Source organism: Argiope bruennichi, chromosome 6 (assembly GCF_947563725.1).
Source record: "Argiope bruennichi chromosome 6, qqArgBrue1.1, whole genome shotgun sequence".
NCBI lineage: Eukaryota > Metazoa > Arthropoda > Arachnida > Araneae > Araneidae > Argiope > Argiope bruennichi.
In genome coordinates, this window is record NC_079156.1 from 81,973,652 (window position 1) to 82,114,146 (window position 140,495).

Genomic DNA, 140,495 nt, shown 5'->3' on the forward strand with positions numbered 1-140,495 from the left:
AGATGGCGTTGGTGTTGTCTTTAAACTCAAATCTTAATTTAACATAAGTATGATATGGCAGTAAAAATATATTAATGCATTTAATTCAAAAACAGTGATTTTTAAAAAAAATAATCCATAGAAAATTAATTAGAATCTTTTTAAAGTAAAGAATTTATATTTAATGTTGTGAATAAATTTGGAAGTAAATTCAGTCGAAATCAAAAATAAACTCAAATTCTTTCGTTTATAATTTTATTTTACAAATAATCTTACACAAAAATGCAATGAAATAAATAATCTGACATAGAATAATAATAGATTGAAATAAATAAATTAATGGCCCTAAATAAATATAGTGATTGCAGAACTTCATTTCCTTGGACATGCTTAATATCTAAAACAATATGATGCAATTAATATTTATTTAGGGCTGTATGATATCCTGTATTCTTCTGTGGAATAATTGTCCATTATAATTTCTTCACTTAGATACAAGGATGCTATAAAAATCAGCCATAAGATGCCATCTTGTCAACAAAATGGCTCAAATAACCACCATTAATAATCCACAAGAAAAGATAGTCTTCAACATAAACACATGATTTCTTATCTCAAATATTCATTTCATATCTTTCATATCTCAAATATTCATTTTATATCTGCTCAAATAGAACATTCTACCACTTCATTTCACCAGCTTAATCATTCCGACTTCATACATTCCCTTGACATTTACTATCCAAATAAACTTCAAGATGTGGTTGTGTCAACACCAAGGAATATTAAGATTCTCCTGGATAGATTCTGTCAAGGATCTTTTGATAGGTGTCCAAAATAAAGACCTTGGGATGTTTGGTAAGACATCTAGTAAAAGTAAAAGTTCCAATCTTGATTTAGATTTATGAAGATCCAAAGATAGATTGTTTAGACTCATTTTCAAGTAGAAATCAGTTTTGTAATCTTTTGCATTTATGGTTCAGTCTTAGTCCAGGCTTGTCACAATTAAATGATTTCAGAAATATTAATATATTCTGTTGTAATTTAGATCTTATTTGACTAACCGGTTTAAGATTTATAATAAAATACTGAGGTGGAATCTTGTAATTTTAAAAAGTTTGCTAAACTTTAATTTTCAAAGAAATTCAAAAAGGATTTTATGGTTTTTAAATAGTTTAAAATATGAAGTACTTTTAGAAATTTAAGGCTTTTTCTAATGATATAAAATTGTGGATTTATCACAATCTAGTCTGTAAAAAAATTTCGTAATTAATTTAGACTTGCCTGGGAAAGATTTCATATTAAAAAAATTTAAAATGGGATCTTGCGATTCGTAATAAAGTTTGTTAATATACAGGCGATTGCAGAAATATTTAGTAGAATCTTATAATATCAATCTAATAGTATTTAGACGTGTACTTAAAAATCTTTTTAATTTAGGTTTGTCACATCATAATTCACACAGAAATCTGAAATGGGAATCCTCATGCGATTCTAATCCAGAATTGTCACAATCTTTACTAAATATTTATGATAAAAATCTTTTCTAATGATGGTTAAGATTTCACAGGACACAGTTCTCTTAAAAATCTCTAATGAAATCTCATTGGTCTCCTAGACCTGGTTTGTCAAGAATTGTAAAGCGAAAAATTCTTAGAAATTTGTGATTGAGGCCCAAGAGTGTTGCTATTTTATTTTCTTTGAAATCTGGAATGAAAACTGGTTGCGATTAACGTTCTATCCTTCCTTTTCTCCTGGATCGTGGCATGTCTGGCGTTAAGTCGTAGCAAATACACACACAGCAAGAAGGAAAGCGGAACCAATCGGAGAAAATTCCTCGGCATTCATTTTTTGGATCAAAGGCAAGCAGCCGATGCAAGCGATATTGCTGTTCGCACCTGCAACCTTCTCTGCAAAGCATCTGGTGATTCTCAAACCTAAAAAAAGTAGTTAAATATAAAATTTTATTTCATGAAAGGATTTCGAGGAAAAAGAATGATATTTATTTTTATATACTCCTAATTAAATAAGGAATCTAACAATCATAGTTAAATTGACAATAGAGCAAATCTAAGTGAAGATTTGCGCCTAGTTTCATCGATATTAAGATATATCGAACCGATTTATTTTATTGCTATTGCTTGTTTTTCATTGCTTTTTTTAAAATTTAAATATTTAGGATGATTTTGTTCATGTATCACGATAAATATTTCTTCAGATAAATTTTATAATTTCTTAGTATTTTTTAAATAATTAATGGATTAAAGAAATTCATTGATTTATCGTCTGATCAATTTGAAAGATTTTAACAATTTGCAAAACGATTAAATTATCGTTTCTTTCAATTCATATTCACGGTATAAAGATATTATATTTATATCGAACACAATTATTTTATTGCCGCCGCTTGTTCCTCACTGTTTTTTTTATTTTAAATATTTAAGAATATTTTCTTCATGTATCATGATAAATATTTCTGCTGATAAATTTCATAATAATAAATTCCTTAACAGAATTCAAAAATTTAATGGATAACAAAAATTTATCGACCTGTCGTTTGATCAATTTGTAAGATTTTAATAATTTGCGAAATGGCTTAATTATCGATTCTTTCCATTTGTATTCACGATATTAAGATATATCGATTATCGATAAGATTTTTATTGATATTAATCAATACTTATAATAAAGCTCAATGTGTGTGTGTGTGTGTGTTGGCGCTCTACAGGCCAGGTCATTTGACATACAGGCTATCAAATTTGGTACATGTATACCTTAGAGGTCGGGAATGTGCACCTGGGGTCCCTTTTTTAGAAATTTTAATTAGAATTTTAATTATTAGTTAAAAACTAACTTTCCCGCCAAAAAAATCTCCCATTTTCCCCATCGCCAAATGAGTAACGCTTCAGTCATTTTTTTCTCCCAACAGAATTGAGGCTAGGGTTAACATTTTTCGGCGGATTATTTCAAACGATTCTGTTTATTTTCTTAATGTTTTATGCAGTTAAAATTAAACATTGTTAATTAATCCATGTTTCAGATTCATTCTGAAGTACTTTTGAATTAAAATAACACAGAATAAAGGAAATTAAAAATGTATAATCTGCATAGCGTTACCCCAACTGACGTAGAAAAATTCACGCATTTGCGTTAACGTAACTGACGAAGAAAATTCACGCATGCGCATTGTTTTCTGACTGTTGACATGACAACCAACGGATGATTTAAATTATTTTTAGGTTAGTTCCATGCTTTTGTAAGTAAATTGTATTTATGTTTTATATATTTTTTGTATATGCTTATAGTTTTAAGTACATCGTTTTTTAAGTAGTTTTTTTTAACCTGTTTTCAATGATTTAAATTATTTTTAGGTTAATTGCATGCTTTTGTAATTAAATTGTATTTATGTTAGTTATATATATATATTTGTATATGCTCATAGTTTTAAGTACGTCGTTTTTTAAGTAGTTTTTTTAACCTTTTTTTCGACCGATTATTTTAAATGATTCGGTTTATTTTGTTAGTGTTTGATGGATTTCAAATTAAACATTGTCAATGAATCGATCTGTTCATGATGAATCTGAGAAATTTTTGTTTACAAATTCTTGAGATATTACATAAATTAAGAAAGATATTCTTTAGTGCCCATAAAGTTTAAACGCTCAGTGACTCTATTATCAGTAATCATAGTATTAAAAAAATGCTTTGTTTCAGTAAAAAATATTATTATATTAATTGCAGATTAATCATTTACACTTTAATTTAAAGCATAATTTCTACGAGGGGTAACAGAAAATGAGAGAGATACATATCAGGCCATGACTGAAGGCCCTTATAATATTATGAGTGAATTATATGACTATCAAAATTTGAAGTTTTAAAATATTTTGCTGAAGAATCTATTAAAGTTGGAATTGCGTAAAATATTTAATGGTACGACTGGAGTTTAACCCCCTGCTTGGCGGAATTTTTAAAAATTGCCAACAACGGTCTTGCGGAATGTTCAAAAGCAAAGGAGCAGATGTTCACTTATATTGCATAATAAAGATTGCCAGCTTTGGCGCGTTATCGCAACTTGGCGAAGAAGGGGGTTAAACTCCTGTTCAACCTATTTAATTATTAAAATTTAAACGAACATTAAGATTGGCGAAGCGGCTGGTCGCCAAAGGCGGCTAGTATATATAATATATCGAACACAATTATTTTATTGCTATCGCTTGCCTCCCATTGTTTTTTGAAATTTAAATACTTAAGAATTTGTTGATGTATCATAATAAATGTTTCTTCTGATAAATTTCATAATAATTAATTACTTAATAAATTTCAAAAATTTAATGGATTACAAAAATTTATTGATTTGTCGTCTGAATAATTTGCAAGATTTTAATAATTTGGAAAACGAATAGATTATTGTTTCTTTTATTTTGTATTCACGACTTATTTTTGAAAAAAAAAATACAAAAAAAGGTGTACATCAATCATATTGATCCATTTGCGCTGTTGGGACATTTGGTATTAATATATTTCTTATGTTGTATTAACGATTGAAATTTCGAAGAACGTTTTAAATTAAACGGTACTTGTCGGTTATAACGGCGATCGAAAAGAGCCAAGGAAAAAAATTCGCCAGTTTGGCGATTTTAATCGTCAAACTATATAGCATGTGATTATATAACTTGATACTTGAGTATATTTTAATAATTTGGTGAAATTTTTTCTTGCCGCTTTTTAGTCCCGTTAAAATTGAATTGCACCAATTAAAGGATTTGTTTTTAAGGGAACTAAAGGATTTTGTTTTTTAGGAATTCATATTCATTCCAAGAGCGAACACTGAGAGAGTTTAACTTATTTAATATATCGAGAACTCAGATGAAGTTCAGAATTAACATACAGTAACAGCTAATGATTCGCTTTACTATAAAACAAAAATATGGATTTCATGTAAATGACTATTGTGGAAATTAAACAGTCATTTCAATTGATTTTAAAATGATTAAAACTGAATTCATATGTTGTTGTGACTTATGGCACTTGACAAGCCCGCTGACAGTTATTTGTCAGCGATTAAAGTCGAGTGATCGTCTCTTGTTTTTGCAGTAGGGCCAATTAGGGCCAAGAGTACGACTTAGCTACTTCATGCGTCACATTCGCTTCCACACAGGGCAAGGGGGCACATTCACATACCTCACAGATAGAACACAGAAGAAGAACAACCATGCCCAAAGCGGGACTCGAACCTGGAACGCCCATATCACGGGGAAGATCTACTACACCGAATTCTTAAGTAAACTTAACAAATTAAATGAAACGATACAATTAGAAAAAGCAAACTGGCAACAATTAAATGGTTGTAAAAAACGATACTTACGCGCATTTTTCGAAATGAACGTATTGTTCAAATGGATGAACGTTCAAAAGTGCCAGCGTTTCACCTCGTGTGTTATTGGCCCAGTAAGGAGCTATTACTTCATTCTTCACGGGGCACGCATTTCTGAAAAAGAAAAGATATAATATTAAAATTTTTAAGCAAAACTTCCTTTTGTATATATCACCAACCAAGTGTCTTGATGCTTTGTTGGTGATGCAACATAACTTATGTCTATTATAAGGAAAGAAGTTTTATAAAAAGTACAGATGCTTTTTTACTTAAAATAAACCTTTTTTTTATTTCAGTATGTATCTTTAGAATCTAAACTATTTTTTAGTATGGACATGAATCTCAACCTAGAAAACTTTTTACTCTCTTTTGTAAGATCATCTTAAACTTTCATATTACAAAATAATTAGTTTTTTTCACCCCATGTTACTAATCGGCTGAATTTACTTCTCTCTCCCATTGTAAAGAGTAAATGACCCACCCACTGAAATTTATGAAAATTTGCTGAGAGACTTGATAGTTTAGGAGTCATCCTTTTCATCTGACCATGGTTCAATATTAAGAAGCTCCTATTCAATTAGCTCTCGACTGTCTTTAAAACTTAATATTCAATTTTTCTACACTAAATTAAATTAAAGATAATGTTTGCCTATTTATTTATGAAAAGTATTTGAAATAATAGCAAAAGTGCATAGTGACGTAGATTTATTTTAAAAAAATATTTTTTCAAAAAAGAAAAACATATATTTTATTATGCCGGGTTTACAGTCAGCCATTTGTAAGACCACGGTGGCCTGGTGGCAAGGTCTTGGCTTCTGAGCCATAGGGTTTCAGGTTCGAGACTCGATTCCACCGAAGAACTGTCGTGTACGTTAAATCCGTCAGGGCCAAACATCCTCCCGGTAATGTGGTGTGGGGAGGGGGGTGCCAGCTCAGATGACGTCCTCGTCATCTGACCGAGGTTCAAAATTACGAGGTCAGTCGAAAAATAACCCTAGTGTTGCTTTACAACGGGACGTTAATATAACTAAACTAAAATAATTTAGCTATCTGTAAGGCGGCCAGTAGGCAGCGCATGCGTAGAAAGGCTTAAATATGATGTACGGTCGATGGCAAGTAATTGTCCCAACAGGACAACAACATGCTACTGTATTGTATTTTTTTTCTTACTGAACATGAATAAGTTGATTTTTTTTTTTTTTTTTTGCATGAAAAAAATGGATCACTTATTGTAGATTAATTCCGACATTTTTAGCTCATTGTTTTTTCTGATACTAGTCATTTGCCATTTTTTTTTCTGTAGTTTTCCAAATTTAGGAATGTTGAATTTTTTTTTTATTTTATCATGTTTTTTGTGTAAATATCTACCATTTTAGTACGATACGCATCGAAAAAGAAATATTTAGGGACGCCAAAACGGCAATTTATAGCCAAGCACGGAATGCCTGAATTTATCTTATGATATTGTGGCAAACATAAATCAGTCCATTTCTGTGCATTCGCTACCTACTGGCCGTCTTACAATTGGCTGAGTGTAAATCCATCTTTAGGATACTAACCTGGTAAAAATAAAAATAAATCTTAGAAGGAAAACAATACCACAACGCCTGGATATTATTCTTAAAATTAATTAATTTTCTTAAGAAATGAATGCTTTTTTGGTAGATTTTTTCTCAAAATAATGGAAAATATTAATCAATAGAAATAAAAGAAATATTCTATATATTTACTAAAACCGCTTTAAAGTACATTCAGCTATTTTTCGGTCCTCTGGTTTTGAAAATTTAATGATTGTTTTAGGTCATTCTTAGAATTATTTTTTCAAAAAAAAGACTAGGTCAGATATTATTCTATAAAGTATTTTTTTTTATTTTTCTGTTCATATTACTATAGAAATCTAGTACCTAACAGCGGAGATAAATTAAATTTTTCATATATTCATTCCTTTTTCCGATTTGGGAAATTCTATTGTACAGATGCGCATATTCAATTCATGAGATGACTTTTATGGAAAAAGGGCCAACAGCCCATTCAAAAGTTAGCTTGATAGGTTTTGAGCGGATCATCTGCTTGGCAAATTCTTCGCTATATTTGAAATTTCCTTTTGAGCTAGATAATATTTGAGTTTTTAAGATATGATGGCATTCTTAAATTATATTTCTTCGATTGCTATATTCTATAAGATATAATATTCAAAATGTTTTCTTTTATGTTGAATAATTGAAACAAAATGTTTTAAATGTAAATATCACATAAAATGAAAAATTAATTTCAGAATTGCTTATTTTTACATTTTTACTTAGTTAAATTTAATCATTTTTATTTCTATACATCAGTTTAAAAGCAGGGGGTGGGCATTAAGTCGATCGCAATTGACTGGTGGACCACCATGACATTTTGGAATGACCGCTTATATTAAGACTTGTTTTTCTCCCTTAAAATGATACAATTTTAAAAGAATGTAGTTCAGAACCTAAGAATAACTTTTGGAATCTAATGGAAGAAGTAAAGTATCCTAATTTAAAAAAAAGTTGCATATAATTTAACATCATTCTTTTGATTACCCTACCTGTGTGAATTTGTATTTTCAGCGATGAATATAATTAAGACAACATATCGTTCCCGTCTCACAGTGAACACTCCACTTAAAATCCAGTGCAAGATTAGCAGTTAGTAATTATATACCGAGACATTCAAGATTGGCGGACTGTATGCAGATTAAGTCTTCTTTTAACTATACCTGTGAGAGCGAGATTTAGATAAAATGATTTATTTTGTAATCTATTTTGAATTGTTTGTTATTAAATGCACTATTTGATATTATTATATTAGTGGTCATTATTATTATGTTTATAGTTATGTATTCCGTATTTATGTTATAACAAATATAGTAGACTCTTTTCTTAGCTTGTGGTGAATAGCTTATAAGCCAGTTAACAAATACGCTGCACGAGCAATTGCTTTTGTATCATGGTCATGTTACTGGATTGCGAACCACAAGTTCCCAGGTTCTATCCTCGCTCATCACATTCGCCACAAGCTCATCACACCTCGCCACTGAGTGGACGACAATACCTTGTAAAAATTAGAAATAGCCCATACCCTGTAAAAGTCTGCCTACACCTGGTCAAAAGAATCGGAATAATAGTGCATTTTTTGCAACTAAAATGTACAATTTGATAAAAACAATAAAAAGCTTTATCTATAGGATTAAAGGATTAAAATCTATTGAACTAATTGTACTGTATTTTAGTTTCCATTTCAATGGGCCTTAATTTATCTAGTACAACATATCTAGTCAATTTCTAGTTAAAGTCATAGCCTAGTCAATTTCTAGTCAAAATCATAGCCTAGTCAATTTCTAGTCAAAGTCATTGTCTAGTCAGTTTCTAGTCAAACTGTTCCGCTAATTATTTTCCATCTATTAATATATTTTCTAATTAATATCTTTATTAATTTCTTTATTAATCTGAGCCATCTAAAATTTTTTTCTAGTACAAAGCGAAATTTTATACATGAGTGTAAAACTAAATAATTTAATATCTAATGAAAATAATTTAAACTGCTAATGAAATTCAAAAATATTCGCAGCTTATAATTAATTTGAAATAAATGCTCATACTCTAACATGTTATCAGAAATAAAATATCATATATAATCACTCTTATAAATAAACAAATTTTTTTTAGAATTAATAAATCTAATTCATAAATGACGATAAAAATGCAGACATCTTATATCTCATTAGAAGCAAAATTCTATATCTCATATATAACTAGAAATGGATGAAAAACATTTAAATCTTACAACTAATTTGAAAAAAATGCTTTAACTCTAATATGTTAGAATAAATTATTATATATAACCATTCTAATAAATAATTACGCTTATTTAGAATTAATAAATCTAATTCATAACTGGTGATAAAATTCACAAATCTTATATCTCATTAAAAAACAAAAATCTATACTTCATATATAACTAGAAATGTATCAAAAATATTCAAATCTTGCAACTAATTTGAAATAAATGCTCAAACTCTAATATGTTAGAATAAAATATTATATATATATTCATTCTAATAAATAATTATGTTTATTTATAATTAATAAATATAATTCATAGCTGGTGATAAAAATGCATAAATCTTATATCTCATTAGAATAAAAAATCTATACATTATACATAACTAGAAATGGAACAAAAATATTGTGCATTGACATGCATTAATTTGAAATAAATCTTCAAACCCTAATATGTTAGAATATAATATTATATATAATCATTCTAATAAATAATTACGCTTATTTAGAATTAATAAATATAATTCATAGCTGGTGATAAAAATGCATAAATCTTATATCTGAATAGAAACAGGAATCTATATCTCATACTTGAAAAGAAATGGAACCAAAATATTCAATCTTACAACCAATATGAAATGAATGCTCGAACTCTAATATGTTATAATATAATATTATAACATTATATATTTATAATTAATATATCTAATTAATAACTGGTGATAAAAATGCGTAAATCTTATATCTCATTAGAAGCAAAAATCTATATCTCATATATAACAAGAAAAGGAGGTATAAACCTCATATATTAAAGAAAATTATTTTTCCAACTTACATTCCTCGTCTAGGCACTTCTTCAGTGGTGTCTTCCGCTTCTTCAGTGGCAGCTGTATTCTCTTCACGAACTTCCTCCACCGACTCTTCTGCAATAAGTTCATCGATTGGTGGTCTGGCGGCTGCAGCTTTGAAAGGATCTGTTCTCTTGACGTCCGATTCGAATTCTTCTTTGTACCTTATTTTCTCCTCCACGCTGTTCTGCATAACAGATGGATCCACTTTGCGTCTAGGTTCATATTCGTATTCATCGTCGAACTCTTCGTAACCGACACGCTGCATAGCTAATGGAATGTCTTCTTTGACGTGAGTTGAGGTTTGGAACGTCGTGGCTTCAGACGTGGTGGTGGTTGGTGCATTCGTTTCTGTATTAGGTACCGTCTCTGTTGTTGGTGGTGTGGTGGGATACTGGGTGGTTTCAGATGCGGTGGTTGTAGCCACGGTGTCTTCTGTTGTGGTCTGAGTTGTTGGTTCTCTTGTAGTTGGGAAAGATGTGGTGTAGCTGTCGAATTCTGATGCTTGCTCGTAGGACACAGTGGTTTCTTGGGTTGACATAGATTTGGTGATGGCCTCACCAACTTTGATGGATGTTTCTGTGACGACTCGGAATATAGTTGCAGGTTCTTCTGGAATGGCACTGCTGACTTCTTGTCGTAATTCGAGATCGTCTGGGAAGATCTGGGGTCTTGGTTGACGACGATTTGTTTTGTGGCCTCTTGCGGAACGACCATACACTGTTCTGCTACGGAAGCCGTCGTACGTATTTCGCAGCATGTCAAACCGTTGTTTGAAACCGTCGATTTCGTTGAGTAGAACGGAGCTGTGTTTTTCATCGCCATACATGCGACGAACAAGTCCTTGATTATCGTTGATGTAGCGTTTCACTGAACTCCTGAAAAGAGAACAGTTACGATAAAAAATCATCTATAATGGAAATTACGGGAACTATTAAAATTGAAAGTTGGAAATAATTGAATAATGATTTCTTTTTTGTATTTACATGAATAGAATGATCTGGTATCGATAAATAAATACAAAGAGAAAAGAAATCTGAATCAAAGAATTATTATTTGAATTTATACCACAGAAAATAGGAATCTGAGATTACTAGATTTCGGTTTTTTTTCTTCTTTTTGTTCGTTGTAATCTAAATTTTCGTAAACGAACAGGTTGATGGTTTTCTTCTTAGTTGTTTAGATGTTCTTCCAAGTTGATTATACATTTAGATTATATCTACTGCAGATATAATATGCGAATTTTGATTTTAAAAAAATTTTGTGTGGGGAATTTTTAATTTCTTTAAATTAACATTAAGTTTGAACTAATTAAAGTTCTTACCATGTATTTGCGCTTCCACGAGCGCTGTAGTAACTCGATAATTCAAGTATAGATAAATAAATACAAAGAGAATATAAATTCGATTAAAAGAATTATTATTTGTATTTATATCACAGAACAAAGGACTTTGAAATTATTAGATTTCGGTTGTTTTCTTGTTCGTTTAGTTGTCTAAATTCTCGTATCAAACAATTCGATGGTTTTCTTTTTAGGAAATTTATTAATCTAAAATTGTTTGTAGATTTAGATTGTAAGGATTGCAAATACAATCTGCGATTTTTGATTGAACAGAAAAAAATCTGTACGTTTAATCTTTAAATTAATTTCCATAAAGTTTGAACTAATTACAGTTCTTACCATGGATATGCACTTCCAGGAGCACTGCAGTAACTCGATTTACTCATATCGCACGGAATTTCAGCTAATAGACGAGCACTGACACGGGGTCCACAACTCTGCCCTTGAGCTGTACCCAGCAGTACCTAGAAATGATTAAATCATTGAATATTGGAATATTTTTTAAATGACTTGTATATAAAGTAAAATTTTACATATCTCATGTACAATGTTTCACAAGAATTTTCTCTTTAAGATTATTAGAATTGTGATGATATGTAAATTGAGAAATTAGTTTTAATAATCATTTTCTTCTAATTTTTATAGTCTTCAGAAATTATAAATATATTCTGGAAGAGAAATTCCACTCTTTAATGAATACTTAAGTGCTAAATATATATTAAAACATTCATTTCCTTCTTAAATAAGTGATTAGCCAACTAATGTTCAGTACAATTTTATGAAATTTCATTTCAGAACTTACTTTTGAAGTACTCATATCGCACGGAATCATTTTATCATCATTTTATAATAATATCATTTAATTATCGGATAATCATTATTATTTCACATTTCAAATCAGAAAGGAAATGTTAGCTCAGACATTATTTCAAAAAACTAGAGAATATGAGCAATAATCCCATGAAGCTTTGAATAAAACTTAAGATACAATAATTGATTGATGTTTTGAGTATTATTAAATGTATTTCAGTTTCTAAGAAAATAGTGAAAATATCTAAAATTTAAAATTTCCTTTGCACGATTATTTGTTACAATTTGAAAAGAAACACTACTTTATAAAACAAACAAAACTGTTGTTTGTACTACCTGCCACTTCCTGTTGCAAAGTATAGAGTCGCCTTCTATATCCTGTTAAAATTCTTCACTTTACCGATCTTATACAAAGTAGATGTGCTTTTACCTTCATTGTAACTGCTGATCCTTTATTATGGATGTTAATAGTAATAAATTTATTTTTATAATTAATATGGAGGTTAATTGTAATAAATTCATTCCATTAAAGTCCATTATTCTCGAATTGTTCACCATCGACTAATTTATTACTTGCAGGCATACCGCCAGAATTAGGCCTACCGCCGCCATAACAACTGTTGCATTTGATAAAACATATTAATTTTACGTGCATATTGTTTCTTCTTGTATTTCTCCTAGCACTTTATTTTGTAATTCACAAATTGTGTTTCGTAAAATAATAAACAAAACTGTTTGAATATTTTTTTTAAAAAAAAGTAAATAAAAATTGTAATGAGATAGGAGAAAAGCTTTGAAAATATTCGTCTAAGACAATAGTTAAAAAAAACAGTTATCAGCCTTAATAAGAGTTTATAAATATAATTTGCAAAAAAAAAAAAAAAAAATGTGACTAACGATTTATTAATATTTTGACAAAATATATTAATGATTTATGAGATAAAACATTTTAATTCATTCAAATATTTTATGTCTAATTAATTTAATCAAGCAACTTATCACTTCACGGTAATAAATTATCATTTAAATTTTCAAACACAGTTTCTGCTAGATTTTCTCTTCATTCAATTCAACTATTCTATTCCGAAAACCTTATGTGTATTGTTTACTGAAAAATGTCTAATAATACTAAGAGGAGAAATTCAAAGGAGAATACTGCTACGAGTTATTTCTGGGTATCGAACGATATCTTATGAAGCTGTATTTTCTATCTCCGGCTTTCCACCTATTGACATCTTTAAAAACCATAGTAATGAATTCAAGAACGCAGCGAAGAACCTGGCACATAAGAGTCTAGATGATTTCCTTCAAATTTCTGAGCTTCCCCATCCTGCTGAAAGATTCCCTCTTAATTTAATTAGTTATCATAATAATATCGAAGACAACTTTCCTGTTGTCTGTTTTACAGATGGTAGTAAAATTAACAATAAGGTTGGGCTTGTATTTGTTGTTTTCCAAGATTATATTGAAACTGAAACTCATCAATTCAGAATAAGAGATGAATGCAGTGTTTTTCAGGCTGAATTGCTTTGCATAGCCCAAGCAGTTTCTTGGATTTGTGACAGTGAAAACCTTTCATCAAAATTCTTAACTTGCAGCAACTCCCTTTCATCTTTACATGCCTTAAATAACATCGATTCCCTAAACCAAATAATTGTTAAAACACAATCCAACCTGAGTTTTCTCCAAGGCAGAGGTGTGCAAGTTTCCTTTTCGTTTGTTAGAGGTCATACAGGAATCTATGGCAATGAACGCGCCGACTGGCTTGCCAAAGAGGCGACAAAACTAGCTAATTCCATTCCTATGAGCATTCCAAAATCTTATTTAAGGAATGTCTTTAAAGATAAAGTTATATCTGAATGGAATTCTTTATATCAAGCATCGACTAATGCGCAGCTCACTAAGGAATTTATTCCATCCATACAGAGACGCCTAAAGGCTAACTACTTTGAGTCAAATTTTAAGCTTATCCAGTTTCTGACTGGGCATGGAAACTTTAAAGCATATTTAAAACGATTCAATTTGTCGCATACTGATAGATGTTCGTGCTACAGTGGTGCAGTCCAGGATGTCAAGCATCTGATATTTGAATGCACCAAGTTTATTCCGGAAAGACGTAAACTCAAGAACTGCCTTCAAAAGAACAATATAGTTTGGCCTCCTCATTTATCTGCCTTTGTACAGTGTAAATCCTCTTTCATTTCCTTTTGTAAATATATTAACAGTATTTTTCCCCGTATGATTTAAATTTTAATTTAGTGTGTTTGCCTACATATATTTGCATATATACTTTTGTATTTGTATTTTGTATATTTTATTTGATCATGCTTATTCAATTGTTTTATATCATTTACTGTATGTTTCTGTTACTATGTGAGCAATTTTGTTTCATTTTTGCTTTTGTTTGTGTATCTACTTGTTTTCCCCTATTTTTTCTTCCTTCTTTTTTGCATTTGTGCCTGCGACCTTATATTTGAAATTTATTTTACTGTCAATTGCGTACTGACTTACATCTGTAAGCCTTGTGGTATACTTGTTGGCACACAAGGAGTTTATACATAGAGAACAAAAAAAAAAAAAAAAAAAAAAATACTAAGAGGACTTTAAGTTAACATTTTGAGTTATTTCTTTGACAATGGCTATTTACAGACAAAAAAAAAGAATTCGAACATTAAGAACAAGTATTCGACAGTACAATCAAAATGAAACAAAGTTAAAAATTGAATTCCAGTACGTTAAACGGATAAAAGATAATATTATTGTTAGAAGATGCGACAATAGCAAAGTCGTAAAGCCCTAGATGACCTTCACAAATAGTGTTTTAATGACCTTGACGACTCGTTTCGATATTGTTGCAAACCTTCCTTGACATTCCATCTCATTCTTGTAACTGCCAATGACCATACTGAATTATTACCTCATAGTGGAAATGGGGAATATTGTTGAAAACCTTATAACAGAAAAAAAAAGGTGGCATGCATGAATACAGGTTATCTTCCACTAGGCCCTCGTGTTCCAAAACTTTAAATGCAATAAAGTATTAAACTTTTCAAATTATAATGCCGTGCACCAAAGCTTAGGGTGTTCAGCAAAAGTCATCTAACTTGAAATAAGTTATTAAAATAAATACATTTTTCATCAAATTTGATTAATGTTTATACTGAATGTTTTTAATTTACTTTTCAAAAATATTTTAACAGTCCTTCCCCCTGAATGCACTCTGGACTTTTTATGGAGACGATCTGTCCTGCTTTTATTTGTACCATCCATTCTCTTCCTTCATACAGTTACAGTTAATTCGAATGAAGCTTAGTTTTACTTTTAATTTATTAAATGTATTTATTTTTCTACTTATTAAGAAATGGATTAATCGTTTCAATAAATTTTATTTTAAGATTTCAGGAAAAAAGTACTTGAGTTAACATTTATATAAGCTTTCATGCATAGTTAAAGGATAATTAAATAAATATAATATTAATTCATATTAAAAAATAACTTTCGTTTACAAATTACTTTTTTATACATTGAACTTCTAAAACTGAGTCTTTGTTTGGTTGAATTTGTTTTTATGAATAATAAATTTAAAAAACATTATTTGAAGATCAGTAATAATAAGCACATTCTATTAACAAAAAGCAAAATATTATAACCAAATTGCATATTTATATGCATTTTAGTAAAAAATAGTAAATAACTTATTATTCAAAAATTTCTATAATCAATATCTTTCAAAGAATTTGCTATTAACAATCTTATTGGATTCGGAGAAGGTGAAGGATAAAAATTAAAAGAATTTTTATTTCATAAAAATGTAAAAACAAAACAAAAACGTAAACATTTGGAGTGCAGTTCAACACATAAATAAATAAAAACCTACTATAAGAATGCATTTTTTTTTCATGAAAGAACAAAACTTAACTAAATTTTACAATTTATTGACCAATCTAAACTTGAAATTTAAGTATAGATTCTAAAAATGCAACTTTTACTCAGTTTTTTTTATAGACTAGTAATTAAATCATTGTTTTTATTCTATAAATTGTCACTTTATTGGTATGTACATTAAAAAAGTAAGATCCGATGAAATTCTGTAATCTGTATTTTGAAAACTTGGAGAATGTTCAGGGAACGTTTTAAAAAAAGATGGATAACAGAAATCAACCTATCCTCAACAAGCTACTTGTTGCTAAAGCGAGTTCTGAGTTGATAGTCATATTAAAAAATCACCATTCTTATTTTGACTGAACTTCGATATTTTTTTCATTTTCAATTATAAATCAATTTAAAGCATTTTACTTGCTTATAAAATATTTCTTAAAGTTGTATTCACTAAAACAATATCTAGATAAAAAATTTTATGAATCGGAAACTTAGCTTTCCGTTACAGAAATGAATTTTCAGGAATTTCAAAATATTTTGAAATACTTAAAGGTATAGTTCTAAACATCGATATCACAAAATTCATCGACGGAAGAAATTTTACAATTGACAGGCCACCAGAATAGTAGATTTTGATGGAGAGCCTGGGCGATTAGCCTATAATCTCCGCTCCCTAAAAATGCTATTGAAATTAACTGTGCAACAATAATATAACATAATAATGTAGTGCATAGTGAAATAGAATTTTTAAGAACATATAACAAGTTCTTAAAAATTCTATTTCACTATGCACTACATTATTATGTTATATTATTGTTGCACAGTTAATTTCAATAGCATTTTTAGGGAGCGGAGATTATAGGCTAATCGCCCAGGCTCTCCATCAAAATCTACTATTCTGGTGGCCTGTCAATTGTAAAATTTCTTCCGTCGATGAATTTTGTGATATCGATGTTTAGAACTATACCTTTAAGTATTTCAAAATATTTTGAAATTCCTGAAAATTCATTTCTGTAACGGAAAGCTAAGTTTCCGATTCATAAAATTTTTTATCTAGATATTGTTTTAGTGAATACAACTTTAAGAAATATTTTATAAGCAAGTAAAATGCTTTAAATTGATTTATAATTGAAAATGAAAAAAATATCGAAGTTCAGTCAAAATAAGAATGGTGATTTTTTAATATGACTATCAACTCAGAACTCGCTTTAGCAACAAGTAGCTTGTTGAGGATAGGTTGATTTCTGTTATCCATCTTTTTTTAAAACGTTCCCTGAATATTCTCCAAGTTTTCAAAATACAGATTACAGAATTTCATCGGATCTTACTTTTTTAATGTACATACCAATAAAGTGACAATTTATAGAATAAAAACAATGATTTAATTACTAGTCTATAAAAAAACTGAGTAAAATAATAAATGGAATACAACAGTCAAAAATGTATCACTTGATTACACGCCTTCCTGTATTTGTGACAAGTAAGAATGAATACTTTTTTCGTGTTCACAGAAAAACACTTTTAAATTGAACATAAGCAGCCAATAATATCGCGTAGAAAAATTCTTACAACATAAAAAATTTTTGAAAAAAAAAAAAAAAAACATAAAACATTTACATAAAAATCATTCAAGCAAACAGGAAATGTCAAGAAATATAGATTTTATTTCCAATACTTTCTGTTTGTGAATGCTAAGCATCACTAAAAACTTTTTATAGTTGAAAAACTTTCTTATTTAAGTGATAAATAAATCTCGTTCTGCATGTTACTGACATGAATGGTCATGTGGTATTCCACTTCCGGTTTGCATTCGTTGAAAAGAAATGGTAAAAAAAGAATATTTGAGATTTTGTGGAATTTCCTCGGGAAGAATTTTCATGTTGTTGGCCTTATGCATGTTCTTTTTTACTTCTACTCAAATGATATCCAGGTTGTTTTGAACATTTTACATAATACATACATTTACATAATTTTGCATATTTAGATACAAAAAAAGTGCACAAACTTCGATTTTGAATTAGTATTTTTTCTTTTATGTTTTCTTTTTTCCCCCTCAAAAATTTAATATCCAGTAATGATTAAGAATATTTTATGCTATAAGTAATTTTTTTAAACTTTATCGTTGTTTTTGAATGATGATGCATTAAAACTATTGTTATTTGCTCTGATATAAAATTTAATTCATCCATGAAATATCTAAATGATAATAGCTTAAAGAAGTTATATGCATTAAAAGTAATTTTAAGATATAATTTATTAACACTAATTCTATACTTAATATAAGAAAGAAAATTATTTTAATAGAATTACCATTAATGGAATATAAATATGCTTAATAGAATTAATTTATTAACAGAATCATAGACAGAATTTATAATATATTTACAATGGTTTCTTTAATTTCCCAAGACCAAACGATATTACGGTATTTTATAAATTTAAACTTGAGTTATAATTAAGTTCTGTTGAAATAAAATTCTTAGTATATTTGTGAATTCTCCAAACGTGATAAATCTATTTATTCCAATGGATATTTTCTTTATAAATCCAGCAAGATAAAAGAATTTTAATTCGAATATAACTGGTCGATTTCAATGAATTGTTGATGCATTTCTCATTTATCAGAAAATCGCTGGTCATCTCTTGCTTGTTTAATATTTTGAACAATGCTAAAACTATTCAATATGGTAAAAATATCTGCCATTAGTCGTTACAAATTACTTATTTTTAGAAATCATTAGATTTTTGTATCTGCTGGAAAATTCCTGATCAATAAGTCGTGATTTGTAAAGAAGTCATTGAAGAAAAAATTTAGAATGCTTTAGGATTCCTAAAAAATATCCATTAATAGAAAAAAAAACTATTAAAATAATAATGAATGTATGTAAATTTTTTTAAAAATCACGATTTAGTAAATTTATCCTTTAAATGTATTCTATCTATATCATTTGTCAATTGGTTATGAAATTTAGATATTGAAACAAAATCATAAAAGTCTACATAAAGGTGTTGTGTTTAATTTAAGATGAAGTTAACATATCTATAAAAAGATTAAAATATCTGAATTTGCGATTACATTTGAACGTTTCATATATGTTTATTATTTCTCATTAAGCCATTTTGAAAATAAAAGCTCCTTGTAACAGTAAAAATTTTCTCTACGACTTCAACAAGTATTTAAGAATAATAAAAATCTTAATGTTTTAAAAATTTTAATCATATTATACTTTAATCTCTCATAATACCATATTTTGATTTCTCACAGTGAGAAATAAGATAATATTTTTAATCTTTCAGTATAAAAGGATATATTAAACATTATCTATTTCTTACGTTAGAATATAAAAATTCGTATTACAAAATCGATTGAGTGATCTTTTTTTTTTACTAAATGTATAAGGACATCTGCTTGCTATTCAAATCGTTTATTTGGAAAACGAAACCGCTTCAAAGCTTCGTAATATTAAACAAATATTTACAAATTTCGAAAATCCTCTGCTTTTGATTTATAATTCCTAAATAAAAAAAAATATATGGACATTTATTTATCTTTACTGAACAAAAAGAAACAACTATTTATTGGAAGATTATTTTTATCTCAAAATGTATGGAACATCTGCTTGCTGTTTAAATCGTTTGTTAAAAAAATAGGAATCGTTCTGGTATTTTTGTAACAGAATACCACCCGCAGGTGTGTTTGATTTTCTAGCAGAAGTGGAGTGGTTACGTGACAATAAACATGTTGTATCATTTTACTGTTTAAGGAAGGAAAAAATATTCCGTAAGGTTAAAAGAAAGGTAGATAAACACGAAGATGAAAAAATGTTCTTCATGGGGGATAGGTTTATTTAATTGAGGTTACTATTAATAGTAGTTTCGTGAAAGAAAAAAAAAGTTTCGTGTAAACAATCGTGAATTTTTGAAAAGCAGAACACGCAAGAATTCGATAAAGAATCAAATAATACTGTTTTTATTTCCACGAATCTCGGAATTTGAGTTTTTATTCTTACTGTATTATTTTTATTCTCACGAATCTTAATCATTATGTGGCTTCTTACATCTATTCCTATAATTTAAAGTTAAAAAGAATTCAAATATGTTTATGAGTTGTTTTAATTCATATGTTTTGATGCTTTGAATCAATTTTTATGTTTAATTTTTGGAAAAAGGCTAATGTACAACTAAGTATAACTTTTTAAAGATATTAATTTTTGTCTGATGTTTATTAACTAAGTTTGAATAAATATGCCTTTAATAGAGGATGATATAGAGTTATTTATTTTTTTATCTTATTGCAAATTCTCAAACAGGGAGCATATAAAATGTAAGATGAAAGGAGGATTTTAAATTCGAGGTTAACTAAATTATTTCATGTAATTAAAAATGAATGATGTATCATTGGTAAAATTATATATTATGTTTTTAACTTAAAAATGTTTTGTTAGATTGACATTTCTATCTATAAATTTGTGAAATGAAAATGGCTCATGGGAAGCTGCAGGAAATTAGTACCGAAAAGAATTTTATAAAAGAAATAAATATTATTTTTCTGTATCGGATGATAGAAAGATCTTAACTCAACGAATGCAACAGCAGATGCAATCAAACTAAATTAAGCAAATCTTACAAATTATCATTTTATGGTGTTTCAGACAAGAATTTTTTTCCTTTAACGAAATAGATTTATTAAATTAATGCGTAAAAACGAATGAAAAAAATCACAGAAAAAATTATATTTATTCTATTGTTTTATAGAAATATAAAATAGTGCAAGTTATTTAATAGATAAAAAAGCATAATTTGTCTTAGTGGAAGAATAAATAATTGTAAGAGCATTACTTTCTTAGTTTATTCATTAATAAAAAAATTCACTAATATAGTCAGTTTTCTATTCTCAATTTCTTTTTTAAGGACCAACATTCTTCCTTAGATTTACAAAGGTTTTTAATTAGTTAGTGTATTCAGTTGTCTATTTTATTTAGTCTCTCTAGAACTTTTAACACAAACTTAGTGGAGAATATGCATATATCTGTAATTCGTACTACATGAATAATAAAGTACCATGTTATTATAGTTAATTTGCAATGATAATCAAAATGGAACATAGATTTATAAAATGAACAATATTAGTATTTTACTGATATTTATCATATAAAGACAGCAACAGAAGTGTAGAGACGACAATTAAAAATCGAGTATTTTGAAGATTACCCATCCGATATGAATCATGAAAGCGTAATGTGTATGACTTGAATGTATCTGAATGCTTATTTTATTCAGAAAACGCCATTATTATTTGAAAATAATAACATATCTTCTTAACAAGATATTAAAGAAGTGCAGAATACTTGATTTATGGGATGAAAGTTATTCTAATATTGTGACTGAGTGATATAATAATGACTGATGCCGGCTATCACAAATAAAATTATATTTAAGATCTAATGAGCTACAGTCACAAAAAATTAGATACAACACAATTAACACATAAAACATGTTAGACAAATCATAGCGACGCTACATTTTCGATGGCTATATGTTTCTCTCTATAGCCGCTAGAGGGCTATTCTTCTATTTGTCATAATATTCTAATTGATATTTTAACCAGTGGAGTGGTCTCCTTGAAACTTTCTGGCATACTATCAAATAAAGTTTAATCTTCTTTCTCACTGTATTAAACTGCAGAACTTAGGTAAGATCCTGAATGCCACGAATGCTCTTTTCCCTGAGAATATGCATTTTGGATGTCATTTTTTAGATCGATTGGAAGCAACAATTGGCATAAAATTTCAATTTTAATTTTAAAAAAATCATATAACAAATTTTTATTTATTTAATCGTTGCGATTTGAATGATCTCGTTTATATGTATATGAAAGAAAGAACCAAGAAATGATTAACTCTCTAATAAATTTGCATCAAAATTTGAAATGGATCTGAATTTTAGATGATAAATTGTGTTCTAAATTTTATTTATACAAGAATAAACGGTAACGCCTTGACGTTAAATGGTAACACCTTTACGAAGTTGTTTCAAAAGGTATTACGAATCTACATTCTAGTTATTAAATCTGCGTACCGAATTTAATCCGTCAAGTTTTTTTTATGTTTTATAGTTGTGTTCTTTCATATTCAGGCAACTACATTTCTTGTGAATGGATCCGTTTAATTCAAAGCTGTTTGAATTAAGGTTTTCAATGACAAGCGAAATTCCAAAATTATGAGGAGATTCATCATAATCTTAAAGTAGAAGCTTTAGATAATTACAATATTTTTTTCTGTATACTTAATATACGGGTAAATAAGTAAATACATAACAGTATAGAATACATTGAATTATCTAAGTTACTTCGCGAAAATGTCAGAAAGTTTGTTCGATATTGTTCGACTCCCAATTTAATAAGGAAAAGGCCGAGTAAAAAAAATAAATATTCTATAGTCTATTGCCTGTTTTTAGTGCTATTAAGAAATTAATGAACTAAACAAAGTCCTATCTTTTGATGCAAAAGCTATTTTTTAAAGGCTTTTTCTCTAAAAACTTTTTGGCGATACTTACACAAGTATTGGATTTTCGAGCAATGTTTTCAGTTCAGCGCAACTTAGTTTAAAGTGGATTTCTCTTCTTAAAAACAGCAGTAAATAGCGCAAGAAACGGGAAGTAAGAAAAGCAACAGCCCACACAATCGAGATCAAAACAAACATCTGATTTTTTTTTTCCTCTTGGAAGCAACAAGAAAGGATAAAACCAGCAACAAATTCAAAGATATTTTCGTCCTCTAAGGATAGCAAACAGAATGTCACTAAGTAAAATTTAAAAGAAAGACTTCAATACTTTTTGGATTCTTTACTTAACTGTCTGAAAAATTAATGATATTTTGGAATATCGGAAGAGTTTTTGTTCGGCCGTAATGCTCTTAGAAAGGCCACAGTTCATCTTATAAATTACCCAGCAATCCTTAAAATGTTACTTAGGAATGATCAAAAAGGGTAAAATTCAACTTTTTTACTAGGATGTTTTTCTTGGGTTTCTCAATAAATATTCATTTATTTGTACATGCAATTTTTTTAAATATGGCTTTTAAATGTACAGATAATTATATGTTCCTGTTAATGAATTATTTCCAATTAAATTTGATAATTATATTTTTACCGAAGAAATGAAATAAAAAAAATTACCACTAAACGTTACAAATTCATCCATTATCATTCATGAAATGTTGTTACTGGGGCATGAAAAGACTAGTGGTTGAGTCATAGATCGGTTTGATTGTACCGCTTATTATTGTGGAAACTCCAATCTTGATGCTCGGTGTAGACTCAAATTTTGGTAACTTTTCGGTTTACCAAATCCTTAGATAAAAATCACCAAACTTAGCAATGTATTTCTCATTGTATGTTGATACAAAAATGGAATAACGTCACTTGGAAACCAATGAGAATCCGTTAGAGGAAAAGTTCCACATTTTGAAATTGTAAAAACTTCATAATTTTTAAATAGTTCTGAAGTGAAAAGAACAGCAGTTAGCTGGCTTTCATATTGCTAAATTTACATTTTATCCATTTTTAATGTATATTTACGCTGAGAAGAAAGTCTTTGGTACTTGTTTATTTTTACGGCCTCGCGGAAAATTTCTGAAAAATGCAAGCCATCTCCAGCCGTCTTGGTGAAATTTTGGAATATTATAGACAACTAATCTCCTTCGGTGGTCAGTCGATTCACCGATGAAATTGGTTAAATTTAATTTAATTAGACCTGTCCATGATTTCATCGAATTGTCAAGCATTACAGAATGTTATTGTAATAATCTTAGATGTATATAGCATATTCTGTTCATTGTGTACATTAGACTTTCTAATCGTAACTAGAAAGCTCCTTATCATAAGGCTATTAAAATAGTAAGTGTCCTGTTAATCTAACTTCTAAATTTCACTGCATTATAAGTGTAATGCTTTATTCGTTTTGTAAACTGCACAAATATTAAATAGAATTTTAATCTTTAGATTTAATAATGAAAAAAACTTGTGCGATTAAATATTGCATGAGATAATTAAAACAGTTTGAATTTCAAAACAGCAAATGTAATCTATTTTTGTAAATTAGAAAAAAATTAATAATTTTAAAAATGCAAAATGCAGGACAAATTTGCACGATTATTAAACGAACATCTTTAAAAAAGAATTTTAAAAAAAACTTTGAAAGGTGCAAAATTTAGTTTTCTGCTGTCATATTTACAGATTTTATAAAAAAAAAACAAAAATGTCGTTTACTTTTTAATTAATTCAAATTCTAAACAAAATTTCAAAAAAAACATTCCATAGCTACACATTTTCTCCCTATTGTCAAGTTTAGTAGTTATAGATTAACACATTAACCGCTGGTGTTGCGTTGACGCAACGGTCAATATAAATAAATATAAAAAATAATGATTAAACAAATTTTTGAATAAATTACAGTTTTATGTTAAAGATTAGCACTACTAACAAATCAGTAAAAAGATTGACTTAAATAAATTATTTTACACCTAATAATCGATGTTTTACTTTAAGCATTTTTTTGGTACAAATTTCCAAACTCATTTTTTCTTAGAAAAAATTAAAATTAAAAACAAATTGGGGTTTGGTTGTGAAATACATTAGCCAAGGTTACACCTTGTCAGTACATTCCACAAAGCAGGTGTTTCTGTGGGGGAGGAGGGGAAAGTATAAACAGGTGTTGCGTTCGCACAACGTCAGCGTAACGGGGGTAGACTGTTATCCTTCTTGAAAGATTTCATTTCAGTACTGTGCGTCTTATTGGTAGCAATTTTTTTATCCTCTGTGGTTTAAAATGTGTAGAACAAGATATCTTACGTTAGAAGAAGCTTTGAAAAAAAATTTCGAACAAAATTCCGACGACGAAGATGCTGAGACCAATATTGTTGTCGCACCTCCAGAAACAGCAGATGCTAGTGATGAAGAAGAAGGTAATGAAAATATTTTAAATAACGATAATGAAGTTTTACCTAGAGATACTGCAAGGGAAGTTGAAATTCATGTAAAGAAGTTAGATCCTCCCAAAAGTTCTGCTAAAAAAATAAACCCCAAAAAATGGAAAAAGGAAGAATTACGATGGACAAGAAAGGAACCGATTGATAGGCCTCTAACAAAAAATGAAGAAAAAGCTTTAATTGATCGTATTAAACAAATCATAGAAGATAAAACTAGTGCAGATATTTTCAATCCTTTTTTTTTTAATATGAAGAAAACAAAAAGATACTTGTTTTTTGGTGGAACGACAACTGTTGTGACAATAGTGTCAACGTTTGGAAAAATTGAACCACTAAAAAATGTTTTTCGATACTTTAAAAGTCAGAAGAAGAAAATATTAGTAGCCCAACCTCACTGCATTGAGCAATATAATCAGAAAATATATGGTGTAGATTTGTGTGACAATTTTGTTTCCAATTACAGAATTAGGGTCCGTGGCAAAAGATAGTGGTGGTCGATATTTTCAAATTTCATCGATGTTGCACTAACAAATGCTTGGAGAATATCAAGATTTTCTGAAGAAGGAAGTAAAAAGTCACTGTTGAATTTTAGACGAGAGGTTGTGCTTCATCTGTTACAGACGCCCTTGGATAGTGAGATAAATAAGAAAATATCAGCTAGAGGACGTCCGAGCAAATTCAGCCTTACAAAACGAATATCCGAGGGACATTAGAAGACTACGTTGCAAGTATTGCCACAGCCAAACTATTTATAGCTGTAATGTTTGTGAAGTTGCTTTACACCACAATTGTAGTGAAGCATATCATACTTGAAATTTATATCACCTTATTCTTACATAATAAGCTTGCCAACTACATTTATTTGTTAGTTTTCAATAAATTAAAATTTTCAAAGAAGTGTTTTGACTATTTTACACCCTTTAATAAGCTCACAAAAATTTCTAGTTTTTAAAACGTGAAGAAAATGCGGCGTAGTGCTCGGTGATAACGATCAACATTCGTACTTCTTTTCCGCTGACATTGGGCCAACGCAACACCCTATATTTTTAAAGACAAGTGCAATTTCTTTATTTTTACATTAAATTACTATTATAAGTGGTCAAAATAATAACTTGTATTGTTTGCATCGAAAACAAATAATGATTTTGAGTTTTGGCGTTTAATGGGTTAAACCGCCTGGGCAATACAGTATCAATATACAGACACACACACACATTTCCCTTTATTATCAGTAAAGATGGAATTCGGTGATCATGGCGTAATTTGAAAACTGCCAAATAAATAAACCTAACAACCCTATTGGCATATTATGTGTAAAGTTTGGCGATTTTAGTGTAATCTGAACATTGTCAATTAAATCTGTTGACCGTAATAACGAACAAGTATCCGTCTTTTTCCTAGCATTGGATTTCCTGACCGCGAAACCGAGATTCTCCATCAGGCATCGTCACTTACAATCGTAAGATCTTGGATGCGAGATCTGCATACAATGAATATACGATGTGTCTGTAATCTCTGTGCACTTAAAACCCGCCTTTTATAAATCAAGTGTTTTTATTCTTGTGTACTGTGGAATGTTTGAAGGGCGCTGTCAACTCAAATATTATCTTTGTCACCTGAAAATGATTAAAAATTTCTTCTCCTGAGTAGAACCTATGTAGCTTTTAAACAGGAATTAAGCACGACAAATCTGTTCACAATAATTTCTTTACTATGTAAGGAATTTGGAGTTGCTACTTAGTGGAAGAATTAATAAATAGTATGAAAAATTTGCACAAACATATAATGTATGGCCGGCGTTAAATGAAATCTCTGAACTATAAATGAATTCTAAAATAGAAGTTTCCTGAATCTTATCAAACATATTTACAAAAATAAGGAGAAAAAAAATGCCTTCCTTTTTATACTTTAAAAACCCAATTTAATGATATTCTTTAATCAAATTAAAGAAATACTGATAAAACAACTCAATACAAATTTTAGTGATAAAGTTTTTAAGACCGAATGTGCCAAATGATCAGACTTTATGTACAATTCATGTGTTGAAAACATGAAGTTAGATTCTGCTCATTATTTCTTTTTCGTAAATTATGACAATAGTGTTATTGCTTTTAATACGTTAAATTGGGATTAGGATACAAGCATTAAAATTTTATCCTTAAGAAAAACATGATAGTAGTCTACATCAGCAAATTAAAAAAAAATAGAAATGAGAAAAATTATAAAGAAAAGCTATTTTGTATCGCTGCGATAGTCTTTTTAGTTTGTTTAACAATTTTGAATGAAATTTGTATGCCTAGTTATATTTAATTCATATAATTGACCGTCATATGATATCACATTTGCGTTAATATGAATATCCCTTCTGTCATATGAATGCCTTATTTGCCCATGATTCGATTCTACTGAAGCATGAATGTCCCATTTGCCATGAAATCGGTTCTCCTGGTTAATCCTAGAATCGGTTCTTCCAATATATGAATATCCCTGTCTTTATGTCTGGGTGAAATCGTTTAATGTGTTACAAAGATTTTAGAGAAATTATCTAAATGATTGTGCCAAATAATGAATTCACGTTTCAACCAAGTTTTTGAAGTTGTGAAGCGTCTTGTTTATATATCAAAGTAATTTTCAATCTTGTAGAAGTCTAAAAAATTTTTAACAATAAAGGAAAATATTTTCACCACTATCTTATTTTTTAAAATGCATAAAATGTTGAAATATTTGAGCAAATTACATAACATACATGTAAATTACCCAATGGGGTTTGTGAAATTTTGTTGGTTACCTGAAACTTATGCGCAAAGTTACATGAACAGATATAATTCAATACAATCTATTAATAGCAAAATAGGCAAGGATAAAAAAACAATTCACAAAAAGTATGTAAATACTACTTAAAGAATTAAATTATACAATATTTCATAATTTAGCAGCTATGAATCTTGAACAACATTGTTAATTGAGAAAAACTTTCATATTTGAAATCAGCAAATCCAGTATACTTAAAATCGGCTGTTCAAACATCTAGTGCCAAGCAAGAAAGTTATTTATGGAATCGAGTGATATTTTCCAAAAATTTACAGCGATGAAGACGAGCAACAACTGCATTTATACAATGGAATATAAATGCGATTTTAAGTTTGTTATTACCATTAAATATAGCCGTAATTGTAAATAAAGAGGCTTTTATTTAGAGATCTAATATTAGTAACAGTGTGATTATTATAAAAGCAATTTTAAACAATGAGTTTAAAAAGAAAAAGCCTTTTTTTCTCTTAGGTAATACGTGCAGCAAAGTAACAATAATGGATACAAACAACAATGGAATAAAGCAAATCTTAAATATTTCCAAATTTTTCAGCTTTTTTAGGGTTACGATTACAAAAACTATAAAGCTGAGTTTTGTATTTATTAAACATTGTATTTATTTGTATTGAAATAACTAAATCGAAATAACCTATCAATCTTTATAGACCTAAATTCTTAGAATTTATATGTTTATTTTATCCATTCATGTGCTTAGATGTAACACCAGAGCCAAAAAGTTTGAAAAATGTCAAGAAATTTTAATGAAGATATCGGAAGTATTTCTATTATTTAGTTGAAAACAAAAATCGATGTGGTGTGGGATCAAATGCCCTTATGTGACAAGAACGGGAAAACATCTTTACACAGATGAAAAACCTAATACAAGTTTGCAATATTCGTCATTTGACCCATGCCCAAAAACAGAAGCAATGGATTCTGATATAAATAACCCAAGCAAAATGTTAAACAATAATGTCAATAGATTCGTTCATCATTCTGGCGCAAAGTTCAAGATCTATCCAATGTCTGGCGACGGAAACTGCCTGTTTCGAGCCATGGCTTACTTTGTATTGGGCAAGCAAGCAAAGCATGATTTGATCAGAAATCAGATCGTGAATTATGTATGCAAGCACTGGGACCGTTTTCAGCATTTCCTGCCTCAAGATGACAGGGAGTCGTATAAGATGAAAATGAGTTCTCCTAGAACTTTCGGCAGTGAAGCGGAAATTGTTGCTTTTACGGAAATATTTGGATGCCGTTTCAATGTCTACTTTATGGTTAGTGGCAATGTTTTGTAATGTTATAGCAAAAGACATCGTCGAAGTTAATCTCCCAATGAGAATGATGTCCTTCATCTCCTTGGCATAAAAAATGTGGACATTGGATAAGATTCTGAGCGTACAGAGTGCTCAGACCCCTCCCCCCCCCAAGCATTTTTACTTCATAATATAGTGAAAAAAATGATTAAGTATTTTGGGCGCTATTTTTTACGACCGACTGAAACTAGAATTTAATGCAGAATTATAGTTTTAATATCAAGTCACATGCTAAATTTCAGTGATAATCGTTTCGTTTCTGAGTTAATATATTTACAAGCAGACCGTCAATTTTTTGACGGATTTGGTTGATCAAAATTTGATCAGCTTTATACTTTAGCTTCTAAATTTGTATTCAAATATCATCTATGTAGATTTTTTTTCGGTTTGTTTTTATCGAAGTCGCTTGCATTCGGATAGCCGAACAACCGGATTTTCTTAGAATATATTTTATTCAATATTTGAACAATTTTAATAGGAATGATGACATACAGAATTTCATTTGTGTAACTCAAACCATTTTTGAACTAGTAAGTTCGCGACAGGACAGAGAAATATATATAATTTCAAAAATATATTTCTTAGGATTAAGGAGATCTAAAATGCTGAAATTCGTCAATATATGAATGTTAAATTTAATGTTACATTACTTTCTCTTAACCCATTTCATATCCCCCCCCCCAAAAAAAAACTCAAAGCAATTCTAATATGTTGTTTGAAATATCAAAGCATGAAAATATTTTAGTCTTGATATTTTTTGTCTGTGTATTATTTTTAAAATTGTTCCCTGAGTTATATAACGAAGATAACGCGTGCGTACAAAAAATTGTATTTAACTTATAAAGATAGTGAGCTTTATGCAAATACAAAACAATACATAACCTAGTAATACAAAACAAGTTGTTTTAAATGAAAGCATGTAACTAAATTTAAGTTATCGTTGCAATTTTTTTTTTAATATGAGCTATTGATTCATGAATCACATGCAAAATAAATACAAAACATTTCAAAAGATTGGGTAAACAAACTCAAAATTGGGATTACTCCGACTAATGCTGAATGTCTAGACATTTTGATATATTTTCTCCTTCCTTGAAAACTACTTATTCGATTAGTTTAGTTTGTTTTGTACTGGTTTTTAAGTTTTTTTAAAGATTTTTTTTGTGTTTTTATCGATCTAGTTGCTTTTGATATGATAGTGACGACTTTATCTGCCACTAGGGGAGAAAATTGATCAAAAGAATTACTATATTTATTTTAAAATAATATTTTCATTTCCGTATATGAAGAATACAAGGAAAAAATACTGTAAAAGTCAAAAAATTCGATAAGCAGATTTCGACGAATCCCTATGATTTGGGATCTTCATGACTCCGAAAAACAAAATTTTGGAATTATGTCTGCCTGTGAACGCTATAACTTAAAAATGCCTTGAGTTAGAGGCATGGAATATAGTATATGATTTATTTATGGTATGTACATACATCTACCAAAGTTTGAAAGAAATTCATTATGAGAATACCTGTCTGTCCGGGTGCAAGTGAAAATGATAATTATAAAACATAAAGAGCTATAAAAACAAAATTTGGTATGCATGCATACTGTGCATAGCCCAACCTTGCCAGAGGCCATGCTGGGTACTTGATGGGGCCGCCGAAGAGCAACCCCACCTAGCACGGAGGAACAAACTACATTTGATGTCATTGGACCCTTGCAAACAATAAAGAACCCTCTAGAGAAACGCATATTGGTACAGAAAAAAAATGTTTTCACCCTGTTGATATAATTATTTAAAGAGAAAGGGAGGCGGTCAATCACAGAATGTTGAGTATTCAGACTATAAGCGCAACTTTGATTTTGAAGCATCTATCCCACCGTGGAAAGTCAAAAGAATTACATGCAGCTACTGTGTTGATGTTATGGTTAAAGGTATATATATGATGGATCAAAAATGAGGGGGAAAAGTGGGTTGTGCATTCGTATACAGGTTTTGCATATGGAATGTAGATTGTGATAAAATTTTGAACCAAATTTATCAAAAGATGTCCATTTATTCGTCAATAATTTCAAATGAATGTAAACGCAGTAACTGCAATAAATGAAATTTGGTAATTTATGTCATGAAGGCAGTTGTATTCCATGCCAAATTTTAGATTCAATCGGATGGGGAGAAAAGGAGCCCACAACATAAAAATTCTATTCTCAGATATTTATGTATTAACTACATGACAAAGATTTATCGCCAGAAATCACATGATAAATTTAGTGAAAATGCTTGATTCACACTAAGCATCAATTTTTCAAAACTGTTGTTTGCCAAAGCCATGCAAGTCATACCCCAAGATTCACAAATTTATGCGGTGGAGAGAATAAAATCTTTGTTGGAGAGATTGCAAAGTTTAGGGGAAATCTAGCTGGCTAAATTATCTAGTAGTTAAAAATTCTTTTTTTGGTTTTTAAACTACTTAATATCGCCAAATAAAAAGGAAATGTTTACTGTAGCGCTGCTCTTACTCGTAGTAAATTTATATGAGGATTTTCTGAAATAGATGGTTGATTGTGTATACCAGTAAAAATCTCGTTGAAGACAATAAGCAGTCTTGTGGGTCTTTCAAAGAAACACAACACAATATTTTTTTTTTGCCATGAAATTCACTTAAACAAGAATAGTAATCCAATCTTTTTGTCGTCAGAAGTTGTTAGTGGAACTAATAGTTACTGTTGATGTTTTGTAAGTGCAAGGCATTGCGCCAAATAATGATTTAATCACAAAAAAAAACAACCCTCGAATTTTAAAGGAATAACAGTATGCGTACGTTTCAATTCCTGTGACCTTATTTCTGTACAGCAATGTTTATGAAAGCTCTGGAAATTCATGTCTAAATAATAATTAAAAAAATTATTTACGTATTATTAAAGAACATCACCAATACTAGATTCAAAAGACCGTTACGTTTCTTTAGTGCAATAATTACTCAAAAAAGTTAAAGTTTTAAGATTAAGATAAGAATGGCATCTCTATGAGGCAAGCAAGAGCAGATTTCCTTATATTTCGAAAATGTAATTAGACTAATATAGCTTAGCATTCTAGTACAGTAATTTTCAGCTTTTCAAGATAGTCAAGATTATTTTTTTTGTGTGTGTTAAAAGCTGAATTAATATTGAAACCGTAAAGTGGCTGCATTAGAAGCCATGGTTATTGCTTCCGATACCTTATTTAATAATAAAGATTGGCAGATTTCAAAACTTTTATCGGATTAAATTCAGTGAAGGAAGCATAATAATTTCATTGATACACGAAACATTTTTCTTAACCTAAATTATTTATGAATTTCATTAAAAAAATCTGATTGTTTTCCTTTTCTTCCCCATAGAATCATCCCGAAAGAGATCCTTTAGTATTTGGCGATTCTTCCACAGAATGCTTCGTATTATACAGTGGGATGACAGATTGCGGGCACTATGACGTCTTGCTCCCGGCTTCAAATAAAACGTGTGACATACCCCACCACAGACAGGCTATTCGTGATCTGAGAAGGAGAACACGTGAAAAATTTGGCGATGATTTGGAGAATTCTAAAGAAAATGATCCCGAAGATAGTTCCGTAGTTTAGTAAATAAATGCAATTAAGAAAATAAAGGAAATACAATGAGGGGCATTTATATTTTATGTCTTATCGTTGTAACTTAACGAATGGAAATGGAAAATTATCACATTCTGTGCCTTATCTCTGTAACTGAATAAAAGTAGCCGAATTATTTTCATATCCAATGGCTAATCTTTATAACTCAATTAAGCAGAGTTCACACGAGGCCAACTATTGGACGCAATGGAAGGCCATGCCTACTTCACAAAAATCACGCGACCGCAATAAGACAGTGGCAGACAGTTGTCCCGATGACAACTATTTACTATTGTGTTGCTGGGGTCACGTGATATTCTTGAGGTAGGCATGGCCTTCCATTGCGCCCAGTGGCTGGTCTCATGTGAAAGCTGCTTTAAAGCAAGTGAAACTCTGTTATAATCTGTACCTTATCTCTATAGTTAAAAAATGCAAGTAAATGGCTGTATCTTTTTTGCCTTGTTCTGCCGAATTGTACTTTAACATGCTAAAAATACTTAAAATTTTAAATTGTCGAGCTAAATTGAGAGTGATCTTTCTCTTATATTGAAGAACATACGGGCCAAATTTCATCCAGCCCTGCTGCTTTAATCAATTTTTAAAATTCGTATCTTTCATCTTCAAATTTAAAATGCTAATTAGCAGTTTATGAGGTTAGATTAACTATATATGCATTTCAAACAGGTCTGACTTTATCGCTTAACTTTGAAGTACAGCGTGATGTGATGATATTTGCATTCAATTAAATGATTACTGATTTAAAATTATTACTCACTCTTGTAGTAATGCAACGGAAACTCGGAAAAAAATTAAAGAAAAAGGATAAAACAAGCGAAGAAATGCAATAGTTATCGGCGAAATCATAAACAAAACGAAAGTCTGATTAATTAAAATAATTGGCCAGTTTATTTTTAAAAATCATGTGATCAAAAGAGCGTAATTTTCCTTACATGTAAAAAACCCAACTGCTTCCTTTTGTAAATATCAGATTAATTAATTAGCTATAATAGAATTCAGCTTTTACGAAACAGTGTTTAAAGATCACGAAATCTGAAAGTAATGTAAATAAATGTTTTGCTATTTTCAAGAAAATTTTACAGTTACATCTGAAAACTGAAATGTAAAAGCTGGTATCTTTAATAATAAAAGTAGATTGAAGCGAAACGAGAGGTGAGCAGTTGCTAGTGACGGAGAAATTTTATATACTTGAAAATAAATTTAAATGCACTAGACAGTTCAAATTGATAATTTCTTTAACGTCGCTGATGTTTCGAACATCTAAAAATCTTAATGAAATACAACGACATAATTTGATTATTAACACTTAAATATTGGTTTTCTGTTGCAAGTATGGGAAGGAATTCTCAGACAATTTCACATTAGCGAATTTTCTGGATAGTGTGAAATTGTTTCAGGATGTTTCAGTAAATATTTCAACGTATAAAATATTTCAACATAATCGTGTATTCGCTTTTAGCGAGATGCAATCGATTGTTTACACAAAAGGCAGTAACTCTGTTAACAGGGGGCTAAGTTACTTGAAATTTCCGATTGCCGTGATCGCAGGGTTATTGAATAAATAACAAAGGCGTTGAGTTGACAATAACTGCCGTTGCAATAGAATGAATCCTTCTTTACTATGAGTTAGAAACAGTTTCCTGTCTGTTTCTAGTTGCCTAATTGATGATGCCATCTCAGGAAAATTATAAACATGGGATTGGATCGGGGTTTATTTTATTTTATTTTTTTGTATTCTTTAAGTTTGTGATATAAATACAATGAGTTAATTAAATGATTTCTTTGTTGTCAACAAAATATTGAAGAATCATTATGTAAATAATCTTTTCTTTAATAGAATCAACTTACAGTTTCCAATAATATGTTCTTCTGGAAACAACATAGCTCATGAAGTAGTAAATTTTATTTTACTTTTAAAATTTATGATTAGCACTTTTTTTTGCGAGTACTATTAACATATAATTTCAGCTTTATTGAATCTACTGTTAGTTGAAGATGCAAAAGTTTGAGGTATTATGAAGAATATATTTCAGAAATCTTTTTTTAGAGCAATACTGGTCTGGTGAAATATACACATCAGTAAACGAATCATCTACGAAAATTGCATGATGATTTCTATAACGGTTGCGGCTACAGTTTGAAACTTTGATTATATACTTACTAATAGAGATTTAAATTATAATAAATAATATTTCTTGCAAAGTTCATGCAATTAATATTTCTAAATAGCACTGTTATCGCATTAACAGTATAAAATGTCCACTTGAAATCTGCTAGTAACATTTCATATTACCAATGGATGTAGAATTGCAAAGAAAATAAAGTAGCTTCGATGGTATTAGATATTGTAAATAAAATAAATACAATACCTATAGCTTCAGAAATATAAACAAATCTATGAATTCTTTGGTATAGATGATAATTCATTAAAATTTTAAGCAGTTAACTTTTAAGTAGGATTGCTTCATTGCAATGTTTATTTTAGCAACCATCTATGTTTTGGTATTTTTGACTTGGCATCCATTTGTGACATGATGGGATACCAATCAATGAACTTCAATCAAATAGATATTTAATACAATTTATTTCATTGAGCGCGATATATGTTCCAATATTTTTCCTTTATGATTGAATCATTGGATAATTATTGATTGAAATATTTGTACATTCTTTTATGATTGAAAAATAGAGCGAATTATTTTACATAGTCAAATATTCATTTAACTATGACGAAACATTTACCGTACAATTTTCTTTATTAAAGAAAATTTCTTATAATTTATTCTCCCATAAATACTCTTAACAAAAAATATTTTAAAAATATATAGTTATATTTAATATATTATTTCTTTTTGCTTAAATCGTGGTTTTACAGATGGGTTGCCAGAATATTTTCTGAAACTTATATCTATATTTCATTCTATTTCTGAACTAAAAACCTTAAATATTTTTATATTTACATTTCCGAATGCTTTGATCTGCTTTTAATCCTTTTCAGTTTCAAGATGCATTAGAGAAAATAAATTGAAAATTTAGTTTCCTTTTTTTAAAAATAGGCTTAAAAGATTATTTTCCAGTATATATATAAGCCTCCTATAATGGATTCATTCGGAACAGTTCTTTGAAATTTACGAGAGCTTGTATTTTTAAAAAAAATCAGCAGTAAAGTCTTCGTTCACATCAAAATGGAACGAAATAACTCAAAATATATTATACTAGAGATGTTATTCCTATTTTGCATTTGAATATCAAAACGTAGAATTTTCTTCACGAATGCAAATTGAAAAAAAAAAAACATTTGCTTAAATTTTCAAAATGAATATTTTGTTTCACAAGTGATTTTGACATTCTTTCAAAGATATGTATTATTTAATTCATATACAGAGGGTACGTACATATTTTTTAGAACAATTTCAATAAAAAAAAAATGGAAAAAAGGCAAATTTGGAATAAACATTTCTGGAACAGAGCTTATGTTTTGAAATGAGAAATATCGTCTGCTGCATTGAAATTTATTCGTCTTTCAAAATATTACATGTAAACAAGCTGTAGAACGAGGAATAAATTTTTTTTCTGTATTTCGAAGAGGAATATTCCTGTTGCATAATCTGAAAACGTTATGATATGCGAAATACATGATATTAAAATTTCTAAGTGCATAATAAGCACTATTATTAATCGTGAAAGGAAATACTGTCAATAATTACTTCTACAGAGAATGAAGAGTCCAACAAATTCACGAAAAATTTATGTACTTTTCAAATATTTTCTAAATGAAATCGCTAGTAACAGAAGTGAATCCGCCACAAAAGTATCAGTTGCAAAATTTTAAGATTTAAAACTTATACAAGCTAAAATGATTGATTTTCATTAGCTTTTTACACATGTATTTGACTCAATGCAGAACAGTTTATAAAACCCTGTATGAAAAAACTATTTAACAAGAGTAAAATGGAAATACATTGAGACGTTTGATAAAACATGGTTTATGTAACTGGCTGCAACAAAAATACGTCTATTTAATATGGAAAACGAAGATAAAGAAAATTACAAACATGGTCCCGTCAATGGAAAGACAATTTCAGTTAGGGACTTAGGACTATCGTAGTGTCTTCCAAAAGGCGCATTAAAAATAAGAAGAGTGCGAAAAGGCGTTAAAAACAGCTCAATATACTATCAAAAGAAAATATTACTTTCGATATATGTCGGAAAAATTCCATTTGTTTATTGTAATTGATTTCAAAGAGTGGAACGTCTTAAAGACAAAAGTACAAACCATATTTCCAAAAGTATCGCTGCATTCCATGGAAAAAAATGAGGATTGATACAGATATTGCCTATAAATCTTTAAAACAAATTTGAGAAAAGACCCCTGACGTTTCCTACGGTCAAATGTTAATTGGTCTATTGCAAAATGCCTTTTCTAAGTGCAAACGCATCATAATTGAGGGATCTGGAAAGTGTTAGGAAAAGAATGGAAATCAATACTCTTGGAAATTTTACGAAAAACCCTTCTTCTTTGGAAATTATGTTGGGGATTGAAAGTACAGAAAAAAAATTATAAAACATTTGGAAAAGCAATCTTTGCACTCCAAAAATTAATTAAATGGTCTCAAAATCTTTTTATAAATTTCATAAACATCCTCTGTATTTATTGTTAGGAAAGACAATTCAATAAACAGCATTTATCGTTGGTTAACCATTTCTAAAGAGTAGTAAGCAAATTAATCACCAAATTCATTAAGTTTTAAGTGCCCCTGGTAACATAGCTGATTTACGTCATTTGATGAATGCTGCTATTTCTAAATTTAGCAACTGCAAAGGATAGTGATACATAGTTGAAAAACATCTTATATCAAATAACCAAACAATCAAATTAATAATCGATAAATCATTATATTCATTTTCAGATAGTTAAATAAATACCTACCACTGGAAAGAATGTTGTTAAATATTTTAACCTAATTTTCCAATAAAACAGAAACCTAAATGTTTCAGTTTTTTTTAACTCAAACTATATCGAAATGCTTTATTTATTAATTAATAATAAAATAATCCAATTACTTAAAATATTAAAATATAGAAAAATTTGAGAAATGGGTTTAAAGAATTCGTAAAAATTTATGATGCATAATATATTTCAACTGCAAAGTAGCTGGTTAAAAATATGGATTTACATTTATCGAATGTAAATAAGAATTTGTAGCATATTTAATTTCATGACACAAATTGGAAACAGAGTTATTTCAATTAAATTATTAATTTTCTCCCTTAATTTGCATTAATAAGCAATATATTTTGCTATATTATATTTATATATTTTTTTTTCCAAATCCTTTTTACACATTCATTATTTTATAACTTTCCTTTCGATTTAAAGCTTTAGAAGAATTTTTAGATTAATATTTTTAAACAAATAAGAGTTTAATCTTTACATACTTCTCTCCATATTTTCTTTGTATTTGTAATGTTTTTTTATAATTTGTAAGTAGATTAATAAATAAATAATTTAAAATGATTTTAATCAAAATTTTATTAATAATGAAAATTTTCTTATGGCCTATTAATTATCAACTATAGCTATCTTTCATAATTTCAAACAAATAATATAATAATATGCAATTAACAGAAAAAACGTTAAGGAGTTCAATCAATATCAATCGCTTTATTTTCGATTTTAAGTTTTCAATTTCTAACTGTTCCTAAATAAGTGGAATTTTTTTTGGCAATATGCCAATTTATGGCATATCAGACGATTTTCAATGAAGTAATTAATTTGAAAAAATGTATCATTACACATTTTTTTATTTTTATTTTCCTAATCAACTATACCTGTAGAATAGTATGGAATTGGCTAAATTATTTATTGATAATAATTTGGGCACTAAATTGCATACATTACTTTAAAAATACTCAAGTCATTATAAAATTCATAGAGCCTTTCTATGTCTATTTCGAACATACTCCGGTTCCTCAAACTCTCACAGACTATTTCAAATATTTTTGCTTATCACTACAGCATAGAAACAAGCCTTGACACTGAAACTTGAAAGGTTGTTCACGTTTGGCTGTGTATGTGTGATAAGAACAAGGAAAATCATCAACTCATATAACTTTAGGTCAAGTCTGGAGATTGGACTTTCGACCTACATCCAGACGTGGGGTAACTCGTGACCAGCTGCGAAGAAAATGACATAAAAAAAAGAACAAAAACCTTTTCTTTTTCTTTAACTTTGCCGTGACCAAAGGTTGATAGCTAATGTTGTGGATATTGTTATGGGTTATGCGAGAAGTTACTGTATGTTTTATTATGTTCCGAATGAATAATCAAGCATTTAGTCGGTAGTTTAACCATATTAAGGCTCATAAAAGTAGCTGAAAAGAATCGTTAAAAAGACATCAATCTTGCAATTCACCATCATCTTGTGTTATTAATTATAGTTATTTAAGTTCGCAGCTATTGCGAAAATTTTGATTTGAATTTCGGAAGCATTCTTTCGATTATTCAATCATCATTAATTCGTCATTTAAAGTTAGGAATGGTGTGCCAAATCAACCACGGCTTGTCATCATTCAGGATCAAAATTGTTGTTTCAAGCATCAAATTAATATAAATAATTATTAAAAGACTTAGTTAATGAAAATTAAACTCATGCATTCCTTTGATAAATTTATTTCAAATATTGATAAATTGATTTAAATATTTTATTCCAAATATTGATAAATTCATTTCAAAATTTTAATTTTGAATATTTAACTTTGAATGTTTGCTGTGACATCTTTCATTATTTTATTATATTTTTTTATTATTTTATCACAAATTTTGATCTAAAGTATAATTAAAGTGATCAAATTTTCTGAACTTCACTTTTTGACGTTTTTGTTATTGGAGAAGGTGAATGAAAAGTAAAGAAGGTATCGATTAAACAAGACATTTGGGCAATTGGCCATATATTAAGTATAAATTCATTTTTTTTTTGCTTTTTTAAAAAATTGTTTAATTTATTATTTTTTATAATTTCTTTGGTATTTTAGAACCAATTTATATATTACAAATTTTATTAAGGCTGGAATTCTTTATTAGTATATTGTCATTTTATTTGACACTATTTTTTATTTACCTTAGATCGCTTATGTTTGCTGGCATCTTTAAATTAAGTGATGAATGAATAATTGGTTTTTCAATAAAATGTTATGATAATGTTAAGAAATACTTGTTTAAAATGAATGAATTTGTTCAATTTATAAAATATTTAGTTTATATTCTAAATTATAGACATTGTATTTCACTCTTTATATGTTAATTAATATGCATCTCTTAGTGAAAGAAATTTTTTTATGAACAATACCAAAATAAAGGAAACAAACTTTAACTTTATAGTTTATAGAAAAATAAACTTTATAGTTTAAGTTTGTTAAATATAAATTTGAAAAACATTTTCATTCTACCACTCTCTTTCTCTTTGCATTTTTAAAAGTCAAACTTTGAAAGTAGCAATTATTAATTCTTGATTCACAAAATTTGTACAAAACATAAAAGTAGATAAAATGTTAGACAGTAGACCCATGCGTAATTATGTCAAACATAAAAACATTTAGGTACATATTTGCAGCGTTATGTGCGGATATGCATGGTTAAGTGTTTTATTTGATTATGACTTCTGGAGTTTTACTCTATTATATGAATTGTAGAAGGCTAAAGACAAACATGATTACAAAAAGCAGAATGAATATATATATATATATATATATATATATATATATATATATATATATATATATATATATATATATATATATATATATATATATATAATAATTGCTATGTTTCATAGAAATGCATTTTAAAAATTCAATTTCATAATGTACCTTTTATATTATAACAGTTCTTATAATTAAACATGATGTATTTTCAATTGTTGAACTGTCGAAATGTCAAAATGTCAAAATGAAATCTTTTGGTATATATCATGAAATTTAATTTGTATTTGTAAAATGGAAATTTTATAATTCTAATAAAAGAAAAGTGAAGATAAAAAGTTCGCACACTTTAAATACTAATAATATGATAATATTTCCCTAATATCGTGAAATCGGCCTTATTTGACTTATGAAAAATCCAGAAACCTCTTTGCCAGAGCTAATAAAGAATATTGTGAAAGAACTCGGATCTTCTTCTATTCTTTTTTGCTATATCTTTTTTTTATACTTCGTTGACATAGCGGTACAGAACACAGCTCAAAGTGACATCCAAATAAGCCTTAAGAAATGAAGAGAGTTTACTTTGTTCTTTCGAGGTATTAGCTTTCTTCGTATCCCAAATATTTGTGGATTACACACTTCTTTCATTTTATCATTTGCAACTCTGAACGTCAGTAAGCATAAAATACATATAAAATTCATTTTCAGAATTTTAAAGGGTTTTTTCCACATTTGTCCATTTTCTTCATTCTTTCGTTATTTCTTCAATTCTTTTCAAAATTTTCGATTACGGTTTCAAAAAATTCGAAATTATTTCCGCTTAAATTTTCTCCATGTTATTATCCTGTACATGTAAAAATATTGGAAACGAAGTACAATCTCATACAAGAATTACTTAGAAGAATTGCATTCTTACGTTATTTTTTAAATTCTTTTCAAATTTTTATTATTCGAAAATATTTCCACTTTAATTTTCTCCTTTTTATTATCCTGTAAATATAAAAATATCAGAAGCGAAGTGAAATCTCATACGAAAATTACTTAAGAGAGTTGTATGCAACATATGTATAGCATGCAAAGAATTCATAGAATAATAATTTTTTTTCTACAAAACAGATCCCTTTTTCAATAAATGCAACTACTTTGTTTTCAAAATAAAAAGATAAATTCTGCAATAGCTTCAACAGATTTAGTTCTTTCTTCTCTTCAAAAGAAAGATTGAAATGTTTCAAGAGTCTTGTGTTATTTTTACTATTTGTTCTACTTGGATACTACAATCGCGATTCTGAAATGAAGAGTTTCCACAATTTTGTTTCTTTTTATCCCTATGCAGTTTAGAAATGCGATTTAAAATTCATCCGTCTCAACAGTTTTGAACAAATTTTATTAGTATTAATGAACAATAAATCTTTTAAATCCATATGAGAACTATACTTTTAAACATGAATTTTTTATTTACTTTCTTTCTTTCTTCTACTTAATTCTATGCTTCTTCTTCTGCTTTTTTGAATTTTTCTTATTATTTTCCTTCTTATTTTTATATTTACTATTCTTTTTTAGAGTAACTGCCATATAGAATTTCATGTTCTTGTGTACTATTAATATATATACATTCTTATTTCATAATTTATGAATATATAGGTTTATGCTTTATTGTTTCCATATAATCATTGGTCTCAATGCAAATATTTAAACGTTTTCTTTTAATCTGCATTTCCTGCATATTCTAACAAACCAATCTATAAAGATTTTTTTTTTAAATCATGAATGAAAGATGATAAAGTTTACATCTCCAATCAAATGCCCAGTAATTGCAATTATTACGAGGACCGGGTATAAGATGCTGCTTTGTAAGAAATATATGAAAAGACATATTCCAACTATAAAAACTTCACTTTCGAAATGTTGATAAATTTTCGTGTTTCATATTTGAATTCCAGGAAAACCAACTTTAGAATTATATTTATGAAGGCAACTGACAAATGAAAAAAGCAAGACTAATGAAATTTGGCATGCGGTCTTTATACCAGAATTGTAGATTTATACCATAAATTGGATCAAATTATTTGGTTCAATGCTCTTCGATTTTTGTGAATATGCTCTCAGAAAAAAGGAATTATAAAATTTGATCTGCTCGTTCTTTCTCTCTCCAAATAAATAACATGATATAGGAGCATTAATATCAATATGAACAAGGAGCATTAATATCAAGCAAAGACAAGTATTACACTATATACACAATATTTTCTTTATTAATGAAACCTATATAGTAATTCTTCAAAAATAAGTTTTATGATTAAGTGAGAGGTTTCTTATGTAGCTTATTTCTTATAACGAAATGTGAAATTGAATAAATGAATTCCATTATACGTAGAAAAAGTAAATTGCCTTTGACCCTGTACATAATTTTCAAATTCTCAAATAGGTACTAACAGAAAATTGAGGAAAAACTCAAAATTTTGATTTTATTATCAATATCTGTTTGTAAAGGAATTGTTTGATTTCAATTTATACTGTATTTCCAGAAAACTATGCTTATGCTTCTATTAATACTAGGTTTATCATGAGTTGGCATATACCTATTTCTACCAAAGAGAGCCATTTTGACCCATTTCGGTATCTAATTAGAAAAAATATAAACTAACCTATCTATTATAAAGCTAAAGTGGGAAAAAAAACTTTTATATTTTCAATATATTTGTTGAGGTGTTCTGTGAGGAAAAGGCACTTTCTCTGCGTTTATTTACTAAAAAAAGTGTTCATTTTCTAATCAAGGTCTTCAAGACCATCTATTCTTCTACCAAAACATTGACTCACACGTCTTCTTACTTACAACCTATAATAGATTTTATCTGACTGGTTTTCGGCCTCGTCTTCTTGCTTCTTATATACACACATTTAACTAACGCATGCTCATTTCTATATTTATACCTATATCTATGTGCATCCCCATCAAGCTGTTGCATATTTAAATATAAATGTTTGTATTCTCAACAATATTTATTCGAATGGTCAAAATGACTCCTTCGGTAAAAGTGGGTATCCTCCGAAACTAAAAAAAGAAAAAGATAATATTTTCGATTTTATGTCTAATAAATGCAAGTAAAAATTAATTAAATTATTCTTATAAAATACGACAATAATTTTCTTGAAGAAAAGAGCCAAAATGATCCCTTGGTAAACTTAGTTTTAAAATACAATAACGCAATATTTTATTCCAAATATTTCATGAAGATTCGTTTTCAATTCAAACCTCATTTTTTTCCCCTTCATTAACTTCTTGCGCTAAAATAAAGTGTCTGACACGTGTATCAAATTTTTAGCATTTAAATCTGCAATTAAATGAAAGTATTAAGTAATTTAAAACTCAAATATCACCTCGAAAAATTTCAATATCTCAAGTGTTTTTTCTGTTCTTATAAGAATTGAAATAACAAAAAAAATGATCCAAATGGGATTTGCTTCTAGATATGATGCTTGATAAAACTCAAGAAGGCAAACAATATTCTGGAAGTAAATACCTCTAGAGAAAATAAGCTTTACATTAATTCTGCGTGATTTTTCTTTACACTTATAATATACTATCCATTGTTGCTCGGAATTCAAGTTCATTTATGCGCAATATTTTTAATGAAGAAAGTTCCATTCAAATAACTATAATTAACACATACAATCCTTTTATTCTACCACAAAACTATACTGCAGTCCTGGAGCCTTGATCACTATTTTAAGCTAATTTTTTAAAAAAAGAAATGAATAAAATTTTTTTTAAAGTGGTAGTAGAGTGGACCAAAGTCTTGTCATTACTATATTTCTAAATTGTATGCGCTAAATTTTAAAATAATTAATAATAATTGAAAAAAAATTGCTTTGAAAAGAATTTCTATCATTCAAACAATAATTTTTTTTTTAATTTTAAGGTATATGAAAATATTTCCTATACGATAATTTGCTTCAAAGTTATTGCCCCCCCCCCAAAAAAAAAGAAGAATATCGGTAAATTTTAGTTTTCTGACTAAGCGAATAATTTGTTTAATTTTATTCCTTGAAAATTTAGTTGTATTATTTTTCTTGTTCAAAAGAATGAGTGCAGAAATTTTGGTGAAAATCGGCTCTTTTGTTTAGGAGGAGCTGAGGAATATACATACATATATAACCATAATTATTTTTAAAAAATTAAAATGGAAGATGCATTCAAGAATACGAAATGTAAATAACCATGGCATAATTGGATTCCGAAGAAAATACAAAAAAAAAGTACAAAATTATAATAGTAAATTACGATAGTGCAACTGGTTTTTAGTTTTAATAAAGTTTCGTTATGAAAAATATCGCTTGATGGGAAACAATCTTTCAATGCAGACGATAATATTTCCTTTTAAAAACTTTAGTTTCTTGAATTAGGAGATATTATTGAAGTTTTTTACCATCTTTTTAACCGTTTCGAATTTCAATAAAAGAAAGTATTGAAAATTTCGTAAGCGAAATTTTTCTTAGAGACAGCTATGGATTTTCGAAAACTTCAACATTTCGGATAAAGAAGATCTATTTTGCAACAACAAATACATTCCATAAATTTGATACAATATTTTATGAATTTAAGAAAAATAATTTGTCACTTTCATTTCTTTTAATATGTTTTTATTGTATTCTTTTATTTAACTTGATATTTTACATATTTATAAAGATGGAATGTTTGAATTCAGTTATGACTCGTTTTCTAATGCATTAATTAGATTTCTAAAATTGCGGAACACTGTTTTTGCAGATGTCCATACAATAGTTTAATATTTTGAATTTTTGTTTAATATATTGATTTTTAATTTTTTTTAATACTTTGAATTTTATGGAATAAATTTTTTTATTCTTATCAGAGACGTCATCTTTAGATGAAAGAGACGAATCTAAGAAAAATTCAATGCAATATTGCACATAAATTGTGATGACGAATGTTAAAAAATATTTTAGATTAGAAATTAAATAATAATAAAAATAATTTTATAAATATGTTTGTTCTATGAGGCGTAGAAAATTTAATCTAATTATTTATATGTAGAAAATATTTTTTTTTTCTAATAAAAATTGGGAATTAAAAGCGAAAATATTCGAAGAATAAAGTGCTGAAAAAAATAGGTAAAGATAGTAAGCCACAAAAGAAATATTTAATAAAAGACACAGAAAACTTCAACCATCATTAAAATTAAAAAAATATTCTTAATATAATTAAAATTCCAATTTACATAAAGTCGTATATTTCAGCACTTCATACTTTGATATTTGTTTAGAACTCCCACTTTTGGTGAAACCATTGCCATTGAGTAATTAAGAAGAAGAAAATTTAGAAGTAAATTTTTCTTGCTTATCGATTTAATAATAATGTATTTGACCAAGTTCATTGGATGTAAATTCAAATTATTATTAATTCTCATATTTGAATGAGATGATAAGATTTTATTACCTTTGATGACTTAGTGTAGAAAATAACGTACATCGTTTAACAATTTAAAATGACTTTGCAGCCATTTATAAAAATTTTCAATTACAGATTTAAAACACTTAATTTTTCGTGAACAGGTAAAAAAACTGACGCTACAAAAGTTATGGCAATTCTGTTTTGAAATAAAAATTTAATTTGCATATTTTGTTATTATGTATCACCTATTAACCTTTACAATCAATGCAAATTTCATATATTTGCATTGCATATAAAAAATACCTCCTTTCAGAAATAGTTAAAATGCATATTCAAACAGCGAAGTAAAAATATTGATTGACTTTTAACATTTTTAAGAAGTAGCAAGCCATTTATTTCTGAATATTTTAGCAAAAGAGGAAGCCACAAGTCACTGAATATTTTCGCAAAAGAAATTATAAAACAGCTTAATTTTATCTTAATATGGTTTAGAACATTGAATTAACATAGTCAAATATTTTCAAATATTCCATCTCACGTATATGTTTTTCGAGATTTGTATATTCATTAAAAAGATAAAACATTTTCTAGAAGAGCTCTATCTACACATAGAAAATGGAAGCATGAAATTGTGAAGAAACCTTTCATCTAGAGAAATTTCACGTAAATTTGAACGATAATAATAATCATAAAAAAAGACAACCAAGCAATTGTTATTCATGGCTTTATGCTCGAACACTCAGACGAACATCTGCATTCCATATTTGACATTCTTGTGACAAACGATTGAAGTCGCGGGAATTTTTACAGTATTCATTCATTGACTGGCAAATAGTACAGTTACCGGAATAGGCGACCTTCAGTATTAAAAAAAGAAAGTTCCATCTTTTTTTTTTAATAAAAATAATAATCACATTTTGTATTGTTTGAAGAAGAAATACTTATTCATAAAAGAATTCACAATAGAATCGATGAACTTCAGTATTTCGCTAAAAAATGAAGATTATTGAATACTTAAATGGTCCAGGGAGTTTTGTATGCCAAAAGTACATACATACAGCAAAGGTTCTTTTCTCACAAGTTTTATTTCTTGATTACAGATATATGCTTATGGAACTTTCAACAAGGTTAATTTCCAAGCAAATTTCTGATATAAAATTAATGGTAATCAGAAGCGGATTTCTCACAAGGCAACTGCCCAGGATTGCTTGTATAAAGAGCAGCTACAGGAAAATTGCTTAAAAACGGCTATTGTAGAGAAACGAGATTCTTTATAACTTCGTTATGAGATAGATGAAAAAATAATAGACGCGTTTCAGGAATAGTTATTTAAATTATTATATAAATTCCACTTTTCATAAGACAAAACAAACAGCAACACGAAAAATGCAAGACGCACACTTGGAATACAATCTAATAATGGCCCCCAAGAAAGATCATGGGAATTATACCTTGATGTTAATAAGATAACGCCCTCTGTTGTGTCAAAAGAGAATTTAGTAGAGTTATATAACCGTTGCACTATGAGTTTGTAGCCAAATACATAAATTTGTGAAAAATATATAATCCAGAAAATATGAAATAATAGAATAATTTAAAAAGCTTTTTAAAGCATAACAGGCCTGTCTTGGAAATGATGCATTATGTTCATTTTATTATTACAGATATATAAATGCTAAACGTTTTCTAAAATATAATTTTGCCCAGACTTAAATGTCCAGGAGTCATGAGCAATAAATAAATAAATAAATGTATACATTTTTACAAAATTACGAAAATGAAAGATTAGCATATATTAATTCATTAATCTGTTGATTAAATTAAAATGTATTGAAATATGAAAACAAAATAGGCTGTTTTTTTTGAGACAGTTGCCTTATAATGTGTATTGCTAATAGCCGTAAAACGTCTTAATCAGTTATTGATGGTAAAAATTATGACAAAAAGAAAAAAAGAAATGTATGAAGTATATTATAAATGCTGTCATCACAGCCTGAAATCTGGCAAATTTTGATATTTTTCAATGAATATCACCATTCACGTATTCGACATTCACCGGCCGATACCGTTAACATTCATCGGAGAATGTTGACACTCTGTTATTTCAGTCTTTCACAATAACATAAAGAGATCAAAATTTAATTTAACTTTGGATGTTTCCCATAGGATTATGCAACGCTCATCTTGTCGGAGGAGATAAAAAAAAGATAAAACCGAATACGAATATTTTATCGAATATCCATTTCGAATAAACAAGAGAATATAAAAAGGTTATATATGTTTTATATTATAAAATGTTATATATTATATATTATAAAATTTCTGAAATATGTCTATAATAAAATGGCCGATAATTACGACAACTGATAAATTAGTTTCTTATTTAGAACTCAAATTTCTACAAATAAAGGTGCAACAGTTATACATTGCAATCAACTGTTGATCGGTTATTATTATAACAAACTGAAAGATTTTACAAATCGAAACTAATTTTAAGGATTTTTATAAGGTTTAATGAAAATTAGAGGGGAGATGTTTTCTAAGAATAACATTACTTTAAAGTTGATAGTAAAACAAAGCAAATCTCAAAATATATCAATAATCCTTATTATAAAAATAATTTAGAGAATTTGATATTTGAATTATTTTAAATCAGGGCAAGGTTAATACAGTTGTAAAATTGAAGATTCAAATTGTTTATAATTTTGAAGCAATGGAATTATTTTCGCGATGTTTCAAATTTTTTCAGTAATTCTGTATAATATATATCCCATAGTACAATAAATCAAGGCATAGTCAGCATACCTAAATATGTCAAAAAAGAATCGAGTATTCGAAACACTTGATTTTTCAAATATCTGTTTAAAACCTTTAATCCTTTTTGAGTGCTCGAGAGCAATTTTTTGTTTAGTAAAGCAGTCTATAATTAGTATTACTTTATATGTTAGCATACATTTAAATAATGCTCTTTTATTAAAATTTATACTGTTAAATAAGTTTTCAAATTTCTTTTTCAAAATTTAAATTTTTAATATTTAAAAAATATCTAAAAAAATTGTTTATTTGTTTGTAAAAAATGATACTACAAAAGCATAAATTATTTTTTTCACTATTCAATTTTGAAAGTCTATTTGTTTTTATTTTTCAAGATTTTTATCAAATGTTATAATAATAAACTATGAAAGGTTTTTACATTAGAAGAATCAAAACTAGAATTTCATTTACACTTAAAAAATTTTTCTGTATAATTCAGAATTTAAAATAATTTAATTTGAGTATCAAATTTCCTCTTTGTTAGGATTAAAAATATTTAGAGTTGTAAATAGACTTATAATTGAGAAAATATTCATTTCCTTACTTGTTTTGATATAAAGGTAAAATACTTGAAATAGATGATTTTACTTGAGATTTTGTTTACAGATTTATTTCTCTAATAATTCATCGTTTTTTGTGGAAAATATTGTTGAATGAAACCGAAAATGAACGAACCATGCAAACTTTGAATTTGACAAATAAATTGAAAAACGAAAATCTGATTCATTTGGTATCCATAGTTCAAAATTATTATCTCAAATAACCTCTATGTAACTTTAAAATGGTTTATTATCCAATTATTCCTAATTAGCTGGACGATAAATGAAAAATATTAAGCAATTTTCTAGCTAATCATATTTGAAGAAAAGAGTAGATTTGCTCTTTTTTGAGACAACTTGCCTCTTAAAATATTTCTATAATATTACTGAATATAAACTTAAGCATTTAAATCAACAGTGAGAAAATTAAAAAAGTATAAGCAAAATTTATAGAACGTTATTTAATTGCTAAACATATGTGATTGAAGATCAAAAACTATATTCTATACGAATATTTCGAAGAAATGCGATTAAATAATGTATTTTTCTAAATGTATTATTCAGCACTTTTATACAGGCGGTGTAAAATTAAATATAAGATGAGGGTATGGATGAATGTCTTTTATCTGACAACAACAGACTTGTGTGGGTAGAAGAAATAGGAGGATGGAATATTTTTAGAAAAAGAAGGTACTGAAAGTTATAATAATAAGGTGGAAGGGCATTGTCTTGAAAGCAGATGTTACATTACTCAGAATGTTGTCAATCAAAATAATATTCAGTGTTCACGCTTCGGCAACATAATGTATCTAACATGAAGAAAAAAGAAGAGTATCCATTTTAATATTCTACATATCAGCAAAACAATAAATTCCTTCCAGAATTTAATATTTATGCTGTTCGATAAATATAGAATTTTGTCAATATAGTATTCAACGTAGATGCTTAGATTATTAAATTTAATTATATAAAGGGAATAAAGACAAAGAAGGGCACAACCCTCGATGTATTAATTAATTTACTATTGTAGAGAAAAAAAAATTACTTTATAAGAAAGAGATTAAAATATTATACTGTTTGAGGAATTCAGAATGTTTTGAATAAAAGTTTGATGCTCAACATAGTAAATTATTTATTAACCATAATTCATTATTTACTAACCTTAGTTTATTATTTATTAATTATAATTATTTATTTACTAACCATAATTCATTATAATTCATTATTTATTAATAAAGATTTAATAGACTTTAATTTCTTTATTTTGTTTACAATCTAGTAATACGATACTTTCTATTTCGGGAATATATTGCCATATTGATTTAAATAAGGGTTTCAAAATACATAAGATGTTTGCGTTTTTCGCTTAGTTTTTGAAATAAATTATAACGCTTATTAATAACTGAGTTTTATCGCATAAGATAGGAAGAAAATACAACAATTTGAAGCACGTGTGACGTATGAACATGGCACTCAAATGGTTCAGAGTCGTTATGAAGAACTATTTATTTAAATCCCATCTATTAAGAATTCGGTGGGCGAGAAATCAGAACTAGAGAAAAAAAAAACATGAAAAAGATTAAACTACTGAAGAAAATATGGCTTTTTTTCCTTAGTAAATATGACGATGGAAAAATTAGCTATAGAATTTTAAATGCTTGCTTAAGTGATAAATCAGGTAAGTGATAATTCATTAAAACATATTCTGTTTTAGTTCCTTAAGTCTAAATTTGTGTATTCCTCAATTCATTTTCATTCTATATTAATACTGCATTAACTCCTATTTTTTTAACATGTTAACTATATTTTGAATAAATATTTGTGACTCATCGGTGTTTTAAGTTTTATTTATAAATTTCATAAAACGTAACACAATTAATGTTCCATTAATAATATATATAAGAATATATTTATTTAAATTTATTTATATAAATTTTTAATAATAATAATTAAAGAAAACATAGTCTTTTTTAATAATATTTGTTACGATAAAAATCAGCCATAGAAATTTAAATCTTAGATGAATACAATAAAATAAGAGATAATTCATTAAAACACATTATGATTTTGTTGTAAATGCCTAAAGGTGTGTATTTCTAAATTCATTTCCATTTTGCATTAATATTTTCTTTTTTTAAAGTTAATTATATTTCAAATAAATATATGTGTCTTATCAACCTGTTAAGTTATATTGATAAATTTCATTAAAAAATGACCCAAATAATATTCTATTAATAATATATCTAAGAATGAATTCATTTAAATATATATTATTAATAATAACTTACTTTTGCACATGAAAAAGCGACTTATTGTCAACATTAGCAGAATATTTATATCTATTATTCAATACATAATTTTCACGGATCAGTTCTAATGCTGAAATTAATAATGATTCATAAAACATTGATTCAAGCTATTGTGTAAAAATTTTCAAAACGAGTCATGATTCATAAACATTTATTGACAAATTCAGTAAACTAAGGTTTCATAAGATTAGAATCTCAAGAAAAGATTGCATATCGAATATCTTAGAAATCTAATAGAGAAGACAAACGTAGCGTAGGTGATAGATCCATTCTTAGATATTATTGCATATCATATCACAATGGGAAAGTAAATAAAGTATCATACGAACAAGAAATAAAATGACTTACCAGAAATGTTATGACAGCAGCCGATAATAAAGTTATCCACTGCATTTTCGTATGACTCATTACCACAAATTGTTGTACTTTCTCATAAAATTTCAAAATTGCGCATTGGCATTCATAAATGAATTTTCTCAAGAAATCCAAAGTCAGCAACTTTGGTTTTGGAAAGCAAACTTTGTTTTACACAAAGCCACAAAGTGAAATTGTTCAATTAATTTCAGCTTTGATATGATGATTAAAGTTTCAGGAGAGATACTTGATGAATCGGAATTTTTTTTATTTCTGTTGCACTGATTTTAAATATTCTCAGTATTTTCCATTTGAATATCAACAAAATAGAAAATTTCTTAACATTTCAAATCGATGGTTACTTCAAAAATCCACTTTGTATATTCGTATTGCTTATTTTTTGCATAAATTTATCTGACCGATCTTTATTTATAAGGATATAAACATCTGTATGGTATATGTCTCTACAGGAGATTTTCAGATCAAAAACAGTACAAATAGAAGTTTTTCAAGTAATGATGGATACTTCATATGAAAAGTATTAAAAAGACTTGCAAGAAATGAAAGCATGTTTATCGGAATGATGCTTATATTTTTTCAATATTGATTTACCGTATTCCAAATAAATCCAAATTCATAAATAAAATTTTTAGGAAAATTATTTCTGTATAAAATAAACTCTTTGTGCTTCAAATAGTGAAAATTCGAACTAATTCGATGACTTTTTAAATAAAAATATATCCAATTTAAATGTGAATGTATAAGAATTCGTTTTATAATTTTAGTGAAATCTTACTTCAAATGTCCACCAAATTTTTATACTTGATGAATCAGGAATATTAAAATATAGCACAATTGTCTTCACACAAAAAGTATCCAAAATAGTTCCAGTGGGAATTATTTTCAGGAATTTTCAGATTGTGTTGATTGCCTTGCTGAAGAAGGCCACAAAAATTTTCACATTTGATAAATCAGGAATATTAAAATATTAAAACATATTTCCAGGCATTAAATATCGAAAAGCGTTCCATCAAAAATATCCAAACACTGAGTAATTAAGAAATATCCATTGTTTCACTTTGCCAGGAACAACCGCAAGAACAAGCTCACCACCTGTTCACTGTAACACGAACCGAAACTAAAGTCTCTAAAAGAACATATCTCATATTCAGAACTCCTGGACGGACACACAGGAGGGAACAAAAGAAACTCAAACGGCGCGAAAAAAATTATGGTCTTCGCCACACGCTCGGTTAACTCCTAACTCGAGGTCTGCAAAGTCACTACTCCATTTAATAAAATGTTAAGAAGTCAAAGACGGACAGAAAAGAAACTGAAAAAGAAAAAAAAATGAAACGCAAGGTGTTCCTTCCTTCCCTCTCTTATAAAATAATAATGATAATAAAAAGAAATCCCAAATAAGTAAAGAGCATATGCGGGAAACGGGATTTCTCAAAGGTCTCGTGTCGTCAGAATAGCCTGGTCGAACAACTTTGACGCTTCCTGCATCTTCGTGACCTACATGAACCTAGATGGAGTGACGTCATCTTGGAACAAGTCTCTTAGAGTTCCATGACCTTTACCGAGGGATTGCCAAGTAGATATTTAATTATTAAAACTGTTAAATAAACAGAAATTGTAAACAACATTCCCTCCCAACTTGATTCCATAATTTCTCTCATTAATAAGAATTTAGTACCAAGAAGTTTCTTTGACTTGGAGAGAGAATTAAGAAAAAAAAGCTCATGGTAACAGCAGTTCCAGGAGTTGTTTGCTTTTGATGCAATTAGTCATCATGTTTATGTGTGTCAAATTATTCTATGTGTAAGAATCTGGGTCGGCAGATGAATGCGGGTGAGGTTACAGTTACATTTTTGTGCATAGCGTAGGCGAGGTAAAATTAGAAAACGCATGAATAATTAGGTTTGTTGGTGAATCCATGCTTGAAATTGTAGTTAGAAGAATATCCATAACATACTTAAAAAAACAATATTAGAAATATTCATTTGTTTCGAAAAAGAGAAAGGGATTTAAATTTCGAGAACTTTCTTTGATTGTTCTGATATAAATGCTTCAAAAATCACGTTTTCTTGCTGCTAGAATCTCTTTTTAAAACGGTACGTGGAATTTGGTTCTCGATTCTACCCATGTTATTTTTTGATTGAACCAAATTACGTTTAAGTCATACCGTTACAGCATGTAATATGAGAAAAGCCTCTTTTAAGTGTATACTTTATAGCATTTTCGGAACTCTAAGATGTAAAAATTATTAATTTGAAAACTTTACGAATATAAAAACAAAATAAGCAGTTGGTGGTCTCGATCATTTTTACGAAAGTTTTAATAAGGAATTTAGATATTTAAATTGACCAAAAAGATTAATAATGATAATGATAGAATTAAATATAAGTATCAATATAGTAGTTGCCCAAATAATGTAAAAAAGTCTTTATTACAATTTGTTATAAATTATTGAGCGACCATTCTTGGGGGAGGAGGAAAAATAGAACGGTTTACGTTCCAAATATACTAAGATATAGCATTCTTAGGACTGTCATTTCAAGTTCATATTTTAATGCTAAGCAGCGAATCCGATATCGAAGAATGTTACGCATCTCGATGAATGTTACGCATTATCGATGAATGTTACGCATTATCGATGAATGTTACGCCTCTCGATGAATGTTACGCATTATCGATGAATATTACGCATTATCGATGAATGTTACGCCTCTCGATGAATATTACGCCTCTCAATGAATGTTACGCATTATCAATGAATATTACACATCTCGATGAATGTTACACATTATCGATGAATGTTAGTTCCACTTATTTAAGGACATAAAGTGATGTTAGTCAGTAAAATCGCAATAACTATCATAAAAGCTAGTATTCTAAGTCAAAATTATGTTGTAGCATTTCTTCTCAACGAATACATTTGACGTATCAGAACGTTCCATATTTGTTTGAATTTATGTTTCCATTTTTTTTGTAATTCTAATTAGCTTAAGTTATCTCAATATCAATTAGCAGTATATATTCTGAATAATAAGAAATAAATGAATTCATACGTAAAAGCTACTGCCTTCACATGGTCAAAAAATTAAATGCGCTTCAAATACAAAAGTAGTTTCAAATAAATATGTAGTCAAAGGGTTAAATGACTAGATCTGTACACTACAATCGTGCATTCAAAGATAGCTGCAATAGTTATGACTTGAAGAAATTATCTGCTATTGTAAAAGAGAATAAATTTTAAGGCACAATTGTTTATGATGATAAATATGTAAGATATACTGTAAAAAAAACCCGGCTACAATAAACTATTTTCAGAAATAAATTCTAGATTAATTGTACGAAAAAAAAATAGAAATTTTTTTTTGTATGTTCTCTAGTATGAAAGTACCTTAAACAGTATGGTAAAAACATGTTGTGCTCATATGTTTTACAGTCAAATGCCCTCAATCGACATTAAGAAAAATGATCTTAAGGTACTGAAATTGGCTTTTCCATGATGATTTGACACTAATAGTTTAAAAATCTGTAATTTTCTTGCCTTGCTGTAAGAGCTATAGAAAATAGTCTAAATAAAAGTAATATTTTTTATTGCAGTTTAAAATTTAAAAAAAAATTATTGTTTTGATATTAATTTTTTCTTCTTTGACTTTTAAATTAATTTTTTTTTATTATGGTTATGATTATAAAAATATTATATATTTTTCTTGATGGAATGTCAACACGCATGTTGACAAATATAATAACTATAAAACGTACTTAATTATAAAGTTAATAATAGTTGTTTCGAAATATCCCAAGCTGGCTGAAAAATGATTGTCATATTTTATTAGTACCAAATAGCAACTTGAAACACACTGAAAAATTTGACGTAAGAATGAAGTGAAATAGCACAACACAAATCTTATGCAGAATATAAAAATATATGGACACCATTTAACTAAATCCTTTTATTAAATTTTTTGTCTTTATGAAATAGTGTTCCTGTCTATTAATTCTTTCCTAATAATTAAAAGAGAAAAATCGAGAAATATTTATTAATAAATAATGAAACTCTTCTATTCCATTCCATGACTTTGACGTAAAAGAAAAGACGTTAAATTATAAATGGCGTTGAAAGCTAATTTTTAGTATGGATTGGTTTTGTGATGACATTGTCAAACAAAGGCATTCATTTTGAAGAAAAGTGACCTTTTTTTTTTCTTTCCTTCTAAAATTCAAATAAGTGAAAATTGTAATTTTTTTGTCAGATCATCAAATTTGTTTTAAAAGGAAAGTTCGGTTGTTCCATAATAAAAAAAAAATGTTAACTATTTCTGATGAATGCTGGTATACTATATTTTATTTAAAACATAATAAAATTATCGCGAAATTTCATGGAATCGGAAAAAAGATAAAAATAACGAGATTTTTAAGAAAATATTTAAGCTATGAATCATTTTAATGATTTGTATAGGTTTTTTTATTTCTCTCTTAAATTGTTGTTTTAAGAAATCTCTTTAATATTTCAACAGCAGTTTAAAATATTGTTATTGTTTCAGAACAGATATTGTTTGAATTATTAGGGGTCATTTTTTCTTTTCCTCTTTGAAGTTGTAGTACTGAGGGAAATAGCAAATTTACAAGATGATAAGGGGTAAAAAAATGCAACAACACAAATCCTTTGAAGTTATTAGGACGCTTAAAAGCCTAAAAAGTTAATCAATTTTCGATTTTTTTATTTTAGCTTTATTTATGCATTCTATTTCTATGATTTAATTTCTAGATTGATAAAAGTAATACAAATTTTCAGAACAACATTTTCCTGCTTCGCATAATTTCCAAAGTGATTGAAAAAATGTGTGAAATTTTTGAGTATTTTAATATTACGTATAAGCCAAGATATTTTCAGATCTAGATTATTCAACTCACCGTAATTTTCACACATTATCTTTTTAAAGAATGGCAAGAGATCATTGTAAATACATCGCAAAAAGCCTTTACACTTAATTAAATTACAAGAAATGTAATAAAATTGTATAAAATATAATGCCAAAATAAAATATATATCAATTTCATTTCCTTTTACTTATTGACAGAATATTACAGAAGTAAATTTCATATTTTAAAATATTATTTTATTGAAAATTTGCCAAGCGTATAGTATGTAGCAAATATACATAGTCAATTTACTCTCTCCTGTCCAAATTGTTAGTTGCTAAAAAAGAGCTTTGGTATATATATATATATATATATATATATATATATATATATTTTCATTTCATTTTTTAATTAATTAATAAGTTTTAAATTGATTAATTAATTAAAAATAGTAATTATCCAAATTTAAAAAAATGGTTTTATTTATTGTGAAGTAATGCATGCCATTATTTTCAATTTAAAAAGTAAGAAATATTTCTAAAATCATCCAAGGACTAATGGTAAAGGAAACTTAATCTTCAGCTGGAAGTTTGTGATATTTATTAAAAAGAAATGCAGTGGGAGAAAAGAAGAAAGTCTCCCACTCAGTCCTATTATGGTCCGCCTTTCTAAAGATAATTTTAGAACTTCAGAGTTCATGCCTGCTTGATAGGCATTCATAGACTTATATAATTTTAATAAAATTATCTTATGATATCATATGTTTTTAATGAGTAATTTTTTTTGGTATTTTAAGTTAACACGATTTTGGCATAGCTTGGCCAATATTGGCCCATTGCACCAGAAAAAATCAATCAATCAATAAATTAATCACAATTGTTCATTCATTTTTCATTTGTATTCACATAATTTTATCTTTTAATGTAAATATAAAAAATATATACATGTGATTATAATAATAAGTAAAATAATGTTTACGTGTAAGTATAATATGGATACAAAAATGATATTAGTTTATTCTCTCAAGTATATTTTTAGTAAATGAAAAATTGAATGGCATTAATGGTTCAAAAAACGTTAAAATATTTCTTTAGCTATTATAATATTTCTTTCTTTTAGGATTATTAGTGAATAGTTTTATACTTTCTGCTCTTGAGAGGATTTTTGGAAGTTGATTCATCAATGAAGTCAGGCATTACAGACTTTGAAAGTGACGTCCCTTCATGAAACTCTTCCTACATTTGCACCTCTAGGATTTCCTGATTTTTCCGTTGAGAGATAATTAAATCAACTGCTTGCATGGAACGTGATGATGTTTTTTTCCTTTTTAGTTAAGTAACTCCGGAAAACTGAATACTTTGCAAATGGATTTTGGAATTACTGATGTTTCACGACAAGAGTTGAAGGGACACATTTCAAGTTGGAACTGAACAATTTTTTTCATGTCTCTACTAAATTGAGTTTTACTGGGATAAGCTTCTGGAAGATTTTCTCTCAATAGTTCTTGGGTTTAAAAATTCGTTAAAACTAGAATTTCGTTTAATGCAATGGTAACCATCAAACAACTCTCAAGATCGAAAATATGTTGAATCCTTTTACAATGCCAACAACTCTACATAAGTTTCCTGGAAGAGACTAAATTACCTTTAGCATTAGGCTTTGGATAATTTTAGAAAAATTTTAAAAATAATGGCATGCATTACTTTACAATAAATAAAATCCTTTTTCGAAGTTGTTATAAGGTGTACTTCTTTTCTTAAAACAACTAGTCATTATTTTTGTTGCCAATAACTATACGTAAGTTACCGGCTATAGATTAAGTTTTCTTTAACATGAGTCCTTGGATGATTTCAGAAATGTTTTTTACTTTTTAAACTAAAATTAATGGCATGCATTACTTTACAATAAATGAAATCATTTTATGAAACTGGTATAAGGACCATTTCTTTGCTTAAAAGCAATTGGGCCATACTTTTTGTTGTTAACCATCTGGAAAGTATCGAAAATCTAGAATTGTGAACAACCTAATCTTCAAATCGCTTTCTGATTATATCGGAAAATGGGAAAAACCGAATAAATGTTTTTCAATTTGTGTCAGTACCTTAATAGCAAAAGTATAGGATAATCCTGCAATCAACTGGGATATTAATTATTTATGCATCTAAAAAGATGCTGGTGCAACTAAAATAGAACATTTCCACTTGCGAGGAATTTATCTAATACAAAATCTCTAGAAGTACTAAATATGTGTTAGTCAAACATTTATTTCTTGGGATTTTTTTAGTGTTGCCATGAAACATTTATAAAAATTTCATAGCATAGACGCAATTAAAACAGAATAAATGAAGGGAAGGTTTTTGACTGCCGACAGATACAAGCTGTGTTACCGGTATTTATTAAGAGAAAATGCCGTACGAGAAAAAATAGTCTCCCACGCAATCCTATTACGGTCCGCCTTTCTCAGTCAGTTTTAAAACTCCCAGAGTTCCTGTTTTGGTAGGCAATGACAGATTGGTAACAAAAAAAAATCATCCTATGAATGTCCAAAAACCGATGGAAATTACACATGGGCAAATTTAAAAATTGTCAAAAATGAAGAGAAACAATAGATTTTCTGTATACTTCGAATTTTAAAGACATGTGAGGGACTAAAAAACATTATTAATTTTTTAAAACTATATTTGTTATCTTAAATATTTATAAGTATTATGCAATATAAAGAGTGGAAGCACAATTTTAGATTTTTGTTTTGTTCCACACCGTTAGGTATTCTTTTTTTATATAATGTAGCGATTGTCATTTCCAATAGCAAACTTATGGAGCTTTGACATATGCTTCAGAAGGGGTCCGACTACGTTAAAAACACTGGTTTTCGACCACATTGGCGAATTCTTCTTTTATTATTATTTCTTGTAGTTCAGGCTTTCCTCTTTCCAAAATAGTATTTTCTAGGAAAAGGAAGGTCTTATCTATCATCCAGGATAATTTTAAACAATTTTTTAGCTAAAATATTTCTTTAACTTCAATTTTCTTAAACTTTAATTTTTATAAAAATTTTCCACCGTTAACATGATATCTCAAAAACTAATAGAGGTATTTACATAAAAATTTCAGCGTGTGTTTTAAATACTGTGGGCAATGAAATGAACCAAAAGTTTTATTGTTGGTGAAATACTTTTTTATTTATAGGTGTTTTTAGAAAAATTAAGTTGTTAATTTATGGAAAAAATGTATATATACGTACATTTTTACCCATAATTTCTTTGCATCTCAAAATGTTTCTTAGATTTTGGTTCATTTCATTCATCATTATATTCTATAAATTGTGTACAAAGAAAAATAGGATAGCTGCGTTACAATTTTGTGTGGAGTGTTAACCGTTTAGGTAAAATTTCATTAAAATTTACTACAAATTTTCCTATTTCTCAAAATATATTATATTTCTAAATAATTTTTTTGTATATATAGTGTTTATAATTGACAATACATCTAAAAACCATAAATAGTTTTTAAAAAATCCAATTTTTCAAAAATATTGCTTCGAACGTAGTCGGCTACCTTTCTAATATTATTTGCATGTTTCATTAGCTTTTAAGTTCACATAGATCTGAATATGAAACTGACTGAAACATATACTGATAAATTTACCCAAAATTATTTTTAATAGATCTCCATATCCACTATTAATAGAAGAGGACGTGTGTGTATGTATCTGTATTTGTGTTGGCAGTATGCAGAATAAACCATTTGACCTAGAACTGCCAAATTTGGCAGCGATATATTTTAGAGGAATAGGATAGGAAGTTGTACAAACTGTGCTCTTCTCTTTTGTGTTTCAAGTCAAATGTGTTGATGATTTTGAAATGCAAATCTCATGTAAAATACCTATTTCAATCTGTTGTCAACAATGACGGATATTCATGTATAATAGAAATGAACTAATTGCTAATTGTTATTATATAATACATTAATATATAGTAATAATTAACAATTCTTATATTAGAAAAGTGGGAAAACTGTAACTGTAATTTAAGTTCTTTACATTTGAGTGTGTGTGTGTATTTTTAAATAAGCATGAAACCACCAAGAACTAGAATTTGATTCTTGGTTGTCTTTAATGGGAAAAAAACTATTATTTCTTCGCCTATGTGGCCGTTTTATTTTCTGAGCTTCTCAAGACAATCACGTTTACTGAAAATTTTTTTCTTTTTTAAAATGACGTATATATGTATATAATAAAAAGGGACAGACGATGTAAATTGCTTGACCTGACAGAAAATTCTGTTTTTTTTAAAAATTATATCTTTCTTTTAGTGTTAAGGAAGTACTTCGTAATTAGATGTAACAAATAATATTCTTGACTAAAGTCACGCACGGTGTTATTTATAAAAATATCAAAAAATTCTACAAATTAAAGATTTTTTGAAAATGTAAATATTTATATGGCATTTATGTAAGCAAAATGTTTTCAATAACCTTTAAAAAATAATGATTTTAATTTAGAATTTCTGCATTTTTAAATTTAGCAGAGAAAAATGATTCTTGATAGTTCGTTTCAATGAATATCTCGAGAATTTGACGAAATTGCTTAGGACTAAGTTTTTTTTCTTAAAAATAATAGTATTTAAAAATAAGAAATAAATATTTACATTTATAAGATTTTAGTTAAATGTTAGATATAAATCATAACAAATGAGAAAAAATATTCAGTATATATCAGTTTATTTAACTTTTGATAGTATTAACAATTTTTATAATATTAATAATTTTTAATAATATTAATAATTTTTGATAATATTAATAATTTTTGATAATATTAATAATTTTTGATAATATTAATATTTGATAGTATTTTTAAATTTTAGCTTCAAAAAAGAAATCCAATTAATCAGGCGATGCAAATAAGTAAATAAAACAAATCAAATCTTTTAAGCATAATCGAGCATTCAACTTTTAAGATAATTATCCATATACATATCAAACTCGTTTGGAAAATGATGATTCATCCGTTTCGGCTGAAGAATTGCAGCATCTTGTGAAATCATCCTAAAAGTTATCTTTTTCTTTTCTTTAATCATGTTCAATTTTTTTCTTGGTTACGAGTTCGACGAATAAAGAAAATGAGGAAAATAATAAAAACAAATAAAGAAAACAGAAAATGAACTAATAAGTAGCAGATACACAAGTTTGGACTGGTTTGTTAAGAGTTCCAGAAAATATCTGAATTAATTCATTTCGCTGTAGCGGAATATAAAAACCAAAGTTCTTTACTCTGAGTCTGGCGATGGCATGGCTGCTCTGGTCTCAAACCTAGTTTGGCTCGAGGGTACCAGTGTTTTACTTTCTTTCTTTCTTTAAACTTTCCCGTGTAGGCAGTATACAGGAATTATAGTAATCGTCTAAAAATTCGAGTTCGAGATTTTGACAATCTTCACGTTTTAGACCTTCTTGAGTTCGAAAAACACATTTTTGGAAAATGTCCATCTATCTGACTGTGACAAATATAACTCAAAAACGCATTGAACTGTACGGCTGAAATTCGGTATGCAGTCTTTACACCAAATTTGCAGATTTCTGTCAAATTTTGAGTAAACTCCGTTCAGAGGAAGTCCGTCTGTCCGGCTATTCGAATATAAGTTAACACTATAATTACGAAAACAAAGAGAACTAGATAGATAAAATTCGGAACACTGATTTAATATCCATAGTGTAGTCATCTGTCAGATTTTGAGCCAAATACAATAACGGATTGACTGTCTGTTCGTCTGTACTTACAGAAAGAAGCAAATGTGATAATTCAAAAATGCAGAGACTTTAAACATATAAAATTTGGCATGGGATTTTGTGACGAAAATGCAAATGTTTTCTTCAATTGGTTGAGAAAAATGCGTCGATTCGATTTTTGAATACTATTGTGGCGGATTGAGATGAGTGAGGATAGAACCTGGGACCTTGTGGTTCACAGTCCAGTAACATGACCACGATACAAATGCAGTGTAGCTCTTAACTGGCTTATAAGCGTTCAACACACTTTTAACGCATTCCAGGAATCAAACACTAACTAGATTTATCAAAAATGCTGAATTCACGACAAGTGTTATTATTTCGAAACTATTGTATAGCCGAGTTAGGCTTTCCGTGGCATGACAAGTTTATTAGAGAATATGAGAGAAAGTTGTGGAGAGACCTCTCCCGCTAGTTTATTTTCTATTTCGTCTTCTTTTCTTCAATTTTCTTCGCATTTACCTATTTGCTATCGTTTAATTATTTTACAGATTTGCTATCATTTAGTTTAGTTTTCTATTATTCTGGTTTTCGTATTGTTCCGAAGGAAACTAATTATATTTAATAAATATTTTTTTTTCTTTTGTCAGAAAATACTCATTGGCAAAAATATTTTTTAAAAACACAATTCTAAAATTAAACTGAAATATTTACAATAAAAAAATTGGTTTATTTATTAATAAAGGCATTTTTAAAAAACAAACAATGTTTTTATTTACTATCTCTTATGAAATATTTTTTAGAGCATTATTGGTTTCAGGGCTGACAAGCCATCTCTATTGGAAAGTGAGTATTCAGTTAAGGCTATATCAAGAATCAAACTGTAATATTGAATAAATAGTCCATTATGATTTCAGAAGACAAATTACTATTAATTCCTGTCTTATTTATGAGATCTAGACAGTAGCTAATAAACCATTCAGTAACTGAGACACAATAATTAGCAAGCGACCGCTCAAACGCTCAGAGCTCAGCGAGTTAATGGATCGGTTTTGGTTATAAATAATAATAAAGTCTATTAGAGCAAGAGCTAACGGATTCAAAAATGATTTCTCAACCAAGGACTCTCAAAATTATATCTGTATTTCGAGAACTTTGTTCAATCTTCCATATTTTTTTTTCTTTCTAAATTTATTTTAAACACGGTTTTTCATTTGTACTGGGTGGCCTTGATTAAAGCTCAAAAAGATCTGAGAGAATTTTCTAAGTTTAAAACAAATATAGTTATAAACAATAAACAATTCTGTACGTTCAGTAGCATATGAGAGAGCAATAATTGATAAAAGAATCATTCAGAAAAGGAGGAAATGTTATATATTATTACTAGCAGTTCTTTCACTGCGTTGCTCGTGGCATAACATCAAGGTGGAAAAATTAGCTTTAAACTTAAGTCTAGCTTCTACCCGTTATCATGCCGCGCAAAATAAAACAAAAATAAAAATATATTTAGAAATCATCAAAAATAACGACAAAACTATTTTTTATAGCACACAGTCAGAAATTGTTTTTGGGCAAATGAGTTTTGAATCACTGTTTAAAATCAGACGTAAACAAAGAAATGTATCGCATATGCTACAGCTATTGCTATTTGCGCATGCGCAGTTTGAGGGTTTCGCACACGCGCGGATAAATGCTACGCACAGATACTATTTTGATATGACTACAATATACTAAAATCTTCCCCAATAAATGCCCTACAAAATGGTACAAATATCTTCAATATCAGTTAAGTATTTCTCGAGTTTTTCTTTTTCAAACATACAGACGCATTCAGGAAACTTCATTTTATACTATGTATAGATAATCAAAAGAATAAGAAGAAAAAGAAAAATTCAAAAATTTATTTTTGTGGTGTCGCACAAGAGCTATTAAAATACACATACATGATTGTTTAAATTTTTGTCATTTTCTTTCATGTGGCAACATTGTTTGTTTTAAAATGACAGTAGAAGAATTAAAATCATTTTATAATGCGCATGTGGAGGTCCAATTCAAAGTTTATTTTTCTTTAATGCCTTATTATTTAAAAATATTGAATATAAAATAATGAAAGAAGTATCGATGAAATTTGCTGTTGAATATCTTATCAACAAAAGCATGCTTTATTGATGGAATATAACTTAGAAAAAATTGTTTCGAGAAATGAATGTTGTGTTTTAGTGTAAAACAATTATGTATTCTTTTAAATTATGAAAAATCCACCATGAAGCCTTTATTTCCTTACTAATTGACAATGTGCTGCAGAGCTATTGTTGCAATAAATACAAATTATATGCTTTCAAATAAGATTAACTCTATTTTGAAATTAATTTCTTTTACTTGAAAATATATTTCCAAAGTTGTTCTTTCTTAATTTTAGGAAATCACATTTTAAACAACAAAACATTTTAAATAATAAAATTAATTTTGAAGTTCACATAGACCTATTTTTATGTAATAAACATTTGTTTCACGGGATCATAATGAGTTTCAACTATTGACCTCTAAATCCTGTAAACAAACCTATTACAAGTTCCTGTTTGTTCAGAACTTGCTTTTTATTTATTTGGGATTTATTCATTCCATTTTATTTGCATTTATAATCTGACCTTTTCAAAAGTAACATGGCAAAATCAATTTATCATCTTTGACAGCTTCCTTTTGTTTGAAGAAATGCTGTTATTTTATTGGTTAATCAATTTTCTGTCAATAAAGTAAAAATAGAAATTCCAGATCAATAGCTTCTTTTAAATTCAAAATATTACTTACAGCTAATATTGATTTCCTTTTATTCGTATAAAGTCCACGATTCTTTTGGAAATGAGAATTTAATATTTCTACAGAATTCAATATTTAATTTTCTTATTTTTTTACAGTTTATTCGTGTTTCATTCATTAACATAAAATGAAATAATTTGTTTTACTAACAATTTGAACTTTGGAAAAACTACTTTGTATTAAATAAATTTTTATTGGGAAATAAATTTTGTACAGAAAATTGTATCGGAGAAACAGTTATAAAAAAACCCAGCAGGAGTGGTCTTTCCAGAACTTTCTTGCATTCTCTGTAATAAATTTGTCATACCAGAGAACGCCTTGCATGAAATTGGCGTTAAGAAATATTAACTTTTGGCGTAAATTTATCATTTTTACTGAATCTATCGTGTCATCCTTGGCGATTAAACCCTGGCTTAGTTTAGTTTAGTTATATTAGCGTCCCGTTTGAAGCAACACTAGGGCTATTTTGGGATGGAACTCGTAATTTTGAACCGCGGTCAGATGACGAGGACGACACCTGAGCTGGCACACCGCACCACATCAGCGGGAGGACGCTTGGTCAGGACGGATTTAACGTGCAACAGACCCCCTTACACGACGGTTCTTCGGTGGAATCGGGTCACAAACCTGAAACCCTCCGGTTCCGAAGCCGAGACCTTACCACCAGGTCACCGCGGCCCATTAAACCCTGGCATTCGTATTTGTACTTTAGATACGTTTTTCTTAACCGATTGAAACAAATTTTGGATACAAAACTGCACTTGAAGTCACAAAATCCCATGCCAGATTTGATATATTTAAGTCATTGCTTTTTTGAATTATCGTATTCACATGTTTCTGAAAGTACAGACCGACAGACAGTCAACCCGTTGTTGGATTTGGCTCAAAATTTAACAGATATCAACATTATAGATTTTTAATTTGTGAACTGAATCCTATCTAACTAACTCTTTTTGTGTTGTAGTTATAGTGTTAAATTATATTCGAACAGACAGACTTCCTCTGAACAGATTTTACTAAAAATGTGACAAAAATATGCAACTTTGGTACAAAAATCATACACAAAATTTTAACCGTCTAGCTCAAAGTGTTTTTGAGTTATCTTTGTCAGAGAGAGACAGACGGATATTTTCCAAAAATGTGTTTTTCGATCTAAAGGAGGTCTAAAACTTGGAGATTCTTTAAAATATCGAATTCGAATTTTTTAACGATTACTATACTTCCTCTATAGTATTACGAATATAAAGTTAAAAAAGGAATCATAGGAATAATGATATATTAAAATTTCTCACATATGACAGTCAATAATATTTAGTTGGGTAACCTTTAGCATCAGTTAGGACCTGGTAACTTCGTTCATTTGGAGTTCACCAGTGCTTTTAGCTGATATATTGTGATACTTTATTTGAATTACTGCTTTACTTAATTATTTTATTGCTGGCTGGCTTCTATTTATCAAATTTCTTTGGCTAGCCTTATAGATTTTTCGTAAAGTTAATGTCTAAGCTATTCACAGGCTTTTCCAGTAGTGAAATACGATTACTGTCTGAAACCAGTTTTTACATGCAGTGGCAACATGATATGGAGCTGAATCCTGCCGAAATATAAATCCTTTTTTTATCTGGGAAAAGATCGAATGCGGAAGACAGCAAGCTGGAAACGAGAATTTAATTAACGTGTTTTGCTGCATTTATTTTCCCACGACATCATATTTAGAAATTCTGTTCTCATCCTTTGCTGTCATAAAGTCTCCTAAAGTCACTATTAAACACTGACTGAGTGTTTAATAGTGAGCATGATGCAACATATCTAACAGTAAGCATGATGCAACATGTCTAACAATAAGTATGATGCATCATACATTCTTCTCTTTCTATAAGAGAAAAACATTCGTAAAGGCGACCTGGCGTAGGGGTAACGCGTCTTCCCCGTGATCTCGGCATCCCGGGTTTGAGGCCTGGTTCGGGCACGATTGTTCCCTACCCTGTGCTTTGTCTGTGAGATGTGTGAAAGAGCTCCTCCCCCCCCTCCTCATGTAAAAAAGGGTTGTGCCAGCGAATGTGTGTGTCATCTTTATATGAATCTGGATGTCAGACTTCTTTCCTCGGGTTCTCAGGGGCTTTTACCTTCCGAAACTAGTGCACACTAGGCTTAAAACGCTTATAGTTCGCAAGCGTGCATTTGTAAAATGCCATAAGTAACAACAACAGAATGTTCGCGTTGATATATTTCTATTTTTTATATCAACACAACCAAATAGTGAAATTTTGGTCTCATCACTATTTCAGTGTTCTGATATTAAGCTGGTTTTTTATCCACTTTAATCTTTCCATTTTTTTTTCGGATTTAAAAAGGTCTTTTTTGTGAAATTTAATACATTTAGGTATAATTTCTTCAATTTTAATCCTATGATCCTCGCATTCAATTTCAGCTTGCATTTTTTCATTTCACTTTGTATTCCCAGATGATGATCTACTGTCAAGTGGGCACACTCTCATACTTATTTTATCATCATGTTGTTTTGCACCTTTTCCTGACTCTACAAATTTGATTTTCTAGTATATGTGTTTCCTTATACTTCTCCAGATTTAGAATACCGTCCTTAGTTAGATTTCTAACATTTTTTTTTTAATTTCTTATAATAAACACTTTGTTCATGCAACAGTCAGATTTTTCAGCGCACCAGTCAACTCTTTGTGCCATTTATTTGATTTTTAATGTTTTGAGAAACTCAAGGAATGGAAGAGTTTAAAAAATAAGTAATCAAGATAGCAATCACAATAGGTATGAGAAAACGTCATTCTATAAGCTCTAAAACCTGGAGAGAACTTCCGAATTCTACTGATAACAAGATGTCTCTTTATTGGCAGTCTAAATACTCGTGCTCATTGGCTATATTCAAATAAAGAAAAACTATATCTTAAGCAGCGTTCACATAAGGCCAACTATTGGGCGCAATAGAAAGCCACGCCTACCTCAAGATCACGTGAACGCAACGGAGTAGTGGCAAATAGTTATCCCTCTGACTTTCCATTGGGCCATTGGGGTCATGAGATCATCTTGACGTAAACTGGTCTTCTATTGCGCGCAATAATTGACCTCGTATGGACCCTGCTTTATTAGTGAAAACAAAGTATGCTTCTCTGTTCTGGTTATTTAGCTATGTATTTTTTTTTAAAAAATAATGATAATTGAATATAATTAAATGCATCACATTAAATTATCTTTAAACTGATATTTAACTTTACGATATTAGTACAAATGCAGTTATAGTTTAGTTATAAGTTTTCAAATTTTTAAAATGCGTTTTCTCCAAAAGGTTTACACAATATTGGGATGACTACATATTACTAAATTTGACACATAAATATTTTGGAAAGAAAAAATGTGCAAATTAAAGTGACTTTTTTAAAAAGAAATCAATTTGATTACAGTTAATTAAAAATTAAACTAACTTGAGGTATTTTTTCAACATTATTGAGCAGAAATTGTTTTAACAATTTTTTTAAAAGTTAAAAAAAGTGTCTTTTTTATAACATCAATTTTTTTGTCGTTCAGTTTTTTTTCTTTATATTTTCAATAATTTTCTACGTATAATTTCCAAAAATATGTTTCACTGACCGTATCTCGTTATGCTGTGTAATTTAAGCAGTTTTCATAGTTTCATCAAATATTCAATAACAGGATTTTCTTTCATTGATAAAGGATTAAAAAAAAGATCGTGTTAATGACATACGAAGCCTTTTTATGAATCAGAAAGTGAAAATGTAATTTTGGCACAAAAAACAATATGTATTTGTAATATATTGTCGAATAATGACACTCTGATGCCATGGTACTCGACTCCATTAGGCGGTTTAAGTATACAATAAACCAATGCATGGCTATTAAAATAATGCCGTTTTAAAATCTATCAATAAAGTTATTTGATAGATGCAATGTATTTAAGAAGTAAAAAACTTCCTAAAGTATATAGATATTCCCTCCAAGTTAAATATATTTAATGGTAACTAAATGCGATCAATATTCCCGACGAATAAGCTGGTCGTCAAAGGCAGCTAGTGAAACAATATAAATAATAATAGGAGTTTCATCGATACAGCATTTTAGCCGGAATAGATGTGAAAATAAATCTGAGATTTATCAGCTCTTATGATCATATCCTTAATCATCATTTATGTGTTGAATTTTAAAAATATTTTAAGTATAACTGCTTAGAAAGAATATTTTTTTTTGCTTATTTCTAAAAAAAATTACTTTGGTTAATCAATGATGATTATCATGAAGAAAAATATGCCTGCATGATAAAAGCAGAGCATTAAAAACAAAATATGTAAAATTGTATGATTTTTTTTTTTCATTTTAAGAAAAATAACTCCATATATTCCATAAAGATTCCTTTAACTTCAAACTTTAAAAAATTTTAGAAAAATAATTCCAAAATGAAAAATATATTTATATTTGACAGTGCAATTATTTAAATATTGAAGATGTTGTGGAATTCCATTCTAAACCTAAAATTAGTGAACTTATTAAATACTATCTTGTAGAGGGAACCAATTTTGATTCAGCTGGACTGTCTAAACAGGGATGTCTCTTGCTAAATCAACTGTAATCAACTTGTTGCCTTTGATTGCTTCAATATGTAAATTTTCTCATTCAAAATGAAACTCTGTAACCGATTGCAATGGCATCTAGAACATGCTTCAAGTTTAATACATTCTCTCACTGATGTACAGTATATTAAACATAATAATTAGTTAGTGAAGTTCCCCTGAAATAGAGTGAAGTAAACCCTTTTCAACGTAGTAACGGGTTAATATAATAGATAATGAATCAATATATGCAAAGTTGAAGGTTTATTTTCTCTTCATCAAATCTATCATTTTTACCCGATCTTAATGAAATTTGGCACGTTCTCTTCAAAAAAAGTAAGGGATCTCTGTTATCATTTCAAAGACCAGAAATTGGTTACGGTTTTAGCTAATTAATATTTAATCGTTTTTTGTTTTTCCTCAGTGTCTTCCGAAATAAATATCTCAAGAATAATGTTGACAACATTTTGAGATTCAAAAAATTGTCTCTTTAATAATATCATTTTATTGGTGATATGAATTTTTTAAAAAATTTAACTAATTTTTAAATACAATTTTTAATGAATTGCAGCAATAATGTTATAATGAAAATAAAATTTATTTCACCGAATTTACTTGGCCGAGATAAAATTTTCATAATATCAGATGAGACCACTTAATAATGTTTTGTGTTTTAATTTATTATTAAGGATTTATTTTACGAATATTTTTTGCTGAGGGTTTTGTTCATTCTAGGATTTTCCAACCTTTAAAGATTTTATTTATAAGCGTTGTATTTTATTGTAAAACATTTTCTCGCACCAGCTACAATTTCGTACTTTTTATAACGGCACTAAAGATATTTACTTTTTATTCTGTTTTTCCTCGTACAGATATTTATAATTTCGCAATTAATATAATTAAGACTTATTTTCTTCGAGACAGTTTAAGAAAAAAAAAACTTTTACTTAAAAGTGATTATTTAGAAAATTCTAGCAGTTGTTTTTAAATGTCTATAATGGTGTATTAGCCAACTTGAGTTTTTAAAAATATTTAACTACTTATTATATTTATTTTTTTTAAATATTTAATATTTAAATATAATTAAATAATTTTTCTTACAATTAGGAGAGTTAATCTTCAATGGTTATTACGATTTTTTTTTCTAATTTTGACAGTAAAGACAAGAAAAAATAATCTATTTCCATAAAGATTTTATTTCTCATGAAATTAATATTTTCCAGTTTCATCAAACAACAAAAAATGCAATTTGAAATATTTCTGTATTCTGTATTAATAGTTTAACAACTTGGAAAACAATATAAGAGTTCGCCCGCTAGGTATCTAGTAAGTTATAAAATATATATTAGTTTTTCGCATAAGAAAAAGGTATTGTAATCTTTAAAAAATTAATTTGGCTGATAATTACGTTTCAGGTTTCCTTAAATCCAGAAAATTAATTTTTAAAACTTGTTTGGCTCTGTAAATAATAAAAACCAAAAGTGAAGCTAGCTAGATGAAATTTAGTATTTGGGTTTTACACAAAATTTAAGGTTTTTCCATCATATTTTCTATCCAGTTTGGGTATAAGAAATCTGAATCTATCTGTTACTTATTAATGAAGGGAAGTCCAAGGGTATTATAATGCCTTAAAAATGTAATTACGGGTAATCTAACATTATACAGATCATTGTCGTTTACGGTAATACAATTTCAATTTCCGATTCTTCATGAAATAGTTTAGTAACAAACAACTTCCTTTCTTTTCAACAATGTATGAAACGTTCAGTTAAAATATTTATTGAAAGAATAAAAACGTATTGAATATCATTGCTATAATGAGAAAGCTTCTTGAAAATTTAACAAAAACATATTCAAAATTCTGAAAAAAAATTATGGGACAGTTAAATTGATGTTGGAAAGATAATTTTTTCAATTATAAAAATTGTGTAAAAATCCTTTTCGTGTTATAGTTTTTTCAAAGCTATTATAAAAAGTTCCCAAATCATCGCTCGATTTTTTAATTAAGTAAAATTAAGATCAGATTTTCAAGAAAATCCTTTTTAGGTACACATTAATTCTTTTCAAATTATATTTGTAGCAAATTTTGTAGCTCTTAATCTGACGGTCAGCACTGGGGAACGCACACACATTTACACGTATTCTCTTATTTTTATTAGCAGAAATATTCACTGAAAACATTGATAGGAGAGTTATAGGATTTGCAACCTCAGCTTCTTCACTTCGAAATTAGACACACACACACACACACACAAAAAAAACCATGCTTGCAAAGAAATTTTACATGGAAATACCATTCATGCATTATATGAAAACATTCTATATAGGTTTATATTGGAATAATATTTGGAGAGAGTCCTATTGTTCTAATTATAAAGGGTCTAATTAGATATAAGCCTATTACCTGAATCCAAATCGCCTTCTTTCATCACTGTTAATCTTTTAAAATAAAATTTAATTTCTTAAAAATATCAATTTGAGCTCACAAACTCAAAATTTCTGCAATGGCTCTAAATAGTTTTTACACACATGCGACAGATTCGTCAGTAAAATTACTTGTGACCTGAAATTTTTAGATTATTAGCTAATTACAGTTGAACGTCTTAAAAACTTCTTCTAAGGTTGTATAAATTATTGTTTGATGCAAAATTATTTCTGCTTTGCTTTTTCTTACTTATGTATAGAACACATAATCGTAGGCGGAGTATATGTACAAAATCTGAGCTCTTACCATTATCATTACCTTTAGAAATAAAAGATATTGTTAAAACCTTTATATCTGCACTTTAAATAAAATAATGCTTCTTATATACATGCGCGTTCATACGCATTTATATACCAAATTAATAATAAAGGTAGATGCAAAACAAAAACAACGCTATCAGCGCATTATTTGAACCCATTAGCGGGTTGAAATCAAAGAAGACATGAAAGTTCACATTGTTCATTTCAAAGCAAAAATACTCGTTCACATTGTTCGAATCCAAAACAAAACCGTTGATTGTGTTATTTGATTTGCAGCATTTAAACACCAGAAATTCGTACTTTTTAAAATTATTATTATTATTTTCTCTCTTTTTTTTATTCGTCTGTATGTATCTTTTGGTATTTTTCTTCTTTTCTCCTGTTGTTTCCGACTTTTCAGTTTGCCTTCTGTTTGTATTCTTGCTGAAACATTCTTGTTTTCGACTGCGCGCGCGCACACTCGCACATACACACGTTACAATACAAATGTTAAAAAAAAATGCTTTAAAATAATAATTTTAAATGACTTTTCAGATTTCTTTTACATAGTAGCAAGCAGAAGACTGGAAAATTTTTCAAGATTTCCTTTAATTTTTACGTAGATATAATGAAATAACTTCAATAAATTATTTTAAAATTCAGCACATACTGAAGGTGTAATTGAATATTATTTTTATTTTTGTGCTTTATGTAAAATATAGGAATGGTATTGGAATTATTCTCACCCTAATCGTAAAAAATAATTATTATAAATACTTAACTTTCAGAAAATTTCCATTTTTATAATTAAAAAAAACAACTACAAAAAATATATATGTTATTACTAAATGTATACATTCGAACCGATTTTCATACAAGATCTTGAAAGCAAAAAGTATTCTTTGTTTTCATCTCAAAATGAATTTTTCAATCAAGCCTTTCATGCCAATTCATTCACCGGTAGCGGCATTTTTGAAGTGATCGGTATAGGCAAGGGAAAATTGCCGCTGACCTTCCGATTGAATGTCTTTGGACCCTCGGGTCAGCCGCTATCCAGAGGGTCTGATCGTCTGGTCGGAAGTTCAGACCAGCCAGACAGACATTCTACATTCCTTCCGGGTAATGTCCGCACATTAATAAGTAAACGGCCGAGCGCCACGAGGTCACTCTAGCTCGAGGTGATGTCGGACATAAATCAATTGTTTAGCTTTGTTGACACGGCACGAGTATTAGCCGGGTTAATTATTGGATTACGTAATATAATTATTGGTTGATGATTGCTGGTTAGAAGATTATGGATGTTTTTGTGACCGCTTTTGACTCGAGGTTTCAAGGACACGTTTTAGAGACAATGTAAATTAGGAAAATGTTTTGCTCCCTGAGAAGAAGATTTGATCGGAAAACTTGAAAGAATAATGAAGATTCAAGTCACACACTTCTTGATAAAGAAGACTGTTCGTTTTTTATTATTTTATATAGAGTTTTGTTTAACAAAGACATTATAATGTTGCTTTTGTTCATCAAAGCAATAAGTATATGATTATCTAAAGATTTTCACAGATTTTTACATTCTTCGTGTGTGTTTGTGAAAATGATTTTAAATTTTTTCATAAATTTTGTTAAAATCAAATTTAAAATACACTGAATCATGGCTTATTCGAAATGGACGGCCATCAGTAAAAATTTGATTTATCCAAATATTTGAAATAAAAAAAAAAATTAGATCTAGAAACTATCACGGCAAGAAAACGCATCACTTTTTAAATGGAAGATAGCAATAAAGATTCATTTTTAATACTGAAATATCTAATAATTACATATAGTATAATAATTAATAGCTTTTTACAAAAAAAATAAATGGTAAATATTTTTAATAAATAAAAAGGTAATGACTATAATATATATAACTATAATATATAAAATATACAACATTTTAATAAAAACTACTTAAATATATAAGTAAATAATGAGGTTCAACAAGTAATATGTACTAAATATATATATAATATATAACCATAGCACAAGAGCGGAAAGAGAAAATAGCGAACGAAATATTTATCCCCATGATTATATACAGTGAGATTCTGATAGCGATTTCTGTACACGTATCGATTTAGGATAGGGAAATCTAAGTATCTTTTAAAAGGAATTCGCTTAGCTTGACAGATTTTTATCTCTTCATTCAGAACCACTGATGAGCGTGGGAACCACTGATTTAAGCATTTTTAAAGAGCTTCTGTAACGTTAATTAAATTAAAAAGATAGAATTGGATCAGGAAATAAGAGAGCTTTTTATAATTAAGTTAATATAGGTTAAATTAAGATAAAAATTAGAAAATTAATTAGGATTTAATTTACATTTAAAAATATAATTATATATGTATATATATTATAAAAAGTATCTTTATAGCTATTTGGGTGGCTTTTAATAGCTATTTGGGAAGCCTTTGATAGCTATTTGGGAAGCTTTTTATAGCTATTTAGGAAGCTTTTTATAGCTATTTAGGAAGCTTTTTATAGCTATTTAGGAAGCTTTTTATAGCTATTTTTTCTTCTTACGGTGTCCCTATACACAATAAGAAAATAGAGTTGAATCGATAGCATTTTGGATGCAGCGATAATATAAAGAACTTCGAAATAAAGGCATAACTTGCATTTAATATGTCAAATATAATTTTTTAATAAATTCTTTTTTTTTTGTTTGGATATATTGTATAGAAGTCAAGTCCTCGAATGAATGAAAGATCTTACTAATCCCTTAGAAGGTTTTTTTTAAGCAAAGAGAAACAATTCAAAAATAAAAATAAAAAGATTTTAGCTTTAATTTTTTATATTGAATAAACCATAACGGTAGATTTTTTAGTATTGCGGTAACAGCAATGGGACTGGGGAAGAAATTCATGTTTAAAACAAATCCAAATTAAGAACTTTCGAATTAACTGGCACTGCAAAATATTTCAGCACTCAGTTGAAATCTAAATTAGATGATTTGTTCAAAAAATTAAATAAAGCGGTTTCAAAACTGGAACACTTGACAATTTGAACCTTGGACAAAATGACTTTGAAGCTAGATGTCCTAGATGCATCATTTTCAAATTATATATCCTAAAGCTTATGGATAGTTAGGTTAGATTCTGCATTTGTCTTAGAAAAATATATTTGGAAATTTCCAAAGGATTTCTTAAATCAATACAACTGGTGAATATTTTGCTAAGCTTCTACTTTATCTAAAAATGGAATTAATGCTACATGATTCAATCAGTTACTGGTTTTTTTTCACTGTCTGCTCAAAAGTTATATTTTCAGCTAAATCGGCTTTTAATTAATTTTTTTTAAAAAAAAATTCAGAGTCCTTTGTATTTTTTTCGTAAAGGATTCAGAACTGCGTTTTATTTGCTTCATACAAAAGCGAAGTAAATTAATTTCCATTAATATTATTTAAAAGAAAATATAATATGCTTTTTGGTAACTACGAAAAATCAATAAGCTTGATATTCTTGCCTTTCTCAAATTCTAGTTTCCTTTTTGTAAAGAAATTAAGTATTAATATTTTTTTCCGATAATGAGCTGGGTTTTCATACGATTTAATACAATAAAACAAAAAGAATTCCACTTAGATTTCAATGATAGTATTTGTTCTTTTGTTATGTGAACTCAAAATATGGTTTCATTTGGAATAAAATAATTATGCTTTTACATCACAATTTAAAAATTAGGTATTTAACTACTATTAAAGTGAATACCTTGTTTATAATGCACGTCAATCTGATTAAATGTAATTTGAATAGAAAAGCACTTTAAAAATGGTAGGTTAAAGAAAAAAGTTGTTGCTTATATTTATTACTTGAATTATATTTTCTATTTTGATTATTAAAGATTAATTGGAATCAATAACATAAAATTGTAGTCAAATGAAAATTTTACGATACCTATTAGTTTAAAAATCATAACGTATATTTAGAAACTCAGTTAACTCAAATAGCAATTTTAATAATATTTCATTACAAACATAACCTCTACATCGAAAAAAACAAACAAAGAAATTATTTAAAAAGTTTCAAATTTCAGAAAACTTAACATGAATTTAAAAAATATCTACTGTATAAATATGTTTATTTTCATAAATTCATTAAAAAATAATCTTTATCTAAAATGCATATACATGTGTTCGAAACAGAAAAAAAATTATTTTTATTGCAGAATTAATAGCGCAAGACAAAGATGCTTTCATTATAAGGGAAAAATGAATGCAAATATGTAATAGAAACAAAAATGAATGCAAATATGTAAAAGAAAAAAAAATGAATGCTAACATGTAAAAGAGAAAAAAAAAATGAATGCTAATATGTAAAAGAAAAAAATATGAATGAGTTTTATTTTTTTATCGTTTGAATTTCATGATCCGTTTATGTAATAATATATTTTCTAAAAAATGTTTAGACAGTAAAAATAAAAATATTTAAAGATTTGCATTCGGGTATCAGATCTTTCAAACAATATAAGTTTATCCATTATAATTTATACTATATTTTTTCTGCCTTCCAAATGATGGACATAACAGCAATAAGCAGTCTTTCAAAAAATGTAACTAACTGCAAATGTTTTTATTTTACTTTCATGGCTTTTCTTATCAATAAATTTTCGATTACTCCAAAGAATAATAAATACCTACTCTTGGTTAATCGGACAGTTTACTTCAAAAGCTCTCTTTTTTTTAACCCTCAGTTGAAGGTTAAACAGTTTTATTTTTCTCCAAAGAACAAAAAGTTTTTCTTTAAGTCTGTTTCTGTCTCTCCAACAAACAAAAATCCCTCCCTCTTCCAGTTCCAACTTCCCCAACTTTAGCTGACTCCGACTCCTCCAGTAGAGGTCGCTGTTTCCTGGTAACCCTTCTCCTGACAGCTGGAAAGCCGGGAAAACGGGAATTCATCCCCAAACGGCTCAAAGACACATTCCGGAAAACTGAGTTTGACTCCTCCCCAAAAAAATCGCCTAATAAACTATTTTTAAGTAATTCTAATTTGTGCACACCCATAAGCTATCATGGGAGAGCCCAGTTTCGATGCCTCAGAATTAAATTCTGTGCAGTGGCCGGTTGTTGGACCATCAACTGATCTTTTTGGAAACTTTTCAAATATCAACAACACGGTCGAGTGCTCCGTACCAGTTGGTTGTTTCCTGAGGTACTCTGTACTGCTGACTGTGATGTACTGTGTAGCCTATGGAGTGGTACTAGTGGTTGGCATTATAGGGAATGTGTGTGCATTTATCGTCGTCATGCGAGATAAATCGCTTCATTCCGTGTATTACAGGTTCATGGCAAATTTAGCGATCGCTGACCTGCTGGTTCTCATCTTCTGTCTGCCTGTTACACTCTTGGGGAATCTATTTGGTCGTGAGTATTAAATCCTTTAAATCTTTTCAAATAGTGTGGGTTACTGACATATTTCTTGTTGATTTTATTACTTTAAAACTAATTTTATTAGTTCATAACAAAGCAAAAACTGTAATAATATGAATCTTTCAAATTTACAAAAAGCTCTCAATAATGATGATTCATATTTTATTATAAAAACATTTACAATATGTAGTTTTTTATGAGTATTTTGCTTATCACGATATGTAACACTTGATATATGTTTTTGGTATATGTAACACTTGATAAATGTTTTTCTATTTAAATTATTATAATTATATTTTCTTATTTTAAATATGAAACTACAGATTTTATATGCATTTTAAATGAATGAAACGAAGAAAAACAGCAAAAAAGAGGAAAAGTTTTGAAAAATTGTAATTATTTCTTTAAAAAAATGTAATCTAATACTTTCGCTTTTAACTTTCAGAAGTACAATCAATCATTTGAAAATCGAAAAAATTACAATAATCAATTTAAATGTTATTTCTAAAAAAATCATAAAGGGCTCGAAATTCTTGCGTCTATTTTTGTATGAAATAAAAGGATTTTTTTAAGTAAAGCTATTTAATACTATTATTGGAATTTTTTATTGCAAAGCGCTGGTAATTGTAACAAATGCATTGGAAAAAAATCTTCAAAAATACTATTATCTACTATCAATGTTAATAAATTTTTATTTTGGTTAAGACATTAAGAATGCTTTTGCTTCAAGTATTTCAAAGTCACAAAACATTTTTTCGAGCACTGGATATAAATTATTGAAACACTAAGTAGAATACTAATGTTTGCTGTCTATGTTAATCGATATATTCTGCAGTTCTAAGAACTGACCAAGCAAAACCAGATTTTGCACTTTGAGAATTAAAATGAATTTATTTGGTAATTAAACTGCATGTCAAAAGTTAGTCCAAAAATAAAAATATCAAAAAAATTTTTTTTTGTTATTTTATCGGAAAAGAGCTGAATTGACGACTAAACACAATTGGTAAAATAAAATAATATCTACTTTCCTAATTTATAATTTATTTATAGATTGTAAAAAAAAATCATTTGTTTTTAATGAATGCTTAGAAGAAACATTGTTTCTCTAAACTATATAAATGACGATGCAGAACATTTTATTTTCATAACGTCAATATAAAAATGTTAAATTTTTTTTAGCCTTTTAGTAATAATAATTATCTACCTGCTATAACGTCCAGAGTGGAACGACTTGGCGATGTCTTCACAATAAACAAAATTGGGCTCTGTTGTCAAAGCAAAATAAACTCATTAAGAGTAGCTCCTGCATTTGCATCTCATACGGAGGTATAAACCGTCATCGGCGATGGGCCATAGAGCAGATACACCTTTATTGTGCTTACAAGAATACCAAGAAACATTTACTGTTTCAAACAATTTTTAATTCTCATGCATGATATGCCCTTGGTTTGATTTGTATTTTTAGTTACCATTTAGTAATTATGTTAGTTTTACACCCTAACTGGAAGGCATTCGAGGTAATTGAATGAAAGGCATCATAACAGTATAACAGGTGAGAGTTGCGGTTCAGTCCTAATTGAAATTGCAGGTCAAAGTACAACTATTTCTTTGAGAGATACATTTCGTCATTGAAGTGGATTTAATTTGATCCTACAACATTAACCAGCAGGTAAACCAGATCTTGCTTACTTATACGATAGTAATTTTTTATGTAAAAATAAGCAAATGCCTTCTATTATTTCGGATCTACTCAAATGTAAGATTTCTCTAGCTTCTACAATGTCCTTTGAGTTAACAATTCTTTTTTAAATTTCTCATATACGAAGTATAGAGAAAACATTGTACTAATCAAAAAATTTTAACTCAAGATTTTGTAGAATCTCCACGTTTTAGACTTCTCTGAGTTCAAACTTCCCTGAATCATATTTCTGGCATTATTTGTTTTTCAGTTACAAATGCAACTCAAAACCTTTATGAGCTAGACAATGAAATTTGGTATATGGCCTTTACACCAAATCTATGTATCTCTATTAAATTTTGTGCAAAATCCGTTTAGAGGAAGTCTGCCTGTCCAGCTATTTGCATGTAAGTTAACATGTACAAACCGGAGAGAACCAGATGGAAAAAATTGGGCACACAAATTTAACAACAATAATGTAGGCACCAATTAAATTTTGTGCTAAATCAAACTAGGGGTTGACCGTCTGTCGAACTGTAACTTCCATAAGCACGTAAAAGCGATAGCTTAAAGACGCAGTGACTTAAATGTATCAAATTTGGTATGTGATTCTGTGACTACAGTTGTAGTTGGGCGTCAAATTTTGTTTTCAATTGGTTGGATAAAACGCCCTTTAAACACATATTTGATTTTTGATTACTATTACCAAATGTCAGGGATTAATCGTTAAAACACTCGTAATAGATAGCATGAAAGATTCATAGATTCATTAAAAATGCTAAATTCATGTCAAAGGTTAGTATTTCGCAACTAATGTACGTTAATTCCCTAGAAGGCGTTTTTTGGAATAACACTTTGAAGTTTGAGAGAAAGTTTTCGGGAGACCCCCATTCTCGCTGGTTATGACAATAATTTCAGTGGAAGTTGTAGAGTAAGAAATATAAAAAAAGATATTTTATATTATTTTAATAATCCTTAATCATTATTAAAATATAAAATTAAGGTGATAAAATATTGATCACCTTAACATTATTTTCGTCAACTAATTAAAACAAGAATTCAAATGAATTAAAACTCTGTGTTTAAATTTCGCAAACTTCGCAAATTCTCGAACTAATTGACATCCGAACTCTTACGCAACCCTTTCTCTTGCGGGACCGCCTTTCTAAATTTCGTTTTCTAATTTTAAATCTTTGTCTCTTCTCTTACCGTGTATACAGTCAGTCAGTTAATTAGTGAAATGGAAATTAATTAGTCTAATAGCGGAGCTCGAATTTCGGAGTCGTTACGACGCAAAACAATGTAGCGCCCGGCTTTCTTTTAAAATGCATTTTCGGAGATTTTCATGAAAAGGGAAAGGAGAAAGAAGATCAAAACCAACTATACAAGATTTAATAAGTAGCTTCTAAACAGTCGGTGAAAATATAGTTCTTAAAAATAGACACTAATTCTAAAAGCAGGTTTAAGAAATCATTATTTTATAAATAAGCAGCACGAAATTTTGTATATAGATATAAACATATTGTTTTTATTTTACATAATTCCATACCTCTCGAAGAATTTTAATGAATATAATGCATATGATCCTTAGCACTTGGAAAGAATTAATTGTGTTATTAAAAATTTTCTACGTTCTTTTAAAGGGGTGAAAAGGGAGTGAAGTGATTTTTCCATCGTCATTTCGGCGCATATCATCACGGAAAAATTATTTTCACATTATCTTAAAATTTGCAAAATTAATTTTTCAGTGACATCATGTTTATTGTTACATATTTTTCGTTTATTTAAAACTTAATTTTAGATCCGAATTTAAGCAAAATTTGAAATTCATTGAATTTTTTAAATCAAAATACTAAACTTTTTCCATTGTTTAATTACATCGGTTTATGTTTATATGTTTTATCGCACTTCAAACTCAAAAATATATCAATGGACATTTCCTTTTAGCTTTTCGTCTTATAATTGCAGATATTTAGCTTTTCTTTAACCTTTTGGTATCTAAAAGTGGAGCATGTTTTTTGGTTCCTGACAATCATTGCTGCCATATCATCAGACTCAAAATCTAAATACTAGACTTTTAATATTTCTATAAATATCAAAGAAAACTTAATCAATAAGGGTTTTGAAGAAGAAATGATATGAATTTAGATCATTATATCTGCAATAAGTCAGAAATATTTTTATAAAAATAAATAAATAAACACAACCAAAATTTCATTTGATATATGCATACTGATATGCACATTGGGATTCTTTAAGGTACCTAACTATATTGAAAAATCGATTTTTTGCGAAATAATGTTCTTTTTCTTAAAAATTTAATATTATTGTTCAACAGATTCCTTTATGAAAACGCTAGAATTTTGTTTCTAAGTCTATTTTGTTTTGGAAGTTACATTGTTTTTTATATTTGCAATTATATATGTTTTAGTGCTATTTTACATGCATATATGCTATTTTCTGAAAAATAGCATATTCTTCGTCTTACAAAAGACTTCACATATTAAAATCTTATGGATATTTTTTGTTTAGATTTCGCTTAATAATTTTTCAATATGTTCTACAATTCTTAAACTAGAGAATAAGTAATCTAATTTAGAAATATTTTATAGATAGTTTATTTTTTTGATAGTTACAATACTTGTTTTCATATTCTTCGTATACTAAAATGTAAAAAGTCAGAACAAATTCATGAAGTTTTTGAGATGCTTGAATTCCTAACTTTTCAGAGAAAATAATAGAAAATATAATAATTAGCAGATTCCTATAAAAAAATTTACTTACTATTATGTTCTGAGAAATAATCAGCGGAAAAAATTAGAATGTGAAACTAGATATTTTTCAACATTAGTTCAAAATATTGTATCAAACAATGGTATAGATACGATTCGTCTACTTTCATATTATTTTTTTAAAATTTTCTCTGCAATTTTAGCAACGATAAGATGTGGACAAAAATGTTTTTAATATCATTATAACCCAGCATATCCATAATTATTAAAATAATGAAAATTATTGTTGTGATTTATATTTAAAAATATTTTCAAACGTTAAAAAAAAAGAGTCATAAATTGCACCGAAATGATATGAATATCACTGAAAAATTAAAATTTTTTAACTTTTCAAAGGTTATAAAAATGTGTGCTAATATGCTTCTAAATTATTGAGGAAATAATATAAAAATCTAATAATTTTTAATTAAAAATCTACTACTTCTAGTCTAAAAGTCTAAAACTTTAAATTTTTTTCTTTGGGATCTCCCATTACCCAAAAATTAACTATTTGTAACATCGGATAGCTTCAAGTCCATCTATCTGCTCTGGAGAACGGCCATCATGATTTTTATCAAACATGTAGCAACATGCATTTAAAAAAATACTGTTACAAACCTGTAATGTTGCTTCCCATCAAGGTTAGTCCAAGCACTGGAAACACCGTTTTACGATCAGTCTTGTTGGATGCTGATCGGATGCCGGATGATCGATCTCAGGGCTTGGCTACAAACTTGACGGCGAATTTAGCTACAAAATAAATATTACTGGAAACTTCGAGAATTTTAGTGATCCAGCCAATAGGAACTGAGATACGCTTGATTGGTCCAGAACAGTCTCGGTTAGCCTCCTGGATCCATAAAGGGCCGGCAGTCTTGAGCTGCGGTCAGTCGGAGTCGTAGACAAGTATCGAATCGTCGAGAAGATAACGAAGCAACGAAGAACAAGCGTTGTGTGAAGCTCAAGCGATTGCTGAACTGAGCTGTGTGCCAAGTCCTGGCGTTTATTGGACTCGGCACATTGTGGAAACAGAAACATGTCGTGTGTGGAGTAGCCAGTCGTATAGTAGTGTGTAGGCAGTTGAATACAGTTAAAGCGAGAGGACAATTTGGAATTGCAGCCGTTTAGAGAGACTGTAGGGTGAAGCTACGAAGATTCCCTCTCCTGCTAAATTCTGCCAGGCCGCTTTGTATGCTGTGGTTGTTATTGCTACCGATTACTACTTGTGAGCTGCTGTGTGTTTCCTGTGTTAGTTTCGGTTGAATATTGTTGTCGTCTTTGTATTCGTTGTCTATGTCTTCGTGTTTAATAAACGTCGTTGTTTTCTACTGAGGTCTGCTGATTGTAACTGTCTTCACACCATACTTCCACTATAAGCGAACCCGTGACATTACGGACTTAGTGGAATTGAAGTATCCGTAACAATATTATGCCGACCTGTAAAAATTATTACGGCAAAAACACTGTAACTGTTTGATTTAATATGTTAATCAAACATGTTAATACTTTTGAGCATTATCTCTTTTCAACGAATGTTTACGCAGCTCAAAAATTGCCGTAATTTGTCTTGTAATGCATAAAACTATTTTATAAATAAGAAATTCTTACAGGAAAAACAGAATTCTATATTTTATGGCATTTTGAACAAACAATTTGATGGAGCCTTTCTTTCATAGCAAAAGAATAAAACATGTCTTAAATAGTGTCTGCCTGCAAACATTATTACGACAAAAATACGATAACTGTTTGACTTAGCATCTTAATGATACACTTTTGAGCATTATTTCTTTTCAACAGACATTTATGCTGTTCAAAAATAACCGAACGTTTCATTTCTTAATTTAAATTATTTCTTTTAAAATGAATTACCATGAAATGTGTAAAACTCTTTATAAATAAGATATTCCTACAGGATAAACAGGTATCTTATATTTTATGCCATTTTAAGCAAACAATTTGATCTATTCTATTTTTCACGGTAAAAGAATAAAAAGTATCATAAATAGCGGTTAACATTTGAATTTTGAATATTAATGCAGATTTGCATTTTCACTATTCTTATCTTAGAACTAATAAAAGTTGATTAATTTTGAAGAGCTTCTTGATCTTGAAAGACAGTGGACAACGGCCATAAATTTTCATTGTTAAGAAACTTATACCATGCCATAAAATCTCCTCAGCCTGTTTCAGATATCAGTCTGGAGTTCATCAACTAATTATAGCTGTCAGTGTTCTAAGCAATTTTCACTTTCCCGAGAAAGTATTGATTTATTTTATGAACTGAATTATTCATGCATTCTACGCGCTTATGAACGTCAATAAACAATTTTACACTTAAAAATATATTCATAAAACGGATTAATAACTAAAAAGAATTTACTCATAATGCTTTTGATTCTTTAAATATAAATTTTAAATATTTTACCTACTATATTATTAGTAATATCCCTCCTTCACGAATGAAACGAGAATTTTTGTCTAAGTTTGGCTGGTGATGCCATTTTAGCGTTATATTTATAGTAGAGTCTTGTTGTCCATCAAATATATTGCATTAAGTTTTAAAGAATATCTGATCTGAACAAATTATAAGTCATTTGGGGGGGGGTGTGCTTTACAATTCTCACCATCGTGTGATGGATAGATTTCCAGATCGAGTCTCATTTCTTTATTAAAACAAAATCTGCCGCTCTTAGTGAAGATGGACGTAACAGTCAATCAATTGTACTGATCAAACTAGTGGGCCGACGTTCTGGTATAGGGTAGCGTCTCTTCCCAGTGATCTGGGCGTTCTGCTTTCGGTTCCGTTCGAGTTTCGGTTCGGCTATGGTTGTTTTTTTATCTCTTCTATCTGTGAGATGTATGAATGTGCCCCCTGTAAAAAGGGGCTGTGCAAGCGAATGTGATGCGTGAGTAGGTAAGATGTACTCTTGGCACTAGTTGGCGCTACTAAAAAGCAAGAGACGCACTCTCGGCTTAAAATCGCTGATTTCGTCAGCGAGATTGTATATGGCAAGTGCCATTAGAAATAACAACAAAATAGTGAGGAACGTATCTGCCGAATCTATATACATACAAAATCTGTCGGTTCTAGTAATCGACAATTCACGTGAAATGAAGATGGATATGGCAGTCAATCAATTGCATTTATCAAAATAGAGAGGAACGTATCTGCCGAATCTATATACATACAAAATCTGTCGGTTCTAGTAATCGACAATTCACGTGAAATGAAGATGGATATGGCAGTCAATCAATTGCATTGATCAAAATAGAGAGGAACGTATCTGCCGAATCTATATACATACAAAATCTGTCGGTTCTAGTAATCGACAATTCACGTGAAATGAAGATGGATATGGCAGTCAATCAATTACATTGATCAAAATAGAGAGGAACGTATCTGCCGAATCTATATACATACAAAATCTGTCGGTTCTAGTAATCGACAATTCACGTGAAATGAAGATGGATATGGCAGTCAATCAATTGCATTGATCAAAATAGAGAGGAACGTATCTGCCGAATCTATATACATACAAAATCTGTCGGTTCTAGTAATCGACAATTCACGTGAAATGAAGATGGATATGGCAGTCAATCAATTGCATTGATCAAAATAGAGAGGAACGTATCTGCCGAATCTATATACATACAAAATCTGTCGGTTCTAGTAATCGACAATTCACGTGAAATGAAGATGGATATGGCAGTCAATCAATTACATTGATCAAAATAGAGAGGAACGTATCTGCCGAATCTATATACATACAAAATCTGTCGGTTCTAGTAATCGACAATTCACGTGAAATGAAGATGGATATGGCAGTCAATCAATTACATTGATCAAAATAGAGAGGAACGTATCTGCCGAATCTATATACATACAAAATCTGTCGGTTCTAGTAATCGACAATTCACGTGAAATGAAGATGGATATGGCAGTCAATCAATTACATTGATCAAAATAGAGAGGAACGTATCTGCCGAATCTATATACATACAAAATCTGTCGGTTCTAGTAATCGACAATTCACGTGAAATGAAGATGGATATGGCAGTCAATCAATTGCATTGATCAAAATAGAGAGGAACGTATCTGCCGAATCTATATACATACAAAATCTGTCGGTTCTAGTAATCGACAATTCACGTGAAATGAAGATGGATATGGCAGTCAATCAATTACATTGATCAAAATAGAGAGGAACGTATCTGCCGAATCTATATACATACAAAATCTGTCGGTTCTAGTAATCGACAATTCACGTGAAATGAAGATGGATATGGCAGTCAATCAATTACATTGATCAAAATAGAGAGGAACGTATCTGCCGAATCTATATACATACAAAATCTGTCGGTTCTAGTAATCGACAATTCACGTGAAATGAAGATGGATATGGCAGTCAATCAATTGCATTGATCAAAATAGAGAGGAACGTATCTGCCGAATCTATATACATACAAAATCTGTCGGTTCTAGTAATCGACAATTCACGTGAAATGAAGATGGATATGGCAGTCAATCAATTGCATTGATCAAAATAGAGAGGAACGTATCTGCCGAATCTATATACATACAAAATCTGTCGGTTCTAGTAATCGACAATTCACGTGAAATGAAGATGGATATGGCAGTCAATCAATTACATTGATCAAAATAGAGAGGAACGTATCTGCCGAATCTATATACATACAAAATCTGTCGGTTCTAGTAATCGACAATTCACGTGAAATGAAGATGGATATGGCAGTCAATCAATTGCATTGATCAAAATAGAGAGGAACGTATCTGCCGAATCTATATACATACAAAATCTGTCGGTTCTAGTAATCGACAATTCACGTGAAATGAAGATGGATATGGCAGTCAATCAATTGCATTGATCAAAATAGAGAGGAACGTATCTGCCGAATCTATATACATACAAAATCTGTCGGTTCTAGTAATCGACAATTCACGTGAAATGAAGATGGATATGGCAGTCAATCAATGGCATTGATCAAAATAGAGAGGAACGGATGTTCCGAATCTGAATACATACAAAATCTTTGGATTCTAGTGATCAACAATTCGCTTGATGTGACAGAACGGGAACGCTTAAGAACGGTAGGATCAAACTAAAAAAAAAGTCATTTTCTAAATTTTAATCTCTACTGAACCATCCCTTTCCCTCTACTTTCTGTAGTGTTTTGTCCTCTTCCATTCAGTGAGCTTATGGCTATAACCTAATTAAGTCAGCAGATGGATGCGGGTATGTTGATGCTTTCGCAACTGTTTCGTAATTCGTTGCTGAAATGTAGGAGTGATACTGAATATGTAGTCCAAAAGAAAGATATTTTGATGCGCAGACGAAAGGGATGTGGGAAAGATGAAAATTTGGAACACTTGTTTAAGAAGTGATTTCTGTACGTGAGAGAAAATAAATGGTCATGTGAGTGTACCATTGCTTCGTCAGAAGATCGAAGACCTTTAAGCACATAGAGTTTGTTTAAATAATTTATACAAACAAAAACAGTATACAGCCATAAATTTACAAAAATAAAAAAATGTAAATTTGAAATAAATAACTGACAGACTTTTAAAAATGTGTTAAAATTTTAAACTAAATTAATTAAAACAAAATTTTGACCAAAATTATTAAAAGAGGTACCTTATAATGTCCATTACCGAGGTACATGAAATGCCTAAATCCTTATATTTCGAAATGTATCATCTTATTGATTAACACGAGTTGTAGAACGAACCAAGTTAAAAGAGCACAAATCACTACGAAGTAGTACTTGCTTTTTCTTACTTATTATTATTTATAAATTTGTAATTAAACAAGGATTGGAAGTTTTGATTTGTTATAAAAAGCATTTAAAAATAATGCTGTTTTCTGAAATTTCAAAGGTTTCATCTTCGTTTTCTCGATTATGACGATTTCATAAAATAAAAATAAGCTCTGATTAAAGCCCTTGGTCTCTAGCATTTGAATTTTTTAAAATACAGACTTGATTTGAAAAGCTGAAAGTTTAACATAGAAGCGCTCATAAACCTGGCAAAGTTTCAGTAACAGCTTTGAGCAAATTCTCAATTAATCACAGTTTGCCATCTAATTACGGCTCTGATAATTACCTCATTATCGAAGCATTAAATGCTGTTTTGGTGCACTTTGCCGGTTGCTCTTCTAAGCTTTTAGTACCACATAATTATTGATTAACGTATTTTCAAATATTCAAATTTCAATTGTTTTAGTTGCTGAAATATTTAAAGGAGTTTGACATAGATTTCCTTCTTTGCTTAGCTAAGAAAACATGTATCTTGTTTTAGAGGATATTCTTTTATAAATTTATTGTTATTTTATTTCAATTTTTAATACTTTATTTGAAGGCTTAAAATATAATAATGACCATGCGGAAATGCTATTAGTAAGTACAAAAAAAAATTATATTTCTTGGAATGCAAAGAATTTTAATAAGCTTTTCAAATATTTAATATATTTTCTTTGAAGTCTTCATTAATAAGTTACGAGAGAGATTTTCTGATATAATAATTTAATATATGTTTTTATTTTTTGATAATAAATAATGTATTAATGAAACTAGAATATTTCTACAAATTCTCTATGTGAGTGTGCTGTATCTGCTGGCTCTCTAATATTGCCAAATTTGATACAAGTAAACTTTGGAGCATGAGTATAAACAATTAGGAGCAATTTTTTGGAACTTCAATTATAATTTTTTAATTGCTAAAGATTTTTTCTTTTTTTCCATACACTTACTAAATACATAATTATACAAAAATAATTTCATACATTCTTAAAAATTAGAAAAATGTTTTTTAATGATATTAATTTAATTGTAGTTTAATTTTTTAATTTAATGTTGACGATATTTCAGAATATTTTTTGAATTATAGTCAAAGATATTTTTTTTTTCATTTAAACAAGATTAACACAATTTGCATTGCATCATCAAATATCATAATGTGCATTTTTTCCAATGTTAGAAATTAAGAAAGTAATATTATAAATCTGAATTTCAGCAAAATTTATGTAAGATAATGCTTCCACAAATCTAGATATTTCAATTTAAAACAAATTGTTAATTCATGTATATTTGGGTGACGATTATTGTTGAAAAACTTTAAGCATTTGTGATGTTTCTCATCCTATGTGCATTGAATGTTGGAACAGACGCATACCATCTCTTAATTTTTCAATCATTTCTTTAAGAACATTTAGAAGTATTTTATGTCTCATAAAGCTTTTATAATCTTTGTTTGTTACTTCGCCGTTAATACGACACCAGCAGGAGAGCCAAGATCTGCTGCCAATATTTGGCTGCCAATGTAGAGTTGGCTGACTACTGAAGGCAATATTTTACCTTAGAGGCGATTAGTTTGGTCCTTATTTGGAATAGTGCTAACGAGCAGAAGTCTTGCGTAAATATTAAGATACTATTTAATTTTTGCCAATATTTAACATATCTTGACAACAAATGGTGAGAATATTTTAAATTGGGAAAAAATGACGTCATGTGCTAATAAAAAACGCTTCCCTTGTTAAAAATGAAAAGCACAGAAATCTACAAATGGGTATCTTTATAGAAATCTGAAGAGAAAGAAACATAATCAACACTAAAAAAAGATTATAGCTAATGGATTAATATCAATAATTTATGAAGTTTAAAATGAAAAAGAAATCATTTGGAAGCGAACCATCATTTCTTTCGATTAAATAGCGACAGATAGTTATATATATAAAATTTATCTTACAGAAGAAATTCTTTGGAATACCGGATATTTCAAAAAGGAAATAATGAGTTGAATTAATGTTTTTTAATTACAGGACAAAATAGTGTATGTATGAAACTGTATTTTTCGATCTTCATTTTGAATTGTCATGTATTACTTTGAATTACAAAAAAAGCGAAGAATATTCTTCTTTAAAAAAATAACAAATCTTCTACGCTATCTTGAGAAAATTAAAATCATTTGCAAGAAAATAATTCGAGGAACTTTTCGTTCTTCCTGGTAACTATTCCATTAAATCTCACTTAATTCTAATGAAAGAGACAGGAAACTTTTACATTTTTCTTTTCCACGTCGCAAATTTTTATTTTGCATTAACTTGAATTAATTGCCGTACAGAACCATATAATAGTTGATTTTTTTTGGTAAAATAATCGATGTACTTTTTCATATGGTTTTATCGGTCACATTGAATCTCTCAAATAATTTTGTTTCCCAAATCTGCTCCGTCTATAAGTCTGAAAACATTAAAAACGTAATTAAAAATTTGTTATGTGATAAATATAATGGATTTTGGTAAAAATTGATGCATAATTTTTAATTTAGTTGCGAAAAGCATAATTATAATAATAATAAAATTTAAAAAAATGTATTCTTAATATTTATTGAAAAAAATTCTTATGATATTGCGTAGTGAATAAAATAAAAAAATAAGTTCTTCTGATTTATTTAGTTTGATTAAAAATCGCCTTTAACTTTCCTTGACTTAAAATTCATAAAATGTCTAAAAAATGTTTTAAAATTCATAGAATGTCTAAAAGTTGTCTTAAGATTAATAGAGTGTCTAAAAGTTAACATAGAAATCGTCAAATTAGAATTAAGGTGCTTCTTCTAAGCCATTAAACTAAATGTACCTAATATCATGTATAAGTTTTGTATTAATTTGCTGGATCCTTAGAAAAATTTTGTATAGAAAATTACATTTGGAAAAGCAGCATTGTTGGAGAGAGATAACTGCAATCAGTTTATGGAGAATGTGATTGAACTTTTCTTTCTTCAGTTGACTTTTTATTTTCTCGCATATGGACTCATGACCAAATTTGTAGATTTCCAACGAATTTTGAATACAGTCCTGTCACAGAAAATCTGTATATCCGGCTCTTTGATTATAAATGTTCTCGACAATTTCTAAAGGCAATAAGTTAGGTAGATATAAAATTTGGTAAATATGTTTAGTGTTTAAAATATAAATTCTTTCCAAATGTTGAACCAAATCTGTCAAAGGGTTACCGTCTGTCAGTCTGTAGTTTCACATGCATATAAACGCAATAGCATATAAACATAATGATTTAAGTCAATGAAATTCGGTATGTTATCTTATGACTACAATTGTAATTCTATGTCAAATTTTGATTTCAATTAGTCTTTAAAAATCTGTCCAAAATATATATCACCACGATAGATTCGTGCCAGATATCTAGAATTTTTTACTATAGTTCTCTAGAGCATGCAAGGCATTCGTGGCCTTTCCCAAGGTCATTATTTTATGCCTGGCTGATGTGGATAAAAAATTAATTAAAGAGTGCGTGAGAAAGTTTTAGAGGACCACTGAATGATCTGAGATCAATGACACCATGATCGTTACAGTCGTATGGAACTGGTGAATATGCATTTCGAGAATGGCAAAGGACTGAGGAACCATCTTAAATTGATACTTGCCAGACTTCATTTTCTTGCATTTCTTTTTGTTTAGATGCTGGAGACTCCTTTATTGAACGTACATAATATTGCGCATCAACATATCTGTTTTTATGATCATTGAACGTATGTTTATTATAATCCTACTCAGTTAAAGTCCCCAAAAATTCATGAATTTATAATGTAAATACAGCATTGTGAATGTGAAAAATTCAAACTTCTTTATTAAAATATTAATGATTTTACCAAATGTGAGCCCCTTTCTTTGTATTTCTTTTCTATATTAGACACATGAAATCTATGTATCGTGAAAACATAAAATCGAAACGATCACAGATCGTTGATTCGTGTATATTGTGTTACTACACAATTTTAATGACCCCGGAAGCTCATGTTTTGACTTAGTAAAATCAGCATTCTTGTGAATGCGAGGAATTTTAAACGTCTTCAGTAAGTCAATAATTAATGCGTGCCCCTCATGTCTTTTGCGTTTTAATTAAATATTTTACATTACTATGTGGTTCCTTTCTTCGTGTTTCCTTCAGGATGCTGTAAAATTTTACGCTATCGTTTGCGGTACAAAAACTCTTCACTTTTGTCTAATAAAATATATTGTACACGGCTATAGATAGTTGCTATTTCAAAGAAACTGAGTATTAGTGCAACAAATAGTACAGATTAAATTTGATATTTTTTTTAATCAAATATTTCAATATAGAGTAAGTTTTGAATTCTTACACAAATGATGTTGTGTTTCTTAATTATATATGGAAGATTCAATTTTGAAATACAAGTTTTACAAAACATCTCGAAATAAGAATCTAAAAAAATGAAATATGCCCAGTAATTTTTAAATTATAAAATTTCTGAACAATAAGTTAGAGAACATGTGAAACACAGGTTTATTTTGTACAATAACTTTTTTTCACATCTTTGTTTTCTCATTAGAACAAAGAGATAAAATGTAAATAATTTTTGAAATAGAGCTGTAATAAATATTCGAAGCAATAGATAAAACAAAAGCTGAAATAAAAAAAAATGGGCTCTGTATCATGCAATTATATTTCGTATGAGAGAAATAATCTGATATATTCTATTCTAAGCTTTTTCTTGCAGTATTTGTTTCCGAGTAAAACATAGAATTTGTTCAATAAAATCTGCTGAGTTCAGTCAAATCCAGTTGAAAAAGAAATATTGTTATGTATTTATTTTTACTTCTGTATCGACAATATAAATATGATGTCGAAGAACACACCACAATTGCTTATAAAAAAATAAATAAAATCTACTTTTTCTCGTACAAAAGAAAACATTCGAAACAAATACACAATCAAGATAGAAAAAAAGGGATATATTTACTATATTTAAAAAAAAAAATATTTGTAGCAAACTAGAATTTTTTTTCGGAATTGTTTGCAAATATAAGCAATCTATATCTAGTTACGTAATATAACTTTATTGAGAACATTTTATTTTGTTGTATTTGAAGAAATGAACTATGCAGCATTCAGTAAAGATGCAGCGCCATCTATTTTTCATAACATACATTATCAACGAACTGTATTCGCAAATAGAAAGCGTAAAAAGGATTGAGTTATTTTATATAAATTATGCATTTTAAATAAACATATCATTTCATCTTGTAAAAATAATAAAGTATTACTGATCTGTTAGATAAAGATCGCATATAAATTTCAAGCCAATAGTTCGGTACTACTTTTTATATATATACATATATAAGAGAAATCGATATTGAAGTCATTGTTTAATTTTTAGATAACTAACGGTTTAAAAAGAAATTTCATAATATATAAATAAATAATTTAAAATTTATTAAACAAAAAAAAAATGCCAGTTAATATGCTTTCCCATATAATCAGTAAATGTTCTGTTTTAGAAATTTTCAAATTCATTCAAACTCAGATTTAATAAATAAAATCCTAATCCGATTCCGAATTTATTACACTGTGTAAACAGAGGAGTATGAAATGATTGTTCATTTGTAGTTTCATATTGTAAAAATCCTCCATTTCGCTCAATTCTGGAAACCAAACAAAATATATGCGTTCTTGCTTTTAGGTACAAGTAAACTTCATGAGAAAATTTGAAATTTATTCAATCTCGAGTTCCTGGAACAGATTAACTAAACTATAATAATAAAAAAAAATTGAAAATCGATTAGGGGTTAACGAATTAGTTCCTTAGGGATTAGCGAACCTCGCCTTTTAATAGCTATATTTATTATCTAATCACTATCGTTATTAAATATAATAAATATTAACCGCGAAAAATGAGTGGAGTTTAAGAAAATTAACGTAAAATTTCTTGAGGCGAAACATAATAACCATTTAAAAATACTTATTCAACCAAAAGAAAGATTCCATAAAATAGCAGTTGTAATATTAAGAGCCCTCTAAACTTTATTCTAAATTACAAAATTAACCTTAAGTTCTACTTAGTCGGAAGATTTCTTTTGGTAAAAATCTTTTGCACATGGATAAGCTTTCAGACAAGCCTATTTGTTTCCGGATAAAATGCACCATAAATTCCTTATTTACTTTTTAGAAAATGAATGCACTTTTTAATGCACTTTATAGCACTTTTATGATGTTGAATACATATATAGTGTAAAGTGCATTTTTATTATTATGGCTTAGTAGGGCCTATTATGCTGGTCGTAATTTACAATTTATGCATTTTTTTTAAAGAATGGCTTATTAAAGAAAATATTTCATACTGAATGAAGAAGGAATTTAAAAAAAAAATCCTTATAGTCAAGATATTTTAGCGCTGCCTAAAATTCCTTTTTATTATTGAATTGAGTTTTTTTATATTATGAATCAAGCTTAAGCTTTAAAAATAAAACGACTTTAAAAAATACATCTTTAATGATGCATTAAAAATAGAAAATAATATTTTCAAGAAAATTTGGGTGTCAAAACAAAATTGAAATAGCTGATAGAAGTATTATAAGAAAATAAGAATTTTTATCATATTCGTAGTATATTTTAAATTTTTAAAGATCGTTTAGAATTTTCTTTCTCGTACAATTAATTACGACTTAATTTCTTTATATTATTAATTCGATGTAATTATATTTGTTCAGTTTAGTTTAGTAATATTTGTTTAGTTGGCAGTAAAAAAAGGTGTTTAAAGATCTAATTTTTAAGAAGAAAAAACTTATTGAAAACAATGATGCCAATAAATTTTTTTTCACAAAATCATGAGTTTATATGCATTTGATTTAACATTCTTACTCCAGAAAGGTGTTAAAAATAAAATAGAGCAGTAATTATTAGCAGATATCATTATTTTTTGTGTTCGACATGCCCTAAACCATCATGTCGACGGCTGTTGTTGATAAAAATGATCTCTTTTTGTTCTTAGAAGTATAGAGCGTAAGGTGTATTTTCGTGCTAAATAGAAGACCCTCTACAATTTTGTAATGAGTTGTTCTGGTCTATTATCCATCTGCATATGCCGTCTGTAGTCGTCTGCTCTAATGATATATTCTATTTTCTACAGAAATCTTAAAAAATTATTCATTTTACATTTACTTTAGGAAAAATTAAGACAGAGCCTCCAAATCACAACTATTATTTATATTTCGTTAATTTGTGCTTGCCGTTTTATGATTAATCAGAGAAATTTTATTGAATAATCATTTGAGATATCGCAAAAATTAGTTGCTATACTCCACGACTTTTAAATAAGTCATAAAAGATCACTTGCCTTCAGCTATAGCTAAAAAGTCAAAATTCTCTAAATCCTTTTTTGCAAGCCTAGATTAAAATTAAACTTCGTCTTATTATAATAAGATAAAATTCATCGAAGTTGGATGCCATGAATATACTAATACTAATGTTACGGAAAAATTCGTGTTGTGGGTGAACGATGGAAAATTTCAATCGGCTCTGTAAAGATAGCGGGTAACGCAGAACCAAAATAAAATCATAAGAGAAAGAGAATTTGCGATAAATAATAGAACAAATGCAACAAGTCTTTATTAAACAATCTCGATTACCCAAACGAAATAAAGAGAACTTATTTTATAGGACATAGAACATTCTAGATCAAACGCTAGAACTCGAACCGTTTTGGGGATATGGTCAAAATCGCGAATATTTTATATCTTTAACTTTTCAATAAATTCGAAAAGTCGATAAATTCATCGCCAATAATTGACCCAGCATTTATTCTGCATCCTTTACAGCTAAGTATAAAATTCTTTCCGTTACAAGAAAATGTTAATATAGTTTTTCTATCAAAATGGTGTGAGAACAGCTGGTTGTAGAAGGCGGTTAGTATCAAAATAAGTTAATCAAATGATGCATTGTTTTGAATTTAATACAGATATTATGCTTTGTTGGTTGAAATTACAAGCTGCTGTAAAGAATAAGTTTTCTAAAAAAAAAATAATATGAGATTCATCTAAATTTATATCACGCAAACCTATTCTTTATGAAAGAATTTAATATAATCTTAAAACTTCTTTTTGTCCCCGGGTCTTAATAATATCAGTTTAAATTCAGGTCACTCTCTATTCTTGACATTTGCCAGTGCAGTTCAAAATATTAATTAGAAAGCTATCTTTTCTTTATTTCGCCGTCAGAGGCTGGTTTTACTAAGGATCGTTATCTGAGGATTACCAGAAAAGAGGAAAATCAGAGTCTCTGTTTACTTTCCTCAGGTGATGGATAAGGATTAGAGAAAAATTCACTCAACTCACTTTAACTTTTTTTTCAAAGTTGGTATTTAATCCGTTATTATTAACCTTGAAATGACATAAGATAATTTTAGTTTGTCTTAGATAATAGGATTAATTAGACAATATAATTAGCCAGTAACTATTTAAATTTGACAATGAGAAATAAATTTTATCTTGTCTTGATAATAGGATTAATTAGATAATATTATTAATCAGAATCTATTTGCATTTCACAAAGATTAATGTTATATATTTTTTTTCTTTAAAGATTTGCAATCTGGAAATAATATATAATATCATAAACGATATTATGAACTCTATTTAAGATAATTTAGATAGTGCTAGAAAATAATTAACTAAAACTGAAAAAAAAACCTATTTAATTTTACACTTTTAGAAATTTAACATCTTTAATATTATTCTTTATGAATTTAGGTAATAAATTTTAACTTTTCGCATATCATATCAAAAATTGAAACAAGGCTTTAACAAAGAAAATCGAAACAGTTAATACCTCTTAATTCGTATTTCCAGACCAATTACTTTTGATTCGAAGTCAGCTAAGAGCATTTAGTACTAAACACAAGGGCATTTATTTTAAATTAATGCTTTTTGACATTTAATTAAGCCTTAAAATGTTTCCCAGAGTTGCCTTAAAGCAAAATAATGCATCTGATGATTCTTTTACTAAAAGTATCGATTTCAAAAATAAAAACTGGTTTTTGGAAGTCTTAATTCAAAGTAAATAAATCTACTCTAATGGAAAATTTCCACATTTTTCTGTCCCTTTGATTGCAATGAATATTAGGTTAAAAGACAGGATTAAGGATATGATTAGAGCTAAAGATTTATATAGATATTTGATTAATATGTTTTGGAAATAACCAAAGCTATAAAATTACATATTTTCTTATTTTTATTATTTATATGAAATAACAATAATAGATTTACTTAGTTTCATATTTTGTCAGATAAAATTCTCCGTTTCATGTTCTCTTAAGTTCATGATAACGTGAACTATTTTTTAAAATAAAAGCAATATGGTTATATCAATATTAAAAATTATAAAGAATCGTATTGTAAATTTTAAAAATAAAAACAGTATGATTATAAAAGTATTAATCATATTAAAAATCATACTGTAAATAATTTCTTAATAAAAAATATTTTATAAACAAACGCCAAAAATAAGCAAAATAATAATAATAATAATAAATAAATAAAATTTTTCTCTATCTGTTTTAGATTTTCATTCTGATTATCTCCCAGATATGTATGAGCTTTTTCATACTTCGCTTTTATCCATTTTTAAAAACCTTATTTTAGAACAATAAAAACCTTCGAAGTCCTAATTATTCATCACAATTGCACAAAACGATTAAATTGAGAATGGATGGGACTGCACTGTCTTTCCGACCTCCCTCCCCAAAAAATACTTTTTTCCCCCAACTTAACAGAGAATTTAACCTTTTTCGAAATTTAAACGAGATTCCTCTGAAGTCTATAAAATGTTTTGTCGTATTTAAGAGAAACCTGAATTTGCTTTTTCAGAATATTTTTAAAGAGAAAGAGACAAAAACAATTTTAGCAAGTAGGCAGGATTTTCTAAATAATTTAATTCGTTGAACAAAACAAAACACAATCAACGAATGTGAAATAATTTCAAATAAATTCGAACCACTTGGCCTTCAATAGTTTTTTTTAATAAAATCAAAGTAATTTGCATAATCACTGAATAAAAGTCCTTTTGACCTTTAATTACACCAGTAATTTTTTAAAGAATTTCAAAAGAAATGGTAAAACAAAAATCATAGAATAACAAAAATAATTTTTTTTAAAAAGTAAAAATTTTTTGAATCTTAGAAAATTTGAAGACAGTTAAAAACATTTCTGGTTATAAATTACTTTAACAAGAAAAAAATACATTAATGAAAAAAGAATTGGAAAAAATATAACAAAGTTTTTAGACATTTAAACTTGAGATTCTGAAATATTTAAGTCTGCAAATATAGAGAGTAAGTACATTTGAAGAACTTTGAATTGAACTTTTGAAGTATATGTAGTTTTCAAAAGCTCATCCATCAGAGAATCTGATCATAGAATTTGTGGAACTAAAAGGACTGCTTCAATTTTTATTTATTCTTTATGAAAAGGAATTCCGAAATACTTAACTCTTTATTCAAATAAAAACCACTCAATGAATGTGACAAAATAAAATCGTCTGCAGTAGTAACAGCTGTAGCAAAAAAAAAAAAAAAAGCAAACTTACGTTGCTTTTTAAAAAAAAAATTCTTGTTTTATTTAAAAACAAAACTAGCTATTATGACGAATATTGAAAAGAGTTCAGGAAATTGAAGCATTTTTTTTCCTTGCAAAGAAAGGAAAATGATAAATTGTAATTCAAATACAAAATTCCAATGTTTATAATAAAGCATGTTGACAAATATTTTGAAAACAGAAAACTTGAAAAAATAAGAAAAGAGCTTTTAGGACAAATTTTAAAAGTAGCTAATGAGAAATTTATTCCATGAATAATTTAATATATCAAAAAAGAAACATTCTACTATTTTGATAAAAAAAATATTTGAGGAGCAAAAGGGACGATAGGGATATATTTTCTAAAAATTTATGTCTCTAAGCTTACAAAGAAAATTAGAAATGATGAGCCTGGGTTAGCCACTGGAAACAAAAATGTCGTCAATTCCCACGTAGCTCATTGGTCATAATTTATCTTTTAAGTCTAATATTTCTTGTCACAAATTTTAGAAGTTTTTTTGAAAGTTCTTTCTTAATACTTGTAGCTTTGAAATTTTTTTGTCGTATTCGAAGTTTATATAAAATAAGTATTGTTATTGATGAAAAAAGATGTTTTGGATTTCGTTTTTTATCACCTTGATGCCTCAAAATATTTTTTGGAATTAAGAGTTAGAACAAAGAAGTGCACTTAATTGTAATTTCCTCGGTTTTTGAATAAAAACTTCATTTTTAACATAATTGCCTGATTTTACAATGAATTTACAACAGCAGACACGAAAGCCTATGGATTTCGTAAGATTGGAAGATGTTATAAAATTATTACGATTTCAGGGTTAAAAAATTGACTTACTAAAATAAAACCGTACTTCACATTTTTTTCTTCCAGCAAAGAGCATTGATTACTTTATGTTAATTATTTCAGATTTTTCTTCTTGTAAATAAGATTAATAACATGATGCAATCATTTTTTAAAGTGGAAAATTGATATTTATAATTTAAAGCATTTATTATATATAAAAAATATGGCTCCAAAATTAATTATAAATTTCAAAGAACATAAGCTAAAACTTTACTATAAATTAGGAAACGACTGTAAATTAAAAACAACTATATATAAGAACTATAAATTGTGAAAAAAGGATATAAAATATCACCATCTTAAGTTCTAAGGGGGGAAACTTGAAGTTGTAACACACTAGCTGTGAATTATTACAATAGGGAAAATGTGTGTGTGTGTGTGAAATTTGGCAGTTGATTTCGAATTAAATTCTATAACAAAATGTGTAAAAAACAGACGAGAAAGTGACTAAATATTACACTGTGATCCACAGCTGGGCTATGTGTTAAAGTTCCCTGTATCTAGCTCATCGAGACGTTAGTTTACAATCGATTGCAAAGTTTGTACTTAACTGACATACAGACAGACATTCAGAACGAGCTAAAATTAATAAAAAAACAGAAACACTTTTACAACTTGTCTTGAAGCCATCTGTCGGTAATGAAAGCCTTATTTTATTCAGATTAGTTTAAAATCGATTTCAAAATTCGTAGAGAAAGTGTAGATACATATCAAATTTTGTGCCGAATCCAATAAGGGATTAACTGTCTTTAGGTCTGTCTTGCTGAAATATGTAAACGAGATAATTAAAAAACGCAATAACTTAAATACATCGTAATTGGAATGATAATTTTGCTATAAATGCAGTTTTGCATTATCAAATTTTTGTTTCCATTGGTTGAGAAAATCATGTCTAAAACACAAATTCGATTTTCAGATACTATTAACGCATGTCAGGGATTTATCGCCAAATAACTTGCCAAGGATGACACGATAGATTCAGTAAAAATACTGATTTCATACCAAAATTAATATTTCGTAACTATTGTACGCCAATGCCATGTAAAGCCTTCTCTGGCATGACAAGTTTATTAGAGAGTTTGCGAGGAAGTTTTGGAAAGATAACTTCTTCTGGTTTGTTATAAGATCTATTCCTGGAGAATAAAAGTCTAAATTATATCGGTAAATTGTTCAAATACAAAAAAAAAAAAAAAATTACAGTGCACTATTTTAGTTTAACACAAAAAGTCCAAATTTAAGGCCATTATTGGCTAATACGGTCATCTAATCACTTCATTATTATCACATAAGAAACAAAACAAACAAAAGACCACAAAACTTCCATTCATTGAGTTTATTGCTTTATTTCATAATGCTGTTGAAGCGCTGGTTATTTTCTAAACTCGAATATTTTTCTTGGCATTGTTTAGTTGTCAAACTCTTTTCGAACATGATTCGAAAAAGCCAAAAGCAGCGGGTGCGCAAAATGTTCTTTAACGTCCCAGACAGCATTAATAAAGAACTAAAAATAATTGAAACCAGATTGAAGGAAGGAAACAGCATAAGTGCAGGAAACAACCCTTGTTATGCCGAAATTCAAAAAAAGTTATGGTTTAACTATAATCACTTTAGTTCCGTGATCGCTTCTACAGAACATTATAATTTTTGTCTTGAGTTCAGCAATTCAGAGACATGAAGGCCATTCTTTTTAAATTAATTTTTTAAGCGATTGCGTCAGGATCTTCTTTTAGGTCAACTTACAAAGTTCAATGCTTGTAGAGGAAAGTAATCGGAAGAAACGTATAAAATGCAAAGGGATCAAAGCAAATAATGAAGAAATATAAGGAAAAAAATTATTGGTCTTTTAATCCTACTATAATAGTGGAGGAATTTAATTTATTTTATAATAGGAGCAGCAAAAGAAAATAAATATATAAATTATTTTATCAAAAAGTAGATCAAATTAAACAATAAATTAAAAATATTTTTTATTTTAAGCGTTCTAGAAATTATTGTTTCTGAATTTTACAGTCATTTTTATACTGTAAAAGTAATATATTACAATAATTATACAATACATTAAAAACATTACTTCTAATTTCCATTTTTTTTCAAACATTTTCTCTTTTAATGCTAATAGGTACGTAAATTCATAAAAAGAAAGAAATAGCCCTTGTGCTACCATCTATTTTTTTATAGGATACTAAAAACATAATTTTTTTTCCCTCAAAAGATTACTGCCTGGTTAGAAGGAAAGCTATTATAAAGGTTATTTCGAACGAAAACCGATGCACCTCAGCTTCATGTCTAAAGTAATTATATGCCAATCTGGACACCAATGAAGCAGAGAATGTGTCCCTTTTTTTATACAAACCTACTGTTTTTGCCCGCTTTAATAAAATTTTGTGTAATAGTTATATATATATATATATATATATATATATATATATGGGAAAAGGTAACGACCAGCATTAATATTTGAAATATATTTATTAAGATTAAAGTACAAAGGACAAAACATTACTACATAGAACATAAAAGATACATGAGCGTGAGCTACACGTCTTGCAGTCTCACTGCCCAACTCTCGTCTGCCAATAATGGCGGGAAAGCATCACGTGATTAATGACGTGACGCAACATGGCCAGCATGGCGCCATACAGGATACGGGATCTGTCAGCGCTTCCCACATCGGCCATCATGACAGGATAGGCGACCTCGCCTTATGGTATACAGTACAATGAAGTAAATATATAAAACAAACAGCAAATACAGGAAAATAATTTGTAAAATTGAAATATTCACAAGATAAAACAAATAAAATAGTCATACCATCCGTGACAGCATAAGTATATAGCAATACAATAGCGTGCACTGGAAATATCGAATAACTAACTAAAAATAAAAATAATATTAGTGTTCAGCATATAGAAATACAATAACACAAAATAAATAGAATAAAAATCAAAGTCTATATCGTCCAAATGTACACACACAAAAGGAAGGAAAATAGTTCTCTTTCTCTTTAAGTAGTGTTCAGTGTTTTCTTTTGAAACACAATTCAAGTGATATGTTCTATATTGCTGGACCAAGGTTTCATATATTCTGCACAAGTTGAAGTTTTTGATGGTCCATCGAAGAAATCATACTTTTCAACATCGTATGTGTCGTTTGCTTTAATTTTGATCACTTTATATGGTCCGAGAAATTTTTGTTTCAATTTCAGACCAGGGCCAAATTGAGTGCGCTTGATTGCGACGAGATCATTCAATTGAAATTTTTGAGCATGTTTCCTACGCAGATTGTAGGTACGGCGATTTTCTTCTTGGATTTTGAGGATTTGTTGTTTTGCATCTTTACGGAGCTCATCACGCTGTTGGAGAAATGCAGACTGGATCTCTTCGTTGACGATTTCGAGGATTTTTATATCATGCTCAGATTTCATTTTAGTTCCAAACAGAATTTCGAATGGAGTAGAATTGATACTTCGTTGAAATGTAGAATTAATAATTTGCTGAACGGAAGCAACATGGCTATACCCTTTCTCAGGGTTTTCTATGGATAGCTTGGAGAGTACAGATATGATAGTAGAATTAAGTCTTTCTACCTGACCGTTTGATCTAGGAAGTCCAGCTGTAATAGCAATGTGGGTGATATGCTGATGTTCACAATATTCTTTGAATGACGCAGATGTGAAAGCGGTACCTCTGTCCGTAATAATCCTTGAAGGATTACCGAAAACTGATCTTTGGCATTCGAGCTTATTGAGAACTTCAGCGGTGTCGGTGGACTTGGTCGGGTAAAGCCACACAAACTTCGTAAAGGAATCGATGATTGCCAGAATATGCTTATATTTCTTAGAAGTTCTGGGAAGAGGACCCAAATGATCAATATGGTATGTATGAAAGGGAGTATCGTCTTTGTCAAGTGGATGCAAAGTGCCATCTAATTTGCCACGTTTTCTGTTATTTAGAATGCATGTTACACAGTTGCGTATGCATCGTTCAATTTTCTCTTTCAAGTTCGGAATAAAGAATTCTTTGTTTAACATTTCCTGCGTGCGTTTTACTGCAAAATGGCCTCGTTCATGACAGGATTTAATAATGTTGGCCTGCATATCATCAGGTACGACAAATAAATCGATTCCGTCTAAGTTCTTATATAAAATGTTGTTTTTGACTATGTAGTTCTCGTAAGGTGCATTTTGAAGTAATGCTTTTATAGCTGTAATATGCTCATCTGTCTGTTGAGCTTTGAAAATTTGAAGATTGACACAGTCTTGAATGATCATGCAGCATGGGCTTCGGCTAAGAGCGTCGACATGAGTCATTTTTGAACCGGTTCGATGCTCTATTTCGTAGTCAAAATCCTGAAGGTATAATGCCCATCGCGAAATGCGGGAATTCATTTCTTTTTTATTTAACGTTTTGACGAATGCATTACAGTCAGTGATAATTTTAAAGTGTGATCCGAGGATGTAAATTCGGAATTTTTTAAGAGCTTCTACAATGGCGAGTACCTCCAGTTCATAGCTGGTGTATTTTCTTTCGCTGTCAGACGTTTTCTTGGACATATAATACACTGGATGGAATTTGTTATCATCTTTGGATTTTTGTAGTAGGACTGCCCCCAAGCCCTCAATTGACGCGTCTGTATGAATTTCAATGGGACTGCCTTGATTAAAAATAGTTAAAACGGGTTTATCAGAAAGTAATTGTTTTAAGCGTAAAAACGCAATTTTTTGCTGAGCTTGAAATAGAAAGGGACTGTCCTTACGAAAAAGATCACTAAGTGGTTTTGCTATAGTAGAGTATGAGGGAATAAATTTTCTAAAGTATCCCGTAAGACCTAGAAAACGTTGTACGTCTTTTGCATTTTTTAACTCAGGATAATTAAGAACGGCTTTAGTTTTGGAGGGTGAAGGGAGCAATTTGCCGTGTTCTACTACGTGACCCAAAAATTCAATCTGACTATACAAAAATTGACATTTTTTAAAGTTTATATCTAGTCCATAATCGCGAGCTACTTTTAGAACAGTGTTAAGGCGTTCGAGAGCCTCAGATTCATTATTTGCGGGAATGACGATGTCATCCATATACGGGAGGACAATGCCTTTTGCAATAAGATCACGAAAAACGGCATTTATGTATCGCATAAAGACAGTAGGACATGAACTTAAACCGAATGGCATATAACGGAATTGAAATTGACCTGTATTTGTGACGAAACTGGTGTAACAACGACTTTTTTCTTTTACCGGCACATGAAAAAATCCGTTACGCAAATCGAGAGTACTGAAAATTTTAGCATTTTGAAGACGATCTAAAATGTCATCAATTAATGGTAGTGGATAATGGTCTTTAACTAATTTACGATTTAATTTTCTATAATCTATACAGACTCTATGTTTTCCATCTTTCTTACGAACTACGACAACTTGACTAGCATAGGGTGAAGAACATGGTTCTATAATTCCATTTTTTAACCACTCGTCTATCTGCGCATTTACTATATCACGTTCGGCAAAGGGTAAACGTCGAGGAGTGTGGAAAATTGGCTCATCGTCAGTAAGCGTTATATCAAGTGCGATGTTCGCGGTTTTAGTTTTGTTAGGTTTATAGGCTAACAAAATCTCTTCAACCTCATTGCGAGTTTGTTTAGAAATATTCGGACCTATATCAAACGTGGGAGTTTCGGCAGAAATAGCCATTATAAAACTGTCAGTTTCAACAGGATCATCAGATTTAGAAATTTTGGAAAATACAACACCGTCAGGTTTAATTGTCAAATTTGCCTGATTTATTACGTCGCAACCTATTATTAGGTCATAAGTAGTACAATTATTAGGTACCACCGAAATAAAAACAGGAAAACTTTGTTTGTCAATAATAATTTCAGATTCAAAGGAACCTATTATTTTAGTTTGGGAAAAACCGAATCCAGTTAGTGTTATCTTGTTATTCGTCAACGGCGGCGATCCTAGTTTAATCCATGCAGAATGTTTGAGAAGTGTCGAAAAACTACCAGTATCGACTAATCCGGAAAGTGTATTATTAAGAATAACAACCTCTTTATGCATATTCGACGGAGAATGCAATAAATGTAAAGTGTTGACATTATCACGTGGGGTAGAACTGTCATTTCGAGTAGTACGGTGACAATCGGAAGATTTATGTCCGAAAAGATTACAAGAAAGACATTTAGGACCACGATTACGATTAGGGCAAGACTTTGAGATATGTCCAAAATCGTTACAATTAAAACAACGCATGTTCGGATTACTAAAATTCGATTTTGATTCTCTTTGTTGGACAAGGATTTTATGTATTGTATCACGTCTTTGGCCGTCATTAGCATATCTAGAATACGACATCTTTGAATTATTTGCGTTCATTGCACTTACGATAGTTTCGAAAATTCGTAATTTTTCTTTAAACTCAGAATAACATTTTGCACCGTAAAGAATAATTTTATCAGAAGGGGAACCCTGTATCCCATTTATTGTGTATTGAATAACAGAACATTCATCAATAAGGGCTTCAGACTGATTCGCAATTTCACGCATGGCAATAAAATATTGCATAAAAGTTTCATTCGAGCGCATTTTACGTCTTTCTAGTTGTTTATGTATTTCAATCGAAGTTACTTTATCGGAAAATTCATTAATGAATGCACTTTTAAAAGCATGATAGGAATTTAGATTTCTTTGAGAGAATAAAAAAGATTTAGCTGCGCCGGAAACTAATCTCTTTACAAAGATTAATTTTTGTTGTTCGCTTAAAGAAGGAAAAAGAGAAAAATTCTCTTCAACATCATAAAAAAAAACTTTTAATCGAATAGGAATCATTTCCTGTGAAGTTTCTGCTACTACCACAGAGATCGCGTAATAAAAAACAAAACTGAAGGTTTATTTCATTCATCGTTTGTTTATTCGAGGGATCATTTTCGAGTGATTCCCTTTTGGCGCCAGTAATTAATGCCTGACTGTTATTTATTAATGTTTCGTCTGAAGTTACGGGGATGGGGAAGGAAGAATTATTACCCGTATTGCTCATAGAGCTGTTATTAATAGATGAAGTTTCGGTTTGAGAAACCTTTTGAGGAGACAAAGGTTTTTCTTCTGTTTCCGATAAAAAACTAATATCTAGCGAGTTCTGAAATTCATTTAAATTTGTTAGGGCTTTAAAAATATTTTCACACATAGCATCTTTGTCGGTCTCAGTTACTTCTAAGTGTAATAAATTAGAAACGGAGATAAAATCCGATAAAGAAAAAATCTTCAGCAATTCTTGTTTATGTTTTTCTACATCTAAATTTTCAAATCTTTCAAAATTTCTCATTCTTTTTCGAAAGGAATGGTCAAAATTACTGTAACCTAACACAGAGTTAAGCAATTTTACGGAATTAGTTTTTGCATATTTAAGGGAGTTAGCGATTAATTCAATATCGCCTAGTTTTAAAGACATTGTAATGAATTAAAACAGAACTAATGCACATTCACTCGGGATTAAAATTTAAAGGGAGAATGGAATAAAGTAACGTACTATACTATAAATTACAAACTTGGGAAAAAATTGCGCCTACCTGGTTGGGAGCAGTCGAATTATTCACTCTTAAAAGTTCCTTTTTTTTAAAGCAGCCAGTATATGTCAGCACAGTTGCACAAGAACACGAAGTAATTGAACCTTTAACGTTTCCACTTGAATCATATCCATCCAAAACGTGCACTAACGTCCATTAAAATATCCACGGCAAAAATCCACTCTTATCAAAATTATTAGCATCAATTTAACGTCTTAAATTGTACTAACGTCCACAGCTTTTTCAACTATTTGGCGGGATTTGCTAGGGGTATTCACGAGAAAGGCCGAGCCCCCAAAAATGTGGGAAAAGGCAACGACCAGCATTAATATTTGAAATATATTTATTAAGATTAAAGTACAAAGGACAAAACATTACTACATAGAACATAAAAGATACATGAGCGTGAGCTACACGTCTTGCAGTCTCACTGCCCAACTCTCGTCTGCCAATAATGGCGGGAAAGCATCACGTGATTAATGACGTGACGCAACATGGCCAGCATGGCGCCATACAGGATACGGGATCTGTCAGCGCTTCCCACATATATATATATATAACTAGTAATAATATAATAGTTATATATATATAGCAACAGTTTATCAAAGTACGAAAGTGAATAAATTTTGAGTTAAATAGGAATTACTCAAAACACTGATGATACTACTATTTTTGTCAATTATATGTGTTATTATTTGAGAAAGAATTTGATATAACTAAAAAAGTTTTTAAAAAAAAAACTATATTTTTTTTTTATTATTTGAACAAATTATTTAATAGAATTTTAGGAAAATCCTTAATACACCCTATAGCGCTTATAACAAAGTTTTATTCCCTCCTACTAACATTGCACAGGTGAAAAGTTTCTTGCCTTTTATACCTAGTAGAATTGGCAATAGTTACATCACTTTTATGAAACCAAAATTCCACAAAATCAAAATAATAAAAATGTCAGTTCGCAGAAAAGACATCAAAGTATTGAAATAAATTCTTATTTCCATGTTATTGAACTTCTTTTTTTGGTTTTGAATCATTTATGATAGTCTATTATTTGCATAAAACTTTTAAAAAGTTATTTTCATATTCATTATTACACGTTGAAAAGCTAACTGATTAAATATTAAAAATGATAGATTGCACCGTATTCCTTCATAAACATGTAAAAAAACGTGTTAAATTCAAGTAAACATCGCCTTTACGAAAAAAATATACACGAAAAATCGAATCAATAATTTCTAAACACGTTTCTCTCAGAAATTATTGATTATCAAAGTTCAACAACATCGTACAGCTTTTTGATCTAACATCAGAGGTGATTAAACCCATTCCTGGAAGTAAGTGACTATTTTCGGACATTTTCAGAATTTTTATTTTCTGATTTTATTGTTCTTGAGTTTGTTTTGCTTTAGTCAAAAACAAGAATTTTCACAAGTTTTCTTTTCCAAACTGTTGTCAAAAATATCGACGAGATGCATATTAAATATGTTTAGAATATATATGTAGTAATTACAATGTAAAACAAATAAATTAATAGTGTGATTTACAAAATAATATTTACTACCTTTAAAACAGTAGGATGTGTAAAATGCTTTCTGCAAAAGAACATTATAACATTTCAAATATTATCTTTTAAAAAATAGATATTCCAGGATAATAATATAACTTTCAAATATTATTATGGAATGATTAAATTTATTAATTTAAACAAAGAATCAAGATATTTTCCAAACGATTTTAGATGAGTATAAATTTAATAGCGAAAGCTATGGAAGCGTTCCGTTATTTGTTTAATTAAGAAACAATAATTTTTTTGAATCATTCAGAGGATTTATTTAAACCTTCATTTATTATTGTAGTATTACGAAGTATAAAAATGAACGTTTTGTATTTGATTTAGCAACAACAACAAAAAAAAAGGGGGGGGGAAGAAACTATTAATTTGGAATTAGAGCTAATTATAATTTTAAGATGCTATATAAAAAAAACTAAATACAGTTTCTTCTTTTCTTTTTTTAAGTCCCCTACCTCCTTTTTTTGCTGGCCAGTTTTTTTTTAAAGCGAGTGATAAAAAGATCATGCAGATTGTAATATGAATAAAAGAATGCAACTATCTAAGGTTAAACAATGGAATTTTCCAAATTTGGCACAGTTTTTTAATTGGCAATAAGTACTTACTAAGAGAAGGTTTTTAAAATTTTAATTATATTATTATTAATAATAATTAATTAAATAAATAATCATTAATTATATAATTAATTCAATAATTATCAATTATTGAATTAATTAATATTTTATAACGTTTTTTTTCAATAACTTCGGAGTATATTATAGCTAAAATGTCATCTTTACAACATTATACAATTTTAAAAAACTATTTTAGTGATTACAACTTTTTTTCTGTTCAACTTTATTTTAATATCACGAACTACTCAAAACTGATTATAAACACAGATTCTAACAATGTCCTTTATTGTTATGATGAAATTCAAAGCAATTTTATTATTTCTCAGTATTAAAATTGTGGTAAAAAATTCTATCTTTGAACATTAATTGTTGAGCCTAATTTTCATTCACTCATATTAATATTATAGAGCTTCTAAGCTGGTATTTACTTCTGCAAATTCCATGATGGTAAAAAAAGATTACACACAGAATGAAATGATTGATGTAATCAAACCAAACGAATACAGCCTAAAATATTACCTTCTTATGATATTTCGAACCAGAGAATCCAAATTTAAGGAGATTATTTTTATTCTTTTCCTTTTTCTTTGAAAGAGAAGGGAATTGGAAAAAAAAAACTTGCAAGAGAAAGTTTGTTGCTTATGAAAATCAGACGAGAAAAATATATATAAAAAATTAGAATAAAAGAAATGAATAAGCTCCAGTTCTTAAAAAAGCTGGGTAATCTCTTTTTTACAATGAATTCAGAAAAAATGTTTATATAATTTAAGACGCATAAATAATTTTAGAGAGTAAAGGATATACGTATATTGGACGTCACTGATAAAACTTCAGTCATCATCATCAATTTGTATTTTATATGAATATTTTTGATTTCTAAATATATCACCAATTATCACTTGCAGCTCCTTCATTTTCAAGAATATTTTATATAACACTACTTTGCTATAGTTATCAAAGGGGAAAAACTTTATGAGAAGACTTCAGTCACAATCACAGTTTGATTGCACTCTCTCAATTTCATACGAAATATCATGAGCTCCATGCTATATCATCGGCGATTGCCTCCCTTCCCCTACTGCATTCCGTCTTTAAGGACTAAAGTAAAATAAAGCAGTGAGACAGCCCAAACTTTCACAACTCGATGGAGTTACAAGATTTAATTTCACTACTTTTCAAGTGTAGCTTACAAATAAGAATAAGTTAAAATAGCATTATTTTTATGGTGTGATATAGTTCATCGAAACGATTGGACTGATTAATTACTACCATTAATGTCGTAAACGAGTAACTGATGGCCACAGGTAACTAATTTCAAATAATCCTATTAAATTAATTTCATACATTTTTAAACTTTAAAAGATAATGCGTTTAAATTAATATCAGACTTCAAAAAATATAAAATAATATTAATATCAATTATAAAAAAAGTCATTTATGCTTGCTTCATTAAAGTGTTAATTAATTAATGAATCATGAGAGATAAAAGTTGAAAGATGAATTTGGAACTTTTACTTCTTTTTTTAATTGAAATTATTACGTAAGGAATGAAAATAGGCGATATATAAACGAAATTTAAACTATACAAACACATACACAAATAAGAGAATCACGTCGAAAAACAGATATTTCATTCGCTAGAAAAAATATTTGCCATAAGCTTAACTCTTAAACGCGTATATCATAAAAGATTATTCATGCACCACACTCACTAAGACCACTTATTAATTAGAGACCACTTATTAGTCCTTTTCTGAAGAATATTTGAATGTCCACTTGTGTGCAACTTTCAGACTGTGAATTTTACGCACATAATTTTTCCAAATATAATTTGATCAGACTACTCAAGTGAATAAATTTCTTGAAATATAAACAGCCTTTTACGTTAACATCAAATATAAACAATCTCTTACATTTCTTAAATATGCAGGGTTCTTTTTACAGATAAAGTTCCGCACACAACATAATTTATTTCTTTTATTGCTTATTAAAAATTCCTTCGATATTATTCTTTTGCTTGATACAGTATATCCCAAACTTTTCTGATGTCTATAAACAACAATCGATTTGAAATCTAATTTTTTTTTATATTTAACATTTCAAATTGGCTTTATTTAATTTTTTTTTTTTACGAATCAGAATAAGTGGAAATAATACACCGAAAAACTATCTCGGAGTCGGAACGATTCTTACCTAATGGCATACATTTATTTCTGAAAACATTATGTAATGTTTTCCCATTAGCGATAGCAGACACCATTTCATTCTAGCACATTTGTTCTACTGCGTATTTATACGACAAATGAGCACTTTAACAAGATACAATGAGTTTCGATTACTGAACGAAGAGGAGTCATAAAGTACCTTAATTGAGTTCTGGAACGTAAGGACCGTAAGAGATGTTCATGAAATAAACTCTTATATACACAGCTAATACAAGTATTTTGAATGTTTTGAAAATAATAAAGGATTTATGTTAAACTATTTTTATAGTAATTTTGTAATGCGCAAATATATTAGATAGAAGCTAAACAATACGATGAGAATAAGTAAATTCATTTATTCTTATTTAATTGAGAATAGGAAATAAATTAGCTGTTAGTGCAAAGTTGTATAACCATGAATAAAAATTGCACATTAAATAAATGTTTTCAATAAATTTGTTGTAAACGTATTGAAAGTTTATTTTTGTTTACCATTTCAAGATGTTAAAAATTAAAATATTCCTATTTGAATAATAAGGATATGTTAATTAATTAACAAGCTAAAAATTGGAAATAAATATGTTGAATAAATAAAAAATATTATTAGATAAATAATAAAAGCTTCATTATTTCATAAAAAGTTAATAGAATTACTTTAAGAAACACAAACAATAAATTAATTGAATTTATTTCATGAGAAATTTTTATAGAAAGTTTTAATATATAAATCGTCTGCGCAAGAAAAATTGTTATATATTATAATTGCTTTATTTCAAAAACTGAAAGCGATAAATGAACTGAATTTAATTTCAAGAGAAACTTTTGTGTATTTGTTTTAATATATAAATCGTCTGCGTAAGAAAAATTGCTGTATTAAACAATCACAAGAAACTTCATTTTATTAAAAATATATTTCATATGTTAATGAAAATGAGTTGAACGTCAAGAAATATATTTAATAAAAGTTGACAGATTTGTTCAAGTTTGCTTGTATATTTAATATATAACGAGCTCCATTTTTTGCCCTTTTTCTATTCAATAAATCTTTTCAAATTCTAAGAAGGAAATTCATATTAAATGTATTAATGTCACATCCTTAAACTCAGGAAACTGAAATAGAATAGGTGGAGTTGCTCTAAGAAAGAAAAACAGAAAAAGTATTTTTTTTTCAGTATTCATTAAATTTCTGTATGATTAAATGGACGTCAATTCTTGACAAGTAAAATCTTTATGTTAATCAAAAGATAGCACGAAATATTGTACTTAAAAACCTACGATAAAACGTTACATTTTCTTTTGCTATTTTTAATGATTTGTCCGGTAATCATACATAATCAATACATTCAGCGTTTCCGATTTTGTTACTAATTTATAAAATAAAGTATATTTAGGTGGGTATTTTCAAAAAAAAACCCGTTTATTTATATAAAAAATGTATTGTAAATTATTAAGCAAATAATACTCTAAAGGATTTTTAAATGGTATATTGCAACTAATTACCAAATTCTGCATTAACGACAGACGCACGCGAATTTCCAATAAGAACAATCCCACCATAATGCGAAACAATCTTCTCAAAGACATAACCATTTGTGAGACACTGAACATCTATTCCAGCTCTTGACACTATAAAATTGCCAATAATTAAGAAATAATATGAAAATTTATCTCTTTTGACAGCTCTCTGCTTGTGTTTTGAATACTTAATAAAAACGGAGTAAACTTAATAATAAAAACGCAAGCACTATAAAAACTTATCATAGCGCTATCTATCGGTGATGAAAGTTTTTTTTCATCCAAATCTTAGATTAGTTTAAAATCGATTTCAAAATTTGTTGGGAATAAATAAACAAAAAGACAAACAAAAAAGTGGGTTAACATTTCACTAAAATTAATATAAAAAATTATCTCTTTTGGCTGTTTTCTGTGTTTTGAATATTTAATAAAAACGAGTGAAAATTAGTAAAAAAAAAAAAAAAACACTTCTGCAACTTCTCGTAGCTCCATCTATCGGGAATGGATGCCTTTATTCATTTAGATTAGTTTAAAATCGATTTCAAAATTTAATGAAAACAAAACAAGCAAACAAAAAAAAAAAACAGGCATGAGTAGTGAGTTAATATTACGTTGTCATGCAGTTTTGAGATATGTTTAAAGTTTCAAATCCCTAGCCATCAGGAAGTTAATTTAAAATCTGTTGCAAAATTTATACCAAACAAATAGAGAAACAGACAGATAAATTTACTCAGGAAAAAAAATGTTCTAAATGCATAATATTACTCTGCTTTTCAAAAATTTCGACATAGAAGGGAATTTTATGTCAACTTAAAATCTTAGGGAATAAACTATTTTATATCAATATCTTATGGCCATCAGAACAGGAATGATGTTAGATTTGAAAGCATATTCCATTCCAAATCTTTTTTGAGATATTTTTATAGAGTTGAGATGGCATTTCTCTTTTTTTCATTGAAGTATTTGCATATATTTGAATTATGAAAGGAAAGTTCCATTATAGTAGGTGCCTTAAAACAAAGTCCTAGATTTTGCAGAATTGAAAACTGGGAATAATTTTTAAGGGACCATTTAAGAAGTTAGGCAGGGGTGGGTTTTCGTACAAGAAATACAAGTATTGATTTCATTATCTCGGAAGCCTTAAATTCTACTCCCCGCATATCGCATTGTTAAATCGAATCTACAGCGCTGTGTAACAAGTTATCGACAATGAGTTTGCATCTTTGATTTCATATTGTCAAGCTTCGCCATTGCATTTGCGATCTAATGCATACTCTTTTGATAACTAATGACTGATGATCTATCTGATGCATGACTTTCCTTATCAGTACTGATTTTTTTTATACAGATAGAAAATTTTTAAGTCTATTCATATTAAATGTATAAATGTCATGATATTTTAAACTCTTAATTTAATACAAATTAATTTCCAAGATTTTATCTTAATTTAGCCCATCGTAACTTCATTCTAAAATATTCTCTTATTTCGTGATCCAATTCCACTTTCGGTTTAATTAATTCCTCTGTAAAAATAATGCGCCACTACGTATCAAGAGATAGTGATATCTTCGATTGCCCTTGAAAAGGTGTCAAAGGTCACCACGTGTATTGAATTGGTGCCTGGCCAGAAATCCTATGTTATATAAGACTAGTGATCATTTTTTCGTCCCTTTTTCGCTTCTTTCATACTTCTACTTTTGTGTCGCGCTGCGTCTTGTAAAAAATCATGCCTGCCACTCGGGATAGAATAAAACGAAATTAAAAATACAACATCTCGTCTATGTTTTCAAACCTGCATTCTGCTTCAACCAAAATATGTTACACACACACACACACACACACACACACACACACACACACACACACACACACACACACACACACACACACACACGTTTCTATTTTTTCTATATTTATATATTTTTATATTTTTATTATTACTGATTTAGAAATCTGATCATATAGTAAAATATTAATTCAGTTCTCGATAAATTCAACAAAATTTAGTTCAATAAAAGTATTTCTGCTTTGCCATTCTAGTGAAGGAAGTCAGCTTTGAAATCGATATCTCGGAAAGATTGTATTAGAAGATCCATCAGCCTATTACTAAAAGATAACCGTGGACAGAAGCTTTGATCTTTAGGGATACGAAGATAATTCACGATAGCTTACGAAATAGCGCGAAACGTAATTCTGATGGTCGTTGCTCTTCGGTTATTGCTTTTGCCATATATATTCTTACATATCGAAACGTCCACGCGAGAATAAATTCGGAGAGCAGAAGATGGATATCTCTCCTTCTTCTCGATTAACTCTCATGCAAGAGATTTTGTATCAAATAGTTAATTATATAGAAAAGTTAATAAAGATATAGATCTTTAATAATTTTTTTCGCAGATTCTCTAGCTATAATTGAACATTCCCTTTAAATTTGTTAAAAAAATCAACTTTTTCTATCCATTCTTTTTATAGTCTTTATTTCTATATTAACAGTCTATATTATTAGTCTATTTATTTATATATTATTAATCTTTATTTATATATTATTAGTCTATTTATTTATATATTATTAATCTTTATTTATATATTATTAGTCTATTTATTTATATATTATTAATCTTTATTTATATACTAGCCGCCTTTGGCGACCAGCCGGTTCGCCAATCTTAATGTTCGTTAAAATTTTAATAATTAAATATTTTATGCAATTTCTACTTTAATAGCTTCTTCATCAAAATATTTTAAAACTTCAAATTTTGATTATCATATAATTCATTCATAATATTATAAAGGCCTTCAGTCATAACGTTATATGTATCTCTCTCATTTTCTGTTAGCACCCGTAGAATTTATGCTTTAAATTAAAGTGGAAAGAATTTATCTTTAATTAATATAATAATATTTTTTACTGAAACAAAGCATTTTTTTATAATCTGATTACTGAAAATAGAGTCACTCAGCGTTTAAACTTTATGGGCACTAAAGAATATCTTTTTAAATTTATGTAATATCTCAACAGTTGGTCAACAAAATTTTCTTAGATTCATTATGAGCAGATCGATTAATTAACAATGTTTAAATTTAAATGCATCAAACACTAAGAAAATAAAACGAATCGTTTAAAATAAACGGTTGAAAACGGTAAAATTTATGCTTTAAATTAAAGTGGAAAGAATTTATCTTCAATTAATATAATAATATTTTTTACTGAAACAAAGCATTTTTTTATAATCTGATTACTGAAAATAGAGTCACTCAGCGTTTAAACTTTATGGGCACTAAAGAATATCTTTTTTTAATTTATGTAATATCTCAAGAGTTGGTCAACAAAATTTTCTTAGATTCATTATGAGCAGATCGATTAATTAACAATGTTTAAATTTAAATGCATCAAACACTAAGAAAATAAAACGAATTGTTTAAAATAAACGGTTGAAAACAGCTTTTAAAAAAACTACTTAAAAAACGATGTACTTAAAATTATAAGCATATACAAAAAATATATAACTAACATAAATACAATTTACTTACAAAAGCATGCAACTAACCCAAAAATAATTTAAATCCATTGATAACGTTGTCATGGCAACAATCAGAACAGAATGCGCATGCATGAATTTTCTTCGCCGGTTACGTAACGCAAATACGTGATTTTTTCTACGCCAGTTGGGGTAACGCTATGCGGATTAGAAATTTTTAATTTCCTTTATTCTGTTTTATTTTAATTCAAAAGTACTTCAGAATGAATCTGAAAGATTGATTCATTAACAATGTTTAATTTTAAATGCATCAAATATTAAGAAAATAAACAGAACCGATTGAAATAATCTGCCGAAAAATTTTAACCCTAGCCTCATTACTGTTGGGAGAAAAAAAAAAAAAAAAACTGAAGCCTTTCTCGTTTGGCGCTGGGGATAATGGAAGATTTTTTTGGCGGAAAAGTTGGCGGTGGAGAAAATGGAAGATTTTTTTGGCGGGAAAGTTAGTTTTTAATTAATAATTAAAATTCTAATTAAAAATTCGAAAAAAGAAACCCCAGGTGCACATTCCCAACCTCCAAGGTATACATGTACCAAATTTGGTAGTTGTATGTCAAACGGTCTGGCCTGTAGAGCGCCAACACACACACACACATTGAGCTTTATTATAAGTATAGATTATCTTTATATAGTCTTTATATATTTTATTATTAACCATGAAAATAAAGACGAACCTGAAAATAAGAACATATTAGATTTTAAGGGATACGAACTTTGGTATCATTGCAAATATAAACAATGTTGAAAGAAGAATTATCAATTGTTTTAAGAAATTATCAATGTTTGGTTGGCTATAATACAATTAAAAAAAAGAGATATAGTGAAACATCGTTGTTTAATGGCGAAACTATATCCAATATATTCTCCTGCCTAAAATTTTAGCACGTAAACAAGGAAATGTTTAACCACTCTTTTAAAGCTATTGAGTGAAAAAAAAAATTATATCATTTATGATTCTGATAAGTGAGTTGGAGATAGAATCCGCATCATTTGTGAATTGTGATTAGTCAATTGGAAATAATATCCGCATCTTTTATGAATTGTAATGTTAGTTGGAAATAAGATCCACATCATTTGTGAATTGTCAAAGTCTGTTGGAAATAAGATCCGCATCATTTGTAAATCGTAATAAGTTAATTGGAGATAAGATCAGCATCATTTATGATTGTGATAAGTCAGTTGGAGATAGGATCCGCATCATTTGTGAATTGTGATAAGTCAGTTGGAAATAAGATCCACATCATTTGTGAATTGTGAAAGTCTGATGGAAATAAGATCCGCATCATTTGTAAATCGTGATAAGTTAATTGGAGATAAGATCAGCATCATTTGTGAATTGTGATGAATAAGTTAAAATTGAAATTTATACAATTTATGAATTATTTCCAAGAGTGATAAAAATCTATGAAACTATACCTTCTTCATATCTCAGAGAGGATACAAATTCTTTTCTCTTTTCTCTGACATAACTATAATTACTAAGAATACTATTTATACTATTTTGCCGGTAGTTAAGAAGTTATTAGTATAGAACCAGAAAGGGAAGTTAAATTCCAATGCCCTGGTGACAGAGCGCATCTGCCAGATCGTACACAACCCATATTAGTATGCATTAGAGAAAATGATAAGAATACATAGTTATTTTCTGCATACTAAAATATTGTGTATGATAATGTAAAAAACTATTAATAAATTAGTAATCAAATAATGTTTTAACATACTTAATCCCATTTATGCGTTTAAATTTTCAATCATGATTTTTTTTAACATTTCAGGTATTACAAAAAGGCATGTCTTATTATTCAAAACTCTCTTCATTGATTAGCAGTGCTTCGATGCATGAGCGTTGAATGACACTTTTTATTCAGAACTTAATTTTCTTCATCACTTTAAAAGTATTGCAATAGCGATATTTCTTTGAATAATAATATTTCATATATAACAGGTTTTTCAGATGTTAGGTTCGAAATCTGCTGTGATCAAAATTCCACACTTAAAGGAAAATAGAAATACGCAACTTCAGCAGTAATTGTGAAAATAGAAGTAAACCTTTTTTCTTTTCTAGTCACGAAATCGGAACTTATTGATATCATGACTAACAATTTGCAACACCAGATGGCTCTATAAACAGTAAAGCAGTGCATTATTTAATACTAGCCGCCTCAAGCGACCAGCGGGAATATTGATGATATTTGATTTCATATAAATTGTTTTAGATATAGCTTATTGTTTGCGATTCCATCTAATCGCCTTTGGCAACCAGCTGGGGCTATTGGCTGGATTTAATTTCCGTTACATCATTCAGCTATAACGTCAAATCCATGATGACATCGAATTATCAGGCATAAAAGATGTGTACTTTTAAATGACTTACATAAGCTCTGTTTAAAACATAAATATCCGATTTATTTATTTTCTAACTTTTGCAGTATTGTAACTTCACCTTTTTTAAAATCATATTATAAATTAAATAGATACTAAACAGAATCCTTTTTCGTTAAAATTCAAAAACGAAAAAAAAAATCACGCTATTAAATATTTGATGAAACAACTGAAACTGTTTGAATTTCAGGGAAAAAAATGCATAATCTATTAATGGAAATTAGGCAAAAAATTAAATAAATAAAAATTTAGAAAAAAATGCCATAAATATTGATGTTTTAAATTTTAAGATGAAGTAAAAATAATTTTTGTACAGTAATACTATTGGAAGTTGTCGTGGAAAAAAAATCATAAAATAGCATTTAATTTAATTAATGGAAATTCCAATTAAAATTGCAAAAAAAATGTGCGCACTTCCATACTCAAAAGTATATATATTCCAAGCTTGGTAGCCATTTGTCAAATGGTCTGACCTGTTGAGTTGAAATAAGCACACACATACATATACTCATCTTTATTTTTGACAGAATATATTAAATTAGGCTTTATATATAGTAACTACTAAACCATGCCGATGCACGTACGTTTAACGAAGTGCTTGCACTCATTTCTTTTAGATATTACTGTATGTTATAGTATGTATGTTAATTATCTATGTTACTGTATGTTATAGTATGTATGTTAATTATGTACGTTACTGTATGTTATAGTATGTATGTTAATTATATATGTTACTGTATGTTATAGTATGTATATTAATTATGTAACTGTATGTTATAGTATGTATGTTAATTATGTATGTTACTGTATGTTATAGTATGTATATTAATTATGTATGTTACTGTATGTTATAGTATGTATGTTAATTATGTAACTGTATGTTATAGTATGTATGTTAATTATGTAACTGTATGTTATAGTATGTATGTTAATTATGTAACTGTATGTTATAGTATGTATGTTTATTATGTATGTTACTGTATGTTATAGTATGTATGTTACTGTATGTATGTTACTGTATGTTATTTCTAACATCTATACTAATATACAGAGATGATGAACCTTTGAGTTCGACTACTCTTTTAAATCAATGCACAACGGCATTACTTGTAAGCCGTCATTCCATCCAGACATTGCAATGGCGTTTACAATATTTCAGTAAATGGGACAAAAAAGGAAAATTATGAAGCTGCTGCACAATCGGAGGCGTGCTGCCATCACTGAAATGACTCACAACGAATGACGGAATCTTTCATTATCTACAAAGACATTCGTTGCGAAGTGTTTCAGCAAATGTTGTATGTGAGTTCTCTGTCCTCCCCTGCTATCCTAGATTCTTTTTTTTTACACTGAAAGAATGTTGTTTAACTGCAAACCGTACCGGTTCTGTTATCACTCGTGATTTAATATAAATAATAATCAACTGTCAACACATCATTCACTAACTATAAACTTCGTTTATTTAAAGGAACAATGCTCACACTGTTGATTTTCAATCGGAGGCTGAGATTATATCGCAAGCATGAAGTTATGAGTTCACATTTTAGAACAATATTTACAATCGTAAAAATAATAACCGTTATATAACATATAGCAAAATTTTCTTTATACTTTTTATATGCAAAATTTTAAAAACCATTCAGAATTGATTTTTTTACCGTAAATTGATTTTAAGATTACTAAAACTTGATATTGTATTACCAAAAATTATTAGAATTTTGAGGTAGAACTATTTTTCATGAGAGTGAGTGCAATAAAAATAATATTTTCAAAAAATGCTGCATTCTTAATCAATCTAAGACAGATTTTAAAGACGTTCTTTTAATTTGTAAGTAAACAAAGGTTATTCTAGTGCCCTACTTACATTATGACATCAAGTGCTTCCATTCTTGGATGTTTCTCGCAGTTTCAATTTTTTTCTTTGAGGTTTGTAGAGTTATAAATTCTTAAAGAGACAAAAATGAAAGAGAGGGACTTTTTCTCTACTTCTTTTTTTCTCATTTCATTCTTTTTTCTTCTCGAAAAAAGCGAAGAGAAAAAATAAGAATTCTGTGATTCACATTCTATTTTGAGATGGGATTCCTAAGAAAATCCAAGTAAAAATAAACTGCACAATCCTTATATGTTTTTTTCCTTGTGTACCAAAACTCTTTTTGACTCAGAAATCTTGACAATTGTTTACAAGACGTTTGAAGTTTCAGGAAAGAAATTGAATATTAAAAGAATATTTTTTCTCGATTTGCAAAATATGAAAAATGCTAGAAATCAAATGTTTTGGATGAAAAAAATTGGGGGAAATTTTTTTTATTTCGATATGAAACAGAAAAAACAATTTTAGTTCAATTTATCTCCATTGCAGCAAAAAGCGTCTCGTATTTTTTTACATTCATCATATTTAAATTGTTTGTTTTTATATGAAAATATTCACAGAATCTAAATGTAGAAAAAGTGTGCATCTGACAGTAAAAGACAGTTAGTTTTTTCCAGTTTTCTAAAGCATAAAATAAATAAAAAATTATGGATATCCTAAGACAAACGGAGGTAAATAAAAACTAATGCACTTATTAATAAAAAAAATTTAAAAAAATGCATTTATTAAGTTTAAAACCTATTAGGATACTAAATCTTTCTAAACATGATTTTTTTAAATTCAAAATTACAGCAGGGGAAATTTTTTCTTTTTTGGTGTAATTTTCTCGTTAAATATCAGTTAAATAAATAAGCTGTAATTAAATACTAGGCTGATTCCCAAATAAAGATGTTGAAAGAAAACTTTAAGATATTTTAAATTTACAAATCAATATCATTATAAACACTTCATTAATTTCTTCATTAGACACTTATTCCCATTCGCGCTTTCTGTATTTAATTCGGATTTAATCAATTAGAAGATTTGTGAATCATTTTTTAATACATCACGTGATGCATCATTATTTCTAAGAAACATAATAATTTTTGAAAGTCAGAAAGCAGTGGGCTGTGTTTTGTGTAGTGTATTAAAAAATTATGTCAGTATTTTATCTTCGTTTTAAAGAAACAACAGCAATGCTACATAAAAAATAAACTGATAAATCAGTGTAAACACCATAATTAGGTCTCGTCTGAAATAAAAATAATTATTAAACTATTATAGAACAGCATATTGGGATTTTTGTTCTTATTTATCAACGACAACGATTCGTTTGATTCTGTTTTTTTATATATTGCCAAATAAATAGATTTATCTGATCTTGCTTTTAGACTGTCTGGTAAGATGCTTCCTTAGTTATCTCTATTGTAAGATTTGTAGTGAATATGTGATTAATTACCCGATATCCATTGTCGCCAGTAATATTTTCTATGTCACTATTAGTGTTTGGATAATAGAAGTGCAGTCAAATTTGAAAACGATAATTGCGAAGCATCGTTTTCTAAATTATCGTTTGCGCATTATATTTATAATTCAAAATAAAATATGAATTGCTTATGTGACAACGAAAACAAAAAAAGACTTAAAATTCGTGAAAAAGTCTATTAGAATTTTTAATGTACACAGATTATTGATCACTTATTGTTATGTTCGAACATTATCCATGATTATTTAAATCAGTTTCATTGTTCATGTTTGCAATATTGGAGAGAAATACTTTATATATCCCCTATGTTCCATGAAGACATTAACTATGTGTTTATCAACACATCTATTCCATCAAGACATAAACTATGTACTTATCAATACATTTATTCCATCAAGACATACTCATACACCAACATATTTATTCCATGAAGATATATCCATTTATCAACATATATGTTCCATCACAACATATTACATGCATTTATCAACATATTTATTCCATTAAGATATATCCATTTATCAACATATATGTTCCATCACAACATATTACATGCATTTATCAACATATTTATTCCATTAAGATATATCCATTTATCAACATATTTATTCCATTAAGATATATCCATTTATCAACATATATGTTCCATCACAACATATTACATGCATTTATCAACATATTTATTCCATTAAGATATATCCATTTATCAACATATATGTTCTATCACAACATATTACATGCATTTATCAACATATTTATTCCATTAAGATATATCCATTTATCAACATATATGTTCCATCACAACATATTACATACATTTATCAACATATTTATTCCATCAAGATATATCCTACATATATTCATTCACACATATATATTCCACCTTTTCCTTTCAGAAAAAAAATCAGTTTATCTTCTTTTTCTCATTTTATATCAAGCAATAATGTTACTACATTTAACCGAACCATTCTTATAGTTAAATTAATATATAAATACTGAAAGATATTTTCGTAAGATATAGTTCCTTAAAATTTGTGTATATACGATAACAAAAAGAAATACGAAATTCAAATCCAGAAATTTCGATTTATCCGGGACATTCGGGAAAATTCTTTCTTTATCCACTTTGGATTCTGATATATTGCCTCGGGAAATTTCAAATTGCTTTTCGATCTGGAACTGCGCTTCTAGAGAAATCTGGACCTCTGAGAAAACGCACGATGAAAATTTTGGTGTATTCATAAAGCACTATTTATAATTCTAAGAATTATTAAATAAGAATTTTCGAATTAATATTCTTATTTTCATAAAAAAAAGTTCCAAGTTTTTCTATTTCAGTTTAAAAATAAATAAGTGGTCATTGCCAAATTGGATTTGAAAACTTTTGATTTTCTCTTGTGAGAAGTGTAAAACTAAATAATAAAATTATCGCGATGAAATTTAACTTCCTATGATGAATCCTACGTTTCAGGTCACACGGAATGAGGAAAATAGAAATTTTTTTTAGAATTATGATTATTGGAGGACATCATAACACAACCCCCGATAGTCTTAACACTGAAAAGAAATATGCTGTCATCAGAAGAACAATTCGAATTTTTATAAAATTTTCATGCCGATAATCTGTCTTATGTCCATACGTATGCATGTGAACACAAATAATTCAAAAACAAAAGAAGTTTTATGTGCTTTACTTTGATGTGGTATTATATGCTAAATGTTATACACAAAAGGGATAGACTTCCAAAATACATACATTATTTCCTAGACTATATTACGAAACTAGTATATATATATATATATATATATATATATATATATATATGTGTGTGTGTGTGTGTGTGTGTGTGTGTGTGTGTGTGTGTGTATCTGTTGATATTTTAAAATCTAATTTAAACTTAATTAATTATTAATTTTTTAAGTTTCAGTTCATTTTATAATGAAGTTAATATGGGCAAAATTTAATTTTTTTCTTATTTCCTGATCCCATTCCACTTTTTCTATTTAATTAATTCAGCATGAGTTCTAAAATTGCTGAATTGGTTAAAAGCCGACAAGTTTCCACACTTCGAAAGAAGGGATAAAATATTGCTGACTAAACAAATTCTTCTAAAAGATCCCTATGATTCCCTTGTTCGTGATTGACACTTGTTAGAAATCCCTATTAAAATTTCACAGTATATATTCACAGGGATAAAATTTTCATTAGTTTTTCCTCATTTCGTTTTGTGTCGTTCCGTGTTGTGCTCGTCGTTTCTGCTTGTACATAATTCGTGACTCCCGGGATGCAATAAAACGAACTTAACAATTCAAGGTCTTCATCATTCTCTTCGCCACGACAGTATCACGCACCATATTTAAATTCAGCCTGACACAACCCATTTAAACAGAACTACGACAGCAGTAAAATTAAATGGCTTGGTAACTTTCGAACTATCATATCAATTCAATAAATCTTTTTGAAAAGTACGTTTTTTATTATATATTTTTTTAATTCTATTATTTGTGTTTTTTTTTACAGTGTAAATGTCATAATAAAACTACACATCCAAATCAGAATTGAGCTTCTAGTATTGAATTGAAAAGCTTTTCTTTACGAATAAAGAGGCATCAGACACATAATGGAACTTCCAACACATTTTACACTTTTAGTTGCCATAGAAATCTCGAACGAAAACTTAAATTTTTTTACTTCCAACTGTGAACTGTATTCGATTCATCAGAAAGTGCTATCACTCTTAGAAGTGTTTGGGTTTCCTTTTTTGGATATATGCTTCCAAATAGTTCAATAAATTTTTAAAAATTTAGGTTATTGTAGCTAATAAAAATGTATGAATATAAAATTTTTTCAATCCTGTTGTATGAAAAAGTACAGAATTGAAACCATAAATAATAGGTTTCATTTCTTCCAACTATGTTTAAAAAAATTGACATGAATTTGAAAAATTGTTTAGTATGTGGCGGATTGCGATGAGCGAAGATAAAATCTTGGATCTTGTGACTCGCAGTCCAGTAACATGACCACGATACAAAAGCAATTGCTCGGGTAGCTGTTAACTGGCTTATAAGCTATTCACTACAGACTCTCCCTCCAGTGAGTCGAACTACAGACTCTCTCTCCAGTGAGTCCAGGTGAGACGAACGATACGGTTGTTGAGTGGGGATGTATTAACTGTTGATTCTAATGCGCCTGAACCCATTTGAGTAGCGCCAAGCGTTAGGGCGAGCGTGTGTGGTCGCTGACGCTGTTGCTGCGTCAAGTGAGTCTGACAACTTTGGTTTGCTGCTGGTAAATGGCGCCACAACAGCTGCACGAAGGTTGAATTTTCATCGTCAGAGATCACCAATGTGTCGAATTGCGAGGGCGGGGATAGAACATGGGATCTTGTGGTCCGTAGTCCAATAACATGACCATACTGCCAAAGCAATTGCTCGGGTAGCGCAGCTGTTAACTAGCTTAAAAACTATTCACTACAAGTACATGTCAGCCGGATGCCCATATTTAATGAATTTGATCACATTATTAACCACGGCACAGAAAACTAGATGCATTTTTGATTTAAATTGCATTGATAAACACTGGAGAAAAGACAGAAAACCATTGGTATTTCACTGATAATACACTGTCTGTGATGTAAGATGAATCTATACAGCACAACATTAAAAAATAATACGCAGCCACTTCTCTTGTAAATTATCCCGGGAACATCAATTCGAACATAAATCCTACTATCTTCACAGATGTTCAATAATATTCAGATCTTTATTGTCATGCTTAAAAGTTTGGTCATCTTGAAAAAGCGAATATTCTCCAGGAAGTAACTGTCAAATAGTTCCCCCTCATACTTCGTCAACAATGATAGGCTCGGTTTCCTAAAGTAGAATAACAAGTGGGTGAATATCGCGCCAATTATTGCATTTAATCTCGATGCTTCATTATTTACGAAAAGGGGGTGCGGAATAACAGCAGTTTTAATGATTTACAGAATATAATCTCGTCAATTGAAACAGGGTTGTGTTTTATCAAACTAGGTGACTTCTTGCAACATTTATACGGTCACTTTTCAGAACTTGTTCATGGTACTTCAATATGATACTTCTTGTTATGCACAGCCGACTAACCAGCCACTACTAAACGAAGCAGTATCAACAGGATTTGTTACTGCTGTCATCATCATAATTAATCCATATCATAGACCGATTCGCCGACCGGCATCCTCTTCGAGGCGGTTGCCCCCCCCCCCCAGCCATAAAGTGGTCAATATCCGACCTTCCTCCTCCTCTCCTCTTACGCTTGCCATCCTGTTTTACAACGAGCAGACCATCACTTTCAGAAAATCCCTTCAAAATGCTCTACATTCCTCCAAATGTGCATCCCACAAGAAAAGAAAATCAAGCACTTTTTAGAAAGACATGCACTGTTGGTATTGACTGATATCGCCAGTGTTGTACTAATTATATGTGCATGACAATATACTGAAAATGAATGCTCATTTATCTATTTTTAGCTCTAACTAGATACTGGAGATTCATTTAAAACTTATTATGTATTACAAGTACTCACTTTTTTGTGTCACTGTACGTTTAGGTTCCGTCTGTATTTTTCAGTTGTTTTGTTTTCCTTCAATCGTTTGCTTTGAAGAAAGCATTTTACCATATTTTTGTGCATAGTTTATAACGATTTCCTACATAACCCAATGCTTTTGCTTTTTAGTTATATTAACTAATTTTATTATTTAATAATTAAATAATAACAGCTATTTTTATAATAATAAGTTTATTTATAAAAGCTATACAATAAATAATATTTTTAAAACCGTATATCGAAAATGTTTTTAATAAATATTTATATAGAATCCACTATTTTTATTAATTGAGATCTTTCTGTTTAAACCTCTATATGACATAAATTTTTTACTGTAAAGAGAGTAATTTTATAATGAGTAAGTTTATAAAAATTATAAAATAAACTAATTTATTTAAAACCTTATTTCGAAAGAATTTTTTGATAAATATTTAAATTGGATCAACTATTTTTATTAATTAAGATCTTTCTCTTTAAACATCTATATGACATAAATTTTTTACTATAAAGCGAGTAATTTTATAATGAGTAAGTTTATTAAAATTATGAAATAAATTAATTCATTTAAAACCTTATGTCGAAAGAATTTTTTGATAAATATTTAAATTGAATCAACTATTTTTATTAATTAAGATCTTTCTCTTTAAACATTTATATGACATAAATTTTTTACTATAAAGGGAGTAATTTTATAATGAGTAAGTTTATAAAAATTATGAAATAAATTAATTCATTTAAAACCTTATGTCGAAAGAATTTTTTGATAAATATTTAAATTGAATCAACTATTTTTATTAATTAAGATCTTTCTCTTTAAACATTTATATGACATAAATTTTTTACTATAAAGGGAGTAATTTTATAATGAGTAAGTTTATAAAAATTATAAAATAAATTAATTCATTTAAAACCTTATGTCGAAAGAATTTTTTGATAAATATTTAAATTGGATCAACTATTTTTATTAATAGAAATTTTTCTCCTTAAACTTATATACGAGGTACATTTTTTATATAAAGTGAGTAATTTTACAATGAGTAAGTTTATTTATAAAAGCTACAAAATAAATAATTTTTTAAAAGCCTTACGTCGATTTTTTTTTAATTTTTTTTTTGAAATTTATGTTTTTATCAGTGAGAAACGAAGGGAAAGAAAAATTTGCGATCCTTGAGGTTATCGGTGATATTAATATATATGAAAAATATAGTAATTGTTTAGGTATCAAATGATATTTATTGAAATGGGTTTATTATCTAAACATTTATCTATTGTTTATCTTATTGGTAAAAGATATTTTTCTAAAATTATCGGGTAACTGAATTAATAGAGCAAATGAAAAATGAATATTAACAAAAAAATTAATCAAATGATCGCTAATAAATTTGCACATTTAATTCAAAGTTATAATAAAATTTTTGCTAGAAACTGCAGTGTTTATATCACAGTCATTCAAGAGTATTTAGCCTGCTTTCTAAATGTATGCATACTAATCAAACTTCCATTATTTGCTTTCAAAATAAAGTAGTTACAGAATCATAAAATATCAAATTGAAGTTATTGAAACAAAATAATAAATGCAGATATTTTTTTTTTAATTATACTTCCTTTAGTTGACTATTTTATGAAATAATCTGCCGGCATCCTGGCATAGGGGTAGCGCGTCTTTCCCGTGACCTGGGCGTCCTGGGTTCGAGTCGAGGTTTGGGCATGGTTGTTCTTCATCTGTTCTATCTGTGAGATGTGTGAATGTGCCCCCCTGTAAAAAGGGGTTGTGCAAGCAAATGTGATGCGTGAGTAGCTAAGCCGAACTCTTGGCCCTAGTTGACGCTACTAAAACAAGAGACGCTAGCTTGGCTTAAAGTCACTGACTTCGTCAGTGAGCTTGTCTATGGCAAGTGCCATTATAAACAACAATGAAATAATCTTGTAAATTTTGATTATTGAAAGTGAAGTATGCATTATGCAGTGTTTATGTATTATTTGACAGATAAATCTGAAATATCAAATAAAAAAATCTTTCTTATTGAACTATTTAATTATTTCAATCCATTTTCAAACGCAGCGCATATCATTTGTGTTGCTAGAGTTTTTTTCTCTTTTAAAAACTCATAAATATGTTAAATTCATGATACTTTTACAAAATACTCAAAATAGTTAGGAATATTATCATAACTTTGCCTAAACAATCTTTTGCGAGTCGATATAACCAAATATGATTCTTGCGCCATAAAACCACAAACAAGGTAGTCGAAACTCCTTCCGCACAAGTCGAAATTCATTCAACGCAAACTGAAAAAGAAACCAAAAAACTTCATAGCAAGCTCGTAAAATGTAATATTCATGTGACAGAATGCGTAGCTGTTTACTCCTTGTCGGCGGATATTTCACTTCAACAAGTTTTCCGTGACATTTTCACGTTGAAACTATCTCATCAGCACCGAAAGAAGACAACTTTCCCTTTTTCCTTTCAAATCATAATAAGAGCGGTGACAACTGCAACTTTGAGCATCCTTCTCGTTTCTGATAGAGATTCTTTCTTTTTGGAAAAGTATTTGGCAACAGCAATCATTGCTTCGAATGGGTGATATATTTCAGAGAAAAGTCATTGGTCGAATACCTGAAGAGTGGATTTGTTGCGTAGCCTTCGTTTTTATTAGTAACGATGTTTTTTGTTAAGAAAAGGCTCCTAAAATTAAAAATCAAAGCTATGCGTATGGAAATGTTTTTATATTTGCTTAGAAAAAGGATTAAAGATATTCTTCGGCATAATTGTGATTTCATTTAATTGATAATTTAATGATTTTGAGGATACATAAGAACATTTAAGATGGATCCATATGAAGTAATTTAAGGCATGACAAGACTGATAAGCATGAATCAGAGATATTTTTATATTATGGGTTCTATCATCTTTTAGGTTCTCTTAGCTAGCATTATTCGATATATTTGTTTCAGTAATGCAATGCTAAATGCTGTCGGATTGGCTGTTGGAGATCCAATTTTTCTCAAATGAACACAAATGTGAACTAATTCTTTAATGAAATTTTCTGAAAATGCAATTTGCCTCATAAATGGAGCTAAATCCGATTTTACCTCAGATTCTAACAACCAATGTGCTTTAAGGTCACTTTGGTCAGCACAAGAAATGACACTTCCTTGTTATAATGAATCCTTAGGTAGATCGCCAATGAAAGAAAAAACAAACGTGGATTAATTTCCCATGAAAAATCGAAAATCTTTCTCTATAGAAATTTTTTTAGGAAAAAGCAATTTACCAACTGTACCAGATCTAACTAAGATTTTTATTTCAAATTGTTGTTAACTGTTTGCCCCCAAGTTGTTTTGATGAACCTAAAATCCACTTTTATTTCCATTATTATCAAAGTTCTTGAAAAATGAATTTGGGTAGATAAAGGTTAAAACTGAATTAGAACCACGCCATTTTATTACTCACTTTACCGACACCATTTTATACAAAATGCATCGAAACCTTATTTATTTTCTTTGTAGCGTCAGCGATTCTATAATAGATATATATAATTTTCAATACTTTCATGGGATAACTGAATGAAAAGAATGCATTTATTGTTAAATGTTTATCTCACATTTCATGAATTAAAATGATACTTTACCAATGAGACTTCTGATAAATAAAAAGAGTAAACAGAAAATAAAACATTTCAAATCAGAGATGATCAATGGCGCATATTTTTTTTTCTTTCTTTTCTCTAAAATGTTAAAGAGTATAAAAGATAATACTAGCATATTTTAGAAAGAAAAAAATTGCTTCTTTCCCCACGCTTGCAATCTAATAACAAATGTAATTTTTTTTTTTTTTTTGCTTTTTTTTTTCAAGTGAAAAAAGTCGTTTGGCCCGTTTTTTCTGTTAAATGATAGTTTTGGAAAAAATCGTTTGAGTTTTTTTTCTTACACTTTTGTTTTTTTAACTATTTCATGAATTTATAAAGTTTATTTTTTACTTTTAAGATTCTTTTATATAAGAAAGCAACTTAGTAGTAAAAAAAAATTAGAAGTAAAAAAAGTTTTCTATTAATTTTTTTTATTATTATTATTATTTGGGAGACCAATAGCTGTTTCGATATTTCTTATGCAAATACATGTGGAAAAAAAATCATTAAACAAAACTTACACCTGATGGTTATAAACTAGATTGCTTATAACATAAATCGTATTTTTCATAGAATAATTTTTTTAGTGTAAGTGAAGATTCTATATTATCTAGTTTCTAAATCCAAATGTGCCCCATTCATGCAAAAGTGTTTATTTAAATGAGATATAAATAATGCATGAATCAAAGTCGAAGATCTGGAATAATAAAGCTTGCTTTTGTCTCTTTGTTTTTATCTCTTGGTATTGGCACTTCCTGAATTTGGGTTTGACATACTAAAGTCAAGAATTCATTTTGATGTAAGTATTCGTTACTTTCCAAATATAACTAAGAACAAAATCTGTAAAAAGGTGTAAAATAGAAAATAACAGAAAGTGAAATATGTTCATATTTTTAAAAAAATGCATTGATTATCTTTAAAATCTTGAATTAATATATAAGTCTATTTACTATAATATAATAGTTAACTTTAATAGTTACTATATTATTTTATAGTAACTATAATAATATTTACTATAATATTTTTTTATTCGAATTTTATATCTATATTTACTATAATATTTTTATATTTGAATCTACTATTGCTGCAATTATTTGAAAGACCTTAGTAGAACATTTAATTTATGGATGGCAATTAGACTAGATCTAAAGTTTTGTATTTGATATAATATTTTGAGTAGTGAACAGGACTTCACTCTTTCTTTTTTGTTTTTTATATTCACTGGAAAACAAGATCTATTCCTTCATTAAAACCCATATTTGAAAGAATTTCCAATTCTTATCTTCTCATATAATAAATGAATCCAGTCTTAGCATGGTTAGTTGTACAATAGGACAGAAGAATATCATTATTCCGAGATAATTATGACTTAAAATAGATTAGTTCCACAAGTATCTGGAAATAAAATCTCTGTGTTTCAGTGCTGAAAATTTTAAGTGAATAGTTAAATTTATTTCAAATATTAAATCCAATAATCAATTTCGCATTAATCCTATCCAAATATTTTATACTCATACTCATTTTCAAAAGATAACATTTTCCAGTTTGAGGATACAGTTTAATATAAAATATAAAATTAATGTCATTTTATTTACTTTTTATTTCTGAATTTTGCGCTAGTACATAATTTATCATTATGTAACAAAAACCACGGATAAATTATTTGAGCATTAGCTATGTTTAAAGACAGTTGATTCTCTGAGAATATTTAATGTTCTCAAATTAAATAAAGACTGTTATGCATAACTTGATCTATATGGCTTTGAAAAAAAAATATTTTCATGCATCAAATTGTAACAAATATTTAAAATCGAGTTATTTTTAAAGATTTTACATTTGTTCTATTTATTGTCTACATTAATCTTCCCAATAGAGTCAAATCCCATGATATAAAAGCGTTTAAGTAATTTGTTTCACATTGCAGTAAAATATCATTTAACTCTCAAATTAATCTTATAAATTGCCACGCTAAAAAATAATAGATTATTTCTTCCTTAGCTTTCAATAATGAAAAACAAAAATAAAAAACAACGCGATTAAATTATTTGATGAAACCCTAAAGACGTGAAAATATTACAATGAAATCTATTTTTCAGACCTTATGCAAATGTATTTTTAAAAAATTCTCAAAATTCGGGAAATATTTGCATAATTAATTTTCCACTATATTTTTTTTGTTAATAATTTCGGTAAGATATCGAGGGAAAATACCAAAATCTTGCTTAATTTTTAATTGATCAAAATTCCACTTAAATTTTTTAAAAAAAAATATCTTGCACATATTACCAACCTTTAAAACATATCTGTGTTAAATGTGCAGCTCTAGATTAAACAATCTGTCCTGAAGACTCCTAAACACATGTTGCCTTATCTCCTTCATTATTAGCAGATCCAAATAAAAAAATAATCTTAATGGTATATATTGATCAGTTTCATCTCTTTATTTGCTTTTTATTCCTATGAAATAATCAGATCTGAATAGATCCGAATGGAACAAATCTTCTATCGCCAATTCATCAAAAGAAAAAATTATAATTGCGCCAAGTGTATGAATGAACCGTCGCCAACTACCGTTCATCGTTGAAGACGGTTAGCTCCTTCCTGCTATAGCTTACTTCTATTTATAGAACTGCCCCCATTTGGTATTAGTACTGCTGATGACTATGATTATAAGCTGACATTTAAAGTAAAGACTTGGAGGCAATTTAGACATGGTTGTACAATTAGGATGATGGTTGCGGTTTCGACAAGCTAAATCAATCCTCTGTTGCCTTTTATTGACGCTATTACCATATAAAATCTGCATCTCTTCTGGGAATTGCTTTACAAGTCTTAATTTAATGCAAATGAATACACATTTAGGAAGACAAAATAACCCTTTTTATATGCATTAAAATTATTGGCTTTAGTTATTACTTTATTCGAATATGGGTTCATTTTGGATGTTTGACAGATAACGACCCATCATTAACTATGCTTTTGAATTATTATAAAAGATCGTTACAGAAATAATGTCTAATTATTTAGAAGCAAAATTAATGAATAAATAATAATAAATAAAAATTTCTGTCTTTTGTTGCTTTAATTGATTAATTAATATGGTTGGTGGAATTGTATAAAAGAAGCATCGTCATTGTCAAATAAATGAATTAATAAAAATAAATAAGATCTGATAAGAATTTGATGTCTATCTGATTTTAAAACGGCCATTTTTGCAATGTTTTTTCTTTTTAGAAATACTAAATAAATGTAACTAAACAAGCGAACATTATGGAACTAAACAAGCGAAAACGATGAAATTTGTTATATGGTCTTGTGGTGAAAGCTTATAAGCCAGTTAACAGCTACGCTACCAGAGCAATTGCTTTTGTATTGTGGTCATGTTACTGGGCTTCGATCCAGAATGTCCCAGGTTCTATACTCGCTCATAACAATCTGTAACATTGGTGACCACAGTTTATGCACCGAAATCAACGGTTTCTGTCTAATTTCGGATGGAATCCGACAAAGCGAATAAGTGCTTGTCCTTTCAGGCAGTTGTGCATGACATTCCAAGAACGCATTTGAATGTTTGAGAATTAGAATATGGTTTCATCCTTTAATTGTGTATTACAAGTATTTGTTGGGGATTCAAACTATAAGAACAAAACTCTCCCAAAATGAGAAAGTCTGCCTGGCTGTATATATGATGCGTATAGAAAAATCCAAAAGCAGAACCAGCAACACGAAGGAAAACTGTGTTAAATTTTCCACCAAAATCGTAAATGATCAAAATTTTCTGATTACAAGGCTGTAATTACACTAGAAATTCAAAGGGGGAATAATTGTTCTTAATTTTTGTTTTATAATTTATCTTCTCTTAAAAAGTATTGTACAAGATATAAAATTTTCTTTAGAAAGCTAATGATTCATTGGCTAGTATAGATTCATTGGTTAGTATTGATGGTTGTCACTCTAATGATTTTCATACTCGGTAAAAGTAATTGCAATTTCTTCATAAAGCAATTTCTTCTAAACGTTGTTGTACCTCCAACAGGTGGTTTTCTTGGATCGTGATGACCATTCATTAGTTGGCATACGAATTTGGTTAAAAGCGTATCCATCTTCAATGAGCAAGTTACGAATTTATATCAAAAAATTTCCAAAACAACCAGGCAAAAATCGGCTGTTCCTTTACAGTAGAGTTTCATTGCTTATTATTCGTTTAAACTACCTAGATAATAAACAAAATTCTTCCCTAACTTTCATTAATGGAAGAAAATCACGCGATTATAAAGTCGATCAAACAATGTGAAATGTATGAATTAAATTTTTATCAATGTAAATAATTGTACTTTTAAATTTTAAAACGATGTAAAAATAATTTTGATGAAATTTTATTTTGGGAAATTATCGTGGGAAAACATCTAAATCTTATTGAATTTTTAATGAATTTAAAAATGAGACCCCCACACACAAATTCCATCGAAATGTCACATTCTCTCCCTTCAAAATATGTTTGCGCCAAATGTAACTACAATTCGAGATTGAGCGACCTAATTTGTAAAACGTCAACATACATGCACACTCACTCACTTATATACCTTTATTATTTGTGGAAATCGATGTTCCTATTATTTTCTCAGTATTAGCTTTTAACTATTTGTATTTCTTTTCATTTCAAAGACAAGCAATAACATATAATTAAAGAATATTCTAATTTTAAAGATTTACTAATAATCTACACAGGCAGGAGACAATTGTTCTTTCCCCTTTTTTGAAAAAACAATCGAACTCAGAAACGAAACGAAATAAAAATTTGAAGATGCGCTGTAATGATTAGAGTTAATTTGAAACCAAGAATATTATTAAGCAAAGAAACGTGAAGAGGAAAAGCAAATAAAGAATGAAACAACTTCCAAGCACTTGTTACTTTGAGTTACAGTCCATATTTACTGGCTCTAACAGAATAATATTTTTCAATGACTTCTTTCCTATTACTCATTCTTTTCCCATTTTTTGTTTTTCTCATGAAGTTCAAATATTAAAAAAAGTTTTTTTTATATGTAACTTCTTTTTTATTCGTCGTGTTGGTAAGTGAATTTTCGAGACTGATTGCATTTTTTTTCGGAAAAAAGAATATATTTGCTTAACGAAGTACAAAAAAACTCTGTCTCGACTGATTTCACTGCTGTCAATAAGGAAATTTTGAATAGAGTGAGTTGGTAAAGCCCGAAAGGTATATCAAAAATTCGGAATAGATGAATACAGACAATTCTTTTCAAGATCTGAATATTTTTTCTCAGAAATTAAAATGCTCAGAATTATTCGTTAACGCTAACAGTATTTTTAAGAAATATTTTCTCTTTTGTTGTTGAGAGATATATTCAAAATTTTGCTATTGATGGTTATGCAAAAGACATTTAAAAAAAGAGTTTTAAATATATAATATTTTGAAAAGGATAAGTTTTTATCATTATAAATTAAAAGTTTCTATATTTATTTACTAGAAAAAATTTACCTGGTTTATTCAGAAAAAAATGCATTGATAAAAATGTAATAAAACGAATTATCAATTTTTATCAGGCAACTTTCATATTCCAAAAAAAGAAATTATAAGAATTTTTTAGTTTTAAAGCTGATTTTTGTTAATATTATATTAGAATTAAAAAGATATATCTATGAATACATTTATAAATTACATTTAAGAATTCCATTTTTACAAGATTTTAATTTTCTTCCAAATTATAAATTTATCACAGATACAATTTTAGCATACTTTCAATAAAAATTACTAAACATTTAAAAAATATGATGGAAAAACATGCACGAGATACAGTGGCTCAAAAAATTCAGAGTACACCTTACTTTTACTTGATAAATCCGACTTTCAATATAAATAACACATTACCGGGAAGTGCAAACATATTTTTATTTTTCACATAGCAAATGATATAATTTAGAGTAAACATAAAGAAAAATCGACGAAAAACTTCTAAATTGAAAAGTTTCAGAAGCAATTTAAATAAACATACGAAGAATTTTTCCTAAAAAAAATTGAGAATACACCAATGAAATTTTTGTAATATCACGCATAGCAACAAAGTATCACTATTAAGTTGCATGTCTTTTGGCTCTTATAATGGCCTCTAAACGTCATCGTACCGATTCGACCCATTTTTGGTGGTATCTGAAGACATTTTACCCCATTCTTCTTGCTACACTTGTTTTAAATAGGTTTTGTTTCTAATTTTGTGTTTTTGAACCACTTTTTCGAGTGTTCAATGGCATTGATGACGTGTACTGTGGTAGTGTGTATGACTACTATTTACAATGTTTGGTTTGGTTTGGTTATATTAACGTCCCGTTTGATGCAACACTAGGGCTAGTTTGGGACGCACCTCGTAATTTTGAACCGCGGTCAGATGATGAGGACGACACTTGAGCTGGCACCCCCCTCTCCACACCAAACCACACCAGCGGGAGGACATTTGGTCATGACGAATTTCACGTGCAACAGACTTTCTCACACGACGGTTTTTCGGTGGAATCGGGTCACGAACCTGAAACCCTCCAGTTCCGAAGCCGAGACCTTACTACCAGGCCACCGCAGCCACGCTACTTATAACGAAAAAGCCACCATATTTTGACGTTACGTGCATTCTGTTTGGGGTCATTGTCCTGCTGGAAAATGGAATTTCCATCTAAACTCAAATTTTTAATACTTTCCTTTAGATTTCTGCGACCATATGGTTCATCCAACTTATTGCAGAAATTTTTCAAATAATAGGCAGAAATGTAAGTGCTGAAACTGTGCGAAATGCCATTACACAAGCTGGATATAAAAGTTCGCATTGTTAGAGAGAAACCGTTCATCAGCTAGCAAATTCAGAAAAAGCATCTGAAGTTTGCAAAAACTCATCAATTGAAGACCAATAACCTTTGGAAGAAAGCTATATTTAGCAATGAAAAGAAACTCAACATTTTTGGCCGTGACAGCATCGTACTATATGGAGAAAGCCTAATACTGCATTGGATTTAAAAAATTTACGTCCTATGATTAAACATGATGGTGGCTCCGTCATGATTTGAGGTTGCTTGACTTCATCCGGGGTAGGAAAATTAATTTTTATAGATATTATTATAAATGATATGGTTTACTTGGATATATTTCGCGGCAGTCTAAACGAAAGTGCTAAGAATTTGGATTTAGATGCAAATTTCATTTTCCAGTAGGGCAACGACCCCAAACAGAATGCACGAAACGACAAAATCTGGTGTCTTTTGCATTGTAAACAGCAGTTACACACCACCACCACAGTACACCGACATCAATGCCATTGAATATTTGTGGGAAACACTCGAAAAAGTTGTTCAAAAACACAAAATTAGAAACGAAACCCATTTAAAACAAGTGGTGCAAGAAGAATTGGGTAAAATATTTTCAGATACCACCAAAAATGGGTCGAATCTGTACCACGACGTTTAGAGGCCATTATGAAAGCCAAAAGACATGCAACTAAATACTGACATGCTCTTTCTATGCGAGATATTACAAGAATTTCATTGATGTATTCTCAACTTTTGGAGGCAAAATTCTGCGTATGTTCATTTAAAATGCTTCTGAAACTTTTTAATTTAGAAGTTTTTCGTTGGTTTTTCTTTATTTTTACTCTAAATTATATCATTTGCTATGTGAAAAATAAAAATATGTTTGCACTTCCCGGTAATGTGTTATTTATATTGAAAGTCCGATTTATCAATTAAAAGTAATATGTATTCTCAATTTTTTGAGCCACTGTATATATTGCTGTTCTTACTTTCATAGAATAGAATATGAAACATGAAATCTTACTCTTACATTTCAAGGAAAAAAAAGCACTTATTTTCATGTTTAAATCAAATTTCGTCCAGATATACTTTAGAGAGTAGAAATATGCAGCTCGGAGCAATTTTTTTTGAAATTTCAATTAATTAATTAAATAATAAGCTAGATTTTGAAATTTTGTTCGTAAAACTTCTAAAAATACTTCGTCACAAAAGAATAACACTGTTTTTTTTTTAAATCCAGAAAATGATCTTTTTAATGTTTCTAATTTAATTGTTATGAATTTTCTTAATTTAGTTATAATTAACTTTAAACATATTTTTAAATTTATTTCACAATATTTTCTATTGTTGTGACTGAAACTGAAATCGTTTTCACTGTTTCATCAAATATTTGATCACGTGATTTTCTTTTGTTGTTGAAAGCTTATAAAAGATTTTGTTTAATATTTACGCAGCTTATAATAACGAATAAAAAGACAAAGTTATAATACTGCTAAATTTAGAAGATATATAACAGCTCTATGACGTCATGGAATTGATATACAAATTGAAAATTCATATACAAAAAACATACGTAAGATTGTTAAAACAACGAATCTTTAATATCTGACAATTTGACCAAATCATGGTTATAAGACTTGTTTTCTAAACAATTTAATTGAAATTAAAGTAAACTAATAAGTAACTTAAAGTAAACTAAACTAATTTGGAGAACCAGCTGTTTGCCAAATGTGACTAATATTTTAATAAATATAAAACGTATACGGCTGTTCATATAGAAATTATAATTTATATATAAAGACTAGTATTTAAATATGTGTAAAACGCATATTATCGTTCATACAGAAATTATAAATACAAAAACATTTCTTGAATGTTGGACTGCTTGTATTTAATATCGATAAATTTCAAAATTTCAGCATTTTGAAGGAAAACATACTTAAAAGGAAAAATGTTTTTAAAGTAACCACTTATAAGTTTCTAAAGAATTTGTTTTATTTTAATTCTTTTCTTTTCTTTTAATTATTTTTCTATTCTTTAGTTTATAATTTATCGTTGCAATTATCGCAGAATTATCATATCCTTTTATCCAGCATTAATTATTACAAAGACGTACGTTTATAAGAAAATGGATGGTTTGATTAAATTAATGGATTAGTTAATAAATGAATTCTAGATTTTAAATCTAATGTATTACTATCAATAAAGGTACGGGCACTGCATTTCAAATTTACGAAAATAAAGCAAGTTAAATTAAATAAAATTATACAGGACTAAATAAGTAATTATTGTTAAAATATTGCTATTATTAAAATTAAATATAGGAAAAATGAAAATAAAATGTAAATTCAGCAAAGGAACACATTCATCATAAAAAAATATCTTTGCACTAAAAATATATATATAATTTATGATGCTTTGATTTTTTTTATGTTTCGCAGATACAACCGCAAAACACATATTCTTACACAAATAAAAGGGATTTTATATTTATGTATGGTTGTCCATCGTAACAATAACAGAAAAAACTAATTTCAAAGCAGCAAATTACCCATTTATCAGGAAATTACTACAAGATTTCTGCACATATGTATCGACACAAAAAAGCTGTTTTGTTTCTTTTATAATCTTCAGGAGAAAAGAGACACTACCATCTGCCATGCATTCTTTGTTTATAAAAACACACGGAAACAGTTAACAGCTGTACTATAACATCTTTCATGAAAAAGATAGGAAGAAAATATCGTCTGATATTTTTTGGTGTCACTTAGAAAAAAAATACAAGAATATTTTATCGAATACTTCTGCATTCCTTTATATTTTGCATTATCTAGCATCAACTTAAATAGAGACTTTAACTTTAACTGCATACTTCTGAGTAAAAAATGCCATAAGAGAAAAGAAAAAAAGATCGCTTGAAGTTTTGAAAGGCAAGATAAAAAAAAATGTTCTTTTAGCATTTTCTTTTGTAGAGCAAGGAACA

General features: G+C 28.7%; 1 protein-coding gene across 1 annotated transcript; it reads right to left on the reverse strand.

Annotated features, from left to right (window-relative positions):
- Window positions 1–279: 279 nt before the first annotated feature.
- Window positions 280–53,373, reverse strand: LOC129972146 (protein spaetzle 4-like). Its single transcript, XM_056086161.1, has 5 exons — window positions 51,917–53,373; window positions 11,689–11,813; window positions 9,995–10,885; window positions 5,348–5,470; window positions 280–1,916 (listed from the first exon to the last, which is right to left on the reverse strand). The coding sequence occupies exons 1-5, from the start codon at window positions 51,974–51,976 to the stop codon at window positions 1,709–1,711; spliced, it is 1,407 nt and encodes a 468-aa protein (XP_055942136.1). The 5' UTR covers window positions 51,977–53,373; the 3' UTR covers window positions 280–1,708.
- Between the last annotated feature and the right edge of the window lie 87,122 nt (window positions 53,374–140,495).

Coding starts and splice junctions, on each gene's coding strand:
- LOC129972146 (XM_056086161.1), bottom strand. CDS start 51,976: ATGAGTCATACGAAAATGCAGTGGATAACTTTATTATCGGCTGCTGTC. Junction 10,886..11,688: donor CCTGGAAGTGCATATCCATG/GTAAGAACTGTA, acceptor TTCTCTTTTCAG/GAGTTCAGTGAAACGCTACA. Junction 1,917..5,347: donor GTTCATTTCGAAAAATGCGC/GTAAGTATCGTT, acceptor TACTTTTTTTAG/GTTTGAGAATCACCAGATGC.